General features: G+C 35.7%; 4 protein-coding genes across 4 annotated transcripts; 1 reads left to right on the top strand and 3 right to left on the bottom strand.

The window, feature by feature from the left end:
- Window positions 1–27,475: 27,475 nt before the first annotated feature.
- LOC145624791 (uncharacterized) lies at window positions 27,476–27,829 on the bottom strand. Its single transcript, XM_081677878.1, has one exon. It carries the CDS (start codon window positions 27,827–27,829, stop codon window positions 27,476–27,478), a length of 354 nt encoding a protein of 117 aa, XP_081534004.1.
- Window positions 27,830–28,584: 755 nt separating this feature from the next.
- Window positions 28,585–29,091, bottom strand: LOC145624790 (uncharacterized). Its single transcript, XM_081677877.1, has one exon. The coding sequence runs from the start codon at window positions 29,089–29,091 to the stop codon at window positions 28,585–28,587; it is 507 nt and encodes a 168-aa protein (XP_081534003.1).
- A 3,929-nt stretch (window positions 29,092–33,020) lies between these two features.
- LOC145611190 (ABC transporter G family member 34-like) lies at window positions 33,021–46,875 on the top strand. The gene is made up of 19 exons (XM_081666484.1): window positions 33,021–33,240; window positions 33,997–34,117; window positions 35,281–35,369; window positions 38,946–39,033; window positions 39,697–39,987; window positions 40,089–40,179; window positions 40,277–41,174; window positions 41,402–41,562; window positions 41,641–41,744; window positions 41,861–42,026; window positions 42,130–42,287; window positions 42,675–43,007; window positions 43,108–43,398; window positions 43,484–43,567; window positions 43,772–43,905; window positions 43,998–44,225; window positions 44,666–44,837; window positions 45,063–45,317; window positions 46,438–46,875. Exons 1-19 carry the CDS (start codon window positions 33,074–33,076, stop codon window positions 46,708–46,710), a joined length of 4,104 nt encoding a protein of 1,367 aa, XP_081522610.1. The 5' UTR covers window positions 33,021–33,073; the 3' UTR covers window positions 46,711–46,875.
- Window positions 46,876–49,754: 2,879 nt separating this feature from the next.
- On the bottom strand, window positions 49,755–108,893 carry LOC145624789 (ABC transporter G family member 34-like). Its single transcript, XM_081677876.1, has 19 exons — window positions 108,680–108,893; window positions 108,305–108,425; window positions 97,048–97,139; window positions 86,901–86,985; window positions 71,716–72,006; window positions 58,365–58,455; window positions 57,342–58,239; window positions 57,074–57,234; window positions 56,867–56,970; window positions 56,374–56,539; window positions 56,047–56,273; window positions 55,310–55,621; window positions 54,550–54,840; window positions 54,351–54,434; window positions 54,021–54,151; window positions 53,165–53,392; window positions 52,893–53,064; window positions 51,936–52,190; window positions 49,755–49,889 (listed from the first exon to the last, which is right to left on the bottom strand). The coding sequence occupies exons 1-19, from the start codon at window positions 108,868–108,870 to the stop codon at window positions 49,755–49,757; spliced, it is 4,035 nt and encodes a 1,344-aa protein (XP_081534002.1). The 5' UTR covers window positions 108,871–108,893.
- Between the last annotated feature and the right edge of the window lie 35,286 nt (window positions 108,894–144,179).

Genomic DNA, 144,179 nt, shown 5'->3' with positions numbered 1-144,179 from the left:
CTTAAATGAAAGTATGGGTTGTCAGTTGCTCTGAATTTTGGGATGTCGTTGGCGTTGAACTTCTGCGGAAGAAGATCTTTGTCCACCGAGACCCCTTGTGATGTAAGCTCTTGAAACTTGTAGTCGCTAGACAACTTGCTTAAACTCTCTTGCATGAGGTCCATTTGTTATTGCTTCACGGGATCATCAATCCTAAGTGCGAGAAGCTTCAGTGTCTCAGTCACGGTAGCCAGTTGGTTCTTAAGATCATTGACTTCTTCTTGAGTTGCCATTATAACCTTAGCTTTCCTCTTACGAGCTATGGGTTTGTCGAAAAGTTGGACTTGTACGAAGAGGTTGTCTTTGATTAATCGTCCTTCCTTTCTTGACCACGCGCTGTAAATAAACCATTTTGCGTTTTAATTACTCGACTCGAATCATCTTGACTTTACGGTTTATTTTAAGGAAAAAAGAAAAAAGAAAAGGGTGCATATTTTTGGCAAAAATAATGTACATATTTTTAGGGAACTAAGTATTATTATTTTTTATTGGAGGACTAATATCCAACTTACCACCCTAAAAAAAATGACGGAAAAACGCGCACACAAGACTCTCTTAATCATGGTCAAAGTATGTGTATTGGTGTGTGCGTTGAGTGTAAGTGACATGCTTGGACTCTTGTGTAAGACCATGGGACTTAGTGCCTAAACTCGATCATTGATTCAATTAAATATTATTGACAGCAAAATTAACCGAATTAAACAGAAGACTGATTAATTAGACCCTAGGTGATAACTCGACCAATAATCCGAACTGTCGGCCAAGCAACAGAACTGTGATCATACACTAAAGTACGGTGGCGTCCAAAAGGGAAGAAGATAGAGCAAAAGAGTCACCAACAAGTTTTTAAGGAACTTGTAACCCGTTCACGAGGTGAAGGTTACACCCCTTAACGATCCAAGAGATCGTCAACTCCATAAGGTCTAGAACCAAATAAGGGTTCGGGGATGAAGGTACCAATCCAACCTAAAAGAGATTGAACCTACCCTAATAATAGGCCTCTACTTTATTCTGATCGTATTCATGTGCGCTTTTTAATTAACATGCAATCAATAGGATTAACCCTAAACTTGTTTAATCTATGTTGGTTGAATTTAATGCACAAATAAACTATTATTGGCGATCACTTGAATTATAATCACAATTAACCCTAACAAGATTATTAATTATCTTATTAAGTGTGATTGCAAGTACCAATTCCCTTTAAACATGCAATAAAAGGTGTGATCAAGCAATAAATAAATAAAATATGATCAAGCAACATAATAATAATCAATAAATATCATGACAATAAAATTATAATCATAATAATAATAATCATCATCAAAATAATAATAATAATAATAATAATAATAATAATAATAATAATAATAATAATAATAATAATAATAATATTCATAATCATTATAACAATTATAATCATAATCATGTTCATGTTAACATTAAAGCATAATAATAATAGCAAGATCCTAGGCATGATACTAACAAGATTAATAACAAACCCTAGCATGTCACTAAGCAATAAAAATTCAATCTTTAACCCTAACATGATACTAACAACCATAAATATTAGGAAGAATATAGGAAGCATCGTAGCAATCATATTTAATATTAAAAATACCCTAGACATGATACTAGGAATATCATAATAACAATATAAACATAATTTCTACATCATAATATCAATTAATCAATTAAAGTACTTACTTTGATGTCTCGTACCTCTTTCTAATAACAAAATACACACGTTAGTAACTTCAAGGAAAATAATAAACAACAACCAAATTAAATAATGGAAAGAGAGATTTGGGACCAAACCCTCAGAAATTAAACCTTTCACGTTTAGGGCGAAGGCAACTTCGAATATGGCTAGGTGTTTCTAGATCTTGTGAATGCGGAATTTTGTATGATAAAACCAAGTTTAGAGAAGAAAGATGAATGAGAGAGATGACTGATTATAAGAAAATTAAAAGAATTGGTGTAAATCGGTGAATGATAGATGTAGATGATGAATGAAAACGGAGTTTTTAATACGAAATTTATAGAGAAAATCAGCCAAAAAAAGATAAATTAACAAAACAGAGTCTGACGCTCAGGAAACAGAGCTGGCGCCAACCCTGGCTAGCTGGCGCCAGGCACCAGCCTTAGCGCCAGGCGCCAGGCCTGGGGTTGGACGCCAAGCTTGATTTTAACGTGTTTTCGAAAATCCGATAAGTTTACCGTACTGGAGGATAAAATAATATAAGTTCTTCGAAAATGCTATTTGATTTTGATTAAAACTCTCAAAAGTCAACAAAGTCAACTTATCAATGCTAATTGAATTAGGAATGAAAAGTACCTTCTAGAAGAATCTAGAAGACTAAAACCATCCCTAATTGCATTAGGAATGATAAATCATATTAGGCCCTCCCCTAGATCATTGGGCCGCATATAAAGCTCAAACCGGGCCCAGTTTAGTAAATCGGCCATAACTTCCTCAATATTCATCGGAATTGGGCTTATAATATATCGTTGGAAAGGTCTTTGCAAGCCCCATCCAACTACACTACTATTGGACCCATATCATGGACCAACCAAACTGGATTGGCTGTTTTCTTAAAATAAAGTTTTCAAAAACAGAGAGAAGAGAAAAGAAATAAAACTTTCCGCAACACTAGACTTTCCACACTTTCGTTTCATTCGACTATGATTCGACGTGAAAGGTACTCATCACTGGGTTTGGTTTTGGGGAGACACAAATGGGTGTCTACAGCGCCAAGCTTATTTCCAACGCGTTTTCGAAAATCAGATAAGTTTACCGTACTGGAGGATTAAATCATATAATTTCCACGAAAATGCTATTTGATTTTGATTAAAACTCTGAAAAGTCAACAAAAGTCAATTTATCAATGCTAATTGAATTAGGAATGAAAAGAACCTTCTAGAAGACTCTAGAAGACTAAAACCATTCCTAATTGCATTAGGAATGATAAATCATATTAGGCCCTCCCCTAGTTCATTGGGCCGTATATAAGGCTCAAACCGGGCCCAGTTTAGTAAATTGGCCATAACTTCCTCAATATTCATCGGAATTGGGCTTATAATATATCGTTGGAAAGGTCTTTGCAAGCCTCATCCAACTACACTACTATTGGACTCATATCATGGACTAACTAAACTGAATTGGCTGTTTTCTTAACATAAGTTTTCAAAAACAGAGAGAATAGAAAAGAATTAAAACTATCCGCAACACTAGACTTTCCACACTTTCACTTCATTCGATTATGATTCGACGTGAAAGGTACTCATCACTGGGTTTGGTTTTGGGGAGACACAAATGGGTGTCTACAAATATTAAATAGGTTTATATTACCTCGCCTTTCCTGTCAGGTGGGAAGAAGAGTTGCAGTTGTTAACAGCAAAGTCAACCCTGCTATGCAGCTAGAAAGAAGTTGGTTGTGAGCCTTGTGGCTGCTATAGCTGCTCCTTAGTAGTCTTGGATTCCTGCTTTTAAAGGTGGTGGAAACTTCATTAACCCCGAGTGGCTCAATGGCTCTTCTATTCACCCATTACAACTACCACTTCATTGTTAGTGGCAATAAGTTGTTCAGCACTTCTAAAAAAACAAAAAAACCATAACAAACATTAGCTCATATGTTTATTTATGAAAAAATTAACACAGTCAGTTTATTTAGCTATGTTATTTGAATAAATACTCATCTTGAAGCACTTAGTAAAGTGATTTCCATGCCAACTTATAAACGACTGTTTCACTAAACCCATCTTCTTTGTATAAATTTATGCAATATTGTATTTATTATACTAGCCAGGAAATTGCTCATCATACCAAGCCAGGCATATATACAAGCACACATATAAAATGAAAAGCATGTTGCAAACCAGGCCACATAAGAATGCACATCAGATGAATGTACACGCACCAGTGACAAGGGGAAAAGGAGGCAGAAAACTATACATGTAATAAAAACTTATGAGTTTTAAGTATCATATTATATCCTAGAAAACCAAATAAAATTTGATGCTCGTACCTTCTTCCTTATATTGATCAAACTAATATTAGTCATGAGCATGCATAAGTCAAACCCAAGTCCCTACAACATCAAAAGCATGAATTTCAGCTAACTTGGCAATTAAAATCATCCATACCTCTGAAATTATTATATAATTGACACCTGCAACATAAAGAGCATTGAAATCATCACTAACTGATGATAGAAACTTGTTTAAACAAAAAGCTCCCCCTTGAACAACATTAGCTATTTAGAAAAGTGTACATCAATTTGTATGATGTATAATAAAGGAAGAAGGTGGGGTGATTCCTACAGATATCTAGTAATCCTATTAATAATTCCTAAAGACAAGTTCAAATTTCTTGTGCAAATGATCTTCTTAAGTATTATTGCAAAGAGGAGCACATAAGTCATTCATCTCATTTTCTAAATTTAACAAATCCTACTAAGCTGATCAAGTTTAAGATTTCAAAACTAGTTTCAATTCTACACAAAAATCTAGCACAAAAAACCAACTACCCAAGAATCAGAATAGATCAAACAATCAAATTTCACAATTCAACACAATAATCTAACACATAAAACTTTCACACAAAAACAAAATTATCCGAAACTAAAAACTAAAAAGCAAAAAATTTGATTGCCTTTCTCATAAAAATATAAAAGAGAAGATCCAAAATCAAAATCATCTTCAGTTATTAGATGAACCAACAGTAGGAGGTTGATGATAAGAAACCACTGAACCATACTATCATTCTATTCCCGCCACTACTAAACAGATTATAATTATAATGATTATAGCTATTATTATGATTATGATTTTGATTATGACTATAATTATGATTATTCTAATTCTGCACAAACCCATCATAATTCTCCATCCTCGCTCCGTGGAACACTTAATCACCATCTTCATCCTCCTACTTAAATATTAGCCCAAAATTTGATCCCTTACACAAAAATTCAATCCTAATCCTAATAATCTGAATCCTGACCAAAAATTCGAACCCTAACCCAAAATTTTGAACCATAATCCTAACAAATTCACAGCAACAAATAAATAGCAAGTAATTGCAAAGAAAAAAAACGACGGAATCGATCCCCAAATTCACAAAACCATCGTTTATTTGTATTGTAAAATCAAAATAACAAATAAAAAACAAAATAGCCAAAATCACAACAATTCACAAATCAAAACAAACCCTAAATTTAAAAAAAAAAAAACAGAAAACTTACAATTGGAGTTGCCGATGGCATGGTTTACAGGAACGCACAGAGGTTGTTGCGACTTTTGGATGGTGGCAGTGCAGCGTCGGCTTGTGCGAGGTGGTGGAGATATTCTTCACCTTTGTTGTCGAGGAAGGGAAGTGGTTGTGAGGAGGAGAGAGAAAACTTGTGATGGTGGTGTTGGTTGTTTGAAAGGTGAGGAACAACCGAACAATTTGGACTTCAGGTTATAATATACTCCGTATAAATCAGTTTAATTTTTTTTTATATTTTTTTAGCTTTTTTCTCCTACTAATACATGCATAGTTAATGTAAAAGTGTTACAATACAGTGTTACTTAATATAAAAGTGTTACAACACAGTGTTACTTAATATCAAAGTGTTACAATCAAGTGTTACACAATGTCAAGGTGTTACAAAAGTGTTACTTATAAATTAGTTAAGCTTCTAGCCTTTAAAGTGATACCATGTGGTGTTACCTTAGGTCGTTTTTGTACTAGTGGGTAGTTCTTGGTGGGTGGTGTAGGGGTTTAGGTGACGGTAGAGTGAGGTCATGAGGATGGAGCTTTGTGATGGTGGTTGTGGATCATGGCGAAGTGAAGCTTCATGTTAGCTAGGGAGAAGGAGGAGAAAATATGAGGGAAAAAAAGAAGAAAAAAAATTACCTAATATTCAGGTAACCAGTCACACAGGCTTGGTAGGAGAAAATATATATATCAAGGGTAGGATTATTCGATGTTAATCCAAAAGTTAGATTATTTTAGGAGAACCGACAAAAGGTTGGATTATTCATGTTAAATTTTCCTAATTTTTTTAATACGGAGTAATAATAATTTTTGTGGGTAGCTATGATAGAATAGATTATACTACGTATTTTTATTATACTTAATTTTTAATTTATAAGTATTTTAGAAAAAGCAAAATTTATCAACCAAAATGTCTTTTCTCTTTATATAGTACTCCATATTATAGATTTCGTTCATATTCCCCCTTATTTTATTTCTTTTACATATATAATCAATGGTTACCGCGACACTGCCCCTATCTCTCCCTTTTTGACTCTATATTTGTTGAATGAGAATAGCATATGACCAAAAATAAGGGGGAATAAAACACCAATTTTACTACTCCATCTGTATTTTAGTACTTGTTCCACTTTTCTTTTATTGACATATTATATTACTTGCTTTATTTCCTTATTTAGAAATATTTCACAACATTTTACTAATTTCTTCTCTCCTATTGGACCCCAAACTATCATACTTTTATATTTTCATATTCTCTCTCCTCTCAACTATCATGCTACATCTGTTAAATATTATGTGCAACTTTGAAATATTTTATATCTCACAAATATTACCCTGAAATTGCACATAACATTTAATGGAGGTAGTACTTTATTGTTCCACTATCCTCACTTCCTTCATATTTTATTACTTTCTACTATTTCTTCTAAAACTTCGCAAATGGAGAAATGGAGCAAGTAATAAAATACGGAGGGAGTACAAAATAGTATACGTATTGCACGGGTAAAGAGCTAGTCAAATACAAGTTAATCACCTAAATAAACTCCTATTCTAGGATAACTAATAACGTTGTAATTTTATACGCATAGAATAAGGTCATTTTTGAAAATACAATAGAATAAGTAAAAACAAAGAGACTTTATGGCTGAAATTGAAGCAATTTTAATGGCTTCAATAATGGGGAAATAGAAGCTAACCACATGCTTGGTTTAACCATACCCTATTCTCCAATTATTTTTAGGGTTTTTATTAAGGCTGCTTCGATCTCCATTGATGTGAATGACGGAGTTGACGAGGGTAACCTTTTAATTTAAGATTTTTTTAAAAAAATTAAAAATATTTATAAAATGATCTGGCTCGAAAACTTGTGTAATTAACTACACAATTGCTTGGAATTTAATCAAAATGATAAGAGAATTATAAATTCATGTAAGTTGAAAGTAGAGGGTCCGTTTGGTTTAACGTAAAAATGGAAAATATAGTACTACACAAAATATGGGAATTAAATTATCAAATATTTCCCATAATAACTCAAAATTCCCTTGATTTTTAAATGCTTTCATCGCAAACAAACAAATTTAACTATTTTGTAGAAACATTTATATGAGATTATAATAATATTCCGATGAAATGTGGCAATAAGCCCATAAGGCAATGATAATTTAGAAAAATTTGCAATACTTCATCCATTTTTAAGTGCTTAACTTTGAAGACATGTTGGCATTCACTCCTACAGTCATACTTGGAGGAAGACATTAAAATTAATGTATGGGCTTACTATTTGTGTTTTCCATATGGGTATATTAATCCTTATCCCCAAATAAAGTTGGTTTGTTTTAATGAGATTAGAAGGAAGTCAAGGGGCTGACTTAAAATTATGGGGCCGGGAGTTGTTGGAACCTTATTAATAAGTAGTATTTTTCTTTTGGTGTTTCGCCCGATTCATTCTTTAGGTTAATTTAGATTCAGGTGAAATTTTGGGTGGTAGATTTTAGACTTGCAGTCCCCTCCAAAATGTTATTGCGCAGATCAAACACGTGACTCTTTCTACTAAGTGCAGTTCCAATCACCAATGTACCAACAATCAATTGGTTAGAACCTTATTGATATCGTAGCAACAAAGCCCACAAACAAATTGATGTCAAAATTTGATACTTTTTTTTTAGACAATGGCTATAAGACTACAAAGCAAAACAGAATTACAATCTTCTCATCCTCCCTGCTGCTATATGTGATGCATGATCTAGCTCCCTTTGGACCTTTATGCACATGAAGAAGTCGATCATCCCTGCCATTCGCTTAATCTCCACTATGATGTTCTGTAAATGACGAGGAGCTTTATCTAGGTTATTTAGGGCTCTCACAACCATCTCGCAATCCGTCTTGATAATAATGTTTTTGAAGTGAGACATGTTGTCCTTCAGCACCCAATATATAGCATAACCTTCAGCCTGAAATGTGCTTTGTGCCTGAACTTTCCTTGTTTCTCCTGCAGTGCGAAGGTCTCGATACTCATTCTGCCAGGCTACGACCGCACTCCATCCTGATTTAGCTCTGCCTTTTCTTTGTTTCCACGCAACATGCACTATAATTGAAGTCCTAGCACCCCGTGAAGGAGTACCTGCATAGAAAAGACAAGGAAGCTTCAAAGTTCCAACTCGTTATGTCGCTTAGTCCACTGGTCCTCTTTGCTCCAGCTCGTAGCTTTCCTCCATTTCATAGCATGTACCTGTGCTAAGTCCAAAATAGATTATGGGCTTACACTTATGCCTCTAAAAATAATCTCATTTTTGTGCAACCAAATAGCTTGTAACAATAGCAGCATTGATCTTGAAAGCTCTCCATCATCACCCATCTTGTAGGAATAAGTAAGAAGATCCTTTAGCCACTTAGCAAAGGTGATGTGACTATTAGTCATTGACCTCAATCCCAGCGATCCCCACCAAACTCTTTTTATAACTTCACATTCTCTGAATAAGTGCTCTACCATTTCCTCTTCCTTGTTGCACATAACACAGCTTCCCTCCACCATCATTCCTCTCCTAATAAGATTTTGTCTTGTGGGGAGTTTGTTATGTATAATCTTCTAGCCAAGAAGAAGTACCTTTGGCCATACTTTAATTTTCCAGAACTTTCTCCAGAAACTCTCTTCCTCTGCTGAGTGATCCTGTGAGAATTGGCACCAATACCCGGATTTCATATAGTAGAGACCCTTCGAGTCCGGAAGCCAAAATTTTCTATCAATTCTTGTAGAAGGCAGGCAGATGCTTAAAATCTTCCTTGCATATTCCTCCTCAAAAGCCTTCCATATCAAGCTAGTATTCCATGTGTGTTGAGGTGTTATCAAATCGGCGACCTTCCTTATTTCCTCACCCCCATCAAAATATTTCACGCTTACCTTTTCACTTCCCACCCAACAATCCTCCCTAATATCAATGTCCTTCCCATCTCCTACAGAGAAACCTATGAGGTGCTTAAGCTCGGACGCAGCCTTTACCAATCCCCTTGCTGCCCAAGATCCCACTCTTGGAATAGAACTTTTATAGCCCAAACTAATTGGGTCATCCCCATATTTCTCTTTGAAAATTATGCTCACAAGGAGGCTTGAGTTTGAAACCATTCTCCATCCCTGCTTCATTAGGAGGGCTTTGTTTAGATGCATTATGCTTCTAATACCCAATCCTCCCCTTGCTTTATGGGCACATACCAGGTCCTTCTTTGCCCAGGCCAGTAGATTGGTTTGGCTGCCTTAGTGGTTTTCCATCGAAACTTTAACAGGAGGGACATGATTGAGTTAGCTAGAAACTTAGGGCACCAGTACATTCAAAGTACATGTTGCAAAAATTTGATACTTTGTTCCTACATTTTCAACCTGTATATGGAATACTTGGATTGTTGTTTAATGCTCTCTAATCTGACATTTTAATTTATCCTTCTTTTCAATATAATTTTATTTAACCACTTAACTTATTATTAGTGGATCATGAAGAATTATTATTATTATTATTATTATTATTATTATTATTATTATTATTATTATTATTATTATTATTATTATTATAATTATTATAATTATCATTATCATTATCATTATCATTATCATTATTATTATGTCTCAAAAACAGAAAAAGTTATTCAACCTACAAAAATTAGTGGGAAGCCGATATACAATCTGGGCTATCTATTTGCCCGACAACTGGATTCATACTTGATCCCGCTTATGTCAAGCCGCATCAGCCACAACATGTTCAGGAACAAAGTTTGATAGCCTGGACTGAGTAAAAGTAGAAGACTCTCTCAAGTCAACACTAACATGTAATCCCCCGTATTTTTAAATATTTTATAAATGAAATTTTATTTTATTTATAATATTTATTTGTACTTTTCCGGAATTTAATTACAAAAGTTTCAAATTATTAATATTGGTCAAAAATTATTTTAGCACAAACTATTTTATGAACCTATGTTCTACAATTCATGATCATACAAACAAAGCCTAGTCCATTTCATTTACCTAATTGGCCCAATAATTTTATGAGGCCCAATCTTCTTACTTACCCTACAACATTCTCTCCTATAAATACCCCATTAATCCCCAAAAATTTCCCACACCAAAAGGTTAGTCTTATTTTCTCTCTCCTTTGTTTTATTAATTTGTATAATTATAATTATTGATTTATGGATTTTGATTTTATTGTTTGAAAGTAATTTAATTAGTATCAAGTTGTATTTTGATGACTAAACTTTATAATTTCAGATTTTATAAGTATCATAATTTTCAGATTTTGTAAATTTTATAACCTAGGGTTTTAAATTATTGAAAATCATGATTTTAGGGTTTTTATGAACAATTGATTTAGGGCTTTTATAGTAATGATGTTTTGAAATTTTGGTGATTATAACTAATGATTAGTTTAACTTAATTCCAGATTATTTTGAACATAAATTCGTGTTTTAGTTTTTAGATTTTCGTTCGTTAATATTAATCCCGTTTTAATCCCGATCAGATTCTGAACTCATCCGATTTTGATGAAAAAATAGTGTTTTCCATGTGGAAACAACGTTTTAAGAAATACTCACTACCTTTGGTAGTGAGCACCATCCTCTCGTGGCCTAATTCAGCCTCTAAATATGATTTTCGGGCAGTTTTTGATTTTAACGAAGTTTTTTTTTTACTTAAAATATTATCCTTGAGTTTGATTAATAAAATTAATTATGTTTAAAGTTAATTAAACATAAATATATGTTTTTATTGAAGTTTTAAGTGTTGGAAATAGTTTCTAAGTACTACTTTTAATGTTTTATAAAGAGGGTTTAATCACCCATTAAAAAGGGAGATTTTTAGGGGTTTTTATATAATTTTCAGATTTTTATTAGACTTTGAACTTGCTGTAATTTCATGTATAAGAGTGTATTTTAAGGTTTTTATGAAGAAAATTTAAAGAACTATATATAAGCCTTTAATTTTAACTAAAGGGAAGGTTTTAAAGTGTTGTTTGATTTGGATTTTGAAGGTTTTAAAGTAAGTTAGTATTGCTGTAAATTTGATTGATTGGGTATTGATTGAGATGTTATTATTTGGCTTAGGAGAATAGTTTATTGAAGGTGATTTCTAGTTAGTAAAGTGGCATACCAATTCGTTTGCTCAAGGTACGTACAAGTTACGAAACCTTTCTTTTAGGTGCATGTTTAAGGACGACGGATCGAGAACTTAGTATCATGTATAGGGATGACTGAGTTAAATTGTTTGGTTATACATTGTGAATTTCGTATAACGTGCACTATTTTATATTGCAAGTATTATTTGTGCTCTAATTATGCAAGGTGCGCTTAGAGGCAAAGGTATATTATTGGTGTAATGATTAATTTATTACTCATTCATGATTATGCAAGCAGGATGAGTAAAGGAAGAATTTAAGTCTTCTAAGACGAGGTTAAGGTTTTGGGGTGCCTTATGCACTCAAGGTGTTTATACACCGAGGTAGTAAAGGAATAAATAATAAATGTTGCTTGCCACTAATAAATCAAGAATTGAAATTGAAAAGTTGTTTTACTTGATTGAATTGATATTGGATTGATTGTATTGTTATGCATATGAGTCATCACCAAGTCTAAACTTGTAAATCACGTAAAGTGCAAGATGGATGAGCAATAAAACTCTAGATTGGTGCACTTCTGGAGTAATGACAATCAGAGGTTGGGGTACATGGGGTATTAGCCGTGTACTTTTCTCGAGGCCGTCTGATCTACGAGTCTCTTATTTCAAATATTTTTCAAAACTAGGAGTTAGGTGAGATCTCATACTAACTACGGTAACGGAGTCGCGCCCATGGTCGTTGGATGTTTATTGATGTTTCCGAAAGGAGGCATGGGGTTTTTCTTTTATTGATGTTCCAAATGGAGCATGGGTTGGACAACCTTGTCTATTGCGTAATCCAATGAATAAAAATAATGATTTACCTATTATTAATTAATGGAGTATTAGTAATATAAATAGTTGAGTCGTGTGTTGAGTCTATAATTTAATGATGCATGATGATTGATTATTAGTAGCATGTTATGGATTTCTTAATTTATTTTGCAGCTTGTATGTACTCAGCTTTGTTGATTGCGTGCTTTGTGTGTCTTTCTTTGGTCATGGCCTTCGCCTTTCAATGACCCTGTGACGATCCAATTTTTACACTTGTAATATTGGGGAGCAGAATTACCACAGGTTCTTACACATGCAGCATTCATCAGGGTTGTGGGATCTTGAGTAGAGAGTTGATTGTTTGCATTTTATTTCTTTTGCAAGTTTGAATTTATTTTAATTCGATTTTATTTGACACTAATTCTTTTGGGTTTGAATTTATTCGAACACTGGAATTAATCACTTACTACTTTTATTGGGTTTTGAATAAGGGCCTTAATGGTTCCAAGTTGTATGACTTAATTTGGTTTCATTCGTTGGTTTTGAAACTTATTTATAACTGATTTAGTTTTTCCGCTGCTATTTTCTGATAAAGCCTTAACGTTTGAACACGTGGCGGTAGCGCGCCAGTAATTCTGTTGAATGTTGTTCAGGGTCCTCACAAGTTTAAAGAGAGAATTATTGGGGTGTTACATAACATCATGACCACAATCGCAGGAATAAAGTAACAAATCTGCAGGTCTAAAGGGCCTCGTCGCTCCCTCTAAACAACCAAATGCCAACCTCTTTTCTTGCAGAAATCCTAGATCGATAGCTAACATCAACAAGGGTATCACGAACAACATTATGCCGAAGTTTAATACCTATCATACCAGCACACAACACCGCGTAATCACAAAAAAATATCCCTGTAAAAACCCTTGAACAAGCAGAGCATGGTGTCGAGACAGAGAACAATGGGACACTCAATCGATAGCATAACACACATCGGTAAGTCTTTGCATTTATCGTCTGACCCAACCCCAAAATAGGAACTACTCGAAGCCAAACAGATGTGTGATATCCTTGCTGCGATTTCCACAATGTTGATTGTCAAGGAAATAAAGAAAAAGTGGATTCTGCAGAAGCGACAACCTTTTTGAAATATATTAGGAAAATTGTAAACTAATAATCTCACCTTTGCCACTTCTGCTCAAAACAATCCCACCTTTTCGAATTCCCAAAATAATCCCACCTTTGACCCTCATCTTCTTAAAACAGGCCTTATGACCCACAACTTGTTCAACAGGTTAACTTTTTTTTTTTTTTAATTTTTTTTCAATCTCTCATCTTCAACCTTAGCTTCCCACCATAACCACCACCACATTCTTTCTCTCTCCTAACCACCACCACATCACCACCTAACCCCACCACCTTCTTTCTCTCTCCTAACCCCGACCATCCCATCCACCCATAAAACTCCCTAACACCAACCACGAACCCCAGCCACCACGAAATACCGCCGCCCACGAACTCCTGCCACCCCAAAATACCGCCGATCTCCAGCCGTCGGCACCCCCTGTCCCACCAAAATCGGGAAAAACAGCACACCACCACCCGTAAAGCCGGCCATTGTACCCCTTCCCTCATTCTCCCTCCCCGAAACCTCCTTTCAACCACTCAGAAATTGAAACCCACCGCGACATCCACCGCCCAGAAATTCGCCGCTTAGAAATCCACATCCTATTAATCGAACGCCCAAAAATCCAGTGGTCGATTTCGATGGAAATTAAAACCGCACCATCACCTACCGAAATCGACCATGGATCACCAAAATCGGCCGTTACAGGGCTTCTTTGGTCGATTTCGGCTGTTTTGTGGTGAGGGTATAGGTGCTTGAAGGGGTTAGGCTGGTGGTTTGGTTGAGCTTGTGCTGCGGCAAGCGGAGCTCCGGCAGGGGAGGTGGTCGAAGGGGTTTTTTAATTTTTTTTTAATTATCCTTTTTTTTTAAAAAATATTTTTTTAAAAGAAAGCCAATAAGAAGGTGACACGTGTTAAGTCACCTTCTTAAACAGGTCACTAATTTGACAAACCGGTTAAAGGCTCATTTTGAGAAGATGGGGGTCAAAGGTGGGATTATTTTGGGAATTCGAAAAGGTGGGATTGTTTTGAGCAGAAGTGGCAAAAGTGGGATTATTAGTTTACAATTTTCCAATATATTATTATTATTATTATTATTATTATTATTATTATTATTATTATTATTATTATTATTATTATTATTATTATTATTATTATTATTATTATTATTATTATCATTATTATTATTATTAATTATTTATTATTATTATTATTATTATTATTATTATTATTATCATTATTATTATCATTATTATTATTATTATTATTATTTATTATTATTATTATTATTATTATTATTATTATTATTATTATTATTATTATTATTATTATTATTATTATTATTATTATCATCAATACTATTTGTGATTAGTGGAAGGATGTGATAACAACCGAAGATCCCATGGTTTTCTCCTCACATTGGGGTTTTTGTGTTAATCATTGTGTGCTTTATTATTTAGTCAACGCATTAGAAAAAATAAAATTATATTGTATCATAATTATGTGTATATTTGCCAACAACTGGAATAGCCTTTATTTTTATAAGGTCTTCCTGAATTTATTATTGTACTTATTGCTAATTGCGTAATGAGGAAGTTACACTTAATCATTTTGATATCAAAGGGAAAAATGTACGTTAAATAAAAGAATATACATGTTTAGTCACCATGAAATGGAAATATATCAACAATTTAATAGTGAAACCCCTATTTGATAAATAATAAAAATAAAAAAAAAATTGTTAATTTTCAATTTTCCTATTTGATAAACAAATTTTACTTATCAAAGTTTTATTTTTATTTATGATAATGATAAACTTGTATTTTCTCTTGCTCCTCTCCCTTCTCAATCACATTGATAACATTGACATCATTGACATGAGTTGAACAATATAGGGTAGCATAGCTATTATATACCTTATCACTCTTGAAGCAATGGAAAATTGACACGAACAATGGCCATAAATTCAATATTAACCCCAACTAAAAATACTTCTATAATAATTGTATCTTCTCTTATTGATGCGTAATCTAATAAAAATTGGTTGAATAAGTCATTTAGGTCATGTGTCGATCTCGCAATTATTAGCTTTATTTGGTCATTTAGCCCATGTGTACGTATATTTTAGTTGGGAAATATACATGTGTCTCTCTCAGTTGAGTTAATTCTCTAATGACCATTGGTTGGATTGAATGAATTTCATCTAAGTGCATGGTTAAGCCACGTCTTTTTAGTGTCTGGTCTTCTATTAGCGACTATTATCATCTTTGCAAACCAAATTAAGAGTCCCTATATTTATTTGTTTCTTAGGATGATACTCTGATCTTCCTACCTTTTTTAGGGTATGGACTAAAATCTGCCAAATTATAGCAACATAATACTCCCTGTTCCTCATGGTGAAAAACGAAATTTGTTTCTCATGGGGCATTTTTATGAATAAATCAACAATTTTTTCATTATTGTAGGCTCCATAGTTGAATAAAGTTGTTGGTTTATTTACGAAAATATCATATGAGAAACAAATTTGTTTCTCACCATGAGAAAAAGGGGCATCCTCAATCCTCAAGTATAAAAATAGGAGAGGTTATGTGATCATAATTTCTACTAGGGGTATAAGACTTGAATGTATTTTTTTTAATAATTAAACGTATGGACTTCCATCACTTTAGGAATGACATGGTTATTTAATTTTCCTGCTTGATAGCTCTCACGTTAGTTGACTCCATTATTTGGGGTAGAGATATTTGGTTGGATACTCGTTCAATGTTTGATCCGCATTGATCCGGTAAATTTGAATGTATTGTATGGCAAACATGTTTATTTATTTTATTGTCTAGGTTGAGCATGGTAAATGTGTACACATTTAGTTAGTTTATGTCCTCATCTTTAGTTAATTCATACTTTGCCTATGTTTGTTGGCATTTTTGTTGCTTTGGCCTTGTAATGACCCATTATGGTGAGTAGATTGAGACTATATAAAACGAAGTTCCATGTAGTTGAATTATAAACATGTAATGGATTTGAGGGTTGAAAACTACTACTTGTTATTTGTTTATTCCTCTTATAACTTTCCTATTACTTTGTTACTAAAATATTTTATCATCAATCCTTGGGTCAATATAGTCATTATGGTGATTAGATTGAGACTATATAGCTTTGTTACTTGGTTTTATTTCCTTTGGTTTTGGTTTTTGCCTTTTTGGCCATGATGGTTCCACATTTTAATAGTGTTTAAATTAGTTTAAAGTTACTTTCATTGCCATGATGGTTCCACATTTTAATAGTGTTTAATTTTTTTTTTCAATTAATAGTGTTTAAATTAGTTTAAAGTTACTTTCATTTTTAAGTTTCTTTTGGATTTGATGTTGACTTTTTTTAATGGTTTAATTTTATTAAGATTTTTGCGGTGTTTTGTGATAAAAACCTTAACCATTATCATGGTGACAATAATACTTTAGATTTTTCATTAATTTTTTTTTTTTTTTTTTTTGAAGACTCATTAAACACTATTTTATTAAGGGTAATTTGAACTTTTGATTTCAGGGAATTTATAAGGAGTTACATATCTAGAATCACAGAGTCACAAAGATATATTCCCAAAAAGGATTTAGGAGTCATATAATAAAAGAAGTTAGCTAATTCTTTCAAAAAAAAAAAAAAAAAAAAAAAAAAAAACAAAAACAAAACAAAAAAAGAAGTTAGCTAATTCTTTCAAAAAAAAACAAAAAAAAGAAAAACAAAAAAAGAAGTTAGCTAAATAATGTTGACTTTTTCTCAAGCAATGGACCATTTTGACAATACAAGATTCTCCCAAAACTATCACGATTCACTACATGAAAGAGATGTAACACATGTTCACAGCCATGACCCCCCCCCCCCCACAACTACTTAGCTTTCTACTTTGCTAGTACAAGTATAATTTAAGAAAGTCCCCTCATACTTTATTATTTGAGATTGGGAATAAAATATATAACTAGCTACATTTGATAAGATTATGACTATATTGACCCAAGGATTGATGATAGTTTAGAGGACTATCTCATTATGTAATTGTGACTTATAGTAGTTCTTATATACTTCCTTCCTTTTGTAGCAGAGATTTCATGTTGAATAATTAGTGTTTACACTATTTTTAGGAAATTTTGTCTAGAACTACCCTAAAGATAGGGTCATTTGTGAACAACTACCCAATTTTTTTTTTATTTGTTTAGAACTACCCACAGGTTACAAAACGTTTGGGTAACACTACCCATTAACGTTTTCCGTCCAATTAAGATGTTATTGGGCCCACTTTTTCACTTTTCCCACTTAATTAACTCCCCTAATTACCTTCTCTCTTCTCCCTAATTAACTTCCTCTCCATTCTCACTCTATAATCCAAAAGATTATACTCAATCAATTGAACACAAATTCTCAATTATTCAAGTAATGTTTCACACTTTCCTTTTAATTCATTGTTTATTGTATTTGTATACAAGTTTTAATTGAACGCAATTAACATAATTATATTAGGGTGTAAATTAGGGATTCGAATTAGGGTTTATGGGTTCAAATAAATTTAGGGGTTTTGATTTCTAGGATTTAGGGGTTTAATTGAGTTCTAGGTTTCACTTATTTTGACTTTGAGATTGAATTCAATTGCACTTCAATTACTAATTGGCCATTGCAGTTGGTAGGATGTCTAATTGGCCATTGTAATTGATAAGATGTCTAAATTTGGGGGTTTTAATTTCTAGGGTTTAGGGGAAGTTAATTAGGGAAGAAGGAGAAGGTAATTAGGGGAGGTTAATTAGGGAAGAGGGAGAAGGTAATTAGGGGAAGTTAATTAAGGAAGAGAGAGAAGGTAATTAGGGGAGTTAATTAAGTGGGAAAAGTGAAAAAGTGGACCCCATTAACGTTTTTTTGGACGGAAAACGTTAATGGGTAGTGTTATCCAAACTTTTCTTAACTTCTGGGTAGTTCTTAACAAATAAAAAAAAAACGGGTAGTTGTTCACAAATGACCCTATTTTTATGCTAACTTTGTACATATTTTTATTATTAAAGTATATGGATAACTTATATTTAATTTAAAAATTGGAGAAATTACTTTTTAGTTTTAGAAACACACCATTTAAATCTAAATCGAAGTCTAAAGCTATTATTGAATTCGGGTGATGATGCAAAATTAATTTTTGTATTTTTTAATTTTTGGTTGTTACATGACAAAATGTCTCTTTATGAAGTTCTCTGTATTTTTATGGATGGGAAAACAAAGGACCACAAATTAAAAATAACGTAATGGAGGGAAATTCACAAATTTGGGGTGAAAAAGAAATAAAATGGCTTGATTATTATTGATTAATTAGGTAGAGTATTTATACAACCCTTGCGCTTATTAAATTGGGAACAATTTTTCTAAAAGATATACTACCATAACTTTAAATCATTAAGATATATCTGCTAAATATTATATTTAACATAAATAAACCTAAATATTAACATGAAAAATATATCACGCATGTATTTTTCAAAAATATTCATCGTCTCATATCTCTACTTATGAAAGGTCATTTCCCTTCACCAGCTATGCAGTAATTTGTGTGATGCATGTTGATCGATAGTTATTTCTTGTTTAATTCTCATTGGATGTTACCGTAACAATTAAAAGGGATTCAACTTTTTTATTCTCATCTCTAATTGACCCATTCAAAAAGCAAAAATGTCAATGATGCTTTCCCCTCAATGTTCGGAGTAATCAATGTGTGATAATACTACCTGTTTTTTATTACTTGCTCCATGTGAACCCAAAAAAAAAAAAAAAAATTTACTACTTTCGTTTCATACCCAAACAAAGAGAAAGTTTAGTCCACAAACAAGCTGATGAGATTCCATATTAAAACCCAAATGACAATAGTAGGAGTAACTTCTCTATCAAAGTGGAATCATCTCTTTTCTTTCTCCAATGTGGGACACTCACAAATAGACTACAATAAGTTTCAACATTTTTTACATTTTTTTTTTAATTTTTTTTACCAACAACCCTACTACCTTCATATTTTATTACTCCCTTCGTTATTTTTTTTTTTTTTTGAAACAAATCAATTCATTAATAAAAAGCCATCCGGCATCTAATGAAATCTAAATTAACAAATACATAAAATTGAATCAAATTAGGTTTTCCTTCGTCAGAGCTACGATCGTTGAAAAGATCTTGCATTGTGGTACTTCTCTCGCACACATCGCTGGAATATACAGCCTTTTCGGAGAGACGGTCTCATCTGATTTGCCTGAACGCATTTGAAAATTTGACAACCATTGCAATCCCGAACAAATCTTTACCAAAGAACTGACAATAGGGCAAAAGATGATTACTTTTTTGATGAACCCTAACACACAAACAAACCCTAAACAAAAACAAACAACTAAACAAACGAAAACTAACGACTCCACCATAGGGAGACACTCCACCATAGGGAGACGGACGAATATCAACACTACTTGTGTAGATTTATTGAAATTCAAATTGCAAAACTAAATAAAGTTAAAGGAAATGGGTCGAAAATAGTCTAATTTCCGAAGAAATTAGACTATTTTCGGCCTAAACGGCCAAAATTTTGGAGAAACCCTAGAAGAGGAGAGGAGAGGAGATAAGAGAATATTTTGCCAATTGACAATTTGACAGCAAAGGTCAACACTCTCCTTTCGTTCCTTATTGATAGTCCCTTTTGGTTAAATTTTAGTCCCAAGAGGCCAAGATGTTCACCCCGTTTTCTTTTTCCAACAAGTATTAATATTAAATTTTTACCAAAATTTCCTCCAATTTACAATGATATTTGCGCAAATTTAACTTTCCCATGTAAATTTTGTTTTTCTATATACTTTTATTACTTTCTCTCTCTATTTTTTTGCGTACCCAATGTAAATTTATCTTTCCAATGTACCTTTACTACTAGTTATTTATGCATATTAATTCCCGTGAAATATTCGCATAAGGCAATATCAATAAGGTATGGAGAGCTTATCAAATCAATCAATAACTATATACTAAAAGACACACCAGCAATGACACATGTCAATTTGTGGTGTGTCCTTAGTATTTTTTTTAAGAAAAATATGTAATAGAAAATCTATTTAAGGAAATTATTTGTAAAATTTAATTACTATATAAATAGAAATGATATTTACCTTTTTTTTCTATATTCACATTCAATTAACTAATTAATATGGAAAATAGAATAGCAAAACATAATCTTTGTAAATATTTTTAAAAAATACAATCTTCTACTATAAGTTTTTATGTGGCAAACATAATATTCGTTTCAAGGATACAATTGATATAAACAAAAGTTAATGACTAAAAACGAGATATTACAATATATGATCACTGATAAGTGTATACGTACTGTAGACACCCATTTGTGTCTCCCCAAAACCAAACCTAGTGATGACTACCTTTCACGTGGAATCATAATCGAATGAAGCGAAAGTGTGGAAAGTCTAGTGTTGCGGATAGTTTTTTTTTTCTTTTCTCTTCTCTCTGTCTTTGAAAACTTATTTTAAGAAAACAGCCAATCCAGTTTGGTTGGTCCATGATATGGGTCCAATAGTAGTGTAGTTAGATGGGGCTTGCAAAGACCTTTCCAACGATATATTATAAGCCCAATTCCGATGAATATTGAGGAAGTTATGACCAATTTACCAAACTGGGCCCGGTTTGAGCATTATGTACGGCCCAATGATCTAGGGGAGGGCCTAATATGATTTATTATTCCTAATGCAATTAGGAATGATTTTAGTCTTCTAGATTCTTCTAGAATGTTCTTTTCATTCCTAATTCAATTAGCATTGATAAATTGACTTTTGTTGACTTTTCAGAGTTTTAATCAAAATCAAATAGCATTTTTGAGGAAATTATATTATTTTATCCTCCAGTACGGTAAACTTATCGGATTTTCGAAAACGCGTTGGTATCAGGCTTGGCGCCTAACCCCAGGCCTGGCGCCTGGCGCTAGTGCTGGTGCCTGGCACCAGCAAGCCAGGGTTGGCGCCAGCTCTGTTTTTAACGCGTCAGACTCTGTTTTGTCTAATTTATCTTTTTGGCTGATTTTCTCTATAAATATCGTATTTAAAAATCCGTTTTCATTCACCAATCATCTACATCTATCATTCACCAATTAATTTCATTCATCACCTATTCTCTCTTAATCTTTTTCTCTTCTTCAAACTTTGTTTTTCATACAAAATTCCGCATTCACAAGATCTAGAAATACCTAGCCATATTCGAAGTTGCCTTCGCCCTAGACGTGAAAGGTTTAATTTCTAAGGGTTTGGTCTCAAATCTCTCTTTCAATTATTTAATTTAACTGTTTTGATTATTATTTTCCTTGAAGTTACTAACGTGTGTATTTTGTTATTAGAAAGAGGTACGAGGCATCAAAGTAAGTTCTTTAATGGTTTTTAATTGATGTTATGATGTAGAGATCATGTTTATATTGTTATTATGATATTCCTAGTATCATGTTAGGGTTAAAGCTTTGATTTTTATTGCTTAGTGACATGCTAGGGTTTGTTATTAATCTTGTTAGTATCATGCCTAGGATCTTGTTAGTATCATGCCTAGGATCTTGCTATTATTATTATGCTTTAATATTAACATGAACATGATTACCATTATTATTTTTATGATGATTATTATTATTATCATGATTATTATTATGTTGCTTGATTATATATTGTTCTTGCTCACTAGTAGAAAATATCAAAAAGGCACCCCTTAATTGGCACCGGTTCAGTCCAAACCGGTGCCAAAAATGGGCTACAAAATTGGTGGGAAGGTAAACCAGAGTAAAAGGCACCGGTTCACTTCAAACCGGTGCCTAAAACATAAAGGCCACCGGTTTGAACCGGTGCCTTTGTGAACCGAACCTTTTAATTATTAAAAAAAAAAAAACGGGTCTTATCTCTCCTTAAAACCCTAAAGTGCAGCCTCTTTCACTCTCTCCTCTCAATCCGCCTCTTTCAACTCTCAATCTGCCTCTTTCACTCTCTCCTCTCCATTCTCTCTTCTCTCATCTCCTCTCCTCTCCCTTCTCTCTCCTCGATCTCTCCGTCCCATTCACTTCTCTTTCTCTACAACAACAACAACACCACCGCAACAAGAACACCACCACCACCGCAACAACACCACCGCAACAAGAACAACACCACCACCGCAACAACAACAACAACAACACCATCGCAACAACAAGGGTTTCACCACCGTAACAACAACAACAACAACAACATTAAGGGTTTTTTGTATCAATTTTTTTGCGTTTCTGGGTTTCAACGGGTTTTTTGTTTCAATTTTTTTTGCGTTTCTGGGTTTTTGTTTCACTTCTCTTTCAATTTTTTTTGTTTTCTGGGTTTTTGTCGATTAAAATCCAAATAGTAAGGGTTTTGTTCGATTTCAATTTTTGTTTTCAGATTGGGTTTCTAGGTTTTTGTTTTTGCGTTTCTGGGTTGTTGTTTTCAAATTGGGTTTTTCAGATTTGGGTTTTTGCGTTTTGGTTTTTCAGATTGGGTTTCTGGGTTTTGGTTTTTCAGATTGGGTTTGAATTTTTTTTTTCAATTTTTGGGATTAAATTCTGGGTTTTTTTTTGGAAGCTTAATTGTATTAATGTTTTTTTTTTTTTTTTTTTTTTTTTTTTTAATAATTGGTGCAGATATGTTATTCAGATATGAAATCGAAGAAGCAAGATACAAGAATGAATGGTGTTTTTGTTTTTTTTTTATTAACAATATTGTAATTTTTTTTTTAAAATTTATATCGTAATTTTTTTTGTATTTATATGTTGTAATTTTTTTTTGTATTTATAAGTTGTAATTTTTTTTTGATTATGTATTGCAAATTTGCAAATTTTCGATGATATTGATGTTGCAATTTTCGATGATATTGATGATGTTTTAATCGATTTATGTTACGTTTTGATGTTGTTATGTATTTTAGACTAATTAATTTTTAAGTGGAAAAAACAAAAAAAAAATAAATAAATAAATTATATTTTTTTGGCATTTTTGGCACCGGTTAACCGGTGCCAAAAACAACAAAATTATTTTTTTTGGCCATTTTTGGCACCGGTTAACCGGTGCCAATTCCGAGTTTTGGCACCGGTTCGAACCGGTGCCTTTTAATAACCCTTTTTGGAACCCCCCACATAGGCACCGGTTCAAACCGGTGCCTTAGGCCGGGTTTGAACTGGTGCCAAATTCATTTTTTTACGTAGTGGCTTGATCACACCTTTATGCATGTTTAAAGGGAATTTTTACTTGTAATCACGCTTAATAAGGTAATTAATAATCTTGTTAGGGTTAATTTGATTATATTTCAAGTGATCGCCAATAATAGATTTGTTTGTGCATTAATATTCAACCAACATAGATAAACAGGTTTAGGTTAAACCTATTGATTGCATGTTAATTAAAAAACGCACATGAATACGATCAGAATAAAGTATAGGCCTATTATTAGGGCAGGTTCAATCTCTTTTAGGTTGGATTTGTACCTTCATCCCCGAACCCTTATTTGGTTCTAGACCTTATGGAGTTGACGATCTCTTGGATCGTTAAGGGGTGTAACCTTCACCTCGTGAACGGTTTACAAGTTCCTAAAACTTGTTGGCGACTCTTTTACTCTATCTTCTTCCCTTTTGGACGCCACCGTACTTTAGTGTATGATCATAGTGGGGTTCAAGCTAGTGGGATTTTAAAGTCTTGAAATTATTCCCTACACGTACATAATTTTTTTTGTCAATAACAGTGCATAGCACGGGACCTAACCTAGTTTTCCCTAAAATTCGGTACATAAAAAAATGGAGTAAGTAATAAAAAACAAAATAAAGGAGTATATATGTTTCCTATATTTTCAAAAAAAATCTCTTAAGTCTAGACATTATTGGAGCAATGGAGCATGCATGCAACATGCATGACCATTGTTTTTCTTTGGTCATGTCTGTGAGGCCGGATAGATAGATTGAGGGAACTCTTTTGACAATTTTGAGAGAGAAGACGTGGGGAACAAAGATGTTAATCTGTTCCGATCATAGTCTTGCACTCGTGCTCACTCACTAACGTACGGTTAACTCTGATCTATAGGTTTAAGTTAAATACCTTAATTTTAGTAATAGTAAAGCGGCAACACGCTATTAACCATAGTTATGATGGTAAGAAATTAATGACATTTAAGACTTTAGATACTTTGACTAACCTATGTGGCAATTATTTAAAAAAAAAAAAAAAAAAAAAAAAAAAAAAAAAAAAAAAAAAAACCTATGTGGCTATTCAGGCATAGGGAACCCCGGCCCGAATTATCAAATGACAAAATTGTAATTTAACCGACATAAATGTCCAATCATCATAATATTTTCGTGATTATATGAATAATTGTGCGACCTAAGTTTAATAAAAGGAAAAATTGTCCGGAATAATCTCTCCTTTAGGGCATCCGTAAAAAATAATCTCACCTTTGGGTTATTTTTGAATAATCTGACCTTTATATCCAATTCGTTTAAAATGGTCCTAAGTGACCTGTAACCGACTGAGTAGGTAATTTTTTTAATTAAGTTTAATTTACACGTGTCACCATGTACATGATTGGTCAAAAAAAAGTTTAATTTTAATTTTAATTAAATAATATTTATTTGAATTAATTATTTTAAACAACCACCAGTCACCGGCCCTAGCCACCTCCCCATCGCCCCCATCAGTCACGCCCAGATCCTTTGTCAAGCTTGGACCCCGCGCCGGTCACCGCTCTTTCCCCTACCCCTTTCATCTCCACTTAACCACCACAACCAACCAATTAATTATTATTGGAACTTCACCCTAACCAACCCAGCCCTAAACACCTTCGAAACCCTACCAACTAAAGGTAAGCCCATTTGAAAACCTACCTACCCAGACCTAAGAAACGAGGTAGTTGAAGGAAAAAGGGGATAGAACCGAGACAGGAGAAGGGTAAGGGGGCGAGATTGAGACAAAGAAGGAGTTTCGAGGGTGGAGAGATAGGTTTTCTAGGTTTTCGAGGGGGGGGGGGGGGGGAGGTGTAACACCCCCAAATCTGCCTCTACGGAAATACTAGTATAATATGTATAATTATACCGTAGAGATAGACTTGGGCGTATTAACGCCGCGTGATTACGCAAGGCTACTCAAAATACTTAACTCAACAAAAAAACTTGTAGCGGAAACTCAACTTTATTTTATTAATACTTATAAAAATAGTAACATTGTTATGAGGGCTCAAAAATAAATACAAGACCAACATTCCTAAACTAGGTGAAGCAAATCTCGGGACTCCCATATGCTCATTTATGACTCCGCCTGAAAATTGTCAACACTGCTTACCATTACGATAAACAGGGCAAACCAAAACAAATAAGAAGTACGGATTAGCAAATTATGCTAAGTACGATAAGTGCAAGATAATGTAAACTAAATTTATTTGCAAACATGCTTTTAAAAATCAATTCCAATAATTAATCCAATAAATTCAAAACTCATGATTCAAAACCGATTCTCAATATTCCAATATCAAAATAATAGTTAATAAAACCAATTCCTTTATTAAGAACCATTTCTTTTTAATCCAATTCCTCACCCAAGTGTGCACACCCCCCAAGCTAGTCTCCTTATATTACAAGGCTATTCTTGAGGAAAGACCCGGTCATACAAAGTCCAATGCCTTATCAATAAACCAAATCTGCATAGTGGGATTACTAACATGCTTATAGAGAATTAATAATAATATAATTCAAAATTCTTTAAATGAATCCTTTTAATATCCAATAATATAATTCAAAATCCTTTTTAATTAATTCCACATGCTTTTAAAACCAAACCTTGTAAATAAATACTTGAGAATAAAATCTCATATTATTAACTTTTCAAAATCAACAACTCTTCCTTGAAAAACTTTTATTTAATTCAACAAACCTTTTAAAATCAATTCCTTTATTTAAACACGATAAATAATCCAAACCATTCAAAACATGATTTAAAAATCAATCATTTTAAATACTTTTATTAAAATCAATACCTTCAAACATAATTTATTTCCAAATCATAATTCAAATCAATTTAATTCAATCATCAATCAAATCATGTAAAACATGTTATTCAAACCAATCACTTTCAAAGGTATCTAGCCACCTAAACGTACCTTGATCCTTGCTAGAAAAAACCACACAAAAAGAACCTCAAGAACCTTGATTGAACACACCCTACAAATAAATATAACCTTAATCAATATAAGGTTATCAAATAATTAAAAAACCCTCAACTATATGTACATGAACATTTTAAACATCATTAAATATCTGATTTTATATAATTAAAACTACTTATAATAATTATTTATAAAGCCCCCATAATAATAATAATAATAATAATAATAATAATAATAATAATAATAATAATAATAATAATAATAATGATAATAATAATAATAATAATAATAATAATAATAATAATAATAATAATAATAATAATAATAATAATAATAATAATAATAATAATTGAATAAGAGAAGAGAATAAGAAAAAATAAGAAACAAAGGAAAAGAGAAGAATTGGATTTGCCTTGGAAAGAATAGGCCGAACTTGCAGAAGCTATAGCTCCTTTGATATAACTCCAAATTGGATGAATTTTGAGCCTAACTTCAAGGATTTTTTGAGAGGAACAATCTTCTGTGAAATGTAAATACACCAAAAACTGACCAGAAGTTTCCGAAAATTGGCTTCAAAGATAAACGGGATGATTTGTGTAAAATTGAGGGGAAGAAAAGAAGAGAATTGGTGTGAAGAATGTGAGAGTTATGGAGAGGTATTTATAGGCTAGCTCATGCAAGAATTATGGCAAGAGAATGTGGGAAAAATTATGGCAAGTAGAGTTTATGGGATTACTTGGAGAAGTGAGTAAAAGAATTAAGGAAAGTTTTGATATTAATGTCAGTGGCGGATCCAGGATTTTGGGGGAGGGGTAGCACAACCGACAACGTACACTATGCCACTAAGTTCAAAATGCGCTAAGGAAAATTAGTTAATATAAAAGGGAATTAAAAAAGTACATAATAATGTATGCAATTACATTACAATACTAATACTTGAAAAAAAATATTACAAATGTTCACGACGAGTTTGCATATTTTGAAAAACGATGTACAATCGCATCAAGACTAACATTTAAGAATAAATCTTTCTCCAAAAAAGTAACTAAAGTGTCATTTAACAATCCATCTCCCATGCTATTTTGTAGCTTGCTTTTGATTTGATTCATTCCGGAAAAGGCCCTTTCAACAGTTGCAGTAGCCACGGGAAGAAGCAATACTAATTTCAAGAGCAAGTACACCTTTGAATGATCTAGATGCTTTCTCGGCTCAACTAGCTTCATAGATAGCTCATTGAGATTTTTTAGATTCCAAAATCTCTCATCATTTTGCATGTCAACAATGAAATTTCCATGTAAATGATCAAAGTACATTAAATCACTACTTGAAAATTCATTAGGATACAACTCGGCAAGTCAAATCAATTTTGCTATGTCAAATTATGCAAATCGATTAGAAGGATCAAAAGAAGACATACATATGAGTAACTCTTGGCTTTTCTCATTAAACCAATTTTCAATCTCTTGTAATTGCAAATCAATGACACTAAGAAAAACCTCAACTCGAAAATGATGAAGATTAGTCACTTTTGGTGTATTACCACGAAACATCCTTCTACCCGGTTGAACATAAAAACCCTCCATGTTAGGAATCTCAATTTCATGCTTCTCCATAAATGAAGTAACTTTATTCAAGTGAGCATCCCATCCATTATCTCTTAACCTTTGCAAACTCCTCTTAGTTACCCCAACCAAATTCATAGCATTCACAATATCTTGATCACTCTCCTTTGCAAGGCCAAGTTCAACTCATTTGTGATCGCAAAAATAGACACCATCAAATGTGCAGCAAAAGCAAAATCAAAAGTCATCAACAAGTTTGTTATTGCACATGCTTTGTTTTGGTCGGCTTTATCAATAGAAGAATTCCCAATTTCATCAAGTGACTCAAGAATAGGTTGATATAATTCAAGCACATTCAAGATTGTTTTAAAGTGTGATCCCCATCAAGTGTCACCCGGTCTTTTCAAGCTAAGCTCTTGATTTAAACCAGTTCCTGTTTCAAGTTCACCTAATGAAAAAGCCTCAACAACACGTTGCTTTTGTTTTTCCCTAAGTAATTATTTCCTTTAAGGTGAACCACCAACAAAATTCAATAGTAGAGGAAGCACATCAACAAATAACCAATTGCAATCATTGTTCTTTTTAGCAACGACAATAACAGTTAATTGAAGCTGGTGAGCAAAACAATGAACACAATATGCTTGTTTAGTTTCTTGAAGGATTAAAGATTTAAGTCCATTAATTGAACCTTGCATATTACTTGCACCATCATAACCTTGACCACGAACATTAGAAAGACTTAAAGAATGCTCCATTAGCATTGATTTAATATCATCTTTAAGAGTGGCAGAAGTAGTATTAGGAACATGCATAATGCTAAGAAAGCGTTTTTTTACTTCTCCTCTATTATCAACATATCGCAAACAAAGAGCTAATTGTTCTTTATCCGATATATCTGCAGATTCATCAGCCAATATAGCAAAAAAACCATCACTTATTTCTTCAATTATTGCTTTAGTTGTCTCTCTAGCACATGCATTGATCATTTGCTTTTGAATAGTAGGAGCTATCATTTGACAATTTTAAGGAGCATTTTCCAACACATCATTTTGGACATCAACTTTATCCATTGCATGAAATTTTAAAAGTTCAAGAAAGTTACCCCGATTTAATGAAGTTGTGCTTTCATTATGGCCACGAGCAGGTAGTCCTTGAAGTACAAGCCACTTCAAACACTTCACATAAGCTTCTAAGCAAATTTTGTATTGCCTTGTGAACTCCTCAGTTTGCTTAGAAAAGTTAGAAATAATAGAACCCTGTTGATTTTGGAAATCATAAAGGGCAGCCATAGCTTGATTGTGAATGCTATTAACACCACCTACATGCTTCCTTAGTGCCTCAGGTTTGCTCCAATTTTTGAACCCCTCACTAACAAAAGCATCGGATCCGACATTGTCACTCTTGAACAAATAGCAAATAAAGCAAAATGCAGCATCCTTTTCAACACTATACTCTAGCCAAGGTCTATTATCTTCAAACCACTTTGGGTTAAATCTATGATTTTTTTTGCCCAAAAGGTCTAAAAGGAAAGTCAAAGGTTTCAGGTTGACAAGGTGATCTTTGAATGTACTCTCTTCTAACTACATCCCTGTCATCTGGATGAAATTCAATCATTTTTCTCCTTTTTCCCGGATCTTGAGGAGGGTTTGCTACATCAGTTGATGTTATTCTTGCTTGATCAGTGGAAGCATTTGTGCAAGGATTTGAGGTGCCGGCAACATTCTCTGTCTCTACTTCCTCTTCATGTTCTTGAGAGATGGGAAAATTAGTTGAGGGAGAAGAATTTTGTTGGCTAGGATGATTTTGTGGTGGAGGTGAATTTTGATGACTAGAAGGAGGGTTTGGGAAAGAATTTTCTCCACTTTCTCTTTGTGTTCTTTTTGAAAAAAAGCTTGCAATACTTCTTTCTTGTGCTCTTTTCATGATTCTTAAAATATTGCATATACTTTATTAGAGATTTAGAGCAAGTTTTATTGTAAAAAGTTTACAAGTTTACAAATTACAACAAACAAGTTATAATTCATCAACTAACATAACTTTAATCTAATTAGTCAATGTCAAATTGTCAACAAATTAACAACAATTGCACAACTCAATAGATAAAATAACTTAAATAAGTATAATTGAATCACTACCCACTTAAAGTAAACAATAAGTAACAAACTTATAGGCTAACAAGTAATAATTAATATCCATCTAAACAATTAGCAACAAACAATTAGCAATAAACAATCACTACCCATCTAAACTCTAAAACAGTAACAAACTAACAAATTAAGAAATAAGAATGGTAAAACTGTAGAATTCGTCAAACACTCAAACATTAATTGATTCATACATTATACATAACAATAATTTAATAAAAAAAATTAGCAAATAGCCATTAGTAATTAATAAAGATTAATAACAAATTAACAATTACTTAGGAATATATACTTACCTTTTGAAATTCAGATCTAAAAGAGGCAAAGAGCAGCAGCAAGCAGCGCCGAGTGCGGGCTGTGCGGAACTCCGAACTAGGATACCGATGTGACGGACTGACGACGTCCGGCGGGCAGCGGCGAACTGGGCGTCTGGGCAAGCGGGGCAGCAGTGAGGTCGAGTGCGGCTGGGTGGAAGTGGGATGTTAGGAAGTTAGGGTTTGAACTTTGAAAAGGAAAGAGAAAAGAGAAGAGGAAGCCTTCCCTTTTCCCGTGTTTTTTCTCAAAAAAAATTAATTTTTTTTGGAGGGTAGCACGTGCCCCCTCCGGGCCCCTACGTGGGTCCGCCACTGATTAAGGTGATTGTGTATACTTGAATATGGAAGGTATGTATGTCATGAAAAATATTAAGGAAATTGGAATTACTTGGGGAATAATTAAGAAGAATGAATGGCAAGAAAATATGATGATTAGATATTAAAAAAATGGAAAATTAAAATTAAGGAAAATAAGAGATTTTGAGAGATAATTAAAAATATAATTTTACCCATTAAATTCCCCCAAAATAATTCAATAGGGTCGAAAATATTGAGCTTACCATAGCTCAAATTTTCGGACTCCTATAAATATATTTAGGAAGATTTTGCTCGATTTTTTTAAGAAATAAAATAATTGTATAAATAATATAGAATAAATAATTAATTAACTAAAAACCAATTATTTACCAATAAATAATCAAGAAAAATCAGATTTTCCATACATGAAAAATCTGAAAATCCTAGCTAATTATTGAAAATTTTTGGCCATGTAAAATAATTAATAAAATATTATTTTTCTTTAATTAAAATATCCAAAATATGTAAATAATCCGGTTTTAAACTAGGATAAATGGATAATATATCTTGTCCAAAAAAACTGATTAATTTTCAAAAAGCTTTTAGCGCCAAAATTCAAATATTATTTTGGCTCCAAATAATAAATTTACTAAAATACCCTTTTTATAAAATAATTCTTAATTAATGAATTAGAAAATACGTATGAAAATACGGGGTATTACAAAAGGGGTTGGTGTTTTGGTCCGATTCGTGGGAGCTTTGCTTCGAGGGTGCTTTGGAGGGGTATGGGGGCATCGCGCTGGGGGAGGAGAGTCTGGATGGCGGGAGCTGCGATGCAGGGGAATCAGGCAGTAGGCCGGCGGGGAGCGAGGGTGGCGTGGGCTGGGGTTGTTTTCCAAGTAATTAATATTTTTTTTTTATTTTTTCTTTACAAAAAGGTAACATTTATTAAAAACTTACTTCCTCCGTTTCTTATTATGTGCAACAAAGAGGTATTATTTGTGAGGCATAAAATATTCCTTTGTTGCACATAATAAGAAATGAGAAAATTCAAGTTTATCAACATGATAAACAAAATTTGTTTATCAAATCGCAAAATTGTAAATAAATCAACAACTTTTTATTAAATATGGGTCCCACTGTTGTTGATATATTTACAAAAATGCCATGATGACTAGGTATTTATGTTGTTTTATTTACCATTTTGCCATTTGAAAACAAATTTTGTTTATCAAATTGATTAACTGGGGCTTCCTCGAAATGGAGGTAGTATTTATTTATTTTTTTTTATTATTTTGGACCAATCACAGGCCGCCACGTGTCAGGTAACTTGTTATAATAAGTTACATGACTGATTGAGACCATTTTAAGCGGATTGGTATAAAGGTCGAATTATTTAAAAATAACCCAAAGGTGAGATTATTTTTAGTGGACACCCCATTCCGTAAAACTTTTCCTTGATAAAACGTTGTTGATTTATTTAGAATTGTGCCACAGAGTTTTTCTAAAAAATTTGAGAAAGTATTAAGCGTATAAGCAAAACTTGTAAATTTAATACAAATAGTCCTCAAGATTAAAGACCTCAACGGTCACCAAATTTCTACCTAAGTATTTCTTATACCCCTCTATTTATACTCCATCTATTTTGTAAATACTTGCTCTACTTTTTATTTTTGATTCGTTTTAAATACTTACTCCATTTTATTTTTTGAAAAGCTTTTAAATTATTTAATTTATTTCTCTCAACTTGTGGACCCAACATAGATCATACGATATATTTTGTTAATTTCACATTTTCTCTCGTCCAATTCTCTCATCAACTACTTTTGAATTTTTTTTACAATTTTTAAATCTTCCACTTCACCTACCCTACTACTCTATATTTTAGTACTTTTTCCAATTTCTGCTACAACTCCACACAAGAACAAATAAAACAAGTATTTAAAAATGAAGAGTGTATATAAAAATGTTGCAATTAAAATTTCCACCCTTGATTATTCTATCCACACACCTTCTTGCAGCTTGGACCTACCTGCTAGATTATTTATGTATTTATTTATTTATTTTTGGTGCAAGGACCTACATAATAGATTGCAGGACTAATTAAATATATATATATATATATATATATATATATATATATATATATATATATATATATATATATATATGATGACTTTCCTCAACTACTATTTAATAACAAATAAACAATAATAGTCTATAATAAGAGAGTTAAACTAATGAGTGAATCTTCCCTAAGATGCAAGGAAGGGGAGGAGGATAGTAATGTGAAGAATAAAAAACTACTTGGTGTTCAAAATATAAGAGTGAAAGAATTGGTTGATAATTTACTTGATGGAGATAATCATGAGAAGCTCTTGAGGAATATTAGAGACCGCTTTGATAAGTGAGTAAAATTATACATTTTTTTCTTTATTATTTCTCTCTCATAAATTGTAGTAGTGTTATCTATCAATCCCTTAGCATATACTACCTCTTTTAAATGTTGTGTGCACTGTGCACATAACATTTAACGGAGTTAGTATATGTACATGCATTTGTTACGGTCAACTCTCAAAATGTCTACTGAAAACAATCAATAATGCATCGAATTACATTATATTAGAACTTTACAGATAAGGATACATAATTTAAGATATTGATCCATTATCTCATATACTAAATGTCTTTCTTTAGAAAATACAAATGATGTATAAATGTATAATAAGGTAGAGTTTAGTAGCCTTTTACAAAAAATAAAAAATAAAAAATAAAAAAAGGGTATAGTTTAGTGTTGATAGAAGATTGCTTAAACAAGCTAACCATTGGGCATAATTCCTTCAAATCCATGCATTTGTTATGGACTTGTGGTATCCAGTTTTGCAATTGAATATATAATATACGTTAACTTTCAATAATTACGAGAATGATGTAATTAACTAAAAACCATGCATGCGTACAAAAGATGTAATGCAATGATGATGCCTAAAAAAAAAACTACTTACCTTATTATAGTTTCACATTGATTCTTTGTTTCAAAAAAAAAAAAAAAAAAAAAAAAAAACGTTTCCCATTGATTCTAAATTAAAATCTTAATGCCTTTTCCTTTTTTCGTATTATTATTAATAGATGTATGAAATATTGAATACATGAACATATACAGAGTTGGGGTGGACTTGCCAAAAATTGAAGTGAGATATGAGCATTTATCAGTGGAAGGTGATGTACATATCGGAAGTAGGGCTTTACCCACCTTGCTTAATGCAACTTTCAACTTTGCTGAGGTAAACTTTTATGTTATGTAACATTTTTCTAACTTAATCTAGAATCAATATATTGGAGTCTAAGAATTAATGTTAAAATAAAAAATTAAAAAAAATTGTAAATGACAAAATGTTAGGGCCTATTCTCTTACGTTGAAATTCAGTTCAGTTTAGTTCAGTTCAGTTCAGCTCAGTTCAGTTCAGTTCAATTCAGTTCAGCTCCTAATTTCCTTCTCTTATAAAATATTCATTTCATTTCAGTTTAGTTCAGTTCAATTCAGTTCCGTTCAGTTCAGTTCATTTCAGTTCAGTTCAGTTCAGCTGAGTTCAGTCAATGAGAACAAGCCTTAGAGTAGTCTTCGGGCATGTTCTCATTGACTGAACTGAACTGAATATTTTATAAGAGAAGGAAATTAGGAGTTGAACTGAACTGAATTGAGATAACTAATACAGAATACAGAATATGTTGCATTTTTAACTTTTTAAAAATTTGAGATAACTCTTATGAATTCGTATTAGGATAATTATAATATCTAAAATATTTATATACATGTTTGTCCTCAATAATGTTAATTGCATTTTTTTTTTGTTTTTTTTTTTAAAAAAAAAAAACGGTTAAGAATAGTATGTGGATATTTTATATTCCTAAAATTATTTATTTACATATATTCTCTCATTAATGTTGCAAAAATTATTATGACATAAGGTCAAATAAAAAGAAGTCCCCGAATATTAGTTACTAGATGAAGCCCGTGCGATGCACAGTTTGTTTGATTTTTTTAAATTTTTTTTTTTTTTTTTTTTTTTTTTTTTTTTTTTTTTTTGTATTTATGAGCCTAAAATTTGTTATACATTTAGATAAAATTCCTAATATTAAAAGATAATATATAATATATAATTAATTTAAACTTAAAAATCTCATCCGCCAATTTTGCTTACATGTCATTTAAATTATTTAATTCTAAAAGAAATTAATAATCTCTTATTTAATTGGCTACTACTAAGATTTATAATCCTACATGGCGCGGTGAGAAAATTAGATCCTACGTGCCTCTCTAAAAACTCGGGAAAAAACTCCCCTTTATATATATATATATTAGATTGTACACGCGCATTAGTTGTCTTTTAGTTTTTATATAAAATTGAACTTTTCTTCTTATATAATTAGTGTTCCGTGACGGCAGATTTTTTTTGGGATGGTTTGCCTTTCCTCGGCAAAGAAGAAGAAGAACAGGATAGTTCGAAATATTAGTGGCATTATTAGACCCTCCAGGTAAAATATATCAACTAATTCATCACAAACCTTCTGTGGTAACGCTTAAGTTTTGTCATTTCAAATCACATTTAATTAAGGACAATCTAGTTTAGATTATATATGTTTAATTTGATGATTATATATGTCCAAATGAATATACGTAGTATTATTATATATGTTTAATTTGATGATCTTGATACTTTACATTACAGTATCAATTTTTTTGCACGATGTATGATTATGATCAGGTTCTTAGGTTATTGGTAATTTGCTAGAATAAATGAAAGGGAAAATACTATTGGAAAAGATGCTCATTTGAAAAAGATTGAAAAGAAAATAGTTTACGCAATATGCATTATTTCGTACAATATTGAATATACTTGCAAGTACTAAATTTAATTCCATTAACATTAACCCTGATATGCATGTAATGCATGTGTTGACACGTACATTAAGTTGATAATAACACGACAGTGTTATTAAGAAGCACAAGGAAAATCTATATATTAAAAGACGTTTCTTTTAAAGGAACGGTGCTACATGACACTCTTCAAAGTATGTGTGCTATGTCACAATGTCACATCACCATATAAAGTATACGCACCACGTAAGCTAGCTAGTCACATCATTTAACAAAATAAAATATGTGTGCTTTGAACAAGATTCGAATCTATAACCGCCAATACATATAGGTAATACATTTAGCATCTCAATCATCTTTTATTAATATTTCAAATTTCACATAATATTATATATCCTTTCATATATTAAGTAAATTAGAATAAATATATGTAATGTAAAAATAAAAGTGACATCCGAGGCAATGCTTGAACTACTAAACACACAAACTATACAAATAATCAAGGGCGAAGTCACCGAGGGGGCTGGTGGAGGCCCGGCCCCCCGCGACCCAACTTTGTGGGTTAGAAATTTACTCTTGGCCCCTACAAGATTTTGGATATAAACTAAACATTTCACAATTTAATGAATGTGTAGTGTTTGGCATAGTGGTGTTTTTCCTTCAGATTTAAACTTTCACACCCCTTGACACGGAGTTTGATCCTCAATATCATCATTAAAAAAAAAAAAAAAAAAAAAAAAAAAACTCTTGCTAGGCTGTAAGCTAGATTCTTTTTTTTTTTTTTTATTTTTTTTTATTTTTTTTAACAAATGTAAAAAAAAGAGGCCCAAGTAAACTAGATTAATTAATACATATTTTATAATTATACTACAACAATTCTAATCATTTTTTAATTGTTAATTATTACTCGGTACAAAATTTTGGACTATTTGCCTACATTACATTATATTTTTATAGTTACTAAACTTTGAGTGTGATCTTGACATACTACTACGCAAACAAAGGTATATCATTCCAATAAAAAAGATAATACTCCGTAATATCTATTATAGACTATAAGCAATTTAACATATACTACCTCCGGTACAAATTATTTGCAACTTTGGAATATTTTATATCTCACAAATAATACCCCAAAGTTGCGACTAATTTGAACCGGAGGTATTATTTTGTAAATTGAAGTATCAACTAACCGGCCCCGTAACTTTATAATCCTGCATAGTCAGAGTTACTAGTTAAGTTTTGAAAGAATTGTCGGTAGTGCACATTCTACGTAAACCGTGGTGAGTTTGGAAAAGTCATTATTATTTATTAATGAAAATGATTTGTGCTTGATCTACCTTGATTGCTGCATTTGTACAATAACTACTAGATTGGGTCCATTAGGATAACAAAAGAGTATTTCTTATACATTGATGATTCGGAGTTATTTTATATATATGTATATATATATATATATGCCACTTGTTGATAATTTGAAACCTCTATAATGGTAACGGAATAACCCCTTATAATAATCGAGTAATCTTTAAATGATACAGTAACTCCTACAACACTTACAGAATAATCCTTATAACCGTAACAAATTCAAGTAACTTCTATAATATTATCCGAGTAACCCCATGAAGACTAGGTACACCATGTGACCAGCCACATATAAAAGTTATAGATTGATTAACTAAGGGGTTTTTTTTTTTTTTTTTGTCAAAAACTACCTAATAAAACCCATATTTTGTAAGAAACTACCTAATAAAATAAATGTTGTAATAAACTACCTAATAAAGATAAAATGTTGTAAAAAACCTACTTAAGAAAGGTAAAATATTGTAAAATACTACCGATACTAGAATTTCACCTTTGATTGACTTCAAAACACTCCCAAAACCACCACTTTTATTCCCAAAATTAACACAACTTGCTTGAAATTGTCTCTACACATCTAAATCACCTTTCAACCCTAAAACCACCACCTCAAACCCCAAAAATCACCATCTCGAAGCCCTAATCTACCCTCATCAACTCGGAATATCCTCTAACCACCCCGGAAATAACCTTACCACCTTGAAAGCTAACCCTCACGGTGGTTTCGGGCGTGTTTTAAGTTGAATCAATGTCGTAAAATTAAGTCAACAGTGGAATTTTGGTCAAAGGTAGTATCTTACAACATTTTATCTTTTATTAAATACTTTTTTACAACATTTTTATTATAAGGTTATTCTTACAAAATTTAGGCTTTATTAGGTAGTTTCTTACAAAAAAAATCCTTAATTAAATTAATAAAAAGAAAACAAAACTATATATGAAATATATATATATATATATATATATATATATATATATATATATATATATATATATATATATATATATTAAAACCCATGGCAAGAATTATAATCATGCCACGTGTTGTCATGACTTAATAAATGATGTGGGATCATGTGACTCATGTCATATTAAAACCGATCATCAATGTTTCCTCACAAAAAAAATTATGTTCATAAATTCTAATTTTTAATTGAACATATATATTATATATATATATATATATATTATATATATATATATATATAATTGATTTCAATATAATATTATTCTTTCGTTTACTCATCCATAATTCATATATGTTATATGTACTACGTATTAAAAATATGTAACACAAGAATACATAATAATTTCAAAGCCACAACATGAGTTTACTGTGAAGAAATTTATAATGGTAGATACAAATTCCTTTAACAAATAAAACAAACTGATATGAAGTATAAAAGTTAGGTTACTCCCGTCAAAAAAAAAAAAAAAAAAAAAAAAGTTAGGTTAATACATACTTCGTACTTTATAATGAATTTTGATATTGTTCAATAATATTTTTTTTGAAAAAAAAAACAAATGGTTTTTTAAATTATAAAACCACCAATAGATTTCACTTTAATTTAATAGAATTTTTTGTATACAGAAAATAACCTGGGGCATCGCCCGGACCTAAAACTAGTTGTCTTTTATTGTTGATGTTCTTGATTTGACTAAATACGTGGTATAAAGTTTTGTGATATTATTAAATTTGTCTTAATGTGTACATAATTTGTTAAAAAATTATTGAAAGTATTGACAGTTAAAGGCAGGTAATTCTAAAAGACTATGCCAAGTCATAACAAAAAGCAACTAAAAGAGACGGGGAGAGTGAAAGATTAAATATATTGTCACTATAATTTATGTTTTGATTTGTTAATTGTTAGGATGACATTGCTTTTGGGTCCTCGGAGTTCAGGAAAAACAACTCTGTTACTTGCTCTTGCAGGAAAGCTTGATTGTAGTGATCTAAAGGTATTTTTTTACCTACTCATTAATTCTTTTTAAATGACCATTTCAACCAAATGCTTATTAAACTGATGGTTAAAGTCTTGGTTCAGTTTATATACTCCATACATTTTCTAGAATATATGTTACCAAGTAAATTAATACTACACAATTTTGACATTATAAGAGTAAAAAATGTTCAAAAGTTTTTCATCTTTTTTAATTTCCAATTATTGTATATTTATATTAGAAAAAATTATTCTATTTTTCTGTTGTTATTTTTAAAATTATCATGATTTGAATAATTTTACCATTTTTTGACTTATTATATGACATATATCATATGATTTGACGATTCTGAAAAACAAAATACCAAAAAATAAAAATTTACCGCAATACCGAACTCTAATAGGTGAAAGGGAAGATATATAACATATTGTGGCCATGAAATGTTTAAGGGCCTGTTCTGATTGACTGAATTAAGCTGAGTTGAATATTCTATGTGAGAAGGAAATTAAGAATTGAACTGAATTAAACTGAACTAAAAATAATCTGAAGAGAATAGGCCCTAAGTCATATTTTTAAGTCATATTCTATCCATGACAATTTTTAAGTCATATGAAATTAACTTATTTTATTTCTCTTCCTCCCTTCCTACTTTTGAAATGTTTTGGATTTTTAATCAAATAGGTGAATGGGAAGATAACATATTGTGGCCATCAGCTAAATGAATTTGTTCCGAAGAAGACGTGCTCATATGTTAGTCAACATGATCTTCACCATGGAGCGATGACAGTACGAGAAACACTAGACTTTTCAGGGCAATGCTTAGGAGTTGGGGCTAAGTATGAGCTACTTAAGGAACTCATGAAACGAGAACAAGAAGAAGGAATCAATCCAGATCCCGAACTTGATGCATTCATGAAGGGAATGGCTCTGGTAGGCCACGAAACAAGCCTCATCACTCAATATCTACTCAAGGTTTGTGATCAATGACAATTTAATTAACATTTTGTTTACAAATTTGTATATTCTAGATTAGTAATTGAGATGTATAACTTTATATTACATGGCTTTGATAGATGCTTGGTTTGGATGCATGTGCTAATACTATAGTGGGTGATGATACGAGAAGAGGTATTTCAGGAGGTGAAAAAAAGCGTCTCACTATTGGTAAAACTTCTTTTATTAATAAAGAGAAGTTTGAATGTATATAGTGTTAAACAATTATTCCTTATAATGTATGTATGGTTTTGATTCATGTATGTAGGTGAAATGTTAGCCGGACCTGCAAAAGTTCTTCTAATGGATGAAATTTCAAACGGGTTGGATAGCTCAACTACGTATCAAATATGCAAGTACATAAGTGAAATTGTTCATATAATGGACATGACAACAATTATGTCTTTGTTGCAACCTACCCCTGAAGTATATGAACTCTTCGACGATATTATTCTCATCTCGGATGGTCAAATTGTGTACCAAGGTCCGCGTGACCATGTCCTAGACTTCTTTGAAAATGTTGGATTCAAGTGCCCTAAGAGGAAAGAAGTAGCAAGTTTTCTACAAGAAGTGACTTCTAAAAAGGATCAAAGACAATATTGGTTCAAGGACCAAAGATATAAATATGTATCCGTTCCTGAATTTGTTGAGGCTTTTCAATCTTTTGAAGTTGGCACAAAGCTCGCGTTAGAACTAACAGTTCCTTATCATAGAGAAAAAACTCACCCTTTAGCTTTGGTAAAAGAAAATGATAGAATCTCAAACATAGAACTACTTAGGGCATGTTTCTCAAGGGAATGGTTACTAATGAGGCGGAATTCTTTTCTTTACATCTTCAAGAGTGTGCACGTAATAATTTTGTCAATGGCTACTATGACCGCCTTTTATAGGACAACAATGCATCATGTGAAAGTGTTAGATGGAGAAAAGTACTTGAGAGTTATATTTTTGAGTATGTCAAACTTTGTGCTAAATGGAATGGCGGAAACTACACTAGCTGTTATAGGGCTCCCGATTTTCTACAAGCAAAGAGATTCCTTATTCTATCCCTCATGGGCTTATGCTCTACCAATTTGGGTCCTTCGTATTCTTGTGTCATTTTTTGAATCGGCATTATGGACTACTCTTACTTATTATACAATTGGTTATGCCCCGGGAGCCACTAGGTATGACAAACCTACTTGCTTGGTATCATTACCATCTTTTAATTTTAAGTTTTGTAATTTTATAAAGTTATTCTTATATTAAACATGTTAAATAATAACAAAAGTGACAGTAATTATCGACTAATGTTTCCTATTTTCATGTTTTGGTTGTATTAATGAACATATCTTACTAACTTTGTCCTTAAATTTCAAAGAGATGATGTTAAATTTGCATATTTTAATCTCAGGTTTTTTTGCCAATGGCTTGCTTACTTCTCTATTCATCAAATGGCTTTGTCGTTCTTTCGCTCCATTAGTGCAATCGGGAGAACCATTGTGATTGCTACCACAATTTGTATGATTCTACTGCTAATAATTTTTGTGCTCAGCGGTTTTATTATCGCAAAAGGTATGTTTCTAACATATTTCATTCATGATTTTTTCAGCATTGTTAGTTGTTCTTACTTATCTTTACGGCTTCCTATAGATGATTTAAGTCACTGGTTGACATGGGCTTACTACCTTTCTCCTATGATGTACGGACAACATGCTCTAGTTATCAACGAATTTCTTGACAAAAGATGGAATATCGTAACATACCTTTGCCCTACTTTTGTTTTCAAGTTCAAATTTTAATTTGATACCTACATCTGCTATTGTATAAATGTTACATGAATCGCGAATAATGAAAGTTTCTAATGTTGTAGCCTACAGGAGATTCTAGCCTACCCGATACAAGCATTGGTAAAGTCGTCCTTGCATCAAGAGGCCTTTTTAAACATGCATATTGGTTTTGGATAAGCATTGGAGCTTTAATGGGGTTTTCTTTATTCTCCAACCTATTATATGTTGTGGCATTGACATACTTAAATCGTATGAATTCCGGTCCTCATCTTAGTTACTCTTTTGATTGATAAATTTCAAATAAAGTATTAATCAATGATAGCTCATATAAAGCTTTGTTATGTTGTTGTAGCTTTTGGTCACTCAAAAAGCTTAGTGCAAGATCACGATGAAGCTAGAACGACGGATGATCTAAATCAATCACAGTATACTAAAACAAGAACGGTGTTGCCTTTTCAACCTCTTTCAATAGCTTTCAACCACATCAATTACTATGTGGATACTCCATCTGTATATCACTTCTCTCTAATTTTTACTCGTAAATTATTATCAAGTTAATACTTTCTTTTACATAGTATAATATTATGAGTGGGTGAATAAATTATTATAGTAAAAGTAAAATGGAGACCATAAGAGAGAAAGTATGTGAGAGAGGATATATGTTTTAGTGGGGGTCATGTAAGCATGAGAAATGATAAAATAAGTTGAATGAGGTTTAAAGTAAGAGAGAGAAATGATAAAATATAAAATAAAGTTAGTAATGCATTTAAAAAAAACACACAAAAAAGGAAAATGATGCAAATAAAAAAAACCAGAGGGAGCAGTATATAAGAAATTTAGTGATAGATTTATTTCACATGGTAACATAATTTGTAAAACTTTTCTTAATTGTGTTAGGAACTGAAATCTTTAGGTTATAAAGGAGATCGGTTGCAATTACTACAAGATGTAAGTGGTTCTTTTCGGCCGGGAATATTGACGGCACTAGTAGGTGTAACTAGTGCCGGGAAGACCACATTGATGGATGTACTAGCAGGAAAAAAGACTAGAGGTTACATCAAAGGTAGCATTAGCATATCTGGCTACCCCAAAAACCAAGATACATTTGCAAGAATATGTGGTTATTGTGAACAAATCGACATCCATTCACCACATCTCACTATCTATGAGTCTCTTCTATATTCTGCTTGGCTTCGTCTACCACCAAACATCAATTACAACACGCGAATGGTATGTAACGTTTTTAATAGGCAAAACTCTTTGCATACGGGTTCAGTTCTATACTATTTAGTATTTACATATGTTATAATATTTTTTTGTGAATTAACAGAGGTTTATTGAAGAAGTTATGATATTGATTGAACTCGAACCATTAAAAGATGCCATAGTTGGCCTACCAGGGATAAATGGTCTTTCGATTGAACAAAGGAAGAGATTGACCATAGCTGTAGAGCTAGTTGCTAACCCGTCCATTATATTCATGGATGAACCAACATCAGGCCTTGATGCTAGAGCTGCTGCAATTGTCATGCGCACTATGAAAAATATCAAGAACACCGGAAGAACTATTGTTTGTACGATTCATCAGCCGAGTATAGACATCTTTGAGGCTTTCGACGAGGTACATACTTCTTAACCAAACTTTCTTAGAAAGAATTTATATTATGAAAGAATCATACATTCCTTAATTGTTTGGTAAATTACAGCTTCTATTGATGAAAAGAGGAGGACAAATTATTTATGCTGGACCCCTTGGTGACAACTCCTATAAACTTATTGAATACTTTGAAGTATGTGATCACTCTTGTTTAAGTACGAGTATCAGATTTTCATTAGCTATATACGACCTCCGTTATGTATTATTTGCAACTTTGAAATTTTTTATGTCTCATAAATAATGCCACAAAGTTGCAACTAATATGTAACAGAGGTATGTAGTATAATTGATGAATGATGAGGATTGCGCTTATAGAATTTGGTCTCGTACAATCCAGGCTATTCCTGGAGTTTCGAAAATTAAGGATGGTTACAATCCTGCTACATGGGTGCTTGATATTACTAGTACAAAAGAAGAATCTCGAATGAATGTGGATTTTGCACAGATTTATGCCAATTCCGAACTTTACAAGTACACATAACTCTTCCTGAAGTGTTATACCTTAGTTTTTGATGTGCTTCCTAACAGTTATTAAGTAATGCTTTTTGGATACATTTTTTCAGAAGGAATCAAGAAATAATTAAGGAACTTAGTACTCCACACCAAGATTCTAAGGATCTCTTCTTTGAAACCGAATACTCTCAACCATTTCTTGTCCAGTTTAAAGCATGCTTTTGGAAACAATATAGATCTTACTGGCAGAATCCTTCATACACCGGTGTTCGATTATTCATGTCGATATTCATGGGTGCTTTCCTTGGACTTATATTCTGGAATAAAGGAGAGAAATTGTAAGTTTTATCTTTGTAGACTTTAATTTCTTTTTAAAGAATGCTTGTTTATCACCAACATCATCATTTTTTATCGCCCAAACACCTATAGCTACTGACTCCTCCGTATTTTATTACCTGCTCTAGATTTTCTCTACTCCCAACTATTATACTTTATTCGCAGGCTCCGATACCATGTTAATGGACCATCTCAACCAAAAGCTTAAACTAATGATTGAGGCCCATAAATATGTTTTATACTCTAACATATACGTAGTATATATATATGGGAAAATGATAAGTTTAATACCTTTATGCTTAAAGAAATAACCACACAATTTATATGTTAACAAAGGGAGTATCCTATTTTGGCGCCTGTATTAATTATATAATTAATCATGCAATTGTACCGTGATAATGAAATTAAGTAGAAGATTTACAAAGTGAAATTTTGTGAACAGAGCAAAGCTACAAGACTTGATGAATTTTCTAGGGGTAATGTATTCTTCTATTGTTTTTCTGGGACCAAGTAATGCTTTGAGTGTCCAAGCAATTTTTGCTAGTGAGAGAACAGTCTTTTATCGCGAAAGGGCTGCAAGAATGTATTCAACTTTACCATTTGCATTGGCACAGGTAATTATATAACTTCAAATCATATCAATTTTCATTGCCTTAATCAATAATCATAGATATATTGTTCGTAATCTTGTTATATTATTACTACCTCCGTTACAGGTTATGTTGTGCAACGGTTAGACATTTTCCCTCTCTGCTTTATGTCAAATCGTTGCACAGAACCTGTAACGGAGGTAGTATGTTCATTTTTCTTTATAACATATGCATGAAATTTTTTTGCAGTTGGCTATTGAGGCTATCTACCTAACAATTATAAATTTTATTTACGCAATTCTGCTATACTCCATGATCGGATTTGAGTGGAAGATTGTTAAATTCTTCTACTTCTACTATTTCATATTTTTCTGCTTCGCATATCATACAATGTTTGGAATGATGCTTGTCTCGTTAACGCCGCGCCACGAATTTGCTTCCATTTTCATGACGTTCTTTGCTACCTTTTGGAATCTTTTTGCTGGTTTTTTCCTTCCTAAACCGGTACGTGATGACCCTCTTAACTCCGTAAGGACTTATGCAAGAAACATTGGTGTTTTCATTGGTGTGCAAATTAGCACTCCATATGACCTAGGTTGTCTTAATAATACTTCCCACTTACTATAGCTCTATTATTAATTATTATGTACAACTTTGGGGTATTATTTGTGAGATAATTTTTTTTTTTTAAGTTGCACATAATAATTGACGGAGGTAGTATTTTCAATCATGTACTTCGTATTAGTTAATATAAAACATTGATGTTTAGGAAATAATAATGAAAAAAAATAAATATCAATCTATAAAATTATATAGAATGGATTTAATGTTTTATCTTATCAATAATCTCTAGGGGTACAAGGGGGGACAGCTGTCCCCCCACTTCCCAAAAAAAAAACAAGCAGCTATATATATATTATTGTGTGGAATAATTTAGGATACAAAGTGGATGGTGTGGTGGTGAGTGGAGTTGAATTCTTTACAAAATACCAAAGTTCGAACCTTGTTGTTGTAATATTTCCATTTTTTTTTAGAAGAATCCTTCCATTTTATTTATCAACCAATACTAATTTATTTACATAAGTGTAATTGTAACATTGCATGAACGGAACCCCTAAATTACTATTGTCATTGAACTTTAGTGGAGTATTTTCCATTCACTTTTTTTCTTTATAATGTTTAATTAAGAAGTATTCCTTTCAATTTTTTTAATTAATATATACTAAGTATATATATTTAAATAATAATTTTAATTATGATATTGCATGAACAAAACCCACTAAATTAAGTTTGTCATACAAAATTATACATTATGACTATTGCATTTAATAACCTATATTATTTAATGTTCGAATTTATTAAACATTCCAAACTCATAAGCGATTATTTTTGGAGGAAAAGTTGATATATAATGTTGAATTTTTATTAAGTACTCTGTATTGTGGATTTTTTGAGTTGTACACATTAATTATTGAACATTCTGTGTATTTAAGTATTGGTGTTTTTTTTTTTCCGAATATTTTTTGTCAAACTATGTAATGTTCATCCGTCCCCCCGATTTAAAATTTCTGGCTCCGCCACTGATCTCTAATAATGTCAATAAAATTATGTCATTGTTTTACAGCAAATCCCAGCCTGGTGGAGGTGGTACTATTGGGTTTCCCCTGTTTCATGGACAATGTATGGACTAGTTACTTCTCAAGTTGGTGATAAAAGCTCTCCCATTGAAATACCAGGCGTTAGTACTACTGTACCCTTAAACATTTTACTTCAACAATTTTTAGGTTATGACTTTGATTTCTTGCATACTGTGGTTGTAGCACATCTTTTATGGGTCATCCTCTTCTTCTTTGTATTTGCCTATGGCATTAAAATCTTCAACTTTCAAAAGAGGTGAAACATAATTGGATGCAAGAAATTCTTTACTAGATTAATATTGGTTATTTTATATTGGTATTAGAGCAATCTAGTTTTTTTTGTTGGTGATCAAATCCTTCAATTTGGGGCAATAATCCACCAATCCCTAGACATTTCAAGGTCTATTTAAGGTTTAAATCCATCATTTTACAACAATCATGATAGTAGTAGTTTTTGTATGGAAATACAAAATATAATTTCATTGATCTTTAGGTTCGGTGTATAATCACACATCTCAACACTTTTCATATCTACATGTAATTGTATGATTTTTTTGTTTACATATATACTATCTTGTTTAATGTATGTTGTGTTCAAGACTCACTACTAACACTAGTAGGATAGCTTGTAGAATAAGACAAGCAATTAGTAGTGTATTGAGTAAGCCAAGTGTTGACTTGGTTGCTTTTGTGGTAGTGTGCTTTGTACACTTTGTAGTTGGCTTGTAGAATAAGCTAAGTTTGGTAGTGTGTTATATAACTTTTAGCATACTACTTGTATAAATAGCAAAAGTAGGAGTGGGAGCTGAGAATTGTGAGATACTTACTCTAAGGTTTTGAGTGAAAACATAAGAGAGTGAGTAGTTGTTAGTAGCTTGTGAGTACAAATACTAGAGAGTTTGTGAGCTCATTAAGAGTGTTTGTAATTGTGGTTTTGTAGCTCAAATTCAATAGTGAGATTGTCTTTGAGAAGGGTAACAAAGTTACCCATAAATTGCTTGTGTTGTTTTTATTGTTCTTTGGCATTGTTGATTATTATTGCTTGTTTTCGGTCTCGAATTTCCTAACAAATTGGTATCAGAGCGGAGGTTGTTTCGGGGGCGATTTGAAGGCCAAAGACACATTCTTTGAGGTAGAGAAGGTGTAGGAAAGTTGTGGTAAACTTAGGTATTGAAAAATGGGTGATTTGTCAAAGTTTTCAATTCCTTTGTTTGATGGAAAAATGAACTTTCAAGTGTGGAAAAGTTCGGTTGAAGACTTGTTGGTGCAACAAGGTCTTGATGATGCTCTTGAAGAAGAGAAGCCCACTAACATGGAGGATGCTAAGTGGGCATCAAAGAAGAAGAAGGCAGTGAGTACAATTCAATCCGACTTGCGATTGCGCCGGAAATCAAGTACAACTACCTTAGTGAGACGAATCCTAAGGCGTTGTTGGAGAAGCTACAAGCTGTGTATGCTTCGAAGTCTTTGACAAACAAGCTTTGTCTAAGGTGGGAGTTGTATCAACTCATGAAGGAGGAAGATTCAAGTATGCAAGATCACATTAATATGTTTAATCAATTAGTGTGTCAATTGTTGAATGCCGATGAGAAGATTTCGGATCAAGAGCAAGCTTTGTTGTTGTTAGCATCTCTTCCTAAAGAGTATAGAACAATTGTTCAAACTATGCTAGTTGGAAGAAGTGAGATTACTCTTGATCAAGCTTTGGCGGTGTTAAGAGAAAATGAGAGATTGATGACCAAAATTGATGGTGAGAAGAAGTCATCGGAGTTTGGGCTAGTTGCGGAAGGTTCTTATCGGGGAAGAGCTCAAGAGAGGAACAAGGATGGCCAACGAGGAAGATCTAAATCTCAACCAAGGAAAGACTATAGTGACTTAGAGTGTTACTATTGTCACAAGAAGGGCCACATTCAATTTTCTTGCAAGGTCATGAAGGAAGACCTTAAGAAATTGAAATCTTTGAAGATGAAGGAGACCGAGAAGGAGGGGGAGGCATCTTTTGCTCATAGCGATGGGGAAGATGATGATCAAATCTTCTTGCTAGAAGAAGAGGGGAGTTGTAATGAAGGCAAATGGATCATGGATACGGGTTGCTCATACCATGTATGTCATGACAAGAAGAAGTTCAAGAAGTTTGAAGCTTGTGAGGATGTTTTAGTGCTTCCAAATGAAGAGAAGGTGCAAGTTGAAGGCATTGGAGAGGTGGAGGTTGTGACACATGATGGTGTCAAAAGAAAGCTTGGAAGTGTGAGGTATGCTCCTAAGGTTGGTAGGAACTTGATCTCACTTGGTAGGCTTGAGGCAAGAGGTTGTTCCATCAAAGCAATTGATGGACAAATGAAGATTGAATTGGTAGAGGAAATTTAGTGGTCATGAGAGGATCACGAAATAGAAGGAACTTGTATGAATTGCAAGAGTGGAATGGAAAGACTATGTCCAACCATGAAATTGAAGTGAAGAAGTCATCAAAGAGGGTGACATTCATGAAAGGTTCATCATAGAGAAAAGTGGTTTTGGTGTTAGGGGTAGTGGTCTTGAGGGGGAGATTTGTTGTGTTCAAGACTCACTACTAACACTAGTAGGATAGCTTGTAGAATAAGACAAGCAATTAGTAGTGTATTGAGTAAGCTAAGTGTTGACTTGGTTGCTTTTGTGGTAGTGTGCTTTGTACACTTTGTAGTTGGCTTGTAGAATAAGCCAAGTTTGGTAGTGTGTTATATAAGTTTTAGCATACTACTTGTATAAATAGCTCAAGTAGGAGTCGGAGAATTGTGAGATACTTACTCTAAGGTTTTGAGTGAAAACATAAGAGAGTGAGTAGTTGTTAGTAGCTTGTGAGTACAAATACTAGAGAGTTTGTGAGCTCATTAAGAGTGTTTGTAATTGTGGTTTTGTAGCTCAAATTCAATAGTGAGATTGTATTTGAAAAGGGTAACAAAGTTACCCATAAATTGCTTGTGTTGTTTTTATTGTTCTTTGGCATTGTTGTTTATTATTGCTTGTTTTCGGTCTCGAATTTCCTAACAATGTAAGTATATCAATATATCATCATTTAGTGAGCAAAATATAACAAAGAAGAAATGGCCCTCGAACATTATATCTAAAGTTTGTCTTTATATTTTTTGGCAAACTAGTATAGACACTCGATAATCTTCCAAAATACTAAATGTCTTCTATATATGGCAAATGTACGGATCTTACGCTCTAGCTTTGCCTTCCGTTATCGAGGTTTAGCCTCTCGCTATGTTTTATGGAGGATTACAACAGTATTCTACCAACTCACATGGGACAATTAGTCTTAAACTCACATGGGAATGCTACCAGCTCCAGGCAATGAAATCAAAGTGTTTTTGTCACCTACTTGTGAAGTTACTAAACCATACATTGTCCAAGAAAGAGGAGAAGCCCAGTAGTACCACCTCCACCATATTGGAATTTGCTGTAATAATCAATTTTTTTTAAAAAAAAACAAAAATATTTGATTTAGAAATTAATTGTCGAGAAATAATTACTTACTTTTGTTAGTAAGTTTATGAATAAGCAACTTTATTAATATTAACATTTGATGAGATTTGTTCATATTTATTTGAGTTTAGTTTACTACAGAGGTAAAGATTCATGTAGGATGAAAAATGAGGTAGTTTAACTAGATTATATTTAGATAAGTAAATGGATATCAATTAGTTAACACCAACAACAAATGGATCATAATATTGAAAAAATTGTAAAGAAGAGGGTATGAAAAATATACAATTTAATAAACAACAATGAAATAATTGTAGCTTTGGTGAAAGAATGACTATTTGATACCTTTGCCATGTTTTGTGTTTGCAAATTATTTATTTATTTATTTATTTTTATTTTATTTTTTCAATGTTGATGTTAAATAATCCATCCTATTAATCAAAAGAAAAAACATGTTTTAACTTGTCAAATATTTTGGAAAATTTTTTGTGTCGCTGGTCACACCGTGTGGTCGGAATTACTCAAGTTGTCGAGGTTACTTGAGTTACTTGGTTAGGGGTTAGGTTACTCGAGTTACTCTTGACCGACTAACCCCTTAAGTAACCCCTGACCGAGTTCCCCTCGAGTAATCCCTCAAGTAACCCATGACCGAGTAATCCCTCAAATAACCCCTGGCGAGTAACCTCACATGTAACCCATGAGGCCATGACCGAGTAACCCATGACCGAACCCCTCAAGTATTGTAATCCTTGATCAAACCTCTCAAGTAAATCCCTGACTGAGTAAATCGATTAACTCCCGACCAAATAACCCTGACAGAACCCCTCAAATAACCACTAACTAAAATAAGTAACTTGAGTAAATCCTCATTGAGTAACTCGAGCAACCCCTGTCACACGGTGTGGCTAAATATATACAAAAATTTGTTATTTTTTTTAAAGGGACACTGTCTAATTAGACTTTTATAAATTTAACAGTAGGACACTATCAAGATTTTGTAACTTAGCTTATACTAAATTTATCAAGTTATTAGTAAATTTGTTAATTTTGCTATGCTATTTAGAAACAGGGCTAATAGTCAGTTTTATGAAAAAATATAATGTGTGGTCGGTGCACCCGGGTGCATGGTGCGCCCGGAAAGAACATTAGTTATATTTAAAAGAACATGGGCGAAAAAAAGAACATTATAGATATTTATAATTAAAGAACGCGAGGGCATAATATGCTCTTTAAGTTTGATTATTATATATGTTATTTGATTTTATGTTCTTTACATTATACAATATGTTCTTTAATGTATGTACATAAAAAAAAAATTTTAAAAAAAAATTCACACTAGTAACCCGGAAAAAGAACATGTTCTTTAATGTATTATGATGTTCTTTTTGTAAAGAATTTATGTTCTTTGGGCACTAGAGGTGATCAAAGTTAGACCGGTCCGGCCCGATTTTGAACGGGTTTTGGGAAGAATTTTTTCGCCCCTAAAATCGGGTCAAACTCGGCCCGTAATTTAATTTTTTGAGCCGGTTTGGGAATGCGTTTTTATGCATTTTAGTTGATTATTTTTTACTCGACCCGAAAAGCCGGCATGGCCAGACCATTTTGGGCGGGTTTGGGCACAAAAATTTCGACCCAAAACTTAGCGCTACCCGATAAGTGAGCTTATTTTTTTAACCTTGGTCCGGCTCGCCCAATGATCATATCTATCTTTGTCAAACACAAGTATGTTCTTTTTTGTCAAATATAATGTTCTTTTCAAGCACATTCAATCACTCGAGTTACCATGAAAAATAACATGTTCTTTTTGTAAGAACTTTATGTTTTTTGTAATGTCATGTTCTTGTCAAACACAAATATGTTCTTTTTCAAACATTAGAATATTCTTTTTTGGCTCATGTTCTTTTAAATATATTTAATGTTCTTTTCCACAAATTTTCAAACCCGGGTGCACTATACCATTTTCAGAAAAAATATAGATGTCTAAACTTTTCCAAAAATTTCAAAAGAGATGAACACATACCGTTTTAGGAAGAAAGAAACCAGCAAACAGATTCCAAAAGTTTAGGAAGAAGGTCATCAAAATTGCAGCAAATTCCGGGCGCGGTGTTAATGCAACAAGCATCATCCCGTATGCAGTGTGGTACACAAAGCACATGAATGTGAAGTAGTAGAAGTAGAGAAATTTGACAACCGTCCACTCGAACCCAATCATGGAGTACATAAGAAGGGTGTAGATAATATTTATACTTGCATTGTATATGATTTCTATAGCCATCTGTAGAATAGTTAAGCAGGGTTAAAAGGAGTAACACAAAACTAAGAATTGAATAACACAAAAATATTTTATAGGGCTTTTTGTCAAAATTTACCTAATAAAACTCATATTTTGTGAGAAACTACCTAATAAAAAAAAACGTTGTAAAAAACTACCTAATAAAAGTAAAATGTTGTAAAATCTACCTAAGAATAGGTAAAATACTACCTATATCGGTTTCCACTGTTGACCGACCTCAAAACCATCTAGAAACCATCGCTTTCATTCCCAAAAGCCAAAACTAACACAAATTGCTTGAAATCACCTCCACTACACCTAAACCACCTTTCACCCTCAAAACAAGCACCTTTAATCCCAAAAACCACCATCCCGAAGCACTAATTTATCATCGATCACCAACTCGGAATATCCTCCAACCACCTTGAATATAACCTTACCACCTTGAAATCCAACTCTCATGGTGGTTTTGAGGGTGTTTGAGGTGAATCAACGTCATAAAATTCAGTCAACGGTAGAAATTCGGTCAAAGGTAATATCTTATAACTTTTTACCTTTTATTATATTGATTCTTACAACATTTTTTTTAGTCGGTAGTTTATCACAAAATATAGACTTTATTAGGTAGTTTCTCACAAAAAGTCTTATTTTATCTAATGAAAATTGATATTCAAGTAGTAGCTAGATTTGTATATACAGTATTACCTGAGCTAATGCAAATGGAAGAGCTGAATACATTCCTGCTGCCTTTTCACGGTAAAATACAGTTCTTTCACTTGCAATAACTACTTGTACATTCATACAATTACTTCCTCCAAGAAATAGGACAGAAGAAAAGAGGATCCCTACTAAGTTCAATAAGTCTTGCTGTTTGTCTCTGTTAAAAAAAAAATATTATGTGAAATAGTAAGCAAAGTAATTATGATTCATATGATTTTAATAAAATGTCTCAAAATATTAACTACAAAGATACTTACAATTTACTTCCTTTATCCCAAAACATGAGACCAAGCAAGAGTCCCATGATAATCGTCGTAAAGAATCGAACAGCATTATATGATGGATTTTGCCAATAAGATCGATGTTGCTTCCAAAAACAAGCTTTGAATTGAGTAAAAAATGGTTGAGAGAATTTAGTTGGGAAGCTGAGATCCTTAGAATCAGATGATGGAGTACTAACACCCGAAATAATTTGTTGATTCCTCCTAGAAAATAAAATAAATAAAGTATTTGGAAAAAAAATTTCATGTTAAAATATATATAAATTGTACAACCAAAAGTAGAACGCATAATGTATATTAGAATGAAAATAACAGAAAGGAAAATCTGTCTTGAAGGGACATATATGTTCACTATTTTGTCTGGACCTTATGTGTTTAAAGTGGTCTTATAGGACTTTATAAATTTATTTTGTTGTTTAAAGGGACCTTAAAGTCGAAATCCGGCAATAATTGACTTTTTCTCAAACATGACCTTAAAAAATGATCCCCTTTTCTTTTTTTTTTTCCACAATTTCCCTCCAATTCCTCCTTCTCTCTCTTCTAATCCCCAAATGACACAAATCAAATACGGAATTTGAGGGAAATCATGGAAAAAAATAAAAGGTTTTTTAAGGTCACATGAGATTTCAATGTCTGTGAAAAAAGTCTAGTATTGTCGGATTCCGACCTCAAGGTCCCTCCAAACAACAAAATCTACTTATAAGGTCCTCTTAGACATCTTTAAACATATAAGATAATATAAGATAAAATAGTGAACATATATGTCCCTTTTAGACATATTCCTAACAGGCATGTATACAATAAACTTCGAAGCTAAAAATGTTTGACATACAGGTAAAGTTCGGATTTTGCATAAAGTTCCGCGAAATCAACATTTGATTGAGACTCTAATTGAGAAGTAACTTCAAGCATCCATGTAGCAGGATTGTGACCATCTTGAATTTTAGGAATTCCTGGGATTTCCTACAATAACAATAAGTCCAATAATAAATTAGTTTTGTTCAATAAAAATCAGTTTCGATCAATGTAAATGATTAAACACAAAAAGCTTCCTTAAAAAAAAAAGATTTTTTTTTTTTTTTTTTTTTTTTTTTTTTTTGGACTAGTTAAATCTTAATCAATAAACATAAGTTTTAATCAATATATTTAACAACGAACTTACTTCAAAGTATTCAATTAGCTTTTGGGAATGTTCTCCAAGGTCTCCGGCGTAGATCATTTTCCCTCCTCTTTTCATTAATAGGAGCTGCAATGCAGTACATAATGTTTAATTTGTTGATTGTAAATTTTTATGAGACACAAATCATGTTAGATAAGAAAGTTAAAAAAAAAAATATATGATTGGAGATTTACATACATACCTCATCAAAAGATTCAAAGATATCTATGCTCGGTTGATGAATTGTGCATACAACTGTTCTTCCAGTGTTTACAGTGTTTCGTATTGTGCGCATAACAATAGCAGCAGCTCTAGCATCAAGTCCGGATGTAGGCTCATCCATGAATATAATGGATGGATTAGCAACTAACTCTACGGCTATGGTTAATCTCTTCCTTTGTTCGGTTGTAAGGCCATTTATCCCGGGTAACCCTACTATAGCATCTTTCAATTGCTCAAGCTCTATCAAACTCATTACGTCTTCAATAAACATCTACACATTAACAAAAGAAAAATAAAATTACTTTGATAATTAGAGCTTATTATTCGATTCTAAAAATAAAAGTACTACGTTATGTAACAATAGTTTCTAAACAAAGAAATGCGCAACAAGCCTTTTGAAACATCTATAAATATCATTCAAGATATATACTTCCTCCGTTATAGCATTATTGCACCAAGGGAGAAGGAAATAATATTATTTATGGTATTGGGAAAAAGGAAGAGAGAAAAATAAAGAAAACAATACAAGCATAAACTAACAAAAAAAAAAAAAAAAGTATTAACAAGTAAATATAAGAATTTGCTTTCGTGAAATGAGTATGGTGCAATATATATTTGTGAAACATATTTAAAAGGCAAGTGATGGAATAATAGCATAACGAAGGAAGTATAAGGACATCATCGAGATTTGAATTATGTTATGGAACAATACGCCATAAAAAGCAAGTTATGCATCAAACCTTTTGCATACTTGGGTTGATGCTTGAAGAAAGGCGGAGCCACGCAGAGTACACAAGAGATTCATAGACGGTGACAAACGGTGAATGAATGTCAACTTGTTCACAATAACCACTAATTCGTGCAAAAGTTTCTTGGTTCTTTGGATAACCAGATACAGTAATTTCACCTTCAATATATCCGCTAGTCTTCCTTCCGGCCAACACGTCCATTAGCGTGGTTTTTCCAGCACCAGTTACACCTACTAATGCCGTCAATACCCCTGGTCTGAATGCACCACTCACTTCGCATAGTAATTGTAATCGTTTCGTTTCCTAATGGCAAGTTAAACAAGTATTAAGCTCCATGTAAATTCATGTATGCTAGAGTTGTATTTTGGAATTTACTCGATTTGTTGGATAAGCAGATACAGTATAAATTATGTATGTCAATGCAAATTAGTATTCCCTCCGTCCCTAAATTACATTCCATATTTCTAGCATTTATTCCTCACATAATAGAGAAAAGTAGAAATGTAATTTAGGGACAAAGGGAGTATATAAATTTGTAAGAAATATAAATGTCCATTCTCATGGTAATATAGTACTAGTTCCCTTTTTATAGCAATAATTACATAAAGTGCAATATGTAAATAGTGTAAAATCAAAATATTTCATTTAAAAATAAAAAAACAATGAGAGTATGCAACTTTACGACAAAAATGCTATATATGAAATACTTGTAGGAAAGAGTTACTTACAGATGGTGTATCGACGTAGTAATTGATGTGATTGAATGTTAATGAAAGAGGTTGGAATGGCAAAACCATTCCTTGTTTAAGTGTACCAATAGTTGAATTAGTATTGTTTGAATGGCTTAAGGAATCCATCTCAATGCCCTTATCATGTTCCTTAATTCTTAATGATGTGTTCCTGTTCTTTTTGGTCTCATCATTATCCAGAACTATAGATTTCGAGTCATTGAATGCTGAAAACCAAGTAACAACGAATAAGGTTAAGCAGCTAATCTAGAGTTGTCAAAATTACTTATGAGCCTCAAGATTAAGCATGTGATCAAGATAGCTTACGATTTAAGTATGTCAATGCTACGATATATAAGATGTTGAAGATAATAGCATACCCCAAAAGAGCACCAATACTAATCCAATACCAATATTCTTGCTTGAAGTAACCTTTTGATGCAAGGATGACTCTACCAATAGTTGGTTCGTTTATTCTAGGATCTAGATTAGGCTGCATTGGCACAAAGCATGATTGATATTATATGATAGTATATTTTGTTGAGAACAAAAATCATAGCAGCCATATATATAAGTCATCTATAATAGAGTATAAAATATATTCTTGGGCCACAACTATGCGTGGGGGAAAAAATCAAGAGTTTGAATTTTTTGCTCTGATACCACGCTAAAGGCTTAACCAAAAGCTTAAGATGATGGTTGAATCCCGAGAATAAGTTTTATACCCTATCAATCTCCATATTCATAACTTAATCATTATCGAAATTGAGAAGGGAGGGAAACAATCAACGAGAGAGAGGCCAGGTGAGCACCCACTTACAGTGCTCCATCTTTTGTCAAGAAATTCGTTAAGAACCAAAGCATGTTGTCCATGCATCATAGGAGAAATATAGTAGCCCCATATCATCCACGGAGCAACATCATCTATGAAAGCCCAATAATTTATGAGCATTAATACTTATTAAACATTGTCTAAAGGTTATATAATTATCCTAATATTTACGAAAATATGAAGTTAGAAACATACCTTTTGCAATGATAAAACCACCGAGGACAAAGACAATGAGCATAGCAACCAAACTAGCAGCATTAGCAACAACCACTGATCTCCCCACAGCACCAGCAAATCGAAAAATCGACAAACCCATCTGATGGATACAAAAGTAAGCTAACCATTGGCAAAAGAACCTGCAAAAATCAAAATCCATTAAGTACTTCTCAAATATATTCAAAAAAATGATCAAATTAAATTTTCTTAGGCTATAAACTAATGAAACCAAGATAATTGATCTTACCGACTAGCAGCAGGAGCAAAGCCAATGGTATAGTACGTAAGAATAGTCCATAACGCCGATTCCAAAAATGATATAGGAATTCGAAGGATACAAACGGGTAATCCATAAGCCCAAGCAGGGTAAAATAAGAAATCTCGTTGTTTATAGAAAATTGGGAGCACCACTGCTGTTAGAGTAATTTCCGCCATTCCATTGAACATAATATTTAATAGGCCGTAAAATAAAGCGCCTAAGTATTTCTCACCATCGACCTCTGTCTTTTGGTGCATCGTCGTCCTGAAAAATGCAGTCATTGTAGTAACAGCCATCACTGTTATTTGTACACCCTTGAAGATGTAAAGGAAAGAACTTCGCTTCATTAGTAACCACTCCCTTGAAAAACATGCCTTAAGAATTTCGCGATTTGTGAGACCGTACTTTTGTTTCATTAAAGCATTAGGATGGGTTTTAGATTTATCGAAGGGAATACCAAGGTTTCTTACAAGGTTTTCTCCGGCTTGGAAAGACCAGAAAGCCTCAACAAATTCTGAAACCGAAACGTATTTGTAAGGTTCCGCCTTAGACCAATAGTTTTCTTGGTCTTTTTTGGATGTTACTTCTTGTAGAAAATCGGCTACACCTTTTCTCTTAGGACACTTGAACCCGACATATTCGAAGAAGTCTAGGACATTGTCACGCGGACCTTGATAGACTATTTGGCCCTTGGAGATGAGAATGATGTCGTCGAAAAGCTCATATGTTTCGGGAGTTGGTTGCAAGAGAGAAATAATTGTTGTCATCTCCATGACATGGATCATTTCTCTTATGTACTTGCATATTTGAAATGTGGTTGTACTATCTAATCCAGTTGATATCTCATCCATCAGTAGAACTTTTGCAGGACCAGCCATCATTTCACCTAGAATATATGGAAACTTTTAGCAAATATATATATCATTGACACTCTAATATGATGGTTTGATGAAAAAAAATAAGCACCCGAAAATATATAATTATTTTTAAAAGATATAAGGAAAAAAGTACCAATAGTTGTGCGCTTCTTTTCACCTCCAGAGATACCCCTTCTCATATTATCTCCCACTATGGTATCAGCACAATTACCCAAGCAGAGTATCTATCAGCACCAAACAAAGAAGTATTAGGCTAGAAAAATAGGTTTACATTAAATTTTTAATTACCTCAATTTTATATTATTTAATTTGTAACGATTAGTCATTGTTTGGGTCCAATTTAACTAATTGGGCCTAGTCATTAAATGATCCAATACTCCCAGGGTCAAGGCCCAAGCCTCCAATCAAGCCAAGTCAGCAATAAGTCAACTGGTCCAAATTGTTATGGTCAGCCCATGATTATTTGAGGCCCAATTGTTCTCCTCTCTTTGTATGCAAAGGCATAAAAGCCTTCAATTACATCATTTGTCATTTATGTACACATAAAGCCTCAAGCATTAAATCTCTTGCATAGCTTTCTCTCTCTAAACACTGTTTGACTTCGGCATAGGAGGGGTCTTCCTCGGATCCACCCCCGAGGCCAGTTTACGTGTGCTTGCTGTGCAGGAAACCTTCGGCCCAGCATCATTTGGACCGGACAAGTCTTCATCCACTTCATTGTCCTTCGGCAGGGTCCTATTGTTTTCATCCGAAACAATTTGGCACCGTCTGTGGGGAAGACTTTAAAAAAATCTTTAAGCCAATCAAAACCATCTTGCAAAAATCTTAGTAACAATGGCTAAGAACCGCAAGACCAAAAGACCAAGTCAAGGAGCGGGCGAAAGGCCTAAAACTCCTACACCATCACCTTCGCCGGACCGGAACTCTTCGAAGGGTGCTAGTTCGGGGGGAGGATCGTACCGGGAGGATTCCCTTTCTCCCGTAATTCAAAACTCTCATCATAGACCGAGTCCCCCTCGGTCTAACATAAGTCAGTCCGATCGTAGGACTCAATCAGTGCCTCAAAGTCAACCTTTGACCATCCGCTCTCACTCTCACACTCAGCTGAGGACCCCTTTAACGGGGCCCAGCTCGGAAGAAGTGGCAAGAGCGCTCGCGGTGCTCATGGAGGCGATGAGGGCACAAAATATGCTCCCACCTCGTGACCGAACTCCTCCGCATACCAGGCATCAGCGGAGGAAGGTTGACCGAGAGGGGGGAAAGCCTCTTTCTTTCAGGGAGCTGGAAGAATGGGAAGAGGACACTTGGAGGACTGAAAGAGAGAGGAAAAAGAACCCTCACTTTTTTAAAGAATCCTCTACCTCTCGGCCAGAAACTCACAAGAGCAGCAGCTCAGCCTCTCGGCCGGAAACTGACCGCCAAGGGCAACCTGAGACTGTTCGCCGAAGCGTCCTCGACCGACTCGGCGGCAGGGAACCGAGTGTGCATAGTCGCCTCTCATTCCTACAGCCGAGGCCCGAACTTCCCAGCCAGGGACGAAAACCACTCCTACCTCTCTAAGAGGGCGGAGCGCGGTCCCTTCGGCCAAGAACAAAGGCAAGGTCGTGATGCTTCCCACTAGTTCTCCATTCGAGCAATGGATTCTGGAAGAGCATGTGCCGACAGTTAAAATTTCGTCACACATTACATACGATGGAACTTCGGACCCGAAGGACCATATTGCCTCTTATGAGGGGCACATGCATCTTTGCCCAAGGTCCGAAGCGACCTGGTGTAAATATTTTCCCACCACTCTCAAGGGGGTCGCGCAAGCGTGGATCTCCAAGGGAGTAAAGGAAGGCTCTATAACGGGGTGGGACGACCTATCCACCAAGTTCAAGAGCAAATTCTCCATGGCAAACCGCCGAGAAAAGAACACTGCAGAGCTCATGGGCCTGCAGCAAGGGGAGACCGAGAGTCTTCGAGACTACCTGACTCGTTTCAGCAATGAGTCATCCAGCGTTTCTCAGCTGGACCAAGGGCTAGCCGTTTTTGCAATGCAGAATGGCCTTCAGCCTGGAAAGTTCCTAGAATTCATGGTCATGCATACCCCGCAGACCCTGGAAGAGGTTCTGAACGCCTCGGATAAATTCATCCGAGCCGAAGAGTGGAACAAAACAAAATCCCAACCCCAATCCGGGGGTGGGAAGCAAAAACAAACGTCTGAAGGCCAAGGCTAGAAGACGAAAGGGAAGGCGAAAGCCTCAGAACAATCCTCGGCCAACGAGCCGAAGAAGGAAAAATCTGCTCCTTTCACAGGCAGATATGAATCCTATACTCCGCTGATCCTCCCGCGCGCTAAGATCTACAGCGTGACGAAGGAAGAGCAGAGTTATAGGAAGCCGAGATCACTCCCCGAGTGGTATCAGCGCAAAAATAAAAATCAGTGGTGTGAGTTCCGTGAGTCACCGGGACACAACACTGAAGAGTGTATCCAGCTGAAGGACCAAATCGAAGATATGGTCCGAAAGGGATACTTGAAAAAATACATCGCGGATCACCGCGAGAAAAAAGAGGCTAAGAAATCCGAAAAGGACTCTCGGCAAGAACTTGACTTCCCCCGGAAGAACAACAAAAATGCGAAGGGAAAATTCCCTCCAATTAATGTTATCTCGGGAGGAATATGTTTTCGGAGGGAACACAAGCGTCACTTTAGGGCTCTGAACCATCAGGTGAACAACGCCAGCATTCAGCCTCCCCAGTCGCCGGTGCCGAACATGACGTTCACGGCCGCCGACTGCCGAGGGGTGATGTTCCCTCACGAGGATCCGTTGGTGATTACCGCCACGGTGGGCAATCACGACGTCAGCAAGGTTCTTGTTGATGGCGGCAGCGGAGCAAACATCTTGTTCCGAAAGGCCTACAATCAAATCAAGCTGAAGCCCAAGCACCTCACGCCGGTACCCTACCCAGTATCCGGATTCAACGGGGCCTCAACTTATCCAGACGGAAAGTTAACACTTCCTGTCACCATCGGCTGCGACGAGGCAGCCAGGAATGTCATGACCGAGTTCTTGGTCATCGATGCTCCTTCCGTGTACAACGTGATCATGGGAAGACCCATTATTCACGAGATCCAAGGGGTAGTCTCGACATACCATCAGCTGATGATCTATGTCTCGGATGCCGGCTACCCCGAAAGGATCGAGGGCAGCCAAAAGGAGGCCCGAAGGTGCAACTACCTCAAGCCGTCCGTCAGTCGTACAAAAGAGGACGACGAGGACGAGGAGGAGAAAGATAATCAGCCGAAAGCGAAGAAGCCGAAAGGCCTAAGTGCTTCGGCTCGAGGAGACCTGGCCAAAGAAAAAGGGCCAGGAAAAGAAAAGGCTAGCTCACCATCTGAGCCGAAAGACTCAGAGAGCCAGCCGAAAAAGAAAAATTCTGGAACTCCTGCTGACATAGACAGCAGGCCCGAAAATGAGGAGTCCAGCCCCACGGCGATGGAGCTGGACCATCAGACCGAATCGGTCGAGTTGACCGAAGGAGACGCCGAAAAATGCGTTACAATCGGATTGGATCTTGATCCAAAAGTCCGCGTTGAACTCATCCAACTCCTTCGGGACAACCGAGATGTGTTTGCTTTCTCGGCAGCTGACATGCCCGGGATAAGTCCAGACCTCATCTCCCATAAGCTTAATGTCGACCCCACGTGTCGACCATTTAAGCAAAAGAAGCGGAATTACTCCGCAAATAAGAAACGAGACATCGCAGCCGGGGTCAAAAAGTTGCTGGATGCAGGCTTCATCGAACCCTGTCAGTATCCAGAATGGCTGGCTAATGTTGTGATGGTTCAGAAGGCAAATGGCACCTTGAGAATGTGCGTTGACTTCACGGACCTAAATAAGGCGTGTCCGAAGGATTTTTATCCCTTGTCGAGGATCGATCAGCTAGTCGACTCGACAAGTGGCCACGCCCTGCTTAGTTTCATGGACGCATTTTCTAGGTATCATCAGATCTTCATGCACCCCGACGACTGAGCAAAAACGGCCTTCGTTACGAACGCCGGGGTGTATAACTACAAAATGATGCCCTTCGGATTGAAAAATGCGGGGGCAACATACCAAAGGTTGGTGGATCAAGTTTTTGCTGTGCAAAAAGGCTGAAACATGGAAGTCTACATGGACGATTCAATCGTCAAGAGCAAAAAAGATGAAGACCGTGTTAAGGACCTGGCAGAAACTTTCGCCACCTTAAGAAAGCACCAGATGAAGCTGAATCCGAAGAAGTGTGTCTTCGGCGTGAAGTCAGGGAAATTCCTTGGGTTCATGGTCAGCAAAAGAGGGATTGATGCCAATCCCGCCAAGGTGCAGGCAGCGCTCGATCTTCCTGAGCCGAAAACAAAGAGGGATGTTCAGCGGCTCACAGGAAGAATGACAGCCCTGTCGAGGTTCATCTCCAGGGCCTCGGATAAGGGGTTATCTTTCTTCAAAGCTCTGAAACTCCCGAAAACAAAAGAGCTCGTCTGGGAAGACGAGCAAAAAGAAGCCTTCAAGCAGCTTCGGGAGCACCTGGCTCAACTCCCAACGCTGGCTAGCCCAGTGGAGGGAGAATCCCTGTACTTATACGTGGCTGTCAGCCCAGCCACCATCAGTGCAGTGCTGCTGATGGAGGAAAGTAAGGTTCAACAACCGATCTACTTCGTCAGTCACACTCTGACGGATGCCGAGACCCGCTACCCCTTACTTGAAAAAGTTGCTTATGCAGTGGTGGTAGCCGCTCAGAAGTTAAGACCCTATTTTGATTGTCATCAGATAGTGGTTTTGACCGATCAGCCGCTGGAAAAGGTTCTCGGCAAGGTTGAAAAATCTAGTAGGCTGGCCAAATGGGCCTTCGAGCTCACAGAATTCAGCATAAGCTACCAGCCGAGAGCAGCCATAAAGGCTCAAGCTCTGGCGGACTTCCTGGCCGAATGCTCGTACCAGGAAACGCTAGACGATGAAAAGAAAACCTGGACCGTGTTCACGGATGGATCCTCCACCGTGAACAGTTCGGGGGCAAGGGTGGTCATAAACTCTCCTGAAGGCAAGTCCTTCGAGTACGCACTAAAATTTTCATTCAAAGCTTCGAACAACGAAGCCGAGTATGAGGCGGCCATTGCCGGCCTAGAATTGTGCATCTCGCTGGAAGCCGAACATGTTTGTCTGAAGACAGACTCTCAGCTAGTTGCATATCAGATTGGTGGCAGCTACGAGGCCAAAGAGCCATCAATGATATCATACCTTTCCAAGATCAAGTCAGTTATTGCAAAGCTGAGAACTTATGAAGTTCAGCTGATCCCAAGGGGTCAGAATGCTCAAGCCGACGCACTCTCCAAACTTGCTAGTTCAACTCTCATTGAGCTGAACCGATCCGTTTATGTGGAGGTGCGCCGAGAAAGAAGTGTCGACGAAGCACCTGAAGTGTGCTGCGTTGACCAAGAGTCAAGCTGGATGGATCCCATCCTAGCTTTTAAGCTTCGGGGAGAAATTCCCGAAGACAGAATTTTGGCCTCCAAGTTGAAGAGAACTGGTTCAAGGTTCATTGTCTTCAACGGGGAGCTTCTGAAGAAGTCCTTCTCAGCCCCATTACTGAAATGCGTGGGACTGACGGATGCAGATTATATCCTCCGGGAAATCCATCTCAGCATCTTTTGGAACCACATTGGGGGAAGGACCTTGGCCCACAAAGCGTTAAGGGCAGGGTACTATTGGCCCACCATGATCTCAGACGCTAAGGAGCTGGTCAGAAAATGCAAAAAATGCCAAAAATTCGCACCAGTCATCCATCGGCCAGCCCAAAAGCTTCAGCCTGTGCTGAATCCGCTTCCATTTGCTCAATGGGGACTGGATATCCTTGGCCCATTCCCGGATGCCGCATACTAGAAAAATTGGCTGATAGTCGGTGTTGACTATTTCAGTAAATGGATCGAGGCCGAAGCAGCCTCGAACATTACAGAGCAAACTGTCAGGAAATTTATCTGGCAGAATATCATCACTCGTTTCGGCATCCCAAAAGTATTTGTCTTTGACCATGGAAGGCAATTCGATAATCTACCGCTGAAGCGGTATACAGATCAGTTCGGCATCAAATTGGCATATTCAGCGGTATGCCACCCGCAAAGTAACGGACAAGCCGAAGCTGCTAATAAGCAGATCCTGAACGCCCTCAAAAAGAGGGTGGAAGATCAAAAGTCCAAGTGGTTGGAGGAGCTCCCAGGAACCCTCTGGTCCCTTCGGACAACCGAAAAAGAGGCAACGGGCCACTCACCCTTTGAATTAGTGTATGGCGCCGAAGCCGTTCTCCCCGTGGAGATCGGTACAGAAAGCCTGCGAGTGCACCACTTCTCGGCTGAGAATGAGGATCTTATGAGGGAATCCCTCGATTTCCTCGATGAAGTAAGAGACTCAGCCCGAGTCAGAATGGCTGCATACAAACAGAGAATCAGCAAATTTTACAACCGAAGAGTTCAAGCGAGGCCTCTCAAAATTGGAGACCTCGTCCTTCGGAACGCTGCTGCAGTGCAGAAAAATCGAATTCATGGGAAACTCTCAGCGGCCTGGGAGGGACCCTATGAAGTCTATGATGAGCTTCAGCCAGGAACATACCGACTTCGGCAGTTGGATGGGACTGAATTGAAAAATCACTGAAATGCTGATGTACTTAAAAAATACCATGTGTAAACCCTTCCTGGCAGAACAATCGTTGTAAGTATATTTTGAATTATTAATGAAAGGCCTCAGAGCCACTATTTTCTACAAACATTTGCAATATTCTCTCCTGTTTTTTCTTTATACTGTCTAATCTTTAAGGGTTTTCTTCGTCCCTGTCCGAAACCATCGCCCTCAGAGCACCAGGTTTCGGATTGCCGATAAACTCGCCTTTTTAAGGAACTCTGGTCCTTCAGCTGGGGTGGAAACCCCAGTAGGACTTGTTCTGCAAGGCAATGAGTCCATGGACAAATCTGGGATGTTGCCTTAACTGAGCTCTGCATCCCAGATAGCCATTATCTGAAACACTGCCTTCAGCTGGCCCTGTGTTTGAGATATCCATTTTTAAGATAGACGAAAAATCAAGAGCAAAAGCATAAACCGGCAGAAAATAGACAAGGAAAATGAGAATAATCTCAGAAATCCGAAGAACAAGTCTTCAGATGTCTGGGAGGGCGAGAAGCACAACAAGTGCAGACTGCCTCAGCTGACACCTCTAAGCTGAAGCTTTGTACTTAGCAAAAAAAAAATGCAAATTCAAAGCAAAGCAGTATGAGAGATGTCAAATGCGTAAAATACGAAATCATGCTCGTATCACGAGCTACAAAGTTTAAGTGTTCAAACAAACTAATAGATTACATCGACAGCCGCCCACAAGCGGAAAATAACAGCTGCCGAAATACGTACAGAAACAAAAATAAACTGTTTGTACATCAAGGCAAGCTGAAGCAAAAAATAAGGCAAAAAGAGATTCAGAAAGCGGCAAGTCTGAAGTTAAGCACACGTTGATCCGCAAGACTCTGAAGACGACTGCCCGATTTCCTATGCTTCAATCGGAGGATCAGGCTGGTCAGCAGTGCCTGGCCCCGGAGCAGTCTAGGTTCCAGCAGCAGAGGAGGAAGATTGGGCTCTTGCCCGGGCATCAGCGGCTCGCTGTTCAGCCTCCAACTCCTGCCGCTCAGCTTCCTCCTCGGCTTTTTCAGCCTGAAGGATTTCATACTCAGCAGGAGTAGGATACATCATGTGTGGATCCTCAGGATCCTGAACCCAAAGCGCGCACTTAGCCCAATCCAGCGAAGGCTCAACATGGAGAGCCAACCTCCGAGCCACCCTAAACCCATTTGTGTAACCTATTTCATATTCTTCTTTGGTGTAGAGGCGGACTTGGAGCAAGGCTTCAGCATCAGCCAGCATCAGCCAGCTCCAGCTGGACATTGGAAGTCTTGGCCCTGGCCTGGGTCAGTTCGTCTCCCTTAACCCTCAGCTGATCTTCCAGTTCTTTTAGCTTTTGGTCCTGGCCCTCAGCAGCAGCTTGGGCAGCAGAGAGGTGAGCATCCCTGGCCTGTTGAGCTTCTTCAGCGGCCATCCTACTGGACTCAAGACCTTCCAGCCTCTGCTCCATCTCCTGGATTTGACCAGTAGCCTCGGCAGCGATTCGGCGAGAGATAGCCGCCCTGAAACTGGGAATGTCAAAAGCCCTCAACTCATTGATGACACTCTCCTCGGCCATCAGAGTAAGGAAAAACTCAGTTTCCATGGCGTGGCAGAAGGTCCGAAGGGACTCAGCAGCCTGCTTTTCATATTTCTCGGCCGCCGCCTGTTTCTCTTCAGCAGCCTGCTGCTTCAGCTCTGCCAACTTCGCCTCCTCCTGGGCGATCTTAGCATCCTCCCAAGCCTGCTCCAGCTTGTCTTGGAGGGTGTCAATCAGCTCTACAGTAAGAGTCTAATTGTGCACAACCTGGTTGTAGGGGCACATCAGTTAAAAAAAAAAAAAAAAAAAAAAAAAAAAAAAAAAAAAAGAGAAGGGGGGAAGAAGAAGAAGAGCTGAATTAAAAAGAAAAAGAAAGGAGAAGAGTTGAATCAATAAAAAAGAAGAGCTGAATTAAAAAGGGGAAAAACCTAAACGGTTAAATACCTGCATCAGCAAGCGCTGGTTGTCTCTGGCAGGGTCAGGGACCCTTCGGCTGGACTCTCCCATTCCAGCAGTGGCCTTCATCGACCACACCCTAGCTCGGTCCACCTCCGACATACTAGTGAGGTCGCCGAAGTAACCCGCAGCCCCTTCGCGGTTCTGGCCCCAAATTCGTTCCCAAACAGATTCTAGGATTGTGATGCGGGGGGCCGAGAAACCCAGATCTCTAGAGTTTAGCGTCTGGAAGGACGGGAAGGAAGAAGAAGGAACCTCCTGAGCCTTCTCGGGCTCAGCATTTTCTTCCCTTTCGGCGGAGCCCAGCTGGTCTCTACCAGGGTCAACAACAATTACCTCTTCTTCCTCCCCCAGATTAGGTTGACGAAGTAAAGCGTCAACCTCCCTATCAATATCATCTGAGAAACCTTCAGCGATCAGTTTCTCAGCATCTTCAGCGGAGTGTCCCTGAACCCCCCCTTTCGGATCAGGAGTTCTTTGGTCCACCTCCATCTCTTGAGTTTCGGGAGGTGGAGGGGGGGGTTTGAGGACGCGGAACTTCCGGCGGAGGGGGAGCCCTCGGCGAGCGTCTACCTTCATCGGGCTCCCTTATATGGATGCCCCCGGTAGGCCTCATCCCCGTCTGAAACGGACGAGGCCCCAGCACGGCTATCCTCCTCCTCTTTGCCAAGGGTTGTTCATCCATTTCTTCAGATTCAAACGAAGATGGATCCTCAGGACGAGCAAGTTCTTTCCCTTCTCTCCTTCCGCTCCCTTCCTCAGACTGCAGAAAGGGGGGGCAGCAAGGTGTGAGTAAAAAAAAAAAAAAAAAACAAACAAACAAACAAGTCAAGAGGTGAGGAACTTACCGAAAACCTCGGCTGAGCTCCAGACGCAGAGGTACCCTGCTCGGCAGCACCAGACGTCCCTACACCTCCTTCCAAGGAGTCAATTGCTCGGGACACATCCTCGGCTGTCTGAGCAGCCTGTGCTTCCTCGGGTAATAAGGGCCTGAGGGGGTCTCGCTTCTCCCACCAAGGCTTCTGCTTGGTGTAATCGGCGACAACCTCAATCTGAAGGCCCGTTTCGTGCATATGCAACGAACGGTTCTTCGGAGCTGTGATCGCTGGAGCCCGGTCTAAAATGACTCGTTCAGCGTTCACCCCAAGCCGATTGTAGTCAATACCCGAGGTAGCTTCGCTCAGCTCTGAAAAGGCAAGAAGAAGGTTAGACTAAGGGAGTAGGCATTAAAAATAAGCAAAAAATTAAATAAGGCAAAGTCCTCAGCCCCAACCAAAGATACTTACCATCCCTGTACTTTCGGCTGAGGCCGACAACCGCCAACATCTTCTCTTGGAAGACGTAATGGTTATCTGGAAGCCATCTGGCCGGGATGAATCTCATTCGGCCAATTCCCCCAGGGTTATCCTGCTTCCCGAAGAAGCTCATTTTCTCGTAGCTGGGGTGACGAGCGGCATCAGGGTCTTCGGAGCCCAGATCCTGCATGTTTGGATCGGGCCTGGAGAGGTATCGGGGAGCCCCAAAAAAATAAGGGTGCTCCGGATCAGCGGGAACTCATCCCGGACCCACTGACCTCTCCAATCCTTATCCGAAGAATCGTTCGGCCACATAGTCAAATATTGGGGGCGGCTCTCTATTCGCCACCAGCCTGAAGACCCGTGCTGGCCGTAAACGCTCTGGATGTTCTGCACTAGCTGATGCATCCTTCGGAAGCAATGCAAATTCAGTTCAACGGCAAAAAAATGGCACACCCAGAGATAAGTCATCACCCGCCGAATGCTGACAGGTGTTAATTGGCACAGGGAGATCCTGTACTTTATTAAAATATCCTTGACGAAGGGATCCAGAGGGAACCCAAGCCCATATTGTAATTGCCGAGTGTACACCCCTATGTACCCAGGGGGGACGGTGAATCCTGTCAGTCGGCGAGGGCATTCGGCACCAATACCCATCCTCCTCGAAGATGCCGTAGTGCAACTCTATTTGCTCGGCAAACCGGTAGGCTTCGGCATGCCGAACCCACCAAGAGTAAGGGGTATTTCTCACCATGGCGCGCTGGGCCTCGGCATCCTGCCATTCAGCATGTCCAGGAAGCAAGTCCCAAAGCACAGCAGACAAATCCTCGGCCTGCCTAGCCCGCTCTCTCTGCTCAGGCTGCTCTACCTCGCCGGCCCCGGCGTCCTGCTGGGGCGGCGCGGCATTCAAAGGAACGACCGGAATTCCCCTCTCCGGGTCTTCCCCGACTCGTTCCCCGTTCCATACATCGGCGCGGTCACGGGGGTCCCTAGCCTGACCCCGTCGACCGAGTTGACGCCCTCTTCCTCGAGCCATAACCAAATTCGAAGAAGAAAAGTAGGAAAAAGAGGAATTCTCTCAAAAAGGCAAGAAAATCAAGAGAAACTCGAAGAAATTTACCTTCAAATGGGTCAAAATGCGCCGGTCAAGTCAGTTGGAGTAGCGGATTTGAGTGTCGAACTTGGATTCAGAGATACCGCGCTAAAGTTTCAAAGCGAAAATGGCGTTTTGCGAGAGTTCAAGTGTAAATCGGTGAAGAAATGAGGCCAGAATGCAAATCAGGCCTTATGATTCCAGAAAAGGGAATTTCAAGGGTCGAAAAATTTAAATCTCTCTTAAACGCCTCCTTAAGTAACCGTTAAACCTTCTCTCCCTTAATTAACCGCCCATTATCCACTCAACTTCCCATTAATTATCCAAATTACAGTTATTTAGTTAATGACTGTTTAAAATTTAAATCTTTTGATTTAATTAGATCATTTACTTCCCTCCATTTTTATTGGATTCAAACCCGACCCGTCATCCTTCCAAATCGGGTATGGGGGGCAAGTTGTTTGGGTCCAATTAAGCTAATTGGGCCTAGTCATTAAATGTTCCAATACTCCTAGGGTCAAGGCCCAAGCCTCCAATCAAGCCAAGTCAGCAATAAGTCAACTGGTCCAAATTGTTATGGTCAGCCCATGATTATTTGAGGCCCAATTGTTCTCCTCTCTTTGTATGCAAAGGTATAAAAGTCTTCAATTACATCATTTGTCATTTATGTACACATAAAGCCTCAAGCATTAAATCTCTTGCATAGCTTTCTCTCTCTAAACACTGTTTGACTTCGGCATCAGAGGGGTCTTCCTCGGATCCACCCCCGAGGCCAGTGTACGTGTGTTTGCTGTGCAGGAAACCTTCGGCCCAGCATCATTTGGACCGGACAAGTCTTCATCCACTTCATTGGACCTTCGGCAGGGTCCTATTGTTTTCATCTGAAACAATCATTTTCTACTCATCCTTTATGTCATATCGTTGCACATAATAATACAAAACATAGTAATAAATAATAATATTAATAATGAAATGTGCATGGAAACTAAAAAATATTTCTTAAAATTTTCATTCATCGAAATGGCCAGGTCCGGCTTTGAACATGTTTTTGCTCACCCATTGAACAGCGCCCCCAAAATCCAAGGGCCAATAATTTTTTGAAATGGTACTGACTATTAAAAAAAAACTCAACCTTACTTTTTTAACCTTCTTTCCCGTAAAACTAAAAGACCACCATTTTCAAACTAAAACCCAAAAATTCATCCTAAATCTTTGACTTTGCTTTTTAATTTCCAAAACAAAATTAAATTCCCTTTAAAAATTCATCCAAAACCTTTTAAAAATTACAAAGTTTCATATGTGGCTGGCCACACCGTGTGGCCAGCCACAATTTTATTTATTTTTTTAAAATTCTTTTTCTCTCTCCTCTTTCTCTCTCCTCTTTTCTTCTTCTTCAAACCAGAACCTACATCTCATTTTCTCAGAGAACGTAACACAAATTTTGCAATCGTCGTCTTCATGGTTCGTTCGTCGGAAGTAGTGGTTTCGCTGGGAGGGTAGTGGTGGTTTGGTGACTCCGTCGCCGGAAAACAAGTTCAAGGTTTTTAAGGCCAAATTCAGCCATGAAAACTCTAGATCTAAGAGTTTTCATGGCCGAATTTGGCCTTTTTAGCCATATTTGAAGTGATATTTGAAACCATTGTTAACATTTTAAGGTATTTGTTTGATTTGATATTTTTTTTAATGGTTTGGTTGGATCGGGGCTTGTTTGTGGGTTAGGGGCTAGTGGCAAGGCATTTAGGTTGGTAGTGGTTTGTTGGTGGTGGTTGTTGGTGGTAGTTTTTTTGTTGGTGGTGGGTAAGGGATTACTAGATCCGGTCAGGGGTTACTAGGTGGTCCGGTTAGGGGTTACTAGGTCTGCGGTCAAGGGTTACTTGGGGTTACTAGGTCGGTTAGGGGTTACTTCAGGTTACTAGGTCGGCAGTCAGGGGTTACTTGGGGGTACTAGGGGTTACTAGGTCGGTTAGGGGTTACTTGGGGTTACTAGGGGTAACTAGGTCGGGGGTTACTAGGTCGGTTAGGGGTTACTTAGGGTTACTAGGTCGGGGGTTACTAGGCCGGCTATGGGTTACTTGGGGGAACTAGGGGTTACTAGGTCAGCCAGGGTTTACTTGGTCAAGGGTTACTAAGTCAGTCAGGGGTTACTTTGTCTTGGGGTTACTTTGTCATTTGCTGATTTGACAACCTGCCGCATGGTGCGGCTAGCCGCACCAGAAACCCACTGTTTAACAATAGTTCTTTAAAAATTTAAGGGCACAATTTTTATATTTAGAACAGGGTCATCGAACTGCCGGAGACGGCCCTGTCAAATGGTCATGACTAATTTTATGTTCATGATATAATTATATCTCCGACTACTTCTTATTCAAATCTTAACAGACATGTTTAAAGTTGTATTGCGTAATCTTTACAAATAAATAACTTGGTTAAAGGTTGTCACAAACCTTGAGCAAATAATCCGTGATAATGTTTGTTTCTTGGCCTTTGATTGTTGTTGCCTTCATGAATGCATCTAGCTCATCGTCGGGTTTTATTCCTGCTTGTTTTTCATGTTTCAAGACTTCTTTCAGCAAAACGTCTTTACTCCCAACTCCTAAGCATCTCCCAGCAATGTCTATAGTTTCTCGAACTGTTATCTCTCCAAGATGAATGTCATTTTGACAAACGTATGCACTTGTTCTCTTTGGAACAAATTCCTCTAGTTCATGGCCGCAATATGTTATCTTTCCATCAACCTAAACCGGCATTTTCATTAGGACCGAAAAAAAAAAATCAAACAAATATATATGGTCTAAAATCACTAATAGAAAGCTCAACATAATAAAAAGGAATTGATAATTATCCAAACTATTATCCAATGAGTGTTACTTTTTTTTTTGGAAAATTGGCTTAAAATAATACCAACTATTAACGCTGTGTGCAAAATAATACGAAATCAACTATCTGCTATTAGCGGTACGACCTTTTATACTATATGTGCAAAATAGTACGTAAGTCACCAAACACTTATTTTGAGTAATATTTCATCTATATTTATTACAATTATTTTATTAATTTTTTTTTTCAAAATACATATTGTATTAATAATTTTCTTTACAATCAAATTAATAATGCATGCCCTACCCCTTTTTTTAGTTTTTTTTTTTTAATTGTCAATATGTATTTAAATAATTTATTTCAAATACATATAGGGTATTTTTTATTTAATTGTGTCAAAAATTGTTTTAAAAATCCAAAAAAATCCTTACATTATTTTGGTTGGTGAATGTGGGAAAATTTCGGATATTTTGAAACTAATTATATCAACATAATAATAAGGCATTTAAATACCCTATTTACTATTGTATGATGTAGAAGTTACTATATGTATTATGAAAAAAAAAATATAGTTACATATTGATTTACAAAAAAATTAAAATCCTAACAAAAGGGTGGGGCATTATTAATTTGGATTGTAAAGAAAATTGTTAACATAATACTATGTATGCATTTTGTAAAGAAAACAGAAAATTATTATAAAAAATAATAATTAATAACAAAGATAGATGGAATATTAATCGAAACATATTTTCGGAGATTAGCGTACTATTTTGCACATATAGTATAAAAGGTGGTACCACTAATAGCAAATAGTTGAGTTTGTATTATATTGCACACACCGTTGATAGTTGGTATTATTTTAAACCAATTTTTTTTTTTTTTTTTTTAAACAATGAGTGTTACTTTCTAACACCGGTAGATTCCAAGTGTTTAAATGTTTAAAAAAAATCCGGTGTACAGTATGTATTGTATGGCACTATGAAAGAAGAAAGTTTTCCCTCTTTCATTCGAGCAAAAAAATTTTCACCAACAATTATAACATTACTTTTCTCTCTCCTCTCTTCCTTTCCGTTTTCCGGCTCTCAGTCTTAATTTGCTTTCTTCCTTCTTTATCCTAGTATGCTAGTGCATAATATCCTTTATCTGCAAGCCCCGAATGGTTATTACCTCCAAAACTAAAATTTTTAAATTTTTTAAGAACATTTTTCATCATCAAACAGCGTTTGTTTACTGAATTACCCATAATGCTAATCACATCAGCATAAAATGCTTACCAATCATCTCAATTCAATTACTATGAGCTCCCGTAAGCAATACCTTTCCAAACATGCTCAATTAAACACATAAATCTACCTTCTGGGTAGTTTTGTTCTTGATTGTTAGCAATTTTAATTGGATTGCTTTCATCTTTTTACAGTAATTTTAACTCATGAAAAATGCAATGAAGAAGAAGACTACTTATCTAATTGATGAAGTTGATCTAAATGCGGCCACCAACCACCCCACACCCACCACCAATGATGTCAATCTTTTTTCAAACCCTTTTTCAGTAATTTTTTGTAGTTTTGTTGCTAGCTACATGATGTCGATCTTCACTAATCCAATTTCTGATGAAGTTGATCTAAATGCATGTACATTTTCTTTTTTATTTTATTTTTTTATTGATTTTGTTGTTATGTGATGTTGATCTTTATTATTTCGATTTGTTTAAGTGATTACTATTTTTTTATGACTATTGATAATTTTGTGTTTATTTTTGTTGATTTTGATTCTCTGTTTTGCATATGTAGCTTAATTTTTTTTTGTGAAAAAGGGTCACTTTTGTGAATAAAAAAGGTCACTTTTGTGAAAAAGAAAGGGTCACTTTTGTGAAAAAGGGTCATTTTTGTGAAAAAAAAGGGTGACTTTTGTGAAAAAAGGGTCACTTTTATAAGTAAAAAGGGTCACTCTTGTAAGAAAAAAGGGTCACTTTTCATAAAATGTTCGATGTACAATAAAATTATTGTAAACCGGTGGCATGCAAAAGTTTTTGTTTGTTAAATTTATGCGTCATATTTTGAGAAACGTTAGTTAATGTTGAATGTGAAAATTTTATTGTAGAAATGTGTGTATATCCTATATAATTAGGCTAGCAAATATTCATGCGTTTATGTTGCTTATTGGTTTTAGTCTAAACAAGTATACAACCTAAATTATTTAAGCAATTGAATTGTATCATCTACAAAGTATATTACATGGGTAAACCAATATACCAAAACTTTTATGTACACTCGCTCAAGGACGTGGACCTATTAAGCTCATATAGGGAGCACCTGCATCCTCATTTTGTAAAATAAAAAAAATGTCCTTAAGACCGAATTAGTTTTTTAAAAACAAAGCTAAAAAATTTGGATCTCTATTTTAAATACTACGTATTACTGTTTTATTAGGTGACAAATTACTTATTCCTTAGTTCTCCTATGCTTCTTCACATGAAGATGATCGATTTCCATGGCTAATGTGAGAAGAGAACAAAATTCCATAAATATACTACTCCCTCCGTGTTTTTTTAAGTGTTACAGTTTGACCAGCACATAGTTTTAGGCAATTTAATTGACCTAAATAAAGTAAGAGGTAAGTGGAGGTAGTTGGAGTATTAAAAAAATCGTAAAAGAAATATAGTGGGGTTAATAGTTTATTGAAAGATAATGAATGTGAGAGGAAAGATACAATAAAAAAGTAGTAGTGGATTTGGGTGGGGACAATGAGAGGAGAAAGATATAATATTTTAAAACACAGCCGGATTTGGTAAGTGTAACACTTTAAAAAACACGGAGGAGTACATTTTAATAAAATTCCCGATGTATCGTCCACGTCAGCAAGTGTAATTTTTTTTTTCCAAATTTAAAACAAAACCGCTAATTGAATTAGCGGTTTCGTAAGATGTAAAACCGCTAATTTAATTAGCGGTTTTATGTGCTGTTATATTGATTGGCTTGTTCCAGTAAATGAGTGAACAAATAAACCGCTATTTGAATTAGTGGTTTGGTTTAATACACCGCTAATTCCAATAGCGGTTTCAAGCTTTTTATTTTTATATAAAAAAAATAAAGTTTACAAAAGAGGATGTGGACGGTACACTGGGAATTTTATTAAAATGTTGCGTATTTATGAAATTTAATTCTTTTCAAATATTATCTATGGAAATCGCTCCATGAAGTTAGGAAAGTCATTGTTTATATTTTTAAAAAAAAATTTGTGTGCACTCACGTGAACCGATTTTCACAAAATCCTTTCTTACTTTCTCTCTCCAACTCAAAGGCATCAAAATGTCAAACACCTACTCCTCTCTCCTCTCTCTTTTAGGGTTTTAATTTTCTTGGTTGTTTAGGTCGAAAATTAAAGTATTTTCGACCCATTTTCATTGATTTGATTCATTTTTTTGTTATTGCTTTTTTTTTTGCTTTGTTTTGTTTTCTACGTTTGAGAGAGTTTGTCCCAGTTTTTGTAGGGGTTTTCCCTATTTTGTGGGATTTTGAATCTCATCTATGAATGAAAAATTTATTTTTAGGGTTTTAATAATAATTAAGAAGGTGATTTGGATTCATATGGGTTTAGGGTTTGTCATCAACTCTACAATAAAAAACATCAGCGCAGATTGCAAAGGTCTCTACTTGGAAAGATGAAAAGCTGTCGAAAATCACTGATCGCATCAAGTTTGAAGCGGTGGAGTGGGTTATGCTAGATATGCAAAATAGTTGTTATTTTGATTGAAAAAGTTATGTTATATATTTTCTCTATATCTGTGGTTTACAAATCTTTATTATTATTGTGTATGTCGTATAGCTATTTATTAATGACAACATTCTTCTTTCTATATAAATAATAATAAAAAAACGGTCAAACACTTACTTTTCATCATAAATAAATTGATTGTGTATTTAATTTAATGGATTTTAGTCTTAATCATAATGAAATTAGGGTTTTAGGGTTCTACCATTAGTAGAACTAGACAGTAGAGTATTTGATTTTGTATTGAAGAAGCAAGAATTTGGTAATTATTGATAGCTTTAACATTTGCAATTGATTTATTTGGTAACTGAATGAGAAAAATCGTATTTTTAAAAAGGAAATTTTGTGAAAAACTACCTATTATATTTTGCGAGAAATTACCTATTAAAAAATGTGGTAATTGACTACCTAACTTTTGAAAAACTTTCCGGCGCTGATTTGGTCACGTGACACTTAGTGACCATCACGTGGGAAAATTGTGAGAAAATTTGGGAAAGAAAAGGGTAATTAAGTGTCACGTGATGGTCACGTGACCAAGTCAACGCCGATGAATTTTGGTCAAACTCATTTATAATCTGGCGTAAGGTAGTAAACTACAACATTTTTAAAAAATTAGGTAGTCAATTACAACATTTTTTTTTAATAGGTAGTTTGTCGCAAATTCTAGACTATAATAGGTAGTTTTTCACAAAATTTCCTATTAAAAATTATGTTTTACTTTGTTTTTTCCCCTTATAAATATATTTGGTTTTTGTTGTTGTAAGCGATATGTAATTTTCAGTGGTGTATCATTGACATTTATTTACTTTGTAGTTTGTACATTGGTATGATTAAGGTGGAGTTTATTTTAGACCCTCATTTTATAAATTTATGGATCCGTCACCGTACTCGCTTTACAATAATACTAATGTCATTGAATACTATTAAGGTAACTTTTTGTCAATTTAGAGTAACTTTTAACTTTTTGGTAATTTTACAATATTAATGTAAAAAGGCAACTATATAATTTTTATAAGATTAATATAATTATGTTACTAGGCTAAATTAATTATACATATTCAATCAATGAGATGTAATTTTCAATCATTTAAAGGGTTCAACTTTATCATTAAAGTATAAATAATATTGGGATCCATGGCTTATATATATTCATTTTAAGAGTAATTTTTGATCCTGTAAGGACAATTTTATACTAAATTTACAATAATATTTATTACTTTAAGTGTGATTAAAATTATAGATTCTTTTTCAAAAGATCATGGATTCAAAGCTTATCTACCCCTTAGGAAAAAATATTTAGAATTTGGTATAAAGATACTCATGTTGCATCCATGCATGTATCAATCCCAAAAGGTCCTTGAATTATGACTAGAGCTGTCAATTCGAGTAAACGGGTTGATAAGTCGTATATTGAGCGTGTTTTTAGAGTTCATTTAGGTAGTTTTCAAGCTTAGATCAATTGTTCATAGCTTATTTTAGCTTGTTTTGATTTGGTTGTGAACATGTTGTGCTTTTGTGGGTAGTTTCGTTGTTTTTGATGTATTTCAAGATGAACGAAACTAATTTGGATAGTCACGACAGTTTGTTAAGATGGAAGAGTGATGATACCCATGTCCGCCCTGGCAGGGCAACATTGCCCTGGCAGCCAGGGCGGAAGAAAGAGAAGAGACAAACGAAGATTACTACGAAGCATCTTCTTCTCATCGCCCTGGCAGGGCAACATTGCCCTGGCAGCCAGGGCGGAGAAGGTTTGTATTGATTACAAGCTTCGAATGAAGGTCAGCCGTGGAGTGTGTATTGCGCGCCCGACCGGGCAGCATTGCCCTGGCAGACCGGGCGGACAAAAGCGTTGCATATTAAGGAATTCTTGAAGGCGTAAGGTCAATTTTGCTTCGCGCGCCCGACCGGGCAGACTTGCGCAGTCAGACCGGGCGGAGTGTCGATGACTGCATTTTCCTATTTTTTCGGGTTTTCTTAATTAAAGGATATAAATACCCTTTGTAAAGCCCGACTAAAACAGACTTAGTTATTATTTTCTAGCTTTAAAACCTTCATTCGAACCCTAATATTCTCTCTAGATCTAGATTAATTTGCACCTTCAAGTTTTGATCTTTGTTCATCAACAATTGGTACTTTTCTTCATTCAAGTATTTGGTGTTCATCTTTATTTCTTCTTTCACTTTTAATTGCTTATTAATCATGTTTACTTCATTGAATATTATTTTTGCTTCCATTAATATGTGTGAGTAGTTTTCTTATTCCAAGATCTAGCGGGACCCGAATATGATTAATGCATGATTTAATTCTTTAAATTCTCTAATAATAATTGTAATTGATATGCTTAATTGATTATGGTTATGCCAATACTAGATTAGGGATAATTGGTATTGTTATTAATCCTTTGTTTTAATCACAACGGGAGTTGGGTTTTTCGGATTTGAATAGATCAATTAAGGGTTTGAAGTTCATCACGGGAGTAGTTGAATGGATGATTAGGAAGTTAGAGTAATGTGCTTAAGGTCTTTAATTTACATGAATCCACAGAAGTAGGCTTGATTGTGATTAGAGAAGCCATTGATAACTTGGGAGAGACCATTGGTATTATTCATGGATTACTTTTCCTCTTTAATCAATTAAATTATGTGTTAGGGGTAGAACGACTATTGCATTAATTGTATTCATGGTGAAGCTTGATCTTGGATGTTTTTAGCATTGAATTGTCATTTTGTTTAGATTTAATCGTTTTAATTAGTTCTTTAGATATTGATTCTCATTTATTGATTTGCTTACTTGCTTGGTAATTGCTTGAGTCTATTTAATTGGTTGAACCATAGTCTCTTGGGATCCGACCCTTGCTTGCCCGTCTACATAGTAGTGGTCTAGTTAGGTTTATTTTTGTTAGGTACGCGACACGCCTATCACGGGTCGGTTTTGAGTCAAGTAAGTATGGGTCGGGTTAACTCCAATTCGGTCAATTTGGGTTAATATCATAACCTATGCGGGTCGGGTTTGGGTCAGGTCATTTTTGAGTCAGGCCATACATTTATCGGGTTTATGTCGGGTTAAGGTCGGGTTACATTCGGGTCGGGTGAATAGTAGGTCGGCTTTAATTCGGATTTTCACGGGTTAGGGTCATTCTCGGGTTCGGTTCAAGTCAATAATTGGTGGGCTATAATTAAGTCGGGTCATTCTTGGGTTTGAGTTGGGTTCGGTTCAAGTCAATAATTTGCGGTTTATTATCAGGTCGAGTCATTATCAGGTTCAAGTCGAGTTCGATTAAAGTTAATAATTTGCGGGTTACATTCAGTTCAGCTCATTTCCAAGTCGGGTTATGTTTGGGTTCAGGTGTCAAATATTGGGTTAATCTGGTGATGTGTCTATTTTATATATTATTTTACCCCCGTCCCTTGGTCATAATTAGTAGTGTTTTTGGCTCTTTAGAGCCACTTTTATTACTAATTGGTGTTTTCCAGTGTTTTCGTAGATTTGGTTGACTTTTGTAGGGATTTACACTTTTGGAGTATTTTCCCGAGATATTTTGGAGCAATCACGAGCATTGGAGAAGCACGACCAGATTTTATAGCCTAGGGCCGGTTAGAGCCATCGAACCGGTGATTAAGGGCTCGGTATAGGTGATACCGGGGCATTTGGACCGAGTATTCAAGACCCAAAGAGGAAACCCAGATTGGCCCGAAGATTTGGAGCCCAATCGAAGTTTAAATAGTGGCCCAAATGAGCCGCCCGGCCAAAGAGGCTGGCGCCCGGAGGCGCGCCTCGCCGGGCGGGAGAAGCTTAGTCTGGCGCCCGGTGACGCGCCCGGCCGGGCGCGAGATTAGTGTTAGAGTCAAAAAGGCGCGCCCGATCGGGCGCGTGTATTTTTAGGAGACGATTAGTGTCGTTTTAATTTGTTTTAGTTTAGGATTTTTGTACGGAGTATAAATACTCCTCCGTAATACGATTTTAGTACCTTCTTTCTTAGACTTTCTCTCTCTACTTAGTTTTCTCTCTCTTAAACTCTCTCTAAACCTTTGTTCTTAATTCTACTCTTAATTCCAGATTTATTTTGGTAACGATTTCTCTTCCCTTAATCTTAGTTGTTTATTTTATTCCTTTCATCATGATTTATTTTATTAACTTGATTAGTTTAGTTTTTAATATGTGTGAGTAGTTTAATTTCTAGGGTTTATGGGGATCTAATAAATAATATGAAGGGGTAAATTATTGTTGTTGATTATCAATGCTAGATTAATTTCCTATTGATTGATTTAATGCTCTGTGACTAGATTAGGCCTATCTTTTATGCATGAGTTTGACAATATTGATTCAAGAATCGAGAGATGAGAATTAATGTTTAGGTCTAGTTTCAATAGGCAAGTTAATTTATAAATGGTTAAGTCAAGATTTGAGAGATGAGATTTAATACCGGTAAATTAATTGTGTGATTGTAATACGTAGCGAGAGCCCTTTACAATCTGGTTAATTGATGAATTGATGATGGACTAATATTGATTATTGGTATTGCATGATGATTTCTTATTGGATTGTTTTAATGTTTTACAATTGCGGCTTGTAAAAGTATAGCAATATTAAATTGATGAATCGAGCAGATGTTAATTTGATATTAAAGGCTATTTTCAATAAGAACTTAGATCTAGTAAATTGCGAGAGCCTGTTAGATCTATGTTGATTAATAAATTGCGAAAGCCTGTTAATCATGTTATTTATGCAATGTCAATGATTGATTACTATGTTTTACCCTGGAGTATTATTTATTGGTGAACCTATGCCCTAGATCCTTTTATATATTGTTTTCTCCCTATTCCTATTCTTTGTAGTTTAGTTTCATACTCAAATATAAATATTGGTTACTTAGATAATTTAGATTATAATAATTAATTAGAAGTAAAAAGACTTGTTTCCCTGTGGAGATCGACCCTACTTCCCTATCTACTTTAGTTAGAGGATTTAGGTATTTACTTTTGATTAGGGGATACGACTTTACCTTAGAATCATATGGTCGGTCGTGAGGTAATTCCTTAGAACAAAAAGAACGATTGGAGCATTTGGTCGGTCGTGAGGTAATTCCTTCTCGGTGGTTACATCGCCCTACCTTAGAATCATATGGTTTGTTTGATTTTGTTAAACGATTTTTGAATGATATTGGCATGAGAAAATTTGTTGACATGCATTATCCTACATACCGAGAACTCATCTGTGAATTCCTGTCCACTTTTCATGTTGTTAGTAGTAGGAATGGGCCTAATTTATTTTTCAGGTTAAATAATAGAAATATTAGTTTAACTTTTGTTGAATTTTGTAAAATTTTTGAATTAAATTCTGAATTATCTCACTAGTGGCATGAAGACTATAAAATGGGTGATTTATATTATGTTTTAACTGGTTTACCTGCCCCCGACCCCCAACATGCTAGTACCAAACCTATTCACCACCCTATCCCGAAAATCTGGCAAAGATTTGCGGGTCTGTGTTTTTTAGGTAGGGCTGAGCCTCATAACGCTCAAACCAACGAACTAGCTATCATAGGACACTATGTATACGGGTTCGGGAAATTAAACATAGGCAGGTTTATAGTTCACCACTTGAGTCGGCATGCCACAGCCAGCACCACTTCCAAGTCCCCTATCCGTTTAGGTGGCCTTATCACTCGAATAGCGGTGAAAAAGGCCGGTTTTGTAGTAGACGGACCCCACCAGCTGACCAACTGCGGACCAGATACCTACATGACTGCTAGGTATTTTGAGGATGTGGGTTGGGTTAGACCGGATAGCGAGCAGACACCCTTTTGGTGTATTCGGACTGGGAACGAGCAACCCTTGCCCATTTTTCCCCTTCCCAGTCCAGAATTGACCGCCTTTCCCCCGGGGCAACTTTCTTACACCTATGATGCTTTAGTTGCCAACGCTAGGGGGCAGGCTCCACCACCAGTTCCACCACCCCAGCCTCAGCCCGAGGTGGCTTTCTCTCCACCTCGTATGTCCCATTCCGTCCCTCATGTTGACTCTGACCCAGTTTGGGATCTTCAGAGTATAGGTCAGGCCCTAGGACGTATCGAGCATTCGCATACTGACATTAGGAGGATGGTGGGCTCTATTGACCAGAGGTTAGGGTACCTAGAGAGGAACCAGGGTAGAGCTCTCTACCCTATGTACAATGATTATGCTCGTCAGGGCAACATTCCCGACGACGCTATTCACCCTGACTGGTTTCAGCCTCCACCCCAGGGATACAATAGGGATCCCACTGCCCGTGGTATTTACACTGACTATTCTTCCTTTTTCGGGTACGGGCAGGACATTCCTTTCGGGGGACCGGCGGGGGGGAGTTTTCACGCTGATTATTTTGGTGGTAGCTCTTCTGGTGCAGGTGGTGCAGGTGGCAGTGGAGGTGTGGGCTTCGGCTCGATGGACGAGGATGATGAGGACTAGCTATGCTGGGCTAGTTTCCGAGCCAATGAGGACATTGTCTGATTCTGGCTTGGGGGAGATTTTGGTTTGGTATTTTTCCTTTTCTCTTTTCTTTTATTTTTGGTGTGTTTTATTAGGATAGTTTTCTTGCTTTCTAGGTTAGTTTTATTGCTTTCTTTATTAGGATAGTTTTCTACGTTCCAATGAATTATAAATTATGCTTCCCTGTGCCCCATACTTGAAAAATTTGTTTTGATTCTTGGTATTTGATGATAGGCATTGTGGATTAGTTGATCATGATTTGATGTTTGATTGCCTTGAAACCTTAACATGCGTCAATTTTGTCCAACTACTTGTGAATATAGTGCTTGACTAGTTGATTTGGTAAGGAATGTGTGATAGTTCCATAGTTCCTGGTATGTCAATGAATTTGAGTATTGGTTTGCAACTATTAGTAATGTTTATATGATTCATTATTATGCACATTGTGGAGGACGAAGGCATTTGTTCTTTTAGGTAGCCTCCAGACATTGTAGATACATTTGTTCCCTTCTTGCTACCCATGTTGTTGCCTTGACTTTTTATTGTTTATTAGCCACATTACAAGCCTATTTTGCCCCATTGGTTACTAGTCCCAAGCTTGGCTTGGGGGAGCTATTAGTGAGTGAGGTGAGGGAGTTTGTAGTGTGTTTATTATTAGCACAATTTGGGTGGGATTTGAAAAGTTGTTTTGTTGTTATTCATGTTTATTTTTTATGAGTTTGAGAGTTATATTTTCTTGAAAAAAATAAAGCATGATGTTATGAAAAAATAGAAGTTCAAAAGAAAACAAATGTGAAAAAATAAGTGAACTTCAATAGAAAAAAATGTTCAAATGTTCTATTTGGAGGTTGATCAAAGAAAAATAATTTTGAGCCTCAATGAAATATTCAAGTTTGGAATATAAAGTTTGTTTATTCACTCTACTTCTTCATTATTATATCTTATGAGTGAAATTGTAAGAGTTGGGTTTATTTATTATGATTGGAGTATATTTGGTTGATGTTAGAGTTGGTTATGTAGGAGATGTATGATCATTATTTATTTTGATCATGGGTTTTATTAGGATATGGCTCCTTTAAGCATAGCTTCTCTCTTACTTATTCCCAAATTTATCCTACCCTTTACCCTAGCCTTACATTACAAGCTTTAAAGACCTTCCGACCTTTGTGCATAGAATTGTATGAATGTGAAAGTGTTGTTTATCAATGCAAGTTATGATTTGGCATATTTCGAGTCGACTAGTAGGATTGAGCGTTCATTGTCTTATACACACGAGAGTGTGAGTTGGGAGGGCATTGTTCACATTAAAGGGGTGGTTGGAGAGCGATCGAGTACATCTTTTACTCGCCACATAAATGAGAGTCGAGTGTGTGAGCACTAGTCTTGAATTCTATATGCTCTTGTGGTTTGCTCTGTTTGACAATTGTTAGGGAAGAAAGGTAATTGGATGGATTTGATTGGTTGACTCTGAGGCATGTTTATTTGATTTACCCTGGATCGTTTGTGCTTGATTTATACTTTTGGGGTGAAGCATATTTATTGATTCATTGATAAGATCTTTGCTTAGGGACAAGCAAAGGTTTGGCTTGGGGGAGTTTGATGTGTCTATTTTATATATTATTTTACCCCCGTCCCTTGGTCATAATTAGTAGTGTTTTTGGCTCTTTAGAGCCACTTTTATTAGTAATTGGTGTTTTCCAGTGTTTTCTTAGATTTGGTTGACTTTTGCAGGGATTTACACTTCTAGAGTATTTTCCCGAGATATTTTGGAGCAATCATGAGCATTGGAGAAGCACGACCAGATTTTATAGCCCAGGGCCGGTTAGAGCCATTGAACCGGTGATTAAAATCTCGGTATAGGTGATACCGGGGCATTTGGACCGAGTATTCAAGACACAAAGAGGAAACCTAGATTGGCCCGAAGAATTGGAGCCCAATCGAAGTCCAAATAGTGGCCCAAATGAGCCGCCCGACCAAAGAGGCTGGCGCCCGGAGGCGCGCCCGGCCGGGCGCGAGATTAGTGTTAGAGTAAAAAAGGCGCGCCCGATCGGGCGGTGCCTCGCCCGATCGGGCGCGTGTATTTTTAGGAGACGATTAGTGTCGTTTTAATTTGTTTTAGTTTAGGATTTTTGTACGGAGTATAAATACTCCTCCGTAATACGATTTTAGTACCTTCTTTCTTAGACTTTCTCTCTCTACTTAGTTTTCTCTCTCTTAAACTCTCTCTAAACCTTTGTTCTTAATTCTACTCTTAATTCCAGATTTATTTTGGTAACGATTTCTCTTCCCTTAATCTTAGTTGTTTATTTTATTCCTTTCATCATGATTTATTTTATTAACTTGATTAGTTTAGTTTTCAATATGTGTGAGTAGTTTAATTTCTAGGGTTTATGGGGATCTAATAAATAATATGAAGGGGTAAATTATTGTTGTTGATTATCAATGCTAGATTAATTTCCTATTGATTGATTTAATGCTCTGTGACTAGATTAGGCCTATCTTTTATGCATGAGTTTTACAATATTGATTCAAGAATCGAGAGATGAGAATTAATGTTTAGGTCTAGTTTCAATAGGCAAGTTAATTTATAAATGGTTAAGTCAAGATTCGAGAGATGAGATTTAATACCGGTAAATTAATTGTGTGATTGTAATACGTAGCAAGAGCCCTTTACAATCTGGTTAATTGATGCATTGATGATTGACTAATATTGATTATTGGTATTGCATGATGATTTCTTATAGGATTGTTTTAATGTTTTACAATTGCGGCTTGTAAAAGTATAGCAATATTAAATTGATGAATCGAGAAGATGTTAATTTGATATTAAAGGCTATTTTCAATAAGAACTTAGATCTAGTAAATTGCGAGAGCCTGTTAGATCTATGTTGATTAATAAATTGCTAGAGCTTGTTAATCATGTTATTTATGCAATGTCAATGATTGATTACTATGTTTTACCCTGGAGTATTATTTATTGGTGAACCTATGCCCTAGATCCTTTTATATATTGTTTTCTCCCTATTCCTATTCTTTGTAGTTTAGTTTCATACTCAAATATAAATATTGGTTACTTAGATAATTTAGATTATAATAATTAATTAGGAGTAAAAAGACTTGTTTCCCTGTGGAGATCGACCCTACTTCCCTATCTACTTTAGTTAGAGGATTTAGGTATTTACTTTTGATTAGGGGATACGGCTTTACCCTGTCATCTGGGTTTCAAGTTGATTTCAGATCAGGTCATATCGGGTTCGGGTACATTTTTTGGATCGGCTTTTTTACACTTCATGTAATGATATTACGTTTAATCATTATCAATTTCTTCATTTATTGTAAGAGAAATAATTTCAAATAAAAATTTGAGCAAATTAGTTCAAATAAGTTTAGATAAGATATACATAATAAGTGACACTATACTTTGATCAATATTAATAAGGTGGTCTCGTAAAAAAAATATATTAATAATAAGGTTGTCTAAATTAAATTTAAGGTGATTTGAAATTGAGTCAGGCTAATAACAGGTTAGGTTGAGATCAAAATGGGTCATAAACAATTCGGGTTGAAATTGGTTCGGATCAATAACAAGTCGTGTTGATTTCAAGTCAAGTTAGTAACCAATCGGGTTGAATTTTGGGTCGGGTTAGTGATAGTTCAGGTAAAATTAAGATCGGGTTAGTAACAGGTTGGGTTAAATTCGGGTCGGTTTAGTAACAGGCCAGGTCGGGTTAAATTCAAGTCGGGGTATTAACAAGTCGGGTTAAATTCGGGTTTTGATGGGTAAAATGGGTTTGGGTCAGTTTTGGTTTAGGTGGGGTTCGGTTAAGGTATATAATTTATGAGTTATGTTTGGGTCGGGTCATCTTCAGGTCGGTTCATGTTCGGGTTCGAGTCTCTAATACTCGAGATCTCGGGTCTAGGGTTGGTTTCAAGTTGGGTCAGTTCGGGTTCGAGTTACCCTTTTTCCGGGTTTAGACGAGTCGATTAATAATCAAGTTCAAATCGGTATTTCAGGTCGGGTTAGTTTTTGATAGCTCTAATCATGACCCATGATTGAGTGGATGATAGACAATAGATGTCCAATTATAAGTTTAAGGTTTTGGTTGAATTTATTCTTTAACATGCAATATAAAAGGAGAAAGATAAGAAATTATAAAAAGAAAGAAACATAGGTTAGAGATTGATTATTAGTATTTTTATTCCCTTTTGCAATCAAAACTCCCTCTATCCTTATTATTTTATTCTATTTGACATTTCGTGATCTCTAAGACTCATTTTAAAATGGTTTTATTTTATTTTCATCACTATAATAAAATAAAACGAATTTAACAAGATCGTACTTGATTATGTTATCTCTAATAGATTAATGATACTTAATGTTCAAAAATTTTAAATTTAACCCAAATTTTAGGGACAAAGGGAGTGTCTCTGACCTTTTGCCTTTAGAATCTACGAAAAGCGATATATTATCATTGTCATCGATTAAATGACAAACTTAATGTTATGATAGCCGATATACTCCATAGTCCATACACCATTTATAAAACTATAGAATTGACATGAAATAATACCTTTACATCTTTATCAAGCTTCCCCGCCAGTGCTAGTAGCAATGTTGTTTTTCCTGAGCTTGGTGGTCCTAAAAGTAATGTCATTCTGAAAATCAACACATATCACAACCTATTATTGGTTAATTTTTATTTTATTTAATTAATTCGTCTATGTTAATAAACCAATATTCAAAAAGAAAAAAAAAAAGAAGATGTGCATAATTGCATTTTAAAAAAACAATTTTAAATACGTAAATATCAATATCAATATTTTTATCCGAGAAATATACTAATATCACAATTAACAAAACAAATCATTATAATAAGGACATTTTGTGAAAAATTACATTATATACATCAAATATTGTGAAAAACTACCTTATAATAAAATTGTTGTAAGAAACTACCTTATAAAAATTAAATGTTGTAATTTGCTATCATGTGCTTAATTTAGCAATGAAATAGAAGGAGAATTAAGGGGCTATGGAGAAATTGGGAGAAAAAGAAGAAAAAAATTAAAATTGAAAATGGGTCATTAAACGTCTCTTATTCAATGCAATAATTCGGCAAAAATTAGTATTTTATAACATTAATTGTTTTATAAGGTAGTTTCTTACAACATTTATTGTTTAAAAGGTAGTTTCTTACAACATTTTTTTTAATAAGATAGTTTTCACAAAAATTGACTTGTATAAGGTAGTTCTTCATAAAATGTTATTGTAATAATTACTTCATACTACCTTTGTTTTTTTTAGTTGACACGTTTTGACTTTAGCACTATTCACACACATCCCTTTAACCGTGTTTTGTGCTTTATAAGAGAAATATAGTCATGTGGAATCTTGTTATATTCGCCACGTTATATACTTTCAAAATATCAACTTTTCATAATTTTTGCTTACAATTATTAAAGATATTAACTAGTGAGTAGCCCGGACTTTGCCCCGTGTTACTACTTTTATAGTTGTGCAATTGCTAATTTTTAGAACATCTAATAGTGTGAATGTAGTATGTGTATTCAATACTTTATATTATAATATTATTTATTGTGCAAGATTAAAGCATAATTGACAATTAGTCTAGATGGTTGAAATATAAACTTTCTTTAAAGAGGTCAAGTGTTCGAACTTTCTTATCCTTATATTTTTTCCAATATAGTTGAGACAACATGGAGTATTGTTGGTTGTGTGGATGGCGTGGTATATTAAGGTGTTGAGTGGATGACATGGCATGATAAGAAACTAGTGTGTGTCCCGGGCGATGCCCCAGATTGCTAATTTGTACTTCTGTAATTTGATAATTATGTTCAACTGTTGTATAGCTAGTGTGTGATTTGGGCGTTGTCTCGGATGTTACCTTTTTTTTTTTTTTTTTTTTTTTTTTTTAACTTCATATGTATTTATTTTCTGATCTTGTTAAAAATAAATAAATAAAATAACCTCTAATTCAAAAGGAATATATAATGTTAAATACTTCGTATGTGAAATTTAAAACACTAATAAAAGTTAGTTGAGATGGTAAGTGTGTAGCATTTATTTGTTCGAGATTGAGGGTTTGAATCCAGATAAAACCATATTTTATTATTTTGTTAAATGAAGTCGCAAGCTTACGTGTCGGCTGTCGCAGTGCCATGTTGTCATATACTTTGAAGAGTGTCACGTGGCACCGTTCCTTTAAAATAAACGCATTCTAATATATAATATAGATTGAGTAAGTGACGTGGCGAACTGAGGGAGTCTACGTGGTCCTAGACGTTTTTAATAACGTCTTTTAATATATTAGTATAGATAGATGATTGAATAAGTGCATTGACAAACAACGTGTCAAATAAAAAGAAATGAAGGAAGTATATACTTCTCCCTTAATCCCATTTTGTTTGCCATGAAGTACCAATTACATGGTTTGTGAATAAGTAATGGTGCCTCCGTCTCTTTATAGTTAACATGTATTTCTTTTTAGGAAGTTTTTTTTTTAGTTGACAAGTTTCTTTTGGGGTAAATTTTTTACCTTGCATTTATAAGGTACCCCACTTTCTTTTTCATTTTCTCTCACTCTCTATTCTCCTTAATATATGTGCCTAAATCAAACGTGTTAATTACATAGAAATGAAGGAAGTATTAATTTATTTTGTACTAAAATATACGGAGTACTTCATGTAATTAGCTCTAATAGATAGTCTAATTTAAAATTTGTATAGACTCTAGTGAAAGTGGTGTAGAAAGCATTCAATAATGCTTGTGCTGTTGTTTTCTATTGGATCGATTCTCTCACAGGCCCACCCAATCATGCTAGTGAAGAGGGCTCTTAGCAATGGTGCCAGGGAAAAAAGGAATCCTCGTTATGGCTGTCAAACGGGTTGGGTTGGGTTGTGTTCATGTCGATGTTAAATGAGTTGAAAATTGCTTGATTCAACATTAACCCATTTATTAAACGGATTGAAAATCTTTGACCCAAACCTAATCTGTTTATTAAACGGGTTACCCGTGTAACCTTTTACCAACATATTATATAATAAACTAATTAATATTCAATTCAAAAATAAAAAGACAGACATTGTTAAATCATCAAAAATACTACAACGGTTTAAAGTTAATATTTTAGAAAAAGATACCACAAGGGTTTAAAGCTTTTTGCCAAATTAACCGCCAAAAAATTGCCAAAATGTATAAATAATGTCATGGTAATTTACAAATAAAAATTACAAGTTTGAATAAAAAAATTCAATTATTTTTACTACTTAATAATAGATTAAGCGTGTCAGGTTCGGATTGACGAGTTGTTGTTCAACCCTTTTATAAAATCAGGTTATGCGTGTCAATTTCAGATTGAAAATTTCAACCCAAACCTAACCCGTTTAATTTTGTGTCGTGTTCGTGTCGACCCAATTATGTAAACAAGTCGAGAATTCTCGACCTAAAACTGCTTTTTTCATCTCGAGTTCGTGTCGGGTTATCGTGTCGTTTCAACTTTTGACAGCCCTACTCCCCGTCCCAAGGTATTCTACTGAGTAGTAGGCTAAGGTAGTACATGTGTTCCTTTCTCCCGAATTTCAATTATCTCATACTCCCTCTGTCCCTTTATTTTTGCTCCATTGCTATTTTTTGGCTCAAACTTTGAAAACTTTGACCATAAATTATCGTTAATCTATAAAAGATAGTATAGTCATGAGTGTTGTTATTAGATACGTCTCATTGCGTATTTTATTAATATCACGTTTTTATAATTTTTACGTGTATGGAAATAAATATATAGACGTTTTAATACGCTTGTCGGAAACCGTGCATAGTCAGATTGGGCAAAAAAATAGGGATAGAGGGAGTACTCAGCTCCCTATCGCAAATTAATTTATTTTGTTGTTATGAACTTTATATTAACCGGACTTAAACTTTATATTATACAAACTTATTAGCATTATATTATCTCATACTTTCAATTCCTCCATTATATTTTGCAGGACATTTTGTGAAAATCTACCTTATATAGCACTTTTTTTGCGAGAAACTACGTACCTAATAAAAAAAATGTTGTAAAAAACTACCTTATAAAAGAGTAAATGTTGTAAGACACTACTCTTGATCGAAAAGTTATCGTTGACTTTTATTTCACTACCACAAAAAGTGGCAAAAGTAACACATAATACATAATTGTTAAGTTGGACGGGCGTTCTCTAGAAGTAAATAGAACGCTTTTGTTAGAGGATAGCTTTATACGTTGAATCAAATAGAACACCCCTCATTAAGAATAGTTTAATATAATTTACCATAATAAAAATAAAAATAAAATAAAATATGGATATACATTATAGAACGGTGTTCTATGTTGACAGTTCCCACTTGATTTGTCTGTTATTATTTTATTTCAACCACCCGCCACTAGTTAAAACCTAATCCCCCTAATTTTCACTTAGTTTCTAGCCTTCTACCGCCTCCTCTTTCTTCATTTTCTTTATAACTCCTCCTCTTCAATGAAATTTTGCTTCTCTTCATCTTTAGATCCCTCTATGCTTTCTTTCATCTCCAACAAAATCTAGAGGTTTCTATTTCAATAATTCCTTTTCCGACCCCCCTTTTCAATTGAGTGCGAAATAAATTCCGATCCATGATTCTCCCACAAGCCCAGATTGGAACCCTCGAATTACTTTCTCCATGGCAAGCATTCCCCGTGAATCTAAGCGCTACAAGCACCGACATCACCGCCACCACTACTGCCATAGAAGCTCCATCACCATCACCTTCAACTTCGTTGCATAGCCACCACCTCGGGTTGTTAGATTGCATCGTCCCACTTCAACAAGAGAATTTAAAATTCGATTTTCTGGAGGTCTGGAGAAAATCAACACTTATTATGAGCAATACATAATTTTTTTTTAATTTTATTCAATTTTGGGTTTGAAATTTTGTCAATTCTTGTTTTTATAATATAAAGGGTAATAATAATTTTATCGATTTTTATTATATATTTCTGTCATATCAGTTCGATTTTTAGGATAATGGGGATTCAATTTTTGTTTTGTTAATGAATCAAGGTATAAAATGGTTATGAAATTTGTACATTTAAACACTATTGTTCTATCAATAAACATTCAACCACTATTTTTTTCTTTCAGAATTACCGAATTCGTCTTCATGTATAGCTAAGCCTTGAAATCTAATACACTTTTTTGTTGCAGGGATTTACATAATAAGGTTTTGAAGCAAAGAAGCTTGATACAACATAGATTGATTTGGTGATTTTGGTCGTATCAGCCGGGATAATTCTAGAGATTGGAGTTGGTTTTTAGCATTCTAATATAAACTGTACGTAATTTTGATTATACTAGATTGATTTTGTACCTGATTTCATTTTCTACGTATATATTATTATTGAGTTGAATTGAAATCTTAATTCATTAGTCCATTTGTAAATTCTTGATTAAAGTTAATAATACATTAGTTTTCTTACTTAGATCTAATCTATTATTGTAATCCGGACTACCACTATTTAGCATTCGAAATTAATGCTTTCGTATAATATTTTTTCCAATCATTTTAATTTATTTATTTATTTATTTTTTGTTTTTGAAAAAAGGAATAAAAAGAGAACTGATTTGTGAGATAGGTGTTCTCTTTTTGTAGGCTTATGAAACGCATGTCACTAGGCAACTGTTCCATTTTCCTTGTTTTCTAACTAGTCGGTATATAGCATTGGAAACGCTTATTTATACCAAGCGTTCTATATTGTATTGAATATAGAACGCCTCTTGAAGACGTCTTGTAAACTTTATAAGGCACCCTAGTTGAAAAACGCCTCTAAGGCGTCCTATAATGCCTATTTAAGGCCTTCTATATTGGCCTTTTTGTGGTAGTGTTTTCCGGTGTTAACGATAGAGATTCGTAAATTGATCAAACATGGACGTTTGGAGAAAGCTTCCAAGCACCAGCAGTCCACCAAAATTTTTGAGACTTGGAGAAAGCTTCTACGTAACATAGATCATTAACTCAAAGAGTTGAACATGAAGATCGGAGAAAGCTACCAAGCACCGGTCCACCAAGCAAAGTTCTTGAAGATTGGAGAAAGTTATCGAGCACCGATATTTCACCGACAAATCATGAAAATTGATGGAAGCTACCAAGCACCGGTCCACCAACGTTCTTAAAGATTAGGAAAAGGTTGCCAAAACATTTTCATTATGTATAAATGGTTGCCAAAGTGATCATGAATCATGATAGTCATTTATCAATACAAATGACAAAATCAATTTTCAAAAATTGAAAAAAAAAAGAGGAAAGGAAAGTCATGTGGATGTCATTAGATCATGATATAATCATGATCATGATATTTTACCAAAAAAAAAAAAAAAGCAAGTCGCACAACATCAGCCACGAAGTTGTTGGAGCAGCTTTTATCGAGCACTCGATCGGATGGTTAAACGTGGTCCGATTTATGTGAAATTTTGACACATGGATGAAAACACATAGAGCTGCAAAATGTACGGTGTGATAGTGAAAATATTGTCTGGTTCGTTGAATAGAGGCTAGACAGAAGCATCATTTTAGAGTTGTTTTCAATATGTCAAGATCAAGTCGTGAGATTCTTAGTGCACTTGTATGCAGTCTCAATATGTCAGGTTGGGTTGCGATGCTAAAGTATCTAGCTAGACTTCAAGCAAAGGTTTCGGTTGCTAGGCTCGACATGTAGCTTCAAGGTATAACTCCGTAATGTCAAAGTTAAAAATACAACACCAACTTCAAGGTGCTGTGAGGCTTGAGTGCAAGGTTCCAGGATGTCAAGTTGCAAAGCCCAACTGGTAGCTTTAAGATACGAGGATCGATGTTGATGTGAGGCTTTGGTGTAGCTCCGCTCAGGCCCGACCCTTAGGGTGTGCAGCATATGCAACCGCTCAGGGCCCAATACTTTTTGGGGCTTCAAATTAATTTATACTCCTATATATAAATTGTTGTGGAAAAAATTAGAAGAATACCTATTGTGGCTCAGTGGTAATAACTAAGTTTAGATGCCTTTGGCCACGTAGGTATGTGGTTCAATTCCCATTGATACTTTTTTTTTTCTTTCTCTTTTTTTTTTAAATAAAAAAAAGTTTAGATACTCCTTCTATTTTAAAATATGTGCTCTATTTTTCATTTTAGAAGATTTAGATACTCCCTCTATCTTTAAATATGTGTTCTATTTTTTATTTTTGGCCTTTTTTTTTTTTTTAATAAGCATGCCTATATTTTGGAAGATTGTAACAATAATTTAATACTTTTTTGCCTTGGTGTCGGAATCATTTTTATTTAAAAAAAAAATATTTTCCATTCTCTCTCTCTTCTCTACAATAAATAATTGTTAATACTTTCATAAAAAAATTCAACATGTTTCTATCGAATATCAATTTAATACATTTATTTCTTTGTTCTAAACCTTCGTGAAAATCAAGTGGATCAGAGCACTTATTAAAATATACAGGAGTATTATACATTTTATTAAAAAAAAGGGCCTAATTTTATTTCAACCACACAGGACCTCCATAATAGTTGGGACGGCCCTGGCTCTGCTACTCATGCTAATTCACCATGACTCCATGAAGCTTAGAAAGACGAGCCTCGCTCCCATGATCATTGAGTTTGTTGTGTTCCATGCTGACTCTGTGACGAAGGGTGTAGCTCTCCATTGAGCGAAGTCAGACTATCACAAACCCGTAAATAAAAAAAAAAATTCTACATCAAGATTTTTAGTGCGTGGTCGGGCATCTACGAGACAACAACTTTTGAGGTGGGTAGATGGCTCTTCATGACTTCAAGAGTGAGTAGTTGTTTTCCCTTCCATGGCGTCAAGATGTATAAGTGTCTTCAAGCATGGCGTCAAGGCTCCGTAGCGCAGCTCCTTCCAGTGCGGCGTCAATTTGAGTCGTGGTGTAGCGTCAAAGTAAATGTGTGTTGTGGCTCTAGCAGCTCCTCGATGGCATCAAAAAGTAGATAGTGTGGTGTGACAGCTTCTCAATGCTATGGATGTCAAAAATTTTGGTGGACTGCTGGTGCTTGGAAGCTTTCTCCAAACGTCCATGTTTGATCAATTTACGAATCTCTAGTGCTTGCAGCTTTCTCTAGATCTTCAAGTAAATTTGGTGAAGTATTGGTGCTTGAAAGCTTTGTCCAATCTTCGTGTGCAACACTTTAAGTTAATGATCTTTAGTGTTTAGAAGCTTCCTCCAGATCTCAAGAACTTTGGGGGATCGGTGCTTCGTAGCTTTCTTCGATGTCCATGTTCAACTTGATTTGTGAATCTCCGATGCTTGCTGCTTTCTCCGGATTTTCAAGTAAATTTGGCGAGGTATTGGTACTTGAAAGCTTTCTCCAATCTTCAAATGACATCATTCGACATTCTGGGAACAAATTGATACTTGCCCCCAATCTTGTAGTTTATCATTTTTTTAATGGCTGCCCTTGAATAAATTTTATATATCCAAGATGCCTACGTACCAATAAGTAATTAAAATTTACTTTTTGGATCAAGCCGAACGTAGTTCAATTTATGTGATTTTGTTTGTTTGTTTTTTTTTTTTGTTGTTGTTGTGCAGCTTATGCTCTTGCTTAGGAGCTTTGAGGTCCGCTTTTTCATCTTTTCCCCCTTTGGATGTTGATGATCTTTTAATCAGATCTGTCTTCACGATTGGCTATCATAAACTCCATCTCATGAGCTCGAGTCGCCAAGTCTTGGAATGTTTTGGGTTTGACTCCTTGCAAAATGTAAGCAAGATCCCAATTCATGCCTTGGATGCACATCTCGACTGCCGAAACTTCGGACAAATGATATTTTCATTGAAGGCTTAATTCTCGCCATCGATTGATGTAGTCCACGACTGGTTCATCTTCTAACTGGTTGGTTTGTGTCAACTCAGTCATGCTGACAACGCGCCGAGTGCTGAAGAAGCGATCGAGGAACATTTCTTCCATTTTCTCCCAACTGTCGATGGATTTGCAAGGTAGATCTGTGTACCAATCGAAAGAAACACTTTTGAGAGAGCAGACAAATTGTTTTACAAGCAAATCTCCAGAGGTCCCAGCATTATTGCAGGTCTCTATGAAGTGAGCAATATGTTGCTCGGGGTTTCCTGTCCCATCGAATTGCTTAAATTTCGAAGGTTGATAGATGTTTGGCATTTTCATGTTAGCAATCCTCTTTGTGTATGGCTTGTTGTAGCGACCATCTTTGTTGCCGTCTCTGCCAAGATGTTGTTTAATAACATTAGCTATATATCATCTCTTGAATTTCTTGGAAGTTGAATGAATCACCATGGGGCCTTTCATTTTTCGAACTAAGCTTTGTCTTCGTGCCAAGTTCTGACTCGCTGCTATCACCTTCACTTTCTTCGATTGGGCGCTTCTCGAGTCTTCTTTTGAGTGCAGCAATTTGTTCGCTTTAGAGTTTGATTTGGGCATCTTTTTCTTCGCTATTTTTGATAAGTTTCTCAAGAACTAGTTTCATATTTTCTAACTCCTCCTTGATGGTGTTAGCCTCGATTGCCATGACATTGACGACGTCGTCTTGTGCACCGTCTTTTATCATCATTTCTTCTACGTGCTTTGTCATTTCGATTTGTGGAGAAAGAGATGAGAGGTAGAAATTGTTCCACCGAGCATGCCAAATTTGTAAACACAAATTTTAATTCTGCAAAATATAGATTCAAAACCAATGCAACAAAGTATCAATTTTATTAATTTGATAAATTTGGGTACAATCTCTAATTTTTATCCTCTGATTCGATCTCCACTTTGACTTTGACGTAATTCACAAATTGACTTGATTCTTGAACGAGGGCCAACGAGGCTTGATCTCAATCGAAGATTTGATGCAGAATTTTGACTTATGTTGATGTAGAAATTGACTTGTTGTTGATGTAGATCTTCGATTTGAATTCTTGATTAAGGGCCGACGAGGCTTGATCTCGATCAATGATTATTTGATGTAGAGGTTGAACTAGCTTCATGATGATTTGAATTCCTTCTTTCCTTCGTGTTGAGGGCCGTCGAGGCTTGATCTCTTCCATGGGTGATCTTCTAGAGTAGAACGACACGTCAAATGCTTGTTGTTCTTCTTCTTCTAGGTTTGAGCTGTTTTCTCTAAAAAGGTTTAGAGTATTTGATGAAAGGTTTTCTCTGGAGAGATTTAGAGTATTGATGAGAGGTTTTCTCTGTATATTGATTCTTCTTCTTTTTCTCTAGGTTTTTCCCCTGTAGGTTTTCCTCTCCTTTTTTTTTCTTTTTTTTTGTTTTTGTTTTGGCACACGAAAAATAGAGCACTAGTTCCCTCAAACCACTAGTTGCTAGACCCTACTGGAACTTATTAACCCTTATCCTCTGTTTTTGTTTAGTTGACACCGTTTGACTCTTACATTATTCACATACTATACTTAATACTTTGACTCGCTTTTGAGATTTATAGAAACGATAAAATATAGTCATGTGAGATTTTCTTTGAATCGTCTCGATGTGTATTTTAGTAATATTTTCTTTTATATAATTTTACAATTTTAATAATTAGAGATATTAATTGTTAAAAATATACATTGTCAAACGTGATAATAAAAGATGTCAACTAAAAAAAATAGAGAAAATATATAATAAGGGTTGATATTACAAAAATATACATGGTAAATAATCCAATGATGATTAGAGAAGAGTGAATATACCTTGAAGGTTTAATTATCCCGCTGACTTGATGCAGTAAGTTGTGGGTCCTCTTGTTCTTTGATGGAGCCAAACGTAACAAACGAAAAACTCCCTGGCATCGTTAGAGATTGCACGTTAATTCCATATTCCATCATATCAAATGATCAATCAGACCCATTTATAATTTATCATTGTACTCCGTATTTTAGAGCGCATATAATTTATTTTAATATAAATTCCACCTCTTTAGATTTCAAGATCCCTCCACTTAATTTAACAACAATGTTCCCTAGAATCCCTACCATGATCAACTTAAATAACTATTATTAATATAACTATTATTATTGGTTTAAAATATCGCAAATATCTTTTCAATAATTTTTTTTTTTTGAAAGTTCCATTACTCTGTTACGATTTTATTTCACTTTATTATAACGTTTGGAAAACAATAGTTGTATATATTCCCTTCATCACATATTGTGGTGTCTATCTTATCCTTCACGATCTTCAAAATGTAATTGTAATAGCTAGTTGATGTTCGGGAGTGACATAAATGGGATGGGTAAGGATTAGACATTAAGAATAAGCCTAAAACGTTAATATTCGAGATTAACATTCAAGTTTATCACCTCCCAAATATTTGTTTCTGTATAACTTAAAAAAGTTTTGTTACTTGAAAAATAAAAGAAACAATATCATCTAAACTTTTATACTAAAGTAATCCCCATAATTATATATTTTTAATGTTTTATTAACTTCTAATGCTTGGTTTTGTAAGACATCCTTCATCTTGCTAAGGCTTGTTCTTTCATTGCTGCTCTCCCCTCACATAGGCAGAAAAGGAAATAATGCTGCTCATATTAGTAAGAACTTTGTAGAAATGCGTATTTGGCTTGAAGAAGCCCCTACCAATGTAAACTTTGCCATTGCTTTTGATATTGTTAATGCTTAATAAAATATGAGCATGTTATATGTGTGCCTCGAATGCTCCATGTTGATATATGCTTTAGTATTATGGTGTTTGGAGCTTTAAGCAAAGAAGCATGGAAAGGGCTGACTTAAAATGAGCATATCTCAAGATCTAGAAGTGATATTGAGATTATTCAAGTTGGAGGTGATAGCTCTTCTCAAGAGCTTTCCAACGACTGGTCATAAGCTTGATTTGGTTAAGAATCGAGGGAGTTATGACTGTTTAAAGAAGTGCTGTCCGCGCAGGGGGAGTTCGACCGAACCATTTAATAGGTTCGGTCGAACCTTTTGGCAGAACTGATGCCCTTTTGATTTCTAGAGTAGGTTCGGTCGAACCTATGGAGGTGTGACCGAACCACACTAAGTTCGACCGAACTCTAGGTAGGTTCGGTCGAACCTTCGAGCCCCTGTTCCAGCGCTGCGATTTCTTCTTATTTTGCTCGGGATGTAATCTTAACCGTCGATTCATCTTGCACTATATATACTCTTGTTTTTCATTTTAGAGAGTATGAGAGAGAAACAAAAGTGAGACTTAGACCTTAAATTAGCTCACCAAGAACACCATCTTTCTCCATTGTAATTCTTCCTCCATTGAAGAGTAATACAAGCTCCAATCTCCCCAAAAGTGGATGTAGCTCATTTTGAGTGAACCATTATAAATCTTGTGTGTTTTATTTTGTTCATTTTTAATTGCTTTCTCATTTAGCTTTGCATTGTTCCTCAATCAAATTCAAAGTCCCAAAAAAGGTCCTATTTCATAACAATTGGTATTAAGAGCTTAGGTTGTTTTTGGGGTTGATTGTTTGATTTCTTGTTTTGAGTATTGAGTACTCATGTCAACAATGAAGCTAGACATTGAGAAGTTTGATAGGTCAATTAATTTTGGCCTTTGGAAATTAAAGATGAAAGCTATTTTGATACAAAATGGTGTGCACAAGGCCCTTGATGGGAAAGAAGAAAAACCGTTAACCATGACGGAAGAAAAGTGGGAAGAGATCGACTTGAAGGCTTTGTCGGCTATACAACTTTGTCTCTCGAACGAAGTATTGAGGGAAGTTGCCAATGAAACTACCGCGGAGGAGCTATGGACAAAGTTGGAGTCTCTTTACATGGCAAAGAGTGTCACCAACCGTCTATTACTCAAGAGTAGACTCTATGATCTCTGCTTTGAGGAAGGTAATTCACTTAAGTCTCATTTAGATGAATTTTTCTCAATTGTCATGGATCTTCAAAATATTGATGTGACATTGGATGATGAAGATCTTGCAATTTATTTGTTATGTTCATTACCACCTTCTTACAAGCATTTTCGTGAAACTATCTTGTATGGTAGAGATGACTTGAGTATAGATGATGTTAGAGATGCTTTGACCCAAAGGGACTTAATTGATAATCAATTAATTTCTAAATCATCTAATAACTCCAATGATGGTTTGTTTGTGAGAGGTAGAACCTTTGAAAAGGGTTCTACTAGTAATGGTAATGGGGGGAAGAATAAGGGTCGGTCTAAGTCAAAGAAACCGAATCCTAATCGTAACAAGACTTGTAATTATTGTCGCATTAAGGGCCACATTAAAGCGGAATGTTGGAAGTGGCAAAAGAAACAATTGGGAAATGGTGATGCTAAGAACACAAAGGGCAAAGACTCTCAAACTACCGCCGAGGCTAGTTATGTTGACACCGATAGTGATAGTGGTGCATTGGTTGCCACTCATGGGAAATTCAAGGGAAAGGATGAATGGATTTTAGATTCGGGTTTCTCTTTTCATATGACCCCCAACAAGGATCTCTTTAGCTCTTATGAGGAGTATAATGGAGGTAATGTCACAATGGGAAACAATGCTACTTGCAAAGTGATTGGAATTGGGACGGTCGCCATCAAAATGTTTGACGGTGTTGTGAGAACCTTAACTAAAGTTCGTCATGTTCCGGAGCTCAAGAAGAATTTGATATCTCTTGGCACCCTTGACACTAATGGGTGCAAGTACATAGCGGAAGGTGGAGTTTTGAAGATTGTCAAAGGTGCTCTTGTGTTGATGAAAGGTTCAAAAGTGGGTAGCTTGTATACATTACAAGGATCCACCATGGTTGGCTCGGCAAATGTTTCCACGGGTACTATGAGTGATAGTGAGACCAAGTTATGGCATTCGAGACTTGGCCATATGGGGGAACACGGTATGTCGGAGCTTTGTAAGCAAGGTCGTTTCGGAAGCTTGAAGCTTGGGAACCTTGGATTTTGTGAGCATTGTGTGTATGGTAAACATAAGCGGGTTAGCTTCAAACCCGCAATTCACAACACCAAAGGGATTCTTGACTACATCCATTCGGATTTGTGGGGTCCTTCTAAAGTCCCTTCTATTGGTGGTTGCAATTATTTGCTCACTATGGTTGATGATTTTTCTAGGAAAGTTTGGTCATTCTTCATCAAGCATAAAGATGATGTATTTGATGTTTTCCTTGATTGGAAGACCATGATTGAGAAGAAGACCTAGAAAAGAATCAAGACCTTGAGGACCGATAATGGTCTAGAGTTTGTTGAAAAGAAGTTCACAAAGTATTGTTCCAAGAATGGCATTGTGCGGCATCGAACTTGTGTGGGTAGACCTCAACAAAATGGGGTTGCGGAGAGAATGAATAGAACTCTCCTAGAGAGAGCAAGGTGTATGCTCTCACAAGAAAATATGGGGAAATCTTTTTGGGCGGAAGCCGTGTCAACGGCTTGTTACTTGGTGAATCGCTCTCCTCACTCGGCCCTTAACTTCAAGTCACCACAAGAGGTATGGTACGGAAAACCCGTTGATTATTCTACTTTGAAAGTATTTGGTTGTCCGGCTTTTATTCATGTAAATGATGGTAAACTTGAACCTAGAGCTAAAAAATGTACTTTTATAGGCTATGGTTTAGGTGTTAAGGGTTATAGAGTATGGTGTACCCAATCTAGAAGAGTTATAACTTCTAGAGATGTAGTCTTTGATGAAACATGTATGATTGCTCCCGAAAAGGAGATTTCTATATGTAATGATGATGTAGGTACACACCATGATACCGAGGAGGAGGTGGAGCTTGATGATGAGCATCCACATCATGAAGATGGTCCCTCTCCAAGGAGACCTCGTGAAGCAACACCACAAACCCAAAAGAAGTCCATTGCCGAAGAGAGAGCAAAAAGACAAATCAAGCCTCCAAGTAGATAAATCGAGGAGTGTGATTATGTCCAATATGCTCTCACCGTTGCAAGTCAAGTTGAGACCAACAATGATGATCCATGCTCCTTTAAAGAAGCAATGTCTCAATCCGATGTCGGTAAGTGGTTAATAGCCATGAAGCAAGAGATGAAATCTTTGAGTAAGAACAATACTTGGGAGCTATGTTGTGCACCAAAAGGCAAGAGAATTGTTGGGTGCAAGTGGGTGTACAAGAAGAAAGAAGGTACACCGAAATCGGGCGGTTCTATCTACAAGGCAAGAGTTGTTGCAAAGGGTTTCACGCAAATTGAAGGCATTGACTTTCATGAAGTTTTCTCACCGGTTGTGAAACACTCATCCATAAGGGTGTTGCTTGCCTTGGTAGCTATTGAAGACATGGAGCTACACCAACTTGATGTGAAGACCGCATTTCTCCATGGTGAATTGGAGGAAGAGATCTACATGAGACAACCGGAAGGGTTTGAGGTGGTTGGAAAGGAAGATCATGTATGCCGTCTTGTGAAGTCCTTGTATGGTTTGAAGCAATCTCCAAGGCAATGGTACAAACGATTTGATTCGTTCATGTTGGCACATGAGTTCACAAGGAGTTCATTTGATAGTTGTGTTTACTTCAAAGAACTTGAAGGTGGTTCCTTTATCTACTTACTCTTATATGTAGATGATATGTTGGTGGCTTGCAAGAATATGATTGAGGTTAACAACTTGAAAAGGTTGTTGAGTAGTGAGTTTGATATGAAAGATCTCGGTGAAGCCAAGAAGATTCTTGGTATGGAGATCATTCGTGATAGAAGTGCGGATGTATTGTATCTTAGTCAAAGAAGATACATAGAGAAGGTGCTTGAGCGTTTCTCCATGATGCATGCAAAACCCGTGTCCACTCCATTGGGTTCTCACTTTAAGCTCTCAAAAGAGCTTTGTCCTCAATCCAAAGAAGAAGAGAAAGATATGGCTCACATTCCGTACACAAGTGCGGTTGGAAGTGTGATGTATGCCATGGTATGTTCAAGACCGGATATAGCTCATGCGGTGAGCATGGTGAGCCGGTATATGTCAAGACCGGGAAAGGTCCATTGGGAAGCCGTGAAGTGGTTGTTGAGGTACTTGAAAGGAACCTCAAACATTTGCCTTGAATTTGGAAGGGATGCAAACGGACTTGTTGGCTATTGTGATTCGGATTATGGAGGAGACTTGGATGATCGGAAATCTACATCCGGTTATGTTTTTACTTTGGGTGGTACGGCCGTGAGTTGGCAATCTTCGCTACAAGATGTTGTAGCTCTTTCAACTACGGAAGCCGAGTTCATGGCCATTACCGAGGCATTCAAGGAAGCAAAGTGGCTTAAGGGTCTAGTGGGTGAGTTTAGTTCATATTCAAGCTTGGTGTCCGTTTTTGGTGATAGCCAAAGTGCAATTTACTTAGCCAAGAACCAAAACACATTTTATAAACGAACCAAGCACATTGATGTTAAGTACAACTTCGTTCGAGATGTGATTGCAAAGAAAGAGTTACTCTTGAAAAAGATTAGTACCGAGGAGAATCCCGCGGACATGTTGACAAAATCTTTGCCTACAACTAAGTTCACTTTGTGTGTGGACTTAGTTGGTCTCTCTTTATGTTCGATGTAAGCCCTTAAAGGGCTTGTTTGGGGATGGAGCTTCATTGTTGATGATTACTAGTTAAGAGGAAGTGTGGAGGATTGCGAGTCAAGGTGGAGAATTGTTATATGTGTGCCTCGAATGCTCCATGTTGATATATGCTTTAGTATTATGGTGTTTGGAGCTTTAAGCAAAGAAGCATGGAAAGGGCTGACTTAAAATGAGCATATCTCAAGATCTAGAAGTGATATTGAGATGATTCAAGTTGGAGGTGATAGCTCTTCTCAAGAGCTTTCCAACGACTGGTCATAAGCTTGATTTGGTTAAGAATCGAGGGAGTTATGACTGTTTAAAGAAGTGCTGTCCGCGCAGGGGGAGTTCGACCGAACCATTTAATAGGTTCGGTCGAACCTTTTGGCAGAACTGATGCCCTTTTGATTTCTAGAGTAGGTTCGGTCGAACCTATGGAGGTGTGACCGAACCACACTAAGTTCGAACGAACTCTAGGTAGGTTCGGTCGAACCTTCGAGCCCCTGTTCCAGCGCTGCGATTTCTTCTTATTTTGCTCGGGATGTAATCTTAACCGTCGATTCATCTTGCACTATATATACTCTTGTTTTTCATTTTAGAGAGTATGAGAGAGAAACACAAGTGAGACTTAGACCTTAAATTAGCTCACCAAGAACACCATCTTTCTCCATTGTAATTCTTCCTCCATTGAAGAGTAATACAAGCTCCAATCTCCCCAAAAGTGGATGTAGCTCATTTTGAGTGAACCACTATAAATCTTGTGTGTTTTATTTTGTTCATTTTTAATTGCTTTCTCATTTAGCTTTGCATTGTTTCTCAATCAAATTCAAAGTCCCAAAAAATGTCCTATTTCATAACAGAGCACTTTCCGTGAATTAAATAAAAAAAAAAAATCATTTTGTACAGTTTCTAATAAACAAATAATATAATGTTATTGTAAAACAATTCATTGCACGGGTTTTGTATTAGTATTTTGATACTCATGTTTAGAGATAAACTTGGAATTTTTTTTTCTATTAAAAATACAATAAATGTCAACGGAGTATTCAAAATAAACACACTATCATACTTAATACGGAGTAGATTTATTTATTTAACTTTTAAAAATATTTTTAATTGCAATTATTTAGATAGCACAGCTATAAAAAGAATATGTAATCTCTAATTTTGTAATCTTCCCCTGAAACTTTAGCTTCAATCACGTAGCTAGGAATAGTTTGACCGTATGGCAATGGGCAGCAGCTGGTGATTTCATGTGGTGATTTTCTTTTATTTTATTTTATATATCGTATATTTTATTTTAGTTTTGATATGATACATGTGGTGGTTGCAAAGTTGGGATGCCTTCATTATGAATGCAATTGATCGCAATTATGGGATATTTATTGTCATTGAATTGTGTGAATAAAGAAAGAAAGAACGAAATAAGATAAAGATATGATGAATCAATCAATAACAGAATCCCTTTCAAAAAAAAATCAATCAATAACAGAAAATATTCCAAAAGGCAAAACCATTTATTTCCAAGCATAGTTCCAATCTACATTATTGCACAAACCCGTCTCTTTTTAGTCATTATAATAGACTAGACTCGTGCGATATATGAATTTATTGAAGTGAAATTGCTTATTTCTATTATTATTTTCCCGTACATAGTTATTAATTAGATCATTAAAACATATTTGTCATCAATCTCATCATAAATTACATTGCATGAGCTATAACAAAATATAAAAAACAATGTCAATCTTATCTAATCAAACCATATGCATACGAATTTGTATAATCCATCTTATTTAAGAGTTCAAAATACAAAATAAAAATACTTGTAATTTAAAGATCCTTGTTGAAGGACCAAGTCGTCAAGCAAAAGATTAAGCTAATTATATTGTTGAGGCCTAGGACTAAATTTTTTTATACACTATCAATCTTAATTTAAATAAATAACAACACCTTGGAAATACAAAACAATGTTAACACTTATCGACGACATTAATTCATTTTTATATAACAAACATCCATATTGTTAGTGCATGATTTCATAACTATCTAGATTGCTTGCACAATCCTTTGTTAAAAAAAGAAAAAAAAAAAAAGAAAGAAACCACGCACACGAACACACAAATAACATTAAAAAAACTTTATAGTTGCCAGTTACCTAAAGAGTTTATGTACAATATCAATTTTTTATCAACCAAAAAAAATCACAAGTGTATTTGGCGGGAATATTTTTTATGAGAGAGCGACACATATACAATTTGGGGAGAGGCTGATGTCATCAATTTTCTGTTTTAATAAAAGTTAATAGATTTGGATTTTTTTAAGAAAAAAATGGTCAAATATAGAAACTAACTAGGTTAGGTCCCGTGCCATGCACGGTTATATATTGCCAAAAAAAATTATGTACGTATATACTTATTAGTGATCATATATTGTAATATCTCGTTTTTAGTCATTAACTTTTGTCTATCTCAATTGTATCCTTGTAACAAACATTATGTTTGCCACACAAAAATTTATAGTAGAAGATTGTATTTTTTAAAAATATTTACAAAGATTATATTTTGATATTCTATTTTTCATATTAATTAGTTAATTGAATGTGAATATAGAAAAAAAGTAAATATCGTTTCTATTTATATCGTAATTAAATTTTACAAATAATTTCCTTAAATAAATTTTCTATTAAATATTTTTTTTACAAAAATACTAAGGACACACCAGAAATAGACATGTGTCATTGCTGGTGTGTCTTTTAGTATATAGTTATTGATACATCTGTTACATATACGTTACAACTTTGAAATTTTTTATATCTAACAAATTATACCCCAAAGTTGCAACTAATGTGTAACAGAGGTAGCGCAAAGAAACAAAGGGAGCATTCGTTTATGTTTGTGCACATTTAATAATAATAATAATTTATCAATTCGTATATTATTTGTCACATTTATCTCTCTTTAGTACAATTAATATACAAATATGGTATAATTGAAATGAAGACATAGCTTTCTAAAATTAATTATTTGGTCTACCTTAATAAAGTGCACATTTTGATATGTCAATTTATAAGTTTGACAATTCATATCTCTTTACAAGTAGTCAAATAGTATTAAAAAAAAGTTGTTATATATTACTATCAAGAAATTATTGAAATAAATTAAATTAAACAAATCCCTTAAATGACTAAGATTTTATTTTTTTATATATTAGGAATTATTTAGAAGATTTTAATACAATTTTACATATGAACTTTTAAAGATGGATGAAGTTTAATTTTATTTGGACGAAAAAATTAATGCGAAATTAAATTAATTTAATTGCCCGTAAAAAAAATAAAATAAAAATAAATAAATAAAAAACCTTAAATGGTTTATAACACTCCTTACTTCCGTAGTCCGTAATGCAATATATATTTGCTACTCCAATCGACACATCATCTTATGGCAAGACATGTTATTTTGCCATATATATAACACCAATTTTGCCATTGGGTATATGATGTGATGCCATATCATACCAGTTATTTAATGACCGAAAACTCCATGCATTAACCTCCATGTATTAATGTTTAGTTTAATTGAAAAACTCTTCTTATGCATAACACCCTATTTAAATTTCCCTTAGAATGGAACTCCTTAACAATTGCACAACAATTAAATTTGTAAGAAATTAATCATTACTCCATTTTTTTAATCAATTTTATTATTTACCCTATATTTATTAGTGAAATTTTTTTTAAAAAAATTAGTCTTATAGCTAAACCAGATCATACAAACAACAAACTCACACTTAAGCTATCATCTTTAAGTAAAGAAAAAAAAAATCCACCACTTAATTTCTCAGTGACAAACAAGCCAAAATTTATATAGTTCAATTAAACATTACTCCATTTTCTTTATCAATTTTTTTTTGGAAAAATTGCAGAAAATAATACAACCTTTGGTCCGTTCTTTTTTTAATAATACAACCTTTTGATTAATTCTTAATAATATAACCTTTGGGGGGTGTCAATTTTAAACAAGACATTACCTGTTGGTGATCTGTTTTTGAAGGTAACCGTGATACATGTCATTGTTTTATTGGTTTTTCAATATAATTAATAAATTAAATAATTTTTATTAATAAAGAAATTAAAAATTATATAAAAAAAAAAAACCAAACCACCTAACCACCACCACCCAGCCACCTCCTCTCCTCTCCCCTCCCCCTTAACCCTGAATTTCCACCTTAACCCCAAACCACCCAACCACCACCACCCAGCCACCTCCTCTCCCCTCCCCCTTACCCCCGAATTTCCACCTTAACCCCAAACCACCCAACCACCTCCTCTCCCCTCCCCCTAAACCCCGACTTTCCCCCTTAACCCCAAACCACCCAACCCCGACGCAAATCACTTCCCCCTCAACCCCCTTTCCTTCCCAACCACCACAAAAACCATCCTAATCCACGCAACCGCCACCACAAAACCCCCCGAAATACCACAAAAATTACTCGATCCCTTTCCCAGATCCCGATAACCACCTCCCTCTCCTTTCGTTGCTCGAAAACCGCCCCCTCCACTTCCCCTGTATCGAAAAAAACCCCTGCATCAGTGTGGTGTTCGCGTCGTGGTGAGGCTCATGTGTCTGGGAAGGGATGCTGTTGGGCGCGCGTACCGGCGCCGATGAGGTCGTCGTTGCGTGTGAGGGAGGGGGAGAGGAGGTGGCTCGAGGGTGGGAGATATGGTGGTTGGATGGGTCGGGAAGAGGAAGGGGATGGGTGGGGGTTTTTTTTTAAATTTGTTTAAATAATATAAATTAGAATTAATGTCTTAATTAGGAACTAATTTAATTTTAAACATTTTGTTAAAAACCAAAAATTAAAAGTTATTTATTTTTTTAAAAAAATTAATATTCAGACCAATTACATGACAACACGTGTCATGGGTAACCGGTTTTAAAGGTTACAAGTTTTTTGTCTTGTTTAAAATTGACACCCCACAAAGGTTACATTATTAAGAATTAATCAAAAGGTTGTATTATTAAAAAAGAACGGATCAAAGGTTGTATTATTTTCCGCAATTTTTCCATTTTTTTTTCACAACGGATTTGATTTATCATTTATCCTATATTTATTAGTGCAAAATCAAAAAACAATTAGTCTTATAGTTAAACCAGATCATACAAACAATAAACTATTTAAGCTATCATCTTGGGATATAAAATTTAAAAAATGAAAATAATAAAAACTCCGCCACTTAAGCTCTCAGTGACAAACAAGCCAAAGTATATATAGTTTGATTAAAATAATAAATTTATAATGATCTGGAGAATCGTCCACACCAATAACTAGTTAATTATGAAAACTTAATAACGAAAATGTCAAGGTCTTCATAACACACATTACTCATAACAAATAAGAGGTATGTTCATTTCCAATGCCAATTTGTGGCAAAAAATATATACGTATAAAATTCCAAAGTGTAAAAAGTTACCTCTACAAAGTTTATGGTAACATTAAGTAGTGTCGGCAAAGCTCTGCTTCCTACATGCACATCACCTTTCACTGTTAATTGCTCAAATCTTACTTCAATTTTCGGCATCTCAACTCCGACCCTACATGAATAAATATTTCAATGCGTAAACATCTATAGCATCGTTTTGCAATTGTAAAAAAAAAACAACTATAATGCAACATTAGCATGTAACTAGCTGCGTGCTTCCTTTTATCGGTTCGTCCAAATAAGGACTATATGTTATATATATTGATTTAGACATAACTGTTAACGGACCAACTCAACCTCGAATTCTAACATTAACATTTACTATTTACACACAAATTAAGAAAATAAGAATGAGAGTGAACTTACCGATCAAAACGGTCTCTGATTCTTCTTAAGAAGTTTTCATGATCATCTCTAGAGAGTAAATTATCAACCAACATCTTCATTTCTTGCCTCTCCATCTTTTGAACATTAATTTCATTATCAAGCAATTTAGGTTTTCCCTCCTCATCCCCCAATTTCCATCTTCCCGGAGTGCCTGAATCATACCCACCCATCTTTTTATTAATTAAATGACAATATTTCTGAAGGGTATGATAACATATATATATATATATATATATATATATATATATATATATATATATATATATATATATATATATATATATATATATATATATATATATATATATATATATATTGTTAAGTTACACTTACACGTGCATTTAATATACTATAAGTATATAATTTTTAATATGTTTTTACTTATATATACGTTTTTATGTATATTTTTAATAGTTGTGGTAGTATGTACATACATATGAACCTAGAAGCATTTTTTTTTTTTTTTTTTAAATTTAAATTATGAACCTAAGAGCTACGTATAGGACAATTTTAATATTGTAAATTGTTAGGATTATTATATGGGATATGTTTCCTAATTGATAGGTATTGACTTGGGAATTAATTATATGGTTGTATATGTTCTGATTTGTTACCATATTATGGTAAAAGCCTTGTCTTTAGGTCAAAATCTGATCGCCGGATAAAACCAGGCTCACTATGACAACAACTAGATTAATTTGGATGAAATCGATAATGCAGCTTCAAGGAAACAAGCTGAAAGAGAATGCAAAAATCGAGCAAATAAAGAGAAAGAGGAGAAGAGACATAAGATGATGACTCAGAAAACCCCAAGAACAAGTATAAAAACTGCGGGTGACAATGAGTCCACCAATTCACTAGGTTATTAGGTTGAAACGGATACAACTTAGGTTTAGAATTTGATAATAACGATACTTATGGTAGCTATGAAATATTGAAATGCAATTAATGATAAGGCTAGGATATTTGTGATGCCTTTGTACAATGATTATTTCTCTTTTTATATCATAAGAAGTAACGAAAAGGTCTTCTAACGACTTCATTCTGGATTCCTTGTAATCCAGGGCTGGTGGGTTGAAGTGGTTCCTATTTCTTCGCCATAACTTTGAAGGCTTGATTGGTCTTCAATAATGGCATAGTGGTGCTTTGTAGCTTTGATATACTTGGAAGCTCCTTTTGACTTATTCTACTCAAGATACTCTTGGAATATTCCTTGAAAAGATCTTTAATTGACTTCGTTGAAAACCTGGTGCTGGGTAATAACTTGTAACCTAACAACCTGCAAAATAGATGAACTTGGGATGAAAATTTAGGCATAACACTTTGCCCTCAAATTGACTCTTAGATGTTCCAGTGACTTCTAAGAGGCAAGCTTAATCATCAAAAAGGATTAACTAAGATAACTAACGGGGGAAATATTAAAGCCAAAAGATAAATGCAAATTTTCGAATTTGTTGCAAATGATAAACTTCCTTGAAAAGATAACTTTGTGCCGTTAGACTTAATAAATGCATTATATATAGATAAAGAGGGGTCTCATCGATCAAGTCAATCACCTCACGACAATTTCAAACTTTGAAAATCTAGGGTTTTAAGTTGCTAAAATTGGGGAAAGCAAATAGTCATCGGTGCAGCGCAATTTAAGCTGGGATTTTGCAGTAGTGGAGTCAAGCTTCGCTAATTCTCTTTATCTTGGTAAGTCGATGATACCTTTGTTCTTTAAATTTCGTTGTTTTTGTTGTTTTTAATGCAAAAATCGTTTCAATTATGGTAAAAATTAAGCATGTTGCTAAGAAAAAGTGCCACAAACACTTAAATAGGAATCTGAGAGTGAATCAAAGTAGGATGGGGAAAGTTGATGAGGACAAAGATAGCAAATTTATGGAGGCTAAGTTGAAGGAGCTAAAGGTGGTAGTTGGGTTCCCCTAGTCTACTATGCTAGTTGTGCCTGATCCTAAGGATAGGCCACAACTCTGTAGCAAAAACAACATCATTTTCTACGAGTACCCTTTAGGAATGGACTTACTTATCTTTCTCTCATATGGCTTGACAAGTTTTGAAAACCTTTTATTTAAGTCCAAGCCAACTTATGCTTGCGGTTTTGAATGTGATGGGTAAATTGGGTGAAGTAACGGCCAATTGGGAGAAGCAATTGAATGCAGCTGATTTCATCAGGTGTTATGAATTAAGAAAAAAGGATCTTGACATGGTAATTGTTTATAAGCGACCCTTATATAACCCTCCTCCAATTCTTGGGTATTAAATTCAAGTTTGAGCATTGAAATCGAGGTTTTTTTTTTTGTTTTGAAAGACTCTTTGGAAAAACCCGTAAGGTGGATAAGAAGTGGCTGGCACAAAGGTAATCATTCAATCTTATGTGAATTGGCTTTTGGATGAAGTATATTAACTAAGGGTTTAATTTTGTTTCTCTGGAGATTAGCACTTGGATGGTATTAAGCTAGAGGATAGTTCAGAGTCAGTTGTGAAAGCTATGTACCAGGATTCTGTACCTGATAGGATTCTTGGTGATCAACATGTTCCGTCTACAACTGCTAGTGTTTCAATGGCTTCAGGTATACTTTCGTGACTTTGTTTATAACTTAGTATCTACTGTGAGACTTCAGATGTGAAACTGAGATTTTGTGGTTTTGATTATACTAGGAAAGAGTGTTGTTGTGGTGTCTCGTGGTAAGGCTCTTAATTGTACCAAAAGGAAGAGAGGGGATGGCTCACTAGGTGGATCAACCGAAACTATTGTTCAGAAGCTTGAAGAAAGTCCTTCTAGGACCCTTTCTAATAGGGAGACGTCTAAGGTTCATGGCACTAGGTCCAATGCCCCCATTGATCCGGTTGTTGTACTAGACAACTATGATACTAGCTTTCCTATTGATTTCTTGGCTAATGAAGGAACTAGCAATGGGATATGGCCAGCTGCTCAGAAACTCTTGTTTCTAGTAGCTGTAAAGCGTGGAAGGGTTTTTGGTTATGGCAGATGGGGCTCGGCTGGTCTTGCAGGTTTAATAATTTTTCCTAATTGTCTGATTGATATTCCATGGAAATGCACTTTTTTCATTCGGGTTTTTCTATGAAATAGGGGCTTCAAAATATTATATATATTCTAAATATCAATTTGAAGATGTTGAAAGGAAGATGTAGATAGCTGAGAAGATTAGGAGGGATCTACAGGTTCAAGTGGACGCAACTATGTAAAATACAAAGGATCTCAACTCTACCATGGAGGAACATCAAATGAAGTTTGAGGAAGAGGTGAAGATAAAGGAGAATTATATAAAGGTCAAAGAGAAAGAGTTGGAGAAAAAGGAGAAAGAAATGGCAGATTTGTACACTAAGGTAGACGGTCTAGAGGATGAGTACAAAAACATTGAAGCGTTAGTTACTGTGAAAATCAAGGCTTACATGGCTGACGGCTTCCTAATGAACAAGTATGATGGGAACTAGGGAAGAAGAAGCTTCGACGGGTGGTGGATGATTATCCGCCGTTGGCCATATCAAGGAATTAGCTTCTAGAGGGGCCAAGACTGGTGATCCTGAAGCAACATAGTCTACTGTTGATTCTTTTCCAGGTCATAATGCTGATACTCCAGCTAAGGAATTGAAACTGAGAAGGAGAAGGAGGATCTTTAGTTTTAGTCTTAGTATTTTGTCTTTGTGTTTACTTTTGCTTTGAAAACGTTGGCTTTTGGTGTCTTTGAACTTGTGTTTTACTTTGCTATGGGATCGAAGGGTTTATGCTTTTGGTTTTGAAATCTAAATGCTAGTTTTCTTTAAATAATGCAGAGTTTGAATGTTACCTTCGTTGTGCTTTGAAATTTGTTTCTAATTGCTTCTTGTTGTTTTTTTGGAATTGAAATCCTTGGTATCTGGCGCTTAGGACCATGATGTGTTTATGTCTTTGGAAGGTTGAACATGTACCTGCAACACAAGGGTTAGGATGCTTAAGTCAGTACGAGTTGTGGAATATAGACAAAGACAAATGGATAAAGTTTGAGATTACTTTATGTTTTTGTAGCATCTTTGTTCCTCCGGGTTTCACCTATTACTTAGGTTGTTTTCTTTGATCCTGCAAAATAGCGAGTTAGTGCTGACCATTGGTGTTTTCACCAATGAACCTCTGATGCCTAAGTTAGTACTGATCTTTTCGGAGATAAAAAGCAATAGAAAATATTTTTGTGCTTTTTTTTTTAAAATTTTTTTTTTGTGTGTTCTTGGAAATATCTTCAAACTTAGAGATGACTCAAAAAATAATCTTAGAAATTATAAAGTTTCAAGTGAGCTACATTCCAACTTCTAGGTATCAGCTTTCCATCTAGCATGGCTAGCCTTTAGGTCCCTTTTCCAATCACTCTTTCAATCTGGTACGGACTTTCCCAGGTTGCCCTAGTTTACCTACTTTGAGCTCTCTAGTGTTCAGAAACACTTTCCTTAGGACCCAGTCACCTAATTTGAATATCCTGGCTTTTCATATTCTTGTTGAAGCTTTAAGCCAACATCTGCTGATAGGTAGCCATTATTATGTATGCCAGGTCTCTTCGCTCTTTAATGGTATCTAGATCATGTGAAACTCTTTGTTGTTCCTTTTTGGTGTCATCAGACCGTATCTGGCTCTTGGAGTGGTGACCTTTGTAGGTAGCACTACTTCGCATCTCTACACCAAAGAGAAGGGGTTTAACTTGTAGCGGTTCTTGGTGTAGTTCTGTTAGCCCATGGGATCCTTGGCAATTCTTTTGCCCACTTTCCTTTCTTTTCTTTCAGCTTCTTATTCAAAGATCCAATGATTAGTTTGTTGTTGGATTCAGCTTGTACATTTTCTTGATGAGACCTGGTGTAGACACCTGATTGTGTCTCCCCAAAAACCAAACCCAAGGATGAATGTCTTTCATGTCATTGATTATCAAATAAGGTGAAATGTGAAAGAGTCTCGTGAATTTCTTTGTTTTAATAAAAAAATATTTCATTTCTATATTCGAAAATCATTCATTTCGTATCGTATTTATGAAAAACGTCCAATCCAGTTTAGTATAGTTCATAATCAGGGTCCAATAATTATATAGTTGGATGGGTCTTGAAAAAAAGCTTTCCAATGATATATTATAAGCCCAATTCTGATGAATAAGGAGGAAGTTATGGTCAAAATACTAAACTGGGTCTAAACGAGTTTTATGTACGATCCAATGATCATGTGGAGGGTCCAAAGGCTTTAATCCCATTCTTAAACTAATTAGGAATTATTAGAAATTTCTACAAGTTTCTAAAAGATTCTAATTATCCTTTTTGAAAAGATAAGATCAAAGAGTTTAAAATTGAATAAAACTTTCCTTTTTTAAGTCCTAATTGTACTCGAAATGAAAGATGTTCAAAGACAGCTAGATATTATTTTTGTACCTTATAATTTTTATCCAAATCCTATATGTTTGGATAGATATTGAAATTATATTTATAATGATATTTTATAATATTAATTCCAATCTATAACAAAAAAGATATGAAAGAAATACGAAACTCTATTCAAAACTGACACCCTTTCACTATTTCGGCCATATCTTTTATTACAAAAATATTTTAATTTAATTCTAATTGGGTTTGAAAGTAGACTTCAAAATATTTCCAACGACATATTATAGGCCTTATTTGGACTTCTGGATCAAAAGTTATGATAAAAACAAAATCCGCAAAATACTGTTTTTATCGTGTCGCGATAGTCCTTATCTTGCCGCGTCAAAAGGAATTTTAATCCGATTCAAATTATAAATCTTTTCTAATCATTTTCGGATGTTTTTCTCTACAAATAGGGTCGATTTCCTTCATTTTAATACACCAACAATCATCTAATTCTATTCTCTTCCCTCTAAAAGCTAGAAGCTTGTTCTTTCGCCGATCCCTCTTTCTAGGCCTTCCCTTTTTGAAATAAAATACCGCATTCACGAGTCTTAGACGCCCCTAACCAAGCTCAAAGTTGCTTTCTCCCTAGACGAGAAAGGGTGCTAATTTCTGATGGTTTGGTCCCAAATCTCTATTTCAATTATTTAAACTAATTTTTTAATATATATATATATATATATATATATATATATATATATATATATATATATATATATATATATATATATATATATATATATATATATATATATATTCATTGAAGTTACTAACGTGTGTATTGTTTTGATAGAAAGAGATAAGAGGCAACAAAGTAAGTATATTTATTTCTTTATATTTACAGAAAGCATTGTTAAATTATTTTAATATCTAGTATCATGTTAGGATGTTATTTATTGCTTTTTAGTATCATGTTTAGGTTGCTCCCTATTTTCTTCTATCATGTTAGTATCATGTTAGGGCTAAAGCTTTGATCTTTATGTTTAGTGACATGCTAGGATTTGTTATTAATCTTGTTAGTATCATGCCTAGGATCTTTCTAATATTATTATGCTTTCATGAGATTGAGATTATTATTATGATGATTAGTTGTGTCTAAAGTTATTATTATTGTTGCTTGATATTATATATTATTGTTATTACTTGATCACGCCTTATCTTGCAGGTTTAAAGGGAATTTGTACTTGAAATCACGCTTAATAAGATAATTAATAATTTTATTTAGGCTAATATAATTTGAATTCAAGTGATCGCCAATAATAAGTTTTTTTGTGCATTAATATTCAACCAACATAGATTAAACAGGTTTAGGGTTAATATATTGATTGTATGTTAGTCAGAAAGCGCACAATGAATATGAGAAGAATAAAGTAGAGGCCTATTTTAGGGCAGGCTCAATCTATTTTAGGTTGGATTTGTACCTTCATCCCCTAATATCCAATCATGGTTCCAGATCACTACGGAGTTAGTAATCTCATGGATCGTGATGGGGTGTAACCTTCACCCTGTGAACGGTTTACAAGTTCCTGAAACTTGTTGGCGACTCTTTTGCTCTACCTTACTTCCCTTTGGACGCCACCATACTTAAGTGTATGATCACAGTAGGGCTCAAGTGTGGGATGCTTGAAATATTCCCTACACCTGGGTGCTGAAGTTACGAACGTAATGTTCCATTTATCACAGAAGTGTCTGGTCGGGGCACTTATGAATTGGGATCCATTATCACGGATGATTTCTTATGGCACACCTAAATCTGTGGATTATGTTAGTCCAGATGAAGTTGATAACTTTTTTGTCTATGACATGTTGGAATGCAGCTGCTTCTATCCACTTGGAAAAGTAATATGTTATAGTGCCAACAGGTAGACCTTTTGATTTAGGGAAGGAGGCTTTAAATCTGAGTGCTCTTGCTTAAGCTTTGTTTTTAGGTAGGGTGTCATGTTCTAGCTAGGTAGTTGAATATGGGTTGAATCCAGCTTTTTTAGTTTTCTACAGGTGCAACAATGTTAGGCTCTATAGGTTCATTTTTAACAGGTTTGACTGGAGCAGGCTCAGGGACTTTCGAACTATCAGGTTATGGTTTTATTGAGTCTGGGTTGATAGGTTTGATTATTTGGTTATCTGTTTTGATGGCAGGTGCTAGTAGGTGGATTAGAGGGATGTATGAGAAATTAAACTTTCTTAGAGTTGATCATAGATTGGCTATGACATCTGCTTGTATGTTCCGATCATTGGGTATTTTCTTAATAGAAAAAGTGGTGAACTTGGTTGCTAGAGATTTGGAAAATACTAGGCATAAGATCATCTTGGAGTCTTTAGCTGCAAATTCACCATTCATTTGGCTTCCTACCAGGAGAGAGTCATAGAACACATGTTAATTAGAAGCTCCTAGATCCTTTGTTAGGTTCATCCTGCAATCAAAGCCTCATACTCTACTTCATTGTTAGTAGCTTTAAAATCACAATAGATAGATTGTACCGTCATGTCCCCCTGTGGCGAATTCAACACTACACCTAGACTTATACCTCGGAAATTGGATGACCTGTCGATGTACAAGATCCAAGTTCCTAGGTTTGCGATATGGGTAATTTGTTTCACTTCTTGGGCTGCCAACTACTCTAGGTTAGGGATGAAGTCATCCACAAATTTATCCAGGGGCTGCAACTTGAGAACTTTTCTTGGTTCATACTTGATGTTGAATCCACTTAGCTTGATTGCCCATTTGCTCATTCGACCTCTCAATTGTAGCTTGCGTAGCACAACCTTGATAGGGTAATTAGTTTTCACCACTATTAGGTGAGTTTAAAAATAATGACGCAGTTTCTTACAAGCTACTATTAGTGCTAATACCAGCTTTTCAAGCTAACAAAATAAACGGGTAATTGCTGACTTTCAGCTTCCCTTGCCAAGACATCACTTACAACTTATGAGCTAACTGCAAGAAAAAGCTATAAAGACTCTCCTTCAGCAGGTTTAGATGGTAGGAGAGGTGTCATTAAATAGAGTTCAAGGTCTTGTAGGGCCTTTTCATGGTGATCATCATTCCAATGAAAACCTTAATTTTTCTTTGAAACATTGTAAAACAAATGACATTTATCTGATGATCTCAAAATGAATCTATTTACGGCAGCTACTCTACCTGCCAATTTCTGAACCTCTTTAAGGTTTCTATGTGATTGAAGATTAATAATTGCACGTGCCAGATCTGGGATAGCCTTGATTCCTCGTTGAGTGACTACATAGCCCAGGAACTTACCTGCATATACTCTAAAGAAGCACTTTAAAGGGTTCAGCTATATCTCATACTTCCTCAGCACACCAAATACTTCATTAAGGTGGCCTACATGGTTAGCTACTTTATTTAATTTCACCAACATGTCGTCGAAGTAGACCTCCATGGTGTCCACCAGTTGGTCTTTGAAAATCTTTTTAACTAGCCTCTAACAGGTAGAACCATTATTCTTCAACTTGAACAACATCACCTTGTAGTAGTAGATTCCTTTGTCCATCATGAAGGTGGTCTTCTCTTGATCGTCTAGGTGCTTTAGGATCTGGTTGTAACCTTAATATGTTTCCATGAATGCGAGCAACTCATGCCCAACTGTTGCATCTACTACCATTGAATCTATTTGAGGCAATAGGAACGGGTCCTTGGGGCATGCTTTATTCAAATCTGTGAAGTCGATGCAGACACTTCAGGTTTCGTTCTTCTTGCCGACGATGATAATTTTAGCTAGCCAATTTGGATACTTGACTTTCCTTATTTTTTGGTATCTGGTAATGTAGGCGTTGTTTGAAGTGCGCCTATGTTAAGCTTGTGTAAATATGCTTGACACTCTTAGGAAGTGGGAATTAACATATACGATTAGGGACAAGAAAAGTAGGGAGCCTCCAATAATTTTTCAAGAAACTTACAATCGTTCACGGATCATAAAAGGCAATTGTTGGGCCCATTCCACTAAGCAATCCAATAAACCTAGGGCACAGCCAAACAACTCAAGAATGCATCAAGAAGCAAGCAGCGGCTTGATTAACACAAGTATAGCAAAGAAGATCAATAAATCAATTAGGAAGATACTTGTCAAGAATACACCTGCTGAACAAGGAAAGGAGAATAAAGTCAAGGAGATCTCCCCCGTTTGAATATATTGTAACCCTAGCTGTTACTAGGTATAAATAGCATAATTAGACATTGTAACATTCATGTACGCCCACTCATACATTAATAAAAACAAAGTATCTTGCTTATTCTCTAGGGATTGTTTCTGTTCTGAACAAGGATCCTAACCTTTCTTAGTATTGTGTCTCTAAACTCTATCTCTTAAAATATAATCGTTTACTTATCGTTTTATTATTGTTCTTGGTTATTGTATTTGACGTTTATGGTTTGATTGTTATTACCCCTTAATTCCTAAGCAAATTCGTAGATCACCCTACTAAGATTTTCCCAAACAATTTGGCGCCCACTGTGGGAATGATAAATAATTAACCTGCCAAATCCACCAAAAACCAAGACAATCACCATGATTGGACAACCGATACCCTTCACCATAGCTGAAATCAATGAGGGAATGAATGCATTCTGTCAGACCCTAGACCAACTAACAGAAAAGCCAGATTGAAAGACTACTAGCCCAAAAAGTCCAAACTGAAGCCAAGCTTACTGGCCTAACCAGACAAAATGAAGCCCTCCGTAGCCAAATATAATCGGCTGCGTCGAAAACCGTCAACACTAGAAAGAGCACCGAATGCATAGCCATGCAGCTCGATATGGCTGGAGCTTTTTATACCTGTAGACACCTAAAAATGTCTCCCCAAAACCAAACCCGATGATGAACGATCTTTCACCGCCACTATTGGTCAGATTCAATATTTAATCCCGAGAGTGCTTAAAAAATCGTATTTAATTAAATTCAATTTTTGAATAGTCCATGGATCAGTCATGATGTTTGGTCAAAGCATAGTTTTAATTTCAGCCCAAAATTATTATTTAATTTTAGCCCAAACCTTTATTATTTTATTGTTTTATTATTTATTTTGGCCCAAACTTTTTATTAATTTTATTTATTTTAGCCCAAATAGTAATAAAATCAGAAAATGGCCTGAAATTATCAATCGGCACTTAAAATGCTGAACGAAATTAGGGTTAAAAATGAATTTAGGCGGAAAAGCGGGCTGAAAATTCCCGCGTCACGGCAACAGTCCACCGTGTCACGGGAATCTTTCCCGTCCGACGGTGGGGTTCCCCGTGACACGGGACACCTGCTGTGACACGGGGGTTTCCGTGTCCTTTCCGCGTAAACCCTTAACGCGTTTTCTCTCCCGTTCAGCAAATATTTTCCGCGTCACACAAAAGTACACCATGTCACGGGAATATTTCCCGTCTGACGGTGGGATTTCCCATGTCATGGTACACTTTGCCGTGTCGCAGTATACTTTTTTTGGGTTTTTATCATTTTAGGGTTCCGAGAGTTCCCTCAGCACATTTTTTCTATAAATACCCCCTCATTTTTTATGTACGGGGCATCAATTAATTCTCTATTTTTCTCTCTTCTATGCTCTAGCCTAAATACTAGCCTACCCTTATTCTTTCAAAATTCCTTCTTCAAGCGCTCCCAGGAGTCCATACTTTACTCGTGGTTCTGTCCTTAAGCCAAGGCGTGAAAAGTAGAACTGTTTGAGGGTTTGGCCCCAAATCAACTCTACTTTATTTAATTTAATTTAATTATTGTTTTATTATCATTTCCTTGAAGTTACTAACTGTAGACACCCATTTGTGTCTCCCCAAAACCAAACCCAGTGATGAGTACCTTTCACGTTGAATGATAATTGAATAAAGTGAAAGTGTGGAAAGTTTAGTGTTGCTGATAGTTTAATTTCTTTTCTCTTATCTCTGTTTTTGAAAACCTATTTTAAGAAAACAGCCAATCCTGTTTGGTTGGTCCATGATATGGGTCCAATAGTAGTGTAGTTGGATGGGGCTTGAAAAGAGCTTTCCAACGATATATTATAAGCCCAATTCGGATGACTATTGAGGAAGTTATAGCCAAATTACTGAACTGCCCCGGTTTGAGCCTTATATGCGGCCCAATGATCTAGGGGAGGGCCTAATATAGATTTATCTTCCCTAATGCAATTAGGAATGGTTTTAGTCTTCTAGATTCTTCTAGAAGGTACTTTTCATTCCTAATTCAATTAGGATTTATAAATTGACTTTTATTGACTTTTTTAGAGTTTTCATTAGAATCAAAGAATGTTTTTTTGAGGAAAATACGATTTTATCCTCCAGTACGGCAATTTCAATCTGATTTTAAGAAAACGCGTGAATTTCTGAGTCAGCGCCAAACGCCAGCTGTAGCGCTTGGCGCCTGGCGCTAATGTTGGCGTGTGGCGCCAATGGCCGGCGTTGGCGCTAACATTGTTTTATCCGCGTCAGATTTCTGTTTTGATGTTTTCTCTTTTTGGTTGATTTTCTTTATAAATAGCGTTCTAAAACTCCGTTTTAAAATCATCAATTCTCATCAATTCTTATTCTTTCTAATTATCACCAACTCTCATCAAGTTCTCTTGATTATTCTCTCTCTCTCTTTTCTAAACTAGCCTTTTCTCCAATACAAAATTCCGCATTCACAAGACTTAGATACACCTAGCACTGTTCGAAGTTGTCTTCGCCCTAGACGTGAAAGGTTTAATTTCTGAGGGTTTGGTCCCAAATCCCTATTTCAATTATTTAATTTAATTGCTTTATTATTTTCCGTGAAGTTACTAACGTGTGTATTTTGTTATTAGAAAGAGGTACGAGGCATCCAAGTAAGTACTTTAAGGATTTAATTGATATTATGATATAGAAATCATGCTTAGATTGTTATTTTGATTCCTAGTATCATGTTAGGATGTTTTCCTTAATTTGATGTTTAGGGTGACAACAATAAATTCCTAGTATCATGACTAGGGTAACTTTAATATTAAGTATGATGCCTTTTATTCTCTTCCTAATATTTATGATCGTTAGTATCATGTTAGGGTTAAAGCTTTGATTTTTATTGCTTAGTGACATGCTAGGGTTTGTTATTAATCTGGTTAGTATCATGCCTAGGATCTTGCTATTATTATGCTTTAACGTGATTATTTTAATTATTATTATTGTTATTATAATAATTATTATGATAATTTATTATGTTTCTTGATGATATTTATTTTTATTTCTTGATCACACCTTTTTATGCATGTTTAAAGGGAATTGGTACTTGTAATCACACTTAATAAGATAATTAATAATCTTGTTTAGGGTTAATATGATTATAATCCAAGTGATCGCCAATAATAGATTTATTTGTGAATTAATATTCAACCAACATAGATAAACAGGTTTAGGGTTAAACCTATTAGCTGTATGTTAATCAGAAAGCGCACATGAATACGATCTGAATAAAGTAGAGGCCTATTATTAGGGCAGGTTCAATCTCTTTTAGGTTGGATTTGTACCTTTATCCCCGAACCCTATTTGTTTTAAGACCTTATTGGAGTTGACGATCTCTTGGATCGTTAAAGGGTGTAACCTTCACCCTGTGAACGGTTTACAAGTTCCTAAAACTTGTTGGCGACTCTTTTGCTCTAGCTTCCTTCCCTTTGGACACCACCGTACTTTAGTGTATGATCACAGTGGGGTTCATGCTAGGGGTAATGCTTGAAATATTCCCTACAGTTTTTGGCGACTCCGCTGGGGAGGATTTCTATTTTAATTTCTGAATTTTTTTCGGCAATGATTTAGAATGAGTGGATGAGGCTCAAAACGTTCTAAGTATTTCATGTGCGTAATTTTGATTAAAATTATTGTCATATGCATAAAAAAGATCTCATTGGAAAGACCATCCGTAATGAGTTAAAACATAGGATTTTACACGTAGGAAATTTGAGAAATATCTTTCACAACTAGGACCGAAATAACACTGCGCGAAACTGGAAAACTTTATCGAGCCCAGAAAGCTGCTGAGGCATGTAGGAATTAGCGTCAGCGACCAGAGTATTAGCGCCAGAATTTTAACTGTAGCGCCAGACGACAGTTCTGTCGCCAGGCGCTACAGCTAAAACCTGGCGCCAATCTCTGTTTGTTGGCGCCAAATTCTTCCAATACCGAGCAAGAAATATGCGTTCGAATTTCGAACAGTTTTTCGCATTGTTTGCTCGATCCTACTTCATGATTGAGTTTTTCTCACTTTTCTGAAACCCATATGTGTTCTACATATGTACATAACCCCCTAGGAATTTATGCTCCATCTACCTGATTGAACGCTCTGAGCAACAAAGGGTACATCCGAGAATGTTGAATTCACCAAACCATGGAAGCGAGTTTTTCTAAACTCATGGTGTCCCATCCACTCGCGCCAACCCTTCACGGTTAGGCTTCCGCGCGGTGCATCTGGACAATTAACCATGGACCCTCTATTGACTAAACCATATCCCGAACTTTAGAGAACTAGAGCCATGGTTAGGTTGCAAACTCATTTCATCATATTGTGCCTACTTGACTAATTGTGCATTATTTGTTGTGCATATACTATGTTTTCATAACCGTTTGTTTGACTTGTGTTGAGATTAAATATATTAATGACTTAAAGAACTTTGCCTAATTAATTAATTAATTTGAGTAAATAAAGTCTAATATTTTAATCAGAATTGACCTAGTACGACTTTAGGCATACCCCTATTGATTAATAACACCGAAAACAGTTCCAGATTGAAGCTCCAGCAATGGCGCCAAAATCTGAACTGTAGCGCCACTCTATGGAGTGTGGCGCCTGGCGACATCTCTGTCGTCTGGCGCTACACTGCAAAGAGAGGTTCCAGTCCTGTCGTTTTGACGGCAGTTCGGATTATTGATCAAGTCATCACTGTGTGTCCAATTAACCGGTTTACTAATTAATTCGGCTAAATATTACTGTCAATAATACTTTGTTAAGTCATTAATTGAGTCTAGTCACATAGTCTAGCCACATGGTCCTGACACGAGTCTTAACATGTCACCTACACTCACTAGTCTTAGCACACACTTCGAGTACATATCACCATGACCATGTCTTAGGTTTATGCATGAGTCAGTTTTTTCCGTCATTTGAGTTGGGGGTACATTCTATTCCTAATTCTTCATATCCCTCCATCTACATCATTTTTCTTCACATTCTATTCCAATCTTTCTTCACTTCCTCCATCCATTTCATGTTAAATAATGTTTGAGTCAAATAATTAACAATGAATATCCCCAAATTTCTTTTCCATAGTACTTGGTCAAGGAGAGAAGGGCGATTAATCAAGGACAACCTCTTTATTCAAGTCTCAATTTTTGATAAACCAATTTGTCAAAAGAGGAAGGCTAAAAAGATAATGGAAAGTCAAGAAGAGGTCAATGAACTTAGGAATCAATTGAATGACGTGACTGAGGTGTTAAAGGCTTTAACCCTCAAAATTGATGACCCTGTGAAGCACCAACAAATGACCCTCATGCAAGAAAGCTTGAGCAAGCTATCTAGTGACTATAAATTTCAGGGCATTAGTTCACAAGGGTCTCGCTGGACAAGGAACTTCTTTCGCATAAGTTCAATGCCACCAACATCCCAAAATTCAAGGCAACAGATAACCCTTACTTTCATCTAAGAGCTTTTGAAACCATAATGAACATTAAGGGTATTGATAAGAAAGTGTTTCCCTCTATATTTTCTCTATCTCTTGAGACCGTTTGTCAACAATGGCTCTTTTCCCTTGACAAAGAGAAAACCTCTTCTTGGGAGTCGATATCAAACGCTTTCATAGATAGATGTAAGTGCAACATCCAAGACGAAACAGACCATACACAACTTGAGATGTTAAAACAAAAGGAAAACGAAGGATTCACTTCATTCTTCAACAAATGGAGGGAAACTTCCGCTAATATGGTCAAGGCTCCTATCGAAAAAGAATCTGTGAGGATGTTTATCAAGAATCTCCAAGGAAAGTATTCAAAGCACTTAAAATACCAACACAACTTGAATACTTTCAAAGCTGTGTATAATATAGGCATTGACATTGAAGATGACCTTCTGAAAGATAATAGTGCGAAAGGAAAGAAGAACGACCATCCTTCTTCTTCCTCTCCCATTAATGAGGTACATGCCACGAACGCCTCTAAATCACGAATCCAAAGGTAAAAAAGGGTGTTCACTCCACTTGGTATGAGTTATGAAACAGCTTTTGAGAAGCTACACCACAAAGGACTAGTCATGCCTATAGGGCCCATCAAAGATCCAGTTCCAGAAGCCAGGCCACCCATGTGGGACCCTAATAAGCACTGCAAATATCACCAAGGAAAGGGTCACGACACTGAGGAGTGTTGGAAACTCAAAGAAGCTATTCAAGATCTGATTGATAACAATGAAACTTCCGAGATTCTAGCTATCGAAGAAGATCAAACATCCTTCGATCCATCACTTCTTATCACACCTGTAGGAGAGCCCATGATCGAGAAAGCTTATATAACCTCTCTCGATGAAGTGGCCATGATTGAGGAGGATGAAAGTCTTTTCTTAGATAATACCAGGGGAGACTCGTCAAGTGTAAAAGAGGACGTTCGAAAACTGCAAGATGTCGTTGCCATGCACTTGAATGTGGTAGAAGGATTAGCGAATCGGGTGATGGCCATCGAACAAAATTCTCGCCAAGGATTTAATGAAGAACTTAATGCTCCTAAGCCACGGGCAAAACGGACCATTGAAGAATACACACCAATAGGAATGACGTACAATGAAGCTTTTGACTGTCTTCACGATCAAGGTCTTATTCACTCCATTGGTCTCAGTCAAGACTCTCCACTTGAAAAATGTTTTCCCGATTGGGATCCAAATTCCTATTGTCGACACCATAGAGGTCGCGGTCACACTACCGAAAAATGTCTCGCCCTCAAGGATCGTGTTCAAGACTTCATTGATTCAAATCTCCTTCATGTTCCTCCGCGCGATAAGAAGGCCAAAATTAGTAACGATAGTAACAGTGACTGTAAAGGGAAGAAGAACGACTATCCTTCTTCTTCCAAAAACACCTACTCTAGTAACAGTTTTGGTACTTTCTACCTTAATGTGATCTTAGCCATGGATAATCGAGGATTTAGAAAGCAACAAAAAAAGGATTTTACCCCTATTGGAATTAGCTACGATGATGCTTTCGATCGACTCCATGCCAAGGGACTCATTACTCCTATTGGGCCTCTTCAAGATCCCCCGATTGAGAAGAGATTGCCTAGTTGGAATCCAAATGTGCGCTGCAAGTACCATCAAGGTAGGGGTCATGCTACTGAGAGCTGTTGGAAGCTAAATGAGGCTATCCAACATTTGATTGATAATAACAAGCTTCCCATACCTCCAGTTAACAAGAAGAGCGAGTGATGATAAAGCAAACAACACAAGACAAGAGGCGAGCTTCAACAACGAGATTTCATGACATATTTTTTCTTTTTCTTTATTTACCCTTTCCTCAATAAGTCTAGCATAGGCACCTTTCTTTTCCCTTAGATTAATTTTGTAGATTCTTTCTTTTCCTTAAATAAAATGATCATCGCATTGCATTGCATTCCAAAAAAAAAATAAAAAATAAAAAATAAAATAACATGTCGAATTAAGCACAAGGTATACCAATGATTTGAGGCCCTCTTGTAGCCACATCATACTTCCTTTCACCTTTCTAATTTACAATCCTTTCTTCATAAACCACTTTGAGCCTCGTCTAATCATAGACCTTTCATTTTTCAACCCATATCTACCTAATCTTGGGATGGGATGGAGTGTAACTTATGCAATTTTAAAAGCTTGAGTGATTTCAAAAGATCAAAATAAATAAAATAAGCAGAAAATAAATAAAAGTGTACAAAAGGGCAAGTGTTCCAATGTCTTTAATATGGAAATGTCTTTGATAAGAACACGTCTCAGATTGCATCTCTTATCGAGTGCTCGGTACCGTGCCTGAGAAACATGAATGCCAAGTGAGTGATAGACCGCATGATCAAGATTGCACACACTTATAAAAATGAAATAAATGCTAAAGCAAAAGAAAGAGCTAAAAGAGAGTAGAAAGCCTCAAGCATAAAAATACAAAGATTCAAAAACAAAGTTGCACACCTTGGGGGCTTATTTAGGGTCTTGAGCCTTTATCCCCTTCTTCTATAACCTTTAGCCTAACCACGTTATAACCTTTAAAAAGACCTTTTGAGGTATACACACACTTGTGCGAGGTTCGGCTAGAGCTACGTTTGGCCTGATTCCTAACGGATACGTAGGCAACCTCACATCGAGGTGCGGTCGTAATAAAAATGCATTCATATTCAAATTCACACACTTACACCATGATCATATCAAGGGATCTCCTATGCTCATCCCTATCCATGTAGAGCTAGACTTGGGGGATTGATCCTTACATTATTAGCTTACCCAGCCTAAGAGTCACCACCATTTGACTCTTCTAAAAATAATATCTTTCTACACACTTAGCTCTTGCGGCCTAAAGTTAGTGTGACTATCACACACATCACACATACATGACCGAATATACTTCCCTTAGGAACCCTTTGTCATGGAATCTTAACACAACGCTGAAGCATGCCTTGTCATGTCAAAATCGCTCATCAATCATCATTGCATCGAAGTATGAAGTGCTTAGCCTCCGTGCCTAAGTTACCCAAATACTTTCATCATTGAGTCAATAATTGAGATATCCTAGGATGAATTAATCCTTGCACCTCGAGAGATAGTATCAAACAACATTTAACTAAGCTCATTCAACATGCACCTTCAAACACTTCGATTCTTTTTTTCGAGTCTTTCTTTTTCGGGAGAAAGTCGGTACCCTTCACAAAAATGATGGAAATTTTTTTGCCTTTTTGCATTATTCGAGTCGCACGATCACAATACAATGAACACACGAGTCATGTACACATTGAGTCATGTCGTGTCATATAACCTTGATTTGAGTCTAACACATGTGTCAAGCACTTTGAGTCGAGTCATCCTCGAGTCAATCACAGCGAGTCAAGTTTATACCTTGAGTCGTGTCAAGTTAATGAGTCAAGCGACATTAAACCTTAGGTCAACCCTAAGATAATTAAAGAAATTGGCAAAGTCCTATAGTAAAAAATAAATACAAGTGCAGCAGAATAGGGAAGACCCTACTCCAGCGCCAGATGACAACATCTAGCGTCTGGCAGCAGGTTTCAGCGCCGGACGCTAGATCCCAGCGTCTGGCGACAGAGCCAATTCTTGGCGCCAGAGATGTTTCAGCCGCGACAGAGCGCGAAGCCTCTCAGAAAGGTGATTTCGATCTCATACAACAATTTTGGGTTCCTTGGTACGCCAGTTAGCCCCTATAAGCAATTTGACATGATTAAGTAGTCGGTTTGATTACAGTCGCAATAAGTGATCGACTTGACGAAAGATCGTCTCACTTAGCTTAAAGCGCCTAAGCATTGGCTCATCACGGACATAATGGTTCACAAGCACCAAACCGCCGACGTACTGGCATAGCGAAAGCAAAATTCAAGCGAGCTTTAGAGATCGACAAGCTATGGTTTTTAGAATTTTTTCTTCGGAATATTGTCGTAATAAACATCAAAGCTCTTTTGTTCAGAGACGCGTGGGCATATCATCAAAGCTCTTTTGTTCAGAGATGCGTGGGCATTTCATTCAAGCTCTTTTTCTCAGAGACGTGTGGGCATCCTATCATCAAAGCTCTATTGTTCAGAGACGCGTGGACAATCCTTTCAAGCTCTTTTGTTCAGAGACGCATGGACAATCCTTTCAAGCGCTTTTGTTCAGAGACGAGTGGACAATCATTTCAAGCTCTTTTGTTCAGAGACGCGTGGACAATCCTTCCAAGCTCTTTTGTTCAAAGACGCGTGGACAATCCTTTCAAGCTCTTTCGTTCAGAGACGCGTGGACAATCCTTCCAAGCTCTTTTGTGTTTTAGTGACACGGGACACCTGCTGTGACACGGGGGTTTTCGTGTCCTTTCCGCGTAAACCCTTAACGCGTTTTCTCTCCCGTTCAGCAAATATTTCTCGCGTCACACAAAAGTACACCGCGTCACGGGAATATTTCCCGTCTGACGGTGGGATTTCCCATGTCACGGTACACTTTGCCGTGTCGCGGTATACTTTGATAGGGATTTTATCATTTTAGGGTTCCGAGTGTTCCCTCAGCACATTTTTTCTATAAATACCCCCTCATTTCTAATGTACGGGGCATCAATTAATTCTCTATTTTTCTCTCTTCTATGCTCTAACCTAAACACTAGACTACCCTTATTCTTTCAAAATTCCTTCTTCAAGCACTCCCATGAGTCCATACTTTACTCGTGGTTCTGTCCTTAAGCCAAGGCGTGAAAGGTAGAACTGTTTGAGGGTTTGGCCCCAAATTAACTCTACTTAATTTAATTTAATTTAATTATTGTTTTATTATCATTTCCTTGAAGTTACTAACTGTAGACACCCATTTGTGTCTCCCTAAAACCAAACCCAGTGCTGAGTACCTTTCACATTGAATGATAATTGAATAAAGTGAAAGTGTGGAAAGTTTAGTGTTGCTGATAGTTTTAATTTCTTTTCTCTTATCTCTGTTTTTGAAAACCTATTTTAAGAAAACAGCCAATCCTGTTTGGTTTGTCCATGATATGGGTCAAATAGTAGTGTAGTTGGATGGGGCTTGAAAAGAGCTTTCCAACGATATATTATAAGCCCAATTCCGATGACTATTGAGGAAGTTTTGGCCAAATTACTGAACTGGCCCGGTTTGAGCCTTATATGCGGCCCAATGATCTAGGGGAGGGCCTAATATATATTTATCATTCCTAATGCAATTAGAAATGGTTTTAGTCTTCTAGATTCTTCTAGAAGGTTCTTTTCATTCCTAATTCAATTAGCATTGATAAATTGACTTTTGTTAATTTTTTAGAGTTTTAATCAGAATCAAAGAATGATTTTTGAGGAAAATACGATTTTATCCTCCTGTACGGCAATTTCTATCTTATTTTAAGAAAACGCGTGAATTTCTAAGTCAGCGCCAAACGCCAGCTGTAGCGCTTGGCGCCTGACGCTAATGTTGGCGTGTGGCGCCAATGGCCGGCGTTGGCGCTAACATTGTTTTATCCGCGTCAGAACTCTGTTTTGATGTTTTATCTTTTTGGTTGATTTTCTTTGTAAAAAGCGTTCTAAAAACTCCGTTTTAAAATCATCAATTCTCATCAATTCTTATTCTTTCTAATTATCACCAACTCTCATCAAGTTCTCTTGATTATTCTCTCTCTCTCTTTTCTAAACTAGCCTTTTCTCCAATACAAAATTCCGCATTCACAAGACTTAGATACACCTAGCATTGTTCGAAGTTGTCTACGCCCTAGACGTGAAAGGTTTAATTTCTGAGGGTTTGGTCCCAAATCTCTATTTCAATTATTTAATTTAATTGCTTTATTATTTTCCTTGAAGTTACTAACGTGTGTATTTTGTTATTAGAAAGAGGTACGAGGCATCCAAGTAAGTACTTTAATGGTTTAATTGATATTATGATATAGAAATCATGCTTAGATTGTTATTTTGATTCCTAGTATCATGTTAAGATGTTTTCCTTAATTTGATGTTTAGGGTGACAACAATAAATTCCTAGTATCATGTCTAGGGTAACTTTAATATTAAGTATGATTAAAAGTATGATGCCTTTTATTCTCTTCCTAATATTTATGATCGTTAGTATCATGTTAGGGTTAAAGTTTTGATTTTTATTGCTTAGTGACATGCTAGGGTTTGTTATTAATCTTGTTAGTATCATGCCTAAGATCTTGCTTTTATTATGATTTAACGTGATTATTTTAATTATTATTATTGTTATTATAATAATTATTATGATAATTTATTATGTTGCTTGATGATATTTATTTTTATTTCTTGATCACACCTTTTTATGCATGTTTAAAGGGAATTGGTACTTGTAATCACACTTAATAAGATAATTAATAATCTTGTTTAGAGTTAATATGATTATAATCCAAGTGATCGCCAATAATAGATTTATTTGTGCATTAATATTCAACCAACATAGATAAACAGGTTTAGGGTTAAACCTATTGATTGTATGTTAGTTAGAAAGCGCACATAAATACAATCTGAATAAAGTAGAGGCCTATTATTAGGGCAGGTTCAATCTCTTTTAGGTTGGATTTGTACCTTCATCCCCGAACCCTATTTGGTTCAAGACCTTATTGGAGTTGACGATCTCTTGGATCGTTAAGGGGTGTAACCTTCACCTTGTGAACGGTTTACAAGTTCCTAAAACTTGTTGGCGACTCTTTTGCTCTAGCTTCCTTCCCTTTGGACGCCACCGTACTTTAGTGCATGATCACAGTGGGGTTCAAGCTAGGGGTTAACGCTTGAAATATTCCCTACACTAACTCGTTTATTATTTTGTAGTTGCAAGCAAACAAAATCAAAGTAAGAATTATGTTCCTTTTATTTCTATTATTTTTCTAACGATTTTATATTGTTAGAATTATTGTTAAATTGCTTCAAATGTTGATGTTTATTCTATTATTGTTATGATCACAATATTGCATGTTTAAAGGGAATATGTAAATGAAAATCACGCCTAATAAGATAATTTGGACAACCGGTTTAGGTTCCTTTTTAATCTTATCGTTTAATCAAGTGATCACTAATATTTTAGAATTATGTGTTGCATTAATATTTAACCAATTTAGCTTAATAATAGTTTGGAGCAAATTGAATTTTTGTTTGTATGCCTCTGAGATCCCAGGAATCATTTTTCACTATAAGAATAGAGTAGAGACCTATACGGGCGAATGTGACTCCATGACTCACTTCGTACCATCATCCCCGATCCTCCTTTCGTGGTTCCGAACCATATGGAGTGAGTAATCTCATGGATTATGAATGGGGTGTAACCTTCATGGGTCAATCGTTGTTGCCTTCGTTGTCCCTTATTCGTGGTTGCCTTTTATGATCCGTAAACGGTTTACAAGTTCCTTAAAAAACTTGTTGGCAGCTCCATACTTTCCTTGTCCCTAATCGTATATGTCAATTCCTACTTCCTAAGAGTGCTAAGCATATTCACACATGCTTTAACGTAGGCGCACTTTGAGCGACGCCTACAATTTGGCGGCTCCACTGGGGAGGATTCTTTGTTATTTATCGATTTAAGTGATCGGTATTTAATTAAGATGAGTGGATGAGACTTGAAAGATTCTTGAAAAATATTCCTGTGATTAATTTGGCATTTTTGCATAAGCATAGACGTTTTAAAGTCGCGTTTAGGTCTTTCCCGTAGGAAAAATTGAATAACTTGATTGCGTACGAAGGAAAACAGGGCACCAGTCAGATTTTCTCACTGCCGTGCCACGGCAGAATCTGCCGTGTCACGGTGCAGTACACCGTCTGACGGTGTGCAGTACCGTGGCACGGGAATATCTAGCGTGTCACGGCAGTCCTAAAATCAGTCTGGTGGCTTGTTTGCTCTTCTCACAGTCAACCTCCTTCGATTTTTCTGAAAAAAAGTGTGTGTTCTACACGCGTCTTAGCCCCGGGGGATTTAAGCTCTATCAACCCAAAAACGCTCATGGCAATAAGAGTTCATCCGAGTTATTAAATCCACCCAAACCATGAAGTCGAGTTCGATTTCATCACGAACTCGCGGAGCTGTCCGTTGGCATACACCCTCAAGGGAGGCTGCCTTGCTAACACGTCCAAACTCTTAACCATTATACCCTTTTGACACCTAAAGCTTGACCAATAGTTGAACATAGATCTTGACCCTAGGTTGCGAACTTTTTTTACATCATCGTGACTAAATGCTACATGGTTTGTTTGGTGCTAACCTTCATGTGTTTACTCTCTTTTTTTAACCCATGACCGAGGGTTTTTATTTTCACATAGTAATTAGTACGGACCTAAAATTGACTAAAATCTGGAAAAACTCACAAAAAAGACCTGGAACTGAGCACCGTGTCACGGCAAGTCCTACCGCGCCACTATGAACAGTTCCGTGACACGGCGTTTTCTTTCGTTTGACGGTCGAATGCACCGTGTCACGACAGTCAGTACCGTGACACGGTGCCCAAAGGAATTGTCCTGTCAATTTTTTTTGGTTTTCGTGCGTACATATGTGGTTTATGTGTCTAGTTTGGTTTCATGTCTAGCTGTACGGTCATAACACGCGTCCATAACCTCACTTAATCACTCACATGTCGTGTTCACACACTTTATTCCGTTAGTCGTGCACCATTTCATGACCATATTTTAGGGTAGTCTTTTGCGTCTTTTTTTTTTTGGAGTAAGTCGGATAGTATCCTCCCATATATATTTTTTTTAAAACAAAACATAAATAGAATTTCAAAATCATACACTAGTAGAAAAAACATTATGGGAAGCGGTTCAAACCCCCAAATGGGAAGCGGGTCTGAACCGCATGGGTTTAGGGGGTTGCCAATTGCCAAGCAAATGGCAAGTGGTTCAGAACCGCTTCCCATTTGGGGTAAATGGCAAGCGGTTTGGCGCCAAAACCGCTTGCCATTTGCACTTCACATAACATCATGTGCAGTGCAAATGGGAAGCGGTTTTGGCGCCAAACCGCTTCCCATTTGTAGTTTTTTTTTTATTTTTATTTTAATATATATAATAATTAATAATAATAATATTATTAGTGACCTATTTTGAGAAGCATATTATTCCAGTTTTTTAAAAATTATTATTATTATTATTAATATTATTATTAATTAATAATATTATATTAATTAATATTAATAAATAATAATTAATTAAAAATATTACAAATTTTGGAATAATAATAATAATTCAATAACAATAAAATGCATAATAATAATAACATATATAAAACTCATAAATAATGTATAGTACTAATTACAAATAAGTAATATAATGTACATATGGATTTATGTACTATATATAAAAATAAAAAAGATACGGTAACAACTCATAAAAAAAAAAATAAAAAAAAAAAACTCAATCCAAGTCATTATCTAAAAAACAAATATATATTATATATTCTACCTAGATGCCATCAAATGTCACAAAAAAAGCCCACATGTCGCGAATTTCATCAACCTCTTCCTTTATCAAAGGGCCTTCCCTTTTACAAACCTTCCATAGTAATTTAGTAGCATAAAAAAACATGGTCATTACACAAAGCACATGTTAATCTAGTTACATACAAGTAGTTACATACAAGTATTGTTTACTTACCCCTCCTACCAACCTCAACCGATCACGTGGCCATTGCACAAAGCTCCCGGTCGCGTCACGCAGCTTAAAAAAATCATATTCCTCTCTAGGCACCGGTAGTGGTAAGTCCTCAAACCCAGCAACTATAGAATCGATCCCGACCGAGATGTAATGGGTGCTAGTATTAGACTTAAAATGCACCTTGTCAAAAGGTTGTGCACTACCATACCCCACCAACTGCAACTGTCCACCGGTTGTTTCCCCGGGGTGAAGAAGCTCACAAGGCGTCTCTTCCTACATATTTGGTTAGGAGTTAGGACATAAATTAAGAAATAATAAACGAAAGCCTAACATAAGAAAAGCTGATTAGGTAGTGAAGTTCACCTTAACATCTGGGAAAGGTTCAGGCATCGGATTTGCTCTCTTCAGTGACTCTGCATCCGTAGGACTTGGATCCTGCAAAAGTAAAATAATTAAACATGCAAACGACCTCATTAGATGAACATCATATGACGTAATTCATGCTAGTACTAAAATTACCTCTCTCTCAACTACTGGATCGTCCTCGGGGCCTCCTGGGTGACTACATGAGTCTACTGGGGTACTCGAGGGAAATGGCAAAGGCGACAAGTTCATGTGCTTCAGAATGGCATTGAATTGACTTTTCATCTGTTCTTGCAGCTCCGCGCGTATCTCCGCCTTAATTGATTCCTTTTCCTTCTCATCAATCCGATTTGGCGAATTAACACTTGATCTGCTTTTCGCTGATTTGGTGTATTCTGAACCCATCACCTTCTCCCACCCTAGTTGTTTCCCGCCAAAACCAATTACTCGCCCAGGGTGGTATGGTTTTCCCAAAGCTAAGGTGAAAGGATCATGTGCGATGCTTGGAGTCAGCTTGCCTTCAATCACTTCCGAAGTATGCTCGAGCTTTAACAACACATACAAATTTATCAGATCTAAGTACAATGTACTTGACAAGGAAATACAATTAATAAGTAGAAAAATTTGCTTACAAGTGCATCTGCTACTACTTTCTTATCCGGTTGCATGACATACTTGCCGGTTTCCTTGTCCAACCCATGCATAGCACACCACCAGTCAATTGCACGAGTAACCAAAGTTGTCACCGAGGAAGAAAGTGGTTTATCAGTTGATGACATTATGGATTTGGGGTATAGACCCGCTTTGACCCACTTTGGTCTTGACTTCGCAAAGGTCTTACAACCCATATGATGATTATACAATTTCTTTCCGGCATTGATTCTAGCTTGTTCGGTTTTTTCCTACACATTCAGATATATATGTTAGCATCAGTCATTGTAAGAAACTAAATATACGTAGCCGACTCTATTGTTAAATAAAAACAAACAAGTGCGGTCCTAGTGGAAGATTTTTCCACAAACTTCTCCCAATCATCCATTGTTATTTGTGGATATAAATCCCACGGTTTCTTATCAGGTTTCTCTTCTTCTCCATCTGCAGGCACATTTTTCTTTGGTCTTCTCTTTCTTCTCTTATGGATCCATCTCGTCCTCAAGTAACTCTTGAAGTTTTTGAATCTCTCTTGTACAAAAGATTCAAACACTTTTCTCTTGGCCAGCTCATCAGGAATATGGAACATACTCTGTAATTCGCGCCAAACATCCACGTTAGGCAAGAGAAAAAAAATGAAAAAAAAGGAAAAAAAAACCGGAGAATTGGGCAAGGCACCTGCCGAGGCAGCTGCAGCAGCTAGCCCAGGAAGCAGCCTAGACAGCAGCCCAGGCTGCTGGCCAGGCAGCTGCAGCACCCAGCTGCAGCACCAAGGCAGCAGCCCCGGGCAGCTGCCGGCTGCAGCCCTCAGGTTAGGCCCGGGGGTTGTTTTTGCAATTTTTTTTTTTTTTTTTTTTATATATATGAATTTAAAAAAAAAAGTTTGATTGCATTAAATAAATACTTACCATAGTATCGTCCCAAAATGTTTGAAGCAACCCGTGAGGTATCTCGGCAAACTCAAGTGTGATTGGTATTTTACGAGTTACAATGCCAACTTGACTAGAAAATTTGTCGCGCCATTGGCCAGTAGGTTGACCTAACTCATCAAACTCAAGCACCATAGGAACGCCGGGTTTCTTGAAAGCTTTAGTTGCACCCCTACTCTTTCTATTCACCGGTGGCTTTACCCCTCCTCCACCACCGGTTTTTTTCAGTTGCCTTTGCATTTGAGTTTCACAATGTGAATCACATACAACTTCGGTAACCACATTATCATTAATTGGTGGGGCAGTTTCAGCTATACGCTCAAATTCATCAAGCTTATGTTGGAACTGGTCATAAGCTTGGTCTTCCGGTTCCCCCATATCCGTCTCCTTATTAACATCATACAACTCGTCCCCAGAATCATCATCTATATCCTCATCAGAATGAAGGTTCTCATCAGGATCCATGATATGTGCACACCTACAGTAAACAAGCAAAGCATGTTGTTAGTCATCAGTAATGGCAATCAATTCTGAGGCACGATGAAAGACAAACACTTACCCAACTTCTTTGGTTTCATAACAAATTCACATATAATCCTCTAAACAATTCATATGTTTAGTGAATATTACATGCTTATACGTTGAAAATACAAAAAAAAAATAAAACACTTCCCGAAATAAAAACAAACTTGTTGGAGCATAAGATATTTAGTAAATGAAACATGCATTAATAAAAGTACCTCATTCGTGTATTCCCTCATTGTGGCCAGATCGAATATAAGTAGCATCATCATCTACATCAGTTGCTACATCAAGTGTAGGAGTAGTGAAAGGGGGAGAATCATCAAATGCATCATATTCTTCCTCGTCCTCAACCTCTCTAACCCCTAAAATTCTCCTTTTGCCAGATAGGACGATGGACCATCTTGGATCGGACGGGTTAGTTACATAGAACACTTGCTTAGCTTGAGATGTAAGGATGAATGGTTCAAGACTATCCCGCAAGTGGCCAAGATCTACAAGAGTGAATTCATCATTTCTCACGTTGCGCCTATTATTATCGACCCATTTACACTTGAATATACCAACCTTGAAGTCACGGTAATCTAGTTCCCATATTTCCTGAATTCGTCCATAGTATGATAATAGTGCGTCAACTGGTGATGTATCCTTCGCACTGGCAAACTCTCTTGATGAAGCCACAAGAGTGACACCACTATTTTGAGTCGATGAGGATTTCTGATCCCGACTTTCAGTCCAAAATGTGTACCCATTTATATCATATCCCTCAAATGAATGAACATCTTCCTTCGGACCATAAGCTAGCCACTTTATTGTATCAGACACAGTCTCATCCAATTGACGCATCACACGATCATGGAACCACTTCACAAACATCTTATTATGCAACTGCATTAGTGCTCTTTCCCCTTTTGATGGATATTCAACACGCAAACTATCCATGTGCTCTTCTAAATATGGGTGAACCTCCGCAATATGATGAAGCACAAATAAGTGAGCTTGCATGATTTGATCTCGAGCAGCCCAGATCCTTTTTGACCCGATTGTGCCATGACCATCAAGTCTCCCTTCATGTCGGGATGTAGGAAGCCCAATAGGTTTGGCAACGGCAACATACTCTGCCACGAAATTCCCAATCTCCTCGGACACAATTCCTTGTATCATACTGCCTTCCGGATGGGCTGGATTTCTTACTTTATCTTGCAGTGTACCCATGTGTCGTTCAAAAGGGTAGCACCACCTCATAAATACTAGACCGCACAACTTAATCTCACGAACCAAATGCAGAATCAAATGCACCATTATGTCAAAAAGTGAAGGTGGGAAAAACATCTCAAATTTGCACAAAGTTACCACAACAGTCGCCTGGAGAGCATCAAGTGTAAAGGGATCAAGAACTTTGCTGCAGATAGTATTGAAAAACCCACAGAGGCTTGTTATAATTTCTCTCACGTGCTTTGGTAAAATTCCACGAAGTGAAATCGGTAGGAAAACTTGCATCATCATGTGACAATCATGGGATTTCATACTTGTCAACTTCAATTCTCCATTTAAGGAAACAAACCTTTTCATGTTTGACGAGAACCCAGATAGAAGCTTAATGTCATACAAACAAGCACAAAACCTCCGTTTTTCTTCCTTTGATAATGTGTAGCAAGCTGGAGGTAAATACACCTTTTGGTTCTTTCCTTTTCCATCACCTTTCTTCTTTGCGATACCCGTGGCCTTGTCCTTGCGCTTCCCCTTACGGTTTTGACCACCATCTTCGTATCCCTTATCCTTAACCTTCGCCATCCTTACTTTAGCTTGAACCCACAACTCCGGACGAACACCCAACTCTTGCAAATCTAACCGCGCATTCTTGCCATCCTTCGTTTTTCCAGGAATGTTCATAATTGTCCCCAGAATTGCATCACAAACATTCTTCTCTATATGCATCACATCGAGACAATGTCTAACATCATGTTCTTTCCAGTACTCAAGCTTCCAAAAGATTGATTCCTTTTTAAAGAGAGCGTGTGGGTCAATTGGTTTCGTTGTTTTACCAAAAACACATGGAATACCCTTCACTCTCTCATAAACCTCCTTTCCACTCAATGGCCTAGGCGCAACCCCCTCCTCAACTTTCCCATCGAAGGCCTTTTTCTGCTTACGATACGGATGATCGCGCCTAAGAAATCTTCGGGTCCTCACATACACATCTTTGCCATAGTGGTCAAGGTACACGTTCGGTGTGTCATCAATACAAATGGGACATGCTTTATGCCCTTTGTTCTTGTACCCGGACAGATTGCCATATGCAGGAAAATCATTGATGGTCCACATAAGGGCAGCACGCAAAAGAAACATCTCGTTCTTATGGGCATCATAAACGGTAACACCTTCGTCCCACATCTTTCTCAAATCATCAATAAGTGGCTCAAGGTAAACATCAATGTCGTTTCCAGGTTGCCTTGGCCCCGTTATCAAAAGTGAAAGCATTATATATTTCCGTTTCATACACAACCACGGAGGCAAGTTGTAAATCACTAAAAGTACCGGCCATGTGCTGTATTTAGTACTAAGAGTGCCAAATGGATTCATACCGTCTGTGCACAACCCAAGCCTTAAATTTCTGACTTCACCACCAAATGCCCTAAACTTCATATCGATGTTCTTCCATTGTGGAGAGTCAGCAGGATGCTTCAACAAACCATTTTTCTTTCTTCCCTCAGCATGCCATCTCAAGTTCTTGGCGTCTTTTGGAATTGAAAATAGACGCTTTAACCTTGGAATAATAGGAAGATACCACAACACCTTGGCAGGAGGTCCTTTACTACCAGCATTGCAGCTTGATCGCTTGTAACGCGACTAACCGCAACGTGGACACTCCTCCAACTCTTCATATTCATTTCGATACAGAACACAGTCATTAGGACATGCATGTATCTTTTTATACTCCAAACCAAATGGACACATTAGTTTCTTTGCATAATAATAGGAATTAGGAAGTTCATTACCATCTGGCAACATATCACATAACGCAGTCAACAAAGAAGTGAAACTAGTGTCACTCCAGTTATGCTTAGACTTAATGTTAAATAGTGTAAGCACGGCTGAGAGTTTTGTGTATTTTTTGGACCCGGGATACAAAGGCTTTTTGGCAGCCTCTGATAATGACTCAAATACATCAGGTCGGTCACCAAATTCACCTTCAACATCACGCATCATCTCATCCAAGTGATCATCACCACCACCATCCTCGGTGTCATCCCCTTCACCACCATCATCACTCCCATTTTCTTCTTCAACATGAATCTCGACACTTTCAACATGCGTCTCATTGCCAACAACATTCTCCCTATACGATCCCTTCTCACCATGCCAAACCCAAACATGATATTGAGGCCTAAACCCATGACATTGTACATGAGCCATAATGGTATCCACACTATTGACCCTTATGACATTATTACAATTGACACAAGGACAATAAAGGTAATTGACACCCGTTCTAAGCTGATACCGTGAAGCACTCTTGCAAAACTCTTGAACCCCATTAAAAAATTCCAATGTATCACGTCTACCATACATCCAACCGCGATCCATTGACGATTTAAATTGCCTTTAAACATACCAACACATTTCAAACAATGATAAATGTAACATATATTATGTAATCAAAGTACATAGCATATATATCATCCATAAATCGTAAAAATGAATGCTCCCAAAAGGTCCTTATCACTCCAACCTAACCCATCCTTGAACGTCTAATCTCACTAGTGAATGTATGTCAACTTTTCAATTTTAAGGAAAATCCGGCAGCATTTCCCCCCAGTTCTCCAAGTACACGATGTAGGTAATAACTTACCTACATATGTACCCAGAGAACATGGTGAGAAAATGAGAAGCCTGGATATTCCTTAAAATCGAAAAAGAGACATACATTCACTACCTAAGTGAGATTAAACGTCCAAGAACAGTCCCAACTGGGGACTATTCAAGACTTTCTCCTATTGAGAAAGACTCGAACGGGTATCTAGGCAATGATGATGCAAGCATTCAATTATTATTTGCATTTATTTGACATTCAACAATAAACAAGTTCATTAATTTAAATAGGGCTAATAATTAAATTAACATACATACAAAATCAAACTAAGTTTACTTATATATATATTCATACATTGCAATTTACTAACCACACTTAACAAACTAAAATGTTAACTAATATATATTCTATTCGTAAATTTCATTCAAAGCTACTCAAATTCAAACAATTTCATTCAAAGCTACATATGAAACTTGGATTAACTACTTGAAACCCTAACTTGAAATTTTGGAATACCAAACAATTAATACTAATTAATACATATGAAACTAAAATTTAGCAAGAACTCACCCTAATTTGAGAGTGAGAAAGACAAAGATTGAAGAATGCGTGCTTAGCTTAGGCTCGACCCACCACCAGCCACCAGCAGCCTCGACCCACCACCAGCCACCAGCAGCCTCGAGCAACCACCAGCGGCAGCCTCGACCCACCACAAGCCACCAGCAGCCTCGACCCACCACCACCAGCAGCCTCGACCCACGAACCCCCAAACGCAGCTTCAATTAATAGCCCAATAAAAAAATTTGAATATGAATGGAGTGGTGGTGGTGGTGGCCGGAATCTGAAGAAGGGAGACAGAGAGGAGGAGTGAAGGCGGGAGACAGAGAGGAGGAGTGAAGTGAGAACGAAGAAGTGAAGAAGAAGTGAAGTTGGCTGCTGAAATTTCGGAGGGAGGAGAAGAAAAGGGTATATCCCGCTTTTTTTTTTTTAAATGGCAGCGGTTTTGGCCAGCGGTTTGGCCTTGAACCGCTGGCCATTAGTTAAAAGGGAAGCGGTTCGCGCCAAAACCGCTGGCCATTACACTTCCCTCTTTTTTTTTTTCAGTGCAAATGGGAAGCGGATTTTGTAAACCGCTTGCCTATAACCGCTTCCCATCACATTTATTCTACTAGTGATAGATTTTTAAAATTCAATTTTTTTTTATCCGGATGGGTTAAGGTTAAGTTTGGGCATTAAAGGTGTGTTTGTTTCGGTGTCACAACACTTGGTCAAGAAGCAAGGGTAGATTGTTACGGTTCGAGTCAATACCTCAACAACCTCTTATAGCAAAGAGACGTACAAGGAAACCACCACAATCATCTCCACAAGATCCATCTCCAGTCTACTTTCAACCAATGGCTACTAAGGAAGATATTGAGAATATCAACAGGACAATTGAAATGTTGTCTAACATGATGCAAACACTCACTACTAGAGTCAACACGGTAGAGCAAGACAATCATAACAGTGTCACTGCCGCTGCAATGGACAAGATTAAGGAACAGATGAGTAAGATTTCTGAAGAATTAACTTATGTGGAGCAACCTGTCGCCTCTTCGTCCATGAGGGACAAGCTTCCTGAGAAGTTTTCCACTGCTGACATTCCCAAGTTCAAGCCTACTGATAATCCACTTTTCCATTTGAAGGCTTTTTCTGCAACCATGGCTCTTAAGGGAGTAGATGTGACACTCTTACGTATAGTGTTCCCTCTTTCCTTAGAGCACGCCTGTCAACAATGGTTCTACTCTTTGGAATCCAAGCATGTTGTGACCGGGGAGGATGTTGCTCAAAGCTTCATGAATCGTTACAAGTGTAACATTCAGGCCAAGACTTCTGAACGTGAACTCTCCATTCTCAAACAGAAAGAGAATGAAGGCTTCACCACTTACTTAAGCAGATGGAGGGAAACAGCTATGCTCTTGGTGGATCCCCCCAAGGAAAAAGAGATGGTTAGCTTGTTCATTGCCAATTTGACTCATAAGTACAAGCAACACTTGAAGTTTCTTCCTCTGAGTACCTCCAAAGATTTATACGATATTTGAATCAATATCGAGGACGAACTGATGAAGACTGCTTGTAGCAACAATAATAACAGCACTTGGAAAAACAAGAAGAACGACACTCCTTCTTCTTCGTCTTCCAATCCCAATAATGCTACCAACAATATCAATATCAATGATGTGTTGGCCCTTAATGCTCCTCCTCAAAGATTCCAAAGGCAAAGGAGGGTTTACACGCCTTTGGGAATGACTTATGATGCTGCTTTTAACCGTTTGCATGGTCAAGGATTGATTATGCAAATTAGACCATTTCCAGAACCTCGACCAGAGAATAGAACCGCTAGCTATGACCCCAATGCTTTTTGCAAGTTTCATCAAGGCAAGGGTCATAATACTGAGAAGTGTTGGAGGTTGAAGGATGCGATCCAAGACCTAATTTATGCTAATCAACTTCCTGTCCCTCCAGGGGGCAAGAAGCCTAACATTCAAACAGGTCCTCTTTGTGATGCTTTGGCTATCATGGGAGATGAAGTCTCCTTTGATCCGTCAATAATCATTCAACCCGTGAATGAACCTTTGTCGGAAGTTGTATTTGTCTCAAGTTATGAAGAAGTGAATGGAATTTGGGATAGTGATGATGAAGACGTCTATCTCAAGGATATAGCCTGTTCATCTCTTGGCACAAGTGAAGATGTTTGGGGAGACCTTGAGGTTAAGGTTCTCACCAGAAGTGGACGGTTGCAACAACCTAGTCCACCTCCACCTCCACCGCAATCACATCCAATAGTTGATCCCATCGACCCTGTGAACAACGATGTGGTCAAACAATTACAAAAGACCAAGGTGGAAAGGAATGTATGGAAGCTTTTGACCACCTCTCACGAGCATCGAAAGGCTGTGATGAATGCTCTGGTGAAAATAGGAGTTGATGATGATATGAGTCCTCAAGGACTGGTCAACTTTCTCACTACTGAGTTGCCAAATACTAACAATTTGATTTCCTTTTCTTACAAGGATCTACCTGTAATCCCCCATATTTTAAAATATATTATAAATGAAATTATATATTATTTATAATATTTACTTGTATTTTTCCGGAATTTAATTTCAAAAGTTTCAAATTATTTTTGGGGTTGATAAACGATTTTATTACAAAGAACTTTTTATGAACCTTCCTTCTATAATTTATGTCCAACAAACAAACCAAACCCAGTTTACTTTCTTAATTGACCCATTAATTTAATGAGGCCCAATATCCCTACTTACCCTACTACCCTCTCTCCTATAAATACCCCATACATCCCCAAAAATTTCCCCACACAAAGGTTAGTCTTATTTTCTTTCTCCTTTGTTTAATTAATTTGTGTAATTATAATTATTGATTATGGGTTTTGATTTTATTGTTTGAAATTAATTTAATTAGTATCAAATTGTATTTTGATGATTAAACTTTATAATTTCAGATTTTATAAATGTTATAATTTTCAGATTTTGTAAATTTAATAACCTAGGGTTTTTAATCATTGAAAATCATGATTTTAGGGTTTTTATGAACAACCAATTTAGGGCTTTTATAGTAATGATGTTTTGAAATTTTGGTGATTATACTACTAATTAGTTTAACTTAATTCCAGATTATTTTGAACACGTAAATTCGTGTTTTAATGTTTAGATTTTGGTTCGTTAATATTAATCCCGTTTTAATCCCGATCAGGTTCTGAACTCATCCGATTTTAACAAAAAGTAGTGTTTTCCATGTGAAAACAATGTTTCAAGAAAGACTCACTACCTTTGGTAGTGAGCACCACCCTCTTGTGGCCAAATTTAGCCTCTAAATATGATTTTCGGGCAGTTTTTGATTTTTAACGAAGTTTTTTTTATGCTTAATGTTTATAATTAGTTTTGGGTTTTGATTTTATAGTATAAAGTTTATATTTTTAGTATCAAAATCATGTTTTTATGTTTTAAACTAATAATTTCAGATTATAATTGTTGTTATAATTTTCAGATTTTATAAGTTTAAAAACCTAGGGTTTCATTTTATTTAAATTGGGATTTTAGGGTTCTTATGACTAATTAAATTGGGGCTTTTGTTCCTATTATATTTCTAATGCATAATTAACCATAAAAACATGTTTTTAATGAATTTTTAAGGAGTTTTAATCTAAATTATATTGCTGGAAATTTGGTTAAGTATTAATTTATTATTGTTGCTTGTTTTCTAGGAAGTGATTATTTCTTAGGAGACTTTTAAGTGATTAAAAGTGGCACAAGGGATTGTTTATATGAGGTACGTACATGTCTACTTCGTTGTAAGTAGTATCATGTTTAGGTACCAAAGAAAAGAACTTAGGTTCATGATTACAGAACACTTGGATGAAAATTGTTTGGTTATACATTTAATTAATTCATGTGCTTATGTTTATGAGACATGTTTTGGTGAATTGATTATGTTTGTATGGAATTATGGATGCAAACATGTTGAATT

This window comes from Chenopodium album, chromosome 3, assembly GCF_948465745.1.
Source record: "Chenopodium album chromosome 3, dcCheAlbu1.1, whole genome shotgun sequence".
NCBI lineage: Eukaryota > Viridiplantae > Streptophyta > Magnoliopsida > Caryophyllales > Amaranthaceae > Chenopodium > Chenopodium album.
This window is presented reverse-complemented; position numbering and strand designations above follow the sequence as displayed.

Excerpts from the sequence above, each read along its gene's own strand:
- LOC145624791 (XM_081677878.1), bottom strand. The coding sequence starts at position 27,829 with ATGTACTTTGATCATTTACATGGAAATTTCATTGTTGACATGCAAAAT.
- LOC145611190 (XM_081666484.1), top strand. The coding sequence starts at position 33,074 with ATGAGTGAATCTTCCCTAAGATGCAAGGAAGGGGAGGAGGATAGTAAT. Across the intron at positions 40,180-40,276 it reads AAAAAAGCGTCTCACTATTG|GTGAAATGTTAGCCGGACCT; the intron begins GTAAAACTTCTT and ends TCATGTATGTAG. Across the intron at positions 42,288-42,674 it reads ACTATGTGGATACTCCATCT|GAACTGAAATCTTTAGGTTA; the intron begins GTATATCACTTC and ends TAATTGTGTTAG.
- LOC145624789 (XM_081677876.1), bottom strand. The coding sequence starts at position 108,870 with ATGGGTGGGTATGATTCAGGCACTCCGGGAAGATGGAAATTGGGGGAT. Across the intron at positions 56,971-57,073 it reads TGGTTTTATCATTGCAAAAG|ATGATGTTGCTCCGTGGATG; the intron begins GTATGTTTCTAA and ends GGGCTTTCATAG. Across the intron at positions 56,274-56,373 it reads AGCATTGACATACTTAAATC|CATTCAATGACTCGAAATCT; the intron begins GTAAGCTATCTT and ends CTTGGTTTTCAG.
- LOC145624790 (XM_081677877.1), bottom strand. The coding sequence starts at position 29,091 with ATGATAGCTCCTACTATTCAAAAGCAAATGATCAATGCATGTGCTAGA.